This window comes from Malania oleifera, chromosome 9 (genome assembly GCF_029873635.1).
Source record: "Malania oleifera isolate guangnan ecotype guangnan chromosome 9, ASM2987363v1, whole genome shotgun sequence".
In the NCBI taxonomy this organism is placed as follows: domain Eukaryota; kingdom Viridiplantae; phylum Streptophyta; class Magnoliopsida; order Santalales; family Ximeniaceae; genus Malania; species Malania oleifera.
Genome location: NC_080425.1, coordinates 95,638,832 through 95,783,010, shown reverse-complemented (window position 1 = coordinate 95,783,010; position 144,179 = coordinate 95,638,832). Strand labels below are relative to the sequence as shown.

General features: G+C 35.8%; 6 protein-coding genes, 1 long non-coding RNA gene and 1 other non-coding gene across 8 annotated transcripts; 5 read left to right on the top strand and 3 right to left on the bottom strand.

Moving 5' to 3' along the window:
• The first annotated feature begins 15,204 nt into the window (after window positions 1-15,204).
• Window positions 15,205-16,624, top strand: LOC131165048 (uncharacterized). Its single transcript, XM_058122694.1, has 2 exons — window positions 15,205-15,537; window positions 16,327-16,624. The coding sequence occupies exons 1-2, from the start codon at window positions 15,366-15,368 to the stop codon at window positions 16,554-16,556; spliced, it is 402 nt and encodes a 133-aa protein (XP_057978677.1). The 5' UTR covers window positions 15,205-15,365; the 3' UTR covers window positions 16,557-16,624.
• Window positions 16,625-17,713: 1,089 nt separating this feature from the next.
• On the bottom strand, window positions 17,714-18,655 carry LOC131165047 (thylakoid lumenal 19 kDa protein, chloroplastic). Its single transcript, XM_058122693.1, has one exon. The coding sequence runs from the start codon at window positions 18,594-18,596 to the stop codon at window positions 17,859-17,861; it is 738 nt and encodes a 245-aa protein (XP_057978676.1). The 5' UTR covers window positions 18,597-18,655; the 3' UTR covers window positions 17,714-17,858.
• Window positions 18,656-31,763: 13,108 nt separating this feature from the next.
• Window positions 31,764-37,169, top strand: LOC131165045 (uncharacterized). Its single transcript, XM_058122691.1, has 6 exons — window positions 31,764-32,162; window positions 32,251-32,306; window positions 32,550-32,611; window positions 32,708-33,223; window positions 33,559-33,739; window positions 35,521-37,169. The coding sequence occupies exons 1-6, from the start codon at window positions 32,018-32,020 to the stop codon at window positions 35,686-35,688; spliced, it is 1,128 nt and encodes a 375-aa protein (XP_057978674.1). The 5' UTR covers window positions 31,764-32,017; the 3' UTR covers window positions 35,689-37,169.
• LOC131165046 (uncharacterized) lies at window positions 34,755-37,171 on the bottom strand. The gene is made up of 2 exons (XR_009139394.1): window positions 36,868-37,171; window positions 34,755-35,473 (listed from the first exon to the last, which is right to left on the bottom strand). It is a non-coding gene; the product is annotated as an uncharacterized LOC131165046 (long non-coding RNA).
• Window positions 37,172-64,523: 27,352 nt separating this feature from the next.
• Window positions 64,524-87,231, top strand: LOC131165044 (ATP synthase subunit O, mitochondrial). Its single transcript, XM_058122690.1, has 6 exons — window positions 64,524-64,916; window positions 66,070-66,123; window positions 68,488-68,731; window positions 81,932-82,044; window positions 86,468-86,554; window positions 86,665-87,231. Exons 1-6 carry the CDS (start codon window positions 64,794-64,796, stop codon window positions 86,782-86,784), a joined length of 741 nt encoding a protein of 246 aa, XP_057978673.1. The 5' UTR covers window positions 64,524-64,793; the 3' UTR covers window positions 86,785-87,231.
• A 4,300-nt stretch (window positions 87,232-91,531) lies between these two features.
• LOC131165043 (transcription factor MYB83) lies at window positions 91,532-94,252 on the top strand. Its single transcript, XM_058122689.1, has 2 exons — window positions 91,532-91,911; window positions 92,927-94,252. Exons 1-2 carry the CDS (start codon window positions 91,532-91,534, stop codon window positions 93,684-93,686), a joined length of 1,140 nt encoding a protein of 379 aa, XP_057978672.1. The 3' UTR covers window positions 93,687-94,252.
• Window positions 94,253-95,964: 1,712 nt separating this feature from the next.
• Window positions 95,965-96,046, bottom strand: TRNAS-GCU (transfer RNA serine (anticodon GCU)). Its single transcript has one exon. It is a non-coding gene; the product is annotated as a tRNA-Ser (tRNA).
• Window positions 96,047-100,238: 4,192 nt separating this feature from the next.
• LOC131165042 (uncharacterized) lies at window positions 100,239-104,245 on the top strand. Its single transcript, XM_058122688.1, has 3 exons — window positions 100,239-100,922; window positions 103,039-103,224; window positions 103,878-104,245. The coding sequence occupies exons 1-3, from the start codon at window positions 100,299-100,301 to the stop codon at window positions 104,163-104,165; spliced, it is 1,098 nt and encodes a 365-aa protein (XP_057978671.1). The 5' UTR covers window positions 100,239-100,298; the 3' UTR covers window positions 104,166-104,245.
• The last annotated feature ends 39,934 nt before the right edge of the window (window positions 104,246-144,179 follow it).

Here is a 144,179-nt window from a genome sequence, read left to right as displayed (position 1 = left end):
TATATGTATGTATGAGGTGCCGTAAAATCACGATTTTAGAATATGAAGTATGACTTTTAACAGCATATGTGTGACATGAATATTATTTTACGTGAAATGTATTATGATATGAAGGATTTTACGAACAAAGCATGATTTCAGGTATTATGAAAAGATGAGTTATGTTGTGATGAATTTGACGAATATATGATAAATGATTTATTTTCAAAATATATATATATATACTTGAAACAATTTTGGCGCGAGGCCATGTATTTATGTTATCGGCACGAGGCCGTATTTATGATATTGGCGTAAGGCCGTATTTATGCATGATTTTGACATAAGGCTGTAATTACTTTATTTTCAGCATGAGGCCGTAATGATGTTATATATATGATCATGTATTATATGTAATCACAACCCGGATGTTAGTTTAGTTCAGTTCAGGAGCTCGGTACCGTAGCTATATTGTAGATCAGATATTTACGTCAGATTAGTGCTAACCATCCCACGAGGGGATGGGAGATGGATAGTCGATGTGGCTTTCAGTAGAGTGTGGACGTCCATCTGGTAGTCTGGACCAGGGTGTAGCAGGCTTATTGTACTTACAGACATATTTGACTCGGCAGTGATTGGCCAGCCATTGTCGAGTCCCGCCTTCAGGCTGCACAACCCGTCATGGGGGGTAATATATGACACCAGCTAGCTATTCATCTTGGGTATATGTTTTCAGTATTACCAGTATAATAGATGTTTTATATATGATATGACTTACTAGAAAATATAAAAGCATGTGATTATTCAGTATGATATGATGAACGTTTACGAAATCTGAAATGTACTGTATACGTATAATTGCATTAAATATTCATGTTATCACACAACTGTATTTAGTTTATTTTCCCTTACTGAGAAGTGTCTCACCCCCAAACTTAATTAATTTTTCAGGAGCCCCTGAGAGACCGACTGGTCAAGGCCGCCGTTGAGCTAGTGAGATTACCCTGTGAGAAGGGTAAGACTTTGTAATAGGGTCAGAGTTATTTTGTGTTCGACCCTAGAGATATTTTGATGTATATAAGAATGTATAGAAGTACAGTTTTATAATGTTATAGACAACTCTGGTATTATGCTTTATGGATGGATGTTTGGATTTTATGTTTACTGCTGCATAGAATTCCGCTGTGTTTAATAGGTGTCCCCATTACCCACGAGTTCGGGTTGACCATTTGATCTATTATGTGACATTTTATGTTAAGAAATTGAGGGATGTTACATTTGGTATCAGAGCCTAGTATACTAGGTTCTATAGACTCTAGAGTGCAGCAGTAATAATACCAGAGTATAGGATAAGGGAATTTGAGGTCTAGTTTTGTAGTCTAGATGCAAGACTTCTGTGGTGGTTTGTGTGATTTTCCTGAGGTGACGACTTTAGGAAATTCATTGTAAACTATCGTCGGGTTGGGTATCTAGGTTGCAAGATTGAACCTTGAATTAAGATTAAGAGTGACGAGTTAATTAGGAAAATATACCATATGAGCTGAGTGATATGTATAGAGAATGAGGTTTTGAGTTAAGTTACATGTTTTTTAGGATGGACCTTGGTGGCAATAGTGCCCACGCCAGTGGGAGTGAGGGTGCTGGACCCTCGGGAGCTGCGGGTAGTGATTTAGATGCCGTTTTACGCAACGTAGCACAGCAAGTGATGGCGAAAATTGCTAGAAGTTCGAAGGGATAGGGTAGTCCGTCTGGAGGCCACGGTAGCTCGATAGAGAAGTTCGTAAAGATGAATCCTCTAGCTTTCTCAAGGGAATGGATCCTGCAGTCGCTGAGAATTGGGTGCAGGAGATAAAGAAAATATTTGTAGTGCTGCAGTGTTCTGAGGAACAGAGGGTACTATTTGCTACATATAAATTGACTGGAGAGGCCGAGAGGTGGTGGTCGGTGGTAAGAGTATTAGAGTAGCAGAGGATTGTTCCTGTAGAGATGACGTGGGAATGGTTTAAAGAAACATTCTTCGACAAGTATTTTCCAGCCTCTTCTAGGGAGGTTAAGATTGAGGAGTTCCTGAATCTGAAGCAGGGACAGCTATCAGTGCAGCAGTACACGGCAAGGTTCATCGAACTATCTCGTTTCGCCACATACATTATTTCAGATGAGGCGAAGAAGGTATGAAAGTTTGAAAGAGGCTTGAGGAGAGAAATTTATAAGCAGGTATCGATTTTGAAGTTGCAAGACTTCGCCGAGCTAGTTGACCGAGCCACTATAGCAGAAATTTGTGATCGGTTGGAGGTTGAGGAGCAGAGGCAAAAGAAGAGGTCTACACCTTCTGGTTCCCAGCAGGGAGTTGGCCATGCCACGTGGAAGAGAGGTGGCTATTATAGGGACCAGAGATAGGGGACCGAGAATCGTGGTTTCCAGGGTGCACAACCATCTCCCGCTTGCCCATCTTGCGGGAAAAGACACTTGGGAGAGTGTCGTGCTGGGCGAGGTGTCTGCTACGAGTGCGGGGAGTCAGGACATATGATGAGGGAGTGTTCGAAACAGACTAGTACTGCTGCTAGACCTGCATGAGGAGGTTACCAGGCACCACGAGGAGACCAGCAGAGGAATACGGCCCCAGCTAGAGTTTTTGCTTTAACGCCAGGCGATACTGAGGTGGCCGGCGATGTGGTGACAGGTACTGTTTCAATACTGTCATTTAAAGCTACTATTTTGTTTGATTCTGGGGCGACGCATTCATTTATTGCCCGGGATTATGTTAAATTGTGTGGGTTTGAGCATCAGTAGTTAGAAATTAGTTTGTCTGTTGCTACGCCGACTGGGGTCGTAGGGGTATGTAGAAAGGTACTCAGGGACTGTCTAGTGGATATTCAGGGGAGGTCTTTGTTAGTTAATCTGGTGGTTTTAGACATGTATGGGTTTGAGGTAATCTTGGGTATGGATTGACTAGCTGCCCACTATGCTAGCATTGATTGCCATCAGAGAGTGATAGTGTTCAGACTTCCAGAAGGATAGGAGTACAAATTCGTGGGATCACATGTGCGCACCCCACCTCAGTTGTTATTTGCTATTCAGGCGCATAGATTGCTATTAGAAGGCTGTCAAGGATATTTAGCCTATGTGAAGGCTATATCAGAAGGGGAACTAAGGGTGGAGGATATACCAGTCGTGAGGGATTTTCCTGATGTATTCCCCGAGGATTTATCGGGACTACATCCTAATCGTGAGGTAGAGTTCGTTATTGATCTAATTCCGGGGACAGCGCCGATTTCGAAGGCGCCGTATATAATGGCACCGGAAGAGCTGAAAGAATTGAAAGAGCAGTTGTAGGAGCTGTTAGATAAGGGGTTCATTCGGCCCAGTGTGTCACCCTGGGGAGCACCGGTTTTGTTTGTGAGGAAGAAGGATGGCTCGATGAGGTTGTGCATTGACTATCGAGAAATAAATAAAGTAACTATCAAGAATAAATACCCGCTCCCGCGTATCGATGATTTGTTTGACCAGTTACAGGGAGATCTTTTTGAAGATAGATTTACGCTTCGGGTAGCATTAGGTGAAAGTCAGGGCGGAAGATGTTCTGAAGATGGCATTCAGAACATGGTATGGTCACTATGAATTTTTAATTATGCCGTTTGGGTTGACGAATGCTCCTGTAGTGTTTATGGATCTTATGAATAGGGTTTTTCTCTAGTATTTGGATCTGTTTGTGGTAGTATTTATTGATGATATACTGGTGTATTTAAAGAGTCCAGAGAAGAATGAGGAGCATCTGAGTATAGTATTGCAGGTGTTGCGAGAGAAGAAGTTATATGCGAAGCTCAAGAAGTGTGAGTTCTGCTGGAACAGGTTACCTTCCTTGGACATGTTATATCCAAGGGTGGTATTTCTGTTGATCCGAGTAAAATTAAGGCGGTAGTAAACTGGGTACAACCAAAGAACGTGCACGAGATCAAGAGTTTCTTAGCATTGGCTAGGAACTACCACAGGTTTGTTGAGGGTTTCTCTAGATTGTCAGACCCACTTACTTGATTGACGAGGAAGGGAGTGAAGTTTGAGTGGTCTGATGAATGTGAACAGAGCTTCTAGGAATTGAAGCCTCGACTCATCATTTCGCCTGTGTTGACGATACCTTCAGGAGAAGAGGGGTTCATAATTTATAATGATACGTCCCATAAAGGGCTCGGATGTGTATTGATGCAGCAGGGGAGAGTAATAGCCTATGCCTCACGACAGTTGAAAGAATATGAGAAGAACTACCCTACCCACGATCTAGAGTTGGCGGCGGTTGTTTATGCGCTGAAGATGTGGAGGCACTATCTATATGGGGGTAGGTGTGAGATATTTACTAACCATAAGAGTTTAAAGTATTTCTTCACGCAGAAGGAATTGAATATGAGGCAAAGGAGATGACTGGAACTAATAAAGGATTACGATTGCACTATCAGCTACCACCCGGGAAAGGCTAATGTGGTTGCTGATGCTTTGAGTCAGAAATCAGTAGTTTCATCTGTATCTGCAGTGCAGATTCAGCATCCGATTCAGATGGATCTAGAGAGGCTCGGTGTGGAGCTGGTAGAGGGCGATCACCAGGCATTCATTGCTAACTTGGTTTTGCAGCCGACTCTACAGAAGAGGATTAAAGTAGCTCAGAGGAATGATGCAAAATTAGTAGAGCTTATGGGAAAGGTACTGGATGGTCAGGAACCAAAGTTCAGCATCTCATATGATGGAGCCTTGAGGTTCCATACCAGGTTATGCGTTCCTACCGATCCTGAGATCAAGAAAGTCATTTTGGAGGAAGCACATCAGTCCCTATATACTGTACATCTAGGTAGCACTAAAATGTAAAGGGATCTTCGAGAGTCTTTATGGTGGAGTAACATGGAGAGGGAGATAGCTCAGTATGTGGATCAGTGTTTGACGTGCCAGAAAGTAAAGACCGAGCATCAGAGACCGGTGGGATCATTGCAACCACTCCACATTCCTGAGTGGAAGTGGGAGCATATAGCGATGGATTTCGTCTCAAGATTACAGCCAGCATTGCATGGACAGGACGCTATTTGGGTAGTGGTGGATCGATTGACAAAGACTGCCCACTTTTGCCGATCAGAGTTAACTACTCCATGGACAGATTGGCTGAGTTATACATCCAGGAGATAGTTAGACTCCACGGCGTCCCAGTGTCCATAGTTTCAGACAGAGACCCACGGTTCACATCTTGTTTTTGGAAGAGTCTGCAAGGGGCCATGGGTTCTCAGTTGTCGTTCAGCATAGCTTTTCATCCTCAGATAGATGGACAGACGGAGAGGACGATACAGATTCTGGAAGATATGCTGCGAGCATGTGTGTTGGACTTTGGAGGTCGTTGGATGTAGTATTTGCCATTGGTTGAGTTTGCGTATAACAACAGCTACCAAGCCAGCATTGGGATGGCACCGTATGAGGTGCTATATGGCAGGAGGTGTCGATCCCTATTGTACTAGGATGAGATTGGAGAGAGACGGGTATTGGGGCCAGAACTGATACAGCATACTCAGGATAAAGTCAGACTCATCAGAGACAGGATCAGGACAGCGCAGAGCCAGCAGAAGAGTTATGCTGATACTCATAGGCGAGAATTGGAGTTTGACACGGGAGATCACGTATTCCTAAAGGTGGCACCGCTGAAAGGTGTTATGAGATTCGGGAGGAAGGGTAAGTTGAGCCCTAGGTATATTATACCATTCGAGATTCTTGAGAGAGTGGGTCCAGTTGCCTATTGTTTTGCACTACCATCGGTCCTATCTAGGATCCATGACGTATTCCACGTTTCTATGCTGAGGAAATACGTCCCAGACCCCTCCCATGTGATCAGATATGAGGCACTGGAGTTGGGTGATACTTTAGCTTATGAGGAAGTGTCAGTACAAATTCTTGACTGGAAGGAACAGGAGCTACGCACGAAGAAGATTCCACTGGTAAAAGTTCTGTGGCGCAACCATGCCATTGAGGAGGCTTCCTGGGAACTAGAGGATCAGATGCGCCAGAGATATCCGCACTTATTCAGTGGAGTTAGAGCTGAGTCAGCCAAGTGAATGGAATATTGTTGTAGTTTTTATTTGTAGTGTAACGTAAGATAGGTAGAGTTTTTAGTTTTGAAACATGAATGGTTTTGGGAGAATTTTGAATAGTTGTAATCTCCAGAGCCCTCGTTGTAATCACGGTATTCCTCCGCCATAAGTGAGGGTAATCAATAAAAATTGGAAGTGTTTTCACTAAGGAAGGGAAACAAGGGAATGTCAAATTTTGAGGATAAAATTTTTATAAGGAGGAGAGAATGTAAAAACCCCAAAAAGAGATATAAAAGATTAGTGGAATGGTTCAAAAAAAAAAAAACTTAATTAATTAATTAATCGAATTTAAAAAGAAAAAGAAAAAAAATAATAATTAAATTTTATTTTTATTTTTATTAATAAAATATATTATTAATATTAATGAAATATATTATTATTATAGCTTCTTGGATTCTTAATTGGAAACATTCACGCCCCCCCCTACATTATCTTCTTCTTCTTTTCTTTTCATTTCTTTTCTCAGACCACTATGAACTCTCTCTCTCTCTCCTCACGTTCTCTTCCTCTCTCCTCAATTTCGTGACGAATTTTCGTCCGATCAAAAATTCGAAGATACCACTGGACTCCATTCGCCGCTGCCGTCATTTCTATCGAAGCGGATCGGTGTTAGGAGCAGCGTAAGCGTATTCCCTGGGATAAGCCATTTTTTCCTTTTTCTTTAATTTCTTACAAAATATAAGACCAATTGACGAACGGACACCACCACGAGAATCTAAGGATGATTCTCTATAAGTCTAGTGGGACGGAATTCTCATGGGGGTGTCAGACCGAAACCCCAAATTTGGGGTGCAGGGGTTATTAAGGGGTTTATTTTTAATTAATTAGTATTAATTTAGAAATGCTAAAATATTAAGCATCTGGGACTGAAGTAGGATTTCTGGAATTTAGGGTCTGGGTGAGCGCCGCGGATGTAATTTTGGGACCCGCAGGCAAAATTTTAAAAATTAAGTGGGGATGTTAAATAATAGTTTAAATATTAATTTGAGGTATATGGAGCCTAGGGAAGGCTAGATGAGTATTATTTTGGAGAAATAGATTAATTAATCTGGGAAAAATGTAAATTGCAGAAGTTAAATTTCGAGCGCCAAAGGCGTAGGATTTGGGTCCTAGCGAATTTCTCAGTAGGCAGGTAAGGGAATAAACTAAAGCAGTTATTTTCCATGCAAATTATTATTAATTATGAGTAAATTTATTTTCAGAAAATCATATGCTATATTGTTTATTATGAATGAAATGTGCAATTGGGAAAATACTGCTATGATGATTAAAATATATATGTATGTATGAGGTGCTGGAAAATCACAATTTTAGAATATGAAGTATGACTTTTAACAGCATATGTGTGGCATGAATATTATTTTACATGAAATGTATTATGATATAAAGGATTTTACGAACAAAGCATGATTTCAGGTATTATGAAAAGATGAGTTATGTTGTGATGAATTTGACGAATATATGATAAATGATTTATTTTCAAAATATATATATATATACCTGAAATGATTTTGGCGCGAGGCCATGTATTTATGTTATCGGCACGAGGTCGTATTTATGATATCGGCGCGAGCCCATATTTATGCATGATTTTGGCACGAGGCCGTAATTACTATATTTTCGGCACGAGGCCGTAATGATGTTATATATATGATCATGTATTATATGTTATCACAACCCGGATATTAGTTTAGTTCAGTTCAGGAGTTCGGTACAGTATCTATATTGTAGATCAAATATCTACGTCATATTAGTGCTAACCATCCCACGAGGGGATGGGAGATGGATAGTCGATGTGGCTTTCAGTAGAGTGTGGACGTCCACCTGGCAGTCTGGACCAGGGTGTGGTGGGCTCATCGTACTTACAGACATATTTAACTCGGTAGTGATTGACTAGCCATTATCGAGTCCCGCCTTCGGGCTGCACAACCCGTCATAGGGGGTAATACATGACACTAGCTAGCTATTCATCTTGGGTATATATTTTCTGTATTACCAGTATAATAGATGTTTTATATATGATATGACTTACTAGAAAATATGAAAGCATGTGATTATTCAGTATAATATGATGAACGTTTACGAAATCTGAAATGTATTGTATACGTATAATTGCATTAAATATTCATGTTGCTACACAACTGTATTTAGCTTATTTTCCCTTACTGAGAAGTGTTTCACCCCCAAACTTAATTAATTTTTCAGGAGCTCCTGAGAGATCGGCGGGTCAAGGCCGCCATTGAGCTAGTGAGATTACCCTGTGAGAAGGGTAAGATTTTGTAATAGGGTCAGAGTTATTATGTGTTCGACCCTAGAGATATTTTGAAGTATATGAGGATGTATAGAAGTATAGTTTTATAATGTTATAGAAAGCTCTGGTATTATGCTCTATGGATAGATGTTTGGATTTTATGTTTACTGCTACGTAGAATTCCGCTGTATTTGATAGGTGTCCTCGTTACCCACGAGTTTAGGTTGACCATTTGATCTATTATGTGACATTTTATGTTAAGAAATTAAGGGACGTTACAACCGAACCGACGAAAGAAAAAGTTAAAAGAGTGGTATTCTCTATTTCCAAAGAAAGTAGTCTGAGACCAGATGGATTTGGCTCTGAATTTTATATATCTTGCTGGGCATTATAAAAAAAGATGTCTTGCATGCGGCAAAGAAATTTTTTCAGGGCATTCCTATTTCAAGGTTCTTTTGCTCTTCGTTTATTATCTTAATTCCAAAGGTGGACAATCCTTTTGACTTTGATAAATTCCGTCATATTAGTTTATGCTCCGTGGCTTATAAATTTTTTTCCAATATTATTATTTTTAAACTAATTGAGGTTGTTGATAAGTTGGTCTTGCATGAACAAGATTTTTTTATTCGTTGTATTTTTGAGAATATTACGCTTGCACAGGAAATGGTTCATTCTTTGCACAAAAAAATGGCTGGCGGCAATGTGATGGTAAAACTCGATATGACTAAGGCTTATGACAAAGTGAACTAGAATTTTCTTCTGGAGGTTCTTAAGGCTTTTGGTTTCTCTGAGAGGTTTTGCAAGCTCATAAAAAATTATGTGGAGTTCCCGTGGTTTTCTGTTATGATGAACGGAACCTGTAAAGGGTTTTTTCAATTTACTAAAGGCTTGCAACAAGGGGATCCACTTTCTCCTTATTTATTCATCATAATAGAGGATATTTTGACAAAGTTGCTTAGAAAAAACTACGAGACAGGTCGTGTTGGACAATTTAATCATCTTATTAGGGCCCCTTTCATTTCGCATTTGCTATATGCAGATGATATTCTTATTTTTACAAATGGTGGGAAGTGGTCTATTAGAAATTTGGTTTATGCTTTGGAGATGTATGAGAAGTGGTTGGGTCAAAAAATCAGTAAGACAAAGTTAGCGTTATTCCTTTCAAAATACATGACTCCTGCTCGGAAATGTGGTTCATTGAGAATTACAGGTTTCATGGAAGGTAAATTTCCAGTTACGTATTTGGGTGCGCCTTAGTTTTATGGAAAATTGTCTTCAAGGACCTTGGAGCCTTTTGTGGAGAAGATTAGAGAGAAAATTGTAGGGTGAAAATTTAAATTGCTCTTGTAAGGTGAAAGATTGATTTTATTAAGACATGTGTTGTCTAGCATGCCTACACATTTGATGTCTGTTATTAATGTTTCACAGGTCACATATTCTCGTATCAATTATCTTCTTGCTAATTTTTTATGGGGAGAGGTGGAAGGTTAAACGAAGATTCATTGGCGCTCTTGAGGGAAAATTTGTAAACCTACCTTGGAATGGGGTATGGGCTTGAGAGATCTTAAAGAAGTTCAGAAATCTCTTCTCATGAAATTTGCTTCCAGATTGCTCACTTCTAACAATCTATGGGCAGGTTTTTTCAAGGCTAAATATTGCAAAAATGAGAATTTATTAATAAAGAAGGGGAGACCAAATGACTCCCGGTTCCGAAGATCAATGAAGACCACCATTCTGAAAGTTTTGGATGTTAAAATTTTGGTGATAGGTGGAAACTCTTCTTTTTGGTTCGATAGGTGGCCGACATCAAGCCCAATATGTAACGACCCGAATAATAATGAGATTTAAATAATAAAGAGAAAGGGAAATGGAGACCGTAACAAAAGGAGGAAGTTGATTTCGTCGATGACATTGCACTTTGGAAGGAATAACCAGGGGGATCATCAGAGAATTCGTTGACGAATACAGGGGATTGGCAGACAAAGAAATACTGAGAGTGGTTTGAGCCGACTGAATTTCGTCGACGAGGACTGAATTTCGTCGACAAATTTATTAAAGGATTCGTCGACGAATGATGTGGCTCGTCAACAAATCCCCTGCTCTATAAATAGCAAAATCCGGATTTTAAACTTCCTAAAAAAGCTGACTCTCTCCTCTCTCTCTCTCTCTCCCCTTTAGTTCTCTCTCTCTCTCTCTCTCTCTCTCTCTCTCTCTCTCTCTCTCTCTCTCTCTCTCTCTCTCTCTCTTCGATTTCGGGCTAGATTTACCTGGATCGACAGTTTGAAGCCACCACGACGCTCCTAGGGAAGTTCTCTCCAAAACTGCCGGAGCAGATCGTTGGTGAAAGCAAGTTGGAAATCATCCCTGAGTTGAGGTAAGGCTTTTTAAGCCAAATTTGGTCTTGCGATAGTTATAGGAAATAATATACACGTGGAAATACTGAAGTTTAATATTGAGAGTTTTCATTTTCAGGGTATTAGTCAGGAAATCCTACGGGTGTTAGATTAGAATATTTTGGGGGCTTTCTCAGTAGCCAGGTAAGGGGATAAACTAAACTAGTTCTCTTGAGAAAATGTATATATATATATATATATATATATATATATATATATATATATATATATATATATATAATTTGATTTCTGGAAAGTAAATATGTTTACATATATATGATCTATATTTGGGAAAATATTCTTGAAAATGATGGTATATTGAATATGTGAAAAATCTGTTAGTGTGGCATGAGTATAAAATGTTACGAAATACTGTTTTCTGGAATGGGATTATGATACGGATTTTTATAATGGAAAAAATCGGTGTATGGGCCGAGATTTTTATATATGTTTGACGGAGTATGGGCCGTGCTATGATATGTTTGCTGGAGTACGAGTCGTGCTATGATGTGATTTACCAGCGTACGGGCTGTGCTATGATATGTTTGTCGGCATACGGGCCGTGCTATGATGTGATTTACTAGTATATGAGCTGTGCTATGATATGTTTGTCGGCGTACAGGCCGTGCTATGATATGATTTGCCAGCTACGGGCCGTGCTATGATTTACCGGCGTACGGGCCGAGCTATGATAAAATGTGTAATACCGGCGTACGAGCCGATGATTTTCGTGATATACGTATATATGCAAAATGATATGATTGATGTGAAAATTAATAATATGAAATATCCATGTGTCACAGTTTCAATATACATTATATGATATCAGAACCTGGTTGACTTGGTCTAGGCTAGCACTTGCACGGTACCGTTGCTATGTGTCCATGGTCTTCGTGATCATGATATTTGTGTTAACGCTACTGTACGGAGTGGTGTGAGATTGGATGGTCGATGTGGTTTTTAAGAAGTGTGTGATCGCCCTTGGTGTACGTACCAGGTCAGGCAGACCCATCAGACTTACAGACTGTACTTTTGACTTGACAGTGGTCGACCAACCATTGTCAAGTCCCACCTTCGGGCCACACAACCCAGTCATGTGGGGGTAATACATGACGACAACCAGCTAACCTACCAGGAATGTTTTCCTATTATACTTTATGAGATGAGATATGTTATGAAAATGCAATATGTTCTACCATGATTTGATGTATATATATTTTTCCAGATTTGACAAAATAGTTACAGAATATGTTCTGTATGGTATATGTAGAACACGAAATACTCATGTTGCCACACACTGGTATTAATTTATTTCCCTTACTGAGAGGTGTCTCACCCTTAAATTTATAAACTTTTTAGGAGCCCCTGATAGGAGAGCGAGAAAAGCCCCGCTGAACTAGAGCTGTTGTCTGCCCTTTTTGAAGGGTAATTTTAGTAGGGACAATGGATTTTTGTGGGAAGTGTCCCTAGATTTTGTTTCTTTTGGGATGTATATACTGAAATACAGTAGACGTAGTGACTCTGGTATTTGTAGTAATAAGATAGATGTTTTTGTCTTTATAATATTGTGATTATATGTTTCCTGCTGCATAGGCTTCCGTGTTGTGTTCTGATGTATCCCTGGTACCCATAGGTCTTGGTAGATTATGATATGTTAATCTGGGATTTGTGATATTGAATGTATATATAAAAAAAATGTGAAAATTAAGCAAGTCATCACACAATATCTATAAACACTGAGGATATTTCAAACAAGAAGCCGTGTATTAAGGATTGCTAGCTGAATAACAACTAGAACTCTGATTTATTACTAGAATTGGTTGGTGCCGATAGAATAATGCAAATTTTGCATCATGTGCCAGCTGGTAAAAGTGGGCTGGATATATTCGTCTAGAAGCCTGCCCCTGACGGTAATTTCTCTACAAAAAGGGCATGGGAAGCAGTGAGGAGTGGAAGTGATAATCTTGTGTGGAATGATTGGTTTTGACATTCTTTATTGCCCAGAAGAATGTCAATGTGTTTATGGAAAGCGTGGTTTAGATGCTTGACAATAGATGATAGAATTTATGCCAAAGAAATGTCGATGGCTTCGGCATGTGATTGCTACGTGCAGAGAAGCCAGGAAAACACTAATCATATTCTTTCTTTAGGCGAGGTGGCTTCAGAAGTTTGGCGTCGGGCTAGTGTGGCGTTGGGGAATCCTTTCCAGCAGTTCCTTCTCGGAAAAAATAGAATTGCAAATTGGTTCCACTATGCTCGAAAATCGTCTATTAAAGGTATTTTAATCGAACTGATTCCGTGTTTAATTACGTGGTACCTCTGGAATTGAAGATGCAAAGCGAGAATGGAAAGATTATATCAAAGTGCGGATCAGATGTGGAGAAGTGTTCGATATTAGGTTAGTTCTATAGCTAAGAGCACTAATTTTTTTCGAAAATTGAAGATGTCAGACATTAAGATTTTGAAGGAGTTTCAAATTAAGCATCAGGGAGTTTGCTCTAGGCTTGGAAAAATTATTTTGTGGGTTAAACCTCTATTGGGTGGATAAAACTTAATTGTGATGGGAGTTGTAGGGGTAATCCAGGTACTTCGGGAGGTGGAAGAATTATTCGGGACTGCCATGACATGGCAAAAGCGATTTTTTCAAGCTATTTTGGCAATGGTACGATCAATAGTGCGAAATTAAAAGTAATAATGGAAGGAATTCGTTTGTACAAACGATTTCATTATTTTAATGTAATTATTGAAAGTGACTAGCGAATTGTTATTGATTGGCTTCAGAAAGGTAGATGTATCTTGTGATATCTTTGGGATTTTTAGGAGGAGTTCGTGGCAGAACTAGAATGAGTGAACTACATCGTTATCCATCAATATAGGGAAGGCAATAGTGCGGCTGATTTTCTCGCTAAAGAAAGAGAAATGGGAAATAATATCAACTAAGAAGAATAACATCTTTTACCACGTTATCTGAAAGGTATACTTCGAATGGATAGGCTGGGTCTCACTTCCTTTCGTCGTTAGTTAAACTCTCCTGCTTGGTGGATTTAGATTTGTTTAAAGTTTTTTTTATTTTATCTAAGCCTGTTTAGACTCGTTTCTTAGTTAGCATTGTTTGGATTTGTTGTCTTTGTTTAATTGTTGGTATTATTTTTGGGAGGGTTTTAATGTCATTATCTGTAATCTCCCAATTGCTTGTCTTGTAACCATAATATTCCTTTGCCAAAAGCGAGTGCATATCAATAAAGATTCTCAATTTTGTTAAAAAAATATAATTATTTAGTTGTTATTGTTTGAAAATTAAATGATATCGCGTTATATAAATTTACTAACTATAACGAATAAAACTTATTTTAAAGTTCAAATGGGTTGAATTGGTAAAAATGTAAACATGTAATGCATCAGGTGTATTTCTTTTCAAGAACAATAGACTGATTAAATGGTATCATACTAAAGTTTTTGTTTTACTGTCCTTATAAAGCTCCTAGTGAAAAATTATTTCCTTTTTAATTTATACACCCTTTATTTGCATTATCCTAAGCTAGCCATAGGTTAAAAAGTTTCTATAACTATATTTATCATCTAATTTTAATGCAGTAATCATAGGTTGAAAAGTAGCTTAACCTATTTCATCATTTTAAGTCTAAAAGAACACACCTATAAAAATTCAGTATAAATATTAATGGATAATATTTTTAAAATTCATACTTTTAAACACTATCTAATTGTAAATAAAAATTATTTTTGAACACTATCTAATTGTAAATAAAATTGATTTTTGACTTTGCTATTAAAAAAATTTAATGTTAAGTGTACAAAATAGATTCTGAACTTAAAATCTTTTAATCTAAAAGTCCTAAATCCAACCAATGAACCCATTTTTTAAGGTACCATTTGGAATTCTAAAAATATTAGGAAAAGGAAAAAGAAAAAGAAAATAATTCATATTTTATATTTAGTTATTAAGAAAAGTGGAAAAAATTAAAAAGTATATCAAATCTATTAGTGAAGTTTTGATTTTATACATTATTATTCATTTTTTTTCCTAATTTTTAGTCATGTTAAAACAAACTTTTATTTTTTAAATTATTTAATAGAAAATAAAAATATAAGGGGAAATGAATTTTCACCTTATTTCCCTTTCTTTTTTTTTCCCGAACAAAATTCTCAATCCAAACAGCTCCCAAAAAAAAAATATCAATCAACTCATCTCTCTTTTGCTCTAGTGGGGCTGCACACGCAATTACAAGAAGTAACTCATCAATCATCTCTCAATATTTTAACAGAAGATGGCAAAATCTATGCTATTAACTCTCAAAATCTAAGCTCTGAGAAAAAATTAAAGCCTCTTGAGAAGATTTCTTATCATGTCTTCCTATGAAATGAAAACAAATAATAAATTTCATTAAATTATATGCGGATTCTATCATATGAGACCCACTATTTATAGTATTTTGTGAATAGACTGACAGGAGGACCGGGTTGATTCTCCAAGAGATGGACCTAATTTTTTTTTCATTAAAAGGTAGCACAAGACCAATCAGCTAACACCCATGGCAGCCCAATAAAAAAATCCAACCATTCTCTCTCTATCTCTCTCTCTCTCTCTCTCTCTCTCTCTCAACAACAGGTATGGCTGTGGCTCACAGTATTTCTATGAAGATCAAGTTGTGCTCAAACATCAGGCAGGGAGAGGCAAAGCCAAATCAGTCCCAAGTGCGGAAGCGATGCTTGAGGTGCAACACCCTTTACCACGACAAGGATAATTCCCCAGCTGCTTGCTCTTTCCACGGCCACTCCACTGGTATGGTATATGCTTCATAAGCCACATGGGATATGTAATTCCCCGGCCACCTGCTCTCTTTAATTTCAGCCTCTCAATCTCCATCCCTTCTTATTTCGTTTTCCATTTTTCAAGTTAAAAAAAAATACTTTGTGCATCTGGGTATAGATTTTTCATGTGCTCTTTAGACTGTTAACTCACAATTTTGTTTCCTTTTTGAAGTTAATAATTTTTTACCAACAGCAAACGTCATTTGCTCTAAAAAAAAAGCCACATAAAATGACTTCCAACATGAAAGTCTCATACTCTTCACTACTATTATGCTTTAGATTAGAAAACCGAAATACATAATTTTCGTGTTTTCTACCAAAATCTAGTGACCCAAATCTTTTTTTCCATTGAAAATCCTTCAAATCTTGAATCATGGAATAGAAGATAGTACATTTTTCATCTCATAACATGTCATTGTTTGTCTCTCATAGTACAGTTCACTATTTTTACAATTCAAATCTGATGTTTCATAACCGAAATAAATAAAGTCTTGCTATATTTGCTCAAGCGGTAAGGACGAAGTTAGATTTCAATGACTTCAAGGTTTCAGGTTCGTTTTAACGTTTGTAATTTATCTAGTGAATTATTGAAGATGCGTAAATGAGCAGCCGGCAATGTTTTTAACTTTCTATCCTCCAACTTGGTACCGATTGAGTGGATCAAAAGGACCTGCTCAATTAGAGTTCCGGGTCACAAAAATAAATAAACAAATTTTGAATTTAATACTTTTTTTGGTTGGGGGGGGGGGGGGTGGTATAGGGGAGAAGGGATTATTTGCATTGGCTCCACCACACCAAGGGATCGATGGAGAGTGGAGCGATGGCTCTGGAGTGATTGTGTACAAATGGAATGAAAAGAGCAAGAGGCCAAACACTGGGCGAGCCAACTGGAAGAAGAGATGGAGTTGCTGCGCTGAGTATGGTGAAAATGCTCCTCCTTGTAGGCAGGGATGGCATGTCTCCTATGATGATGGCTTTACTCTCTTTTAGCCTCATTTAATCTTATATAACACATTGTTTAGTATTATTTATGGCACGAACACGAATTCGCACTTTAATGAAAGTTCATTTTAATATAACTAAAAATTAGAAAAAATTATATACTAATGATGTATAACATCAATATTTTGTTTATAAATTTGATATATCTTTTATTTTATTTTAATAATCAATATAAAAATGTGGATTTCTTAATATTTTTCTTTCATTTATCTAATATTTTCTGAGTTTCGAACGGGGTCTAAGTGTTTTTGAAAGATTATGCAAGGCATGCCATATGTGTTGATAATTTTACTCTTTATTGTGAATGCTTTTTGTTTAGTATTCTTTGTGCCATAAACTTGCATTTAAATTTAACTGAACACAAGTAAAGATGCTATGGAGAAATTCACCCATTGAGTGGTATAAAACTAACAACTTTTGGTCTTAAAGAAATTAAAAAACGAAAATACTATTGTTCTTCATAACATAAATTTCAAACCTTAGATTTGAATTTTTAGGTGGATTTCGAAAAAAGTTAATATAATTTTATTTTATATTATGATCCGCCCCTTCCCCGAATCCTACATATGTGAGAGATTGTGCACCGGGCTGTCCTTTTTTTTTTTTTTTTTTCTTTTATCAAATCCAAATCCATTAAAAATTGAAATCCAAAGTCTCCATAAATATAGGGTAAAAAAATTTGTGTATCAAACTTCAGCTTCAACTCTTGTGGTTCATTTTTTGGCGTTCAAGAAGATAGATCAGGACTACATTCCTATGTGGTTTGCTCCTATGGAGGCGCTTTGATATTAAAAAAGAAAAATACTCGATCGTGGGTTATTTCGAACTAACTAATATGACAAGCATTATCCGCGCTTAGAAAATAAAATAGACTTTATAGTTAATATTTATCTTTTCCAAATAGTATTTTCTCATATTTTGAAAGTCATGGTATTCTAGTATTGAACAATTGAAGTTATTTTTTTATAAAATTTATAAAAAATTTTAACCAATAATATATATATTTTTTAAATTATTTCTTCAAGCTCATGAGGAACAACATTTAGCAATTAATCAATATTATCTTGTTCAGTTTCACACACTTACTCAATGTTAATGATTGCGGAGAAAACGTGCAGAAACTCTTATAATTAATTGTATGAACGTTTTGATAAATCTAAGTTATAAATTATTATAGAACACAAGATTTGTTTATTTAAAAGGAGATAGAACGTGAAAAAAAAAAATACATACTTTTTTTTAATCCCGCAAGACTCTATCCTTAATTTGTTTTATAAAAAAAAATTCTTGCTAAAACGACCCAACTGTTTTGAAAGACTCGTGGAGATGCCGGAGAGTCTCCTGGTCCCTGCTCCACTCCGGCGCCGGCGCGTTCACAAAATGCGCGTACAGCTTGTTCTTCGTGCATGTCACGGAAATCAAGCTATGCTTCCCCACTCCATCAATCTCATACACATAGTACACCTGCCCATTCTCGTCCTTCCTCTTGTCCGACCTCACGCTGTTCGCGCTGGCGATCAAGTCCTGCAACTCCACGTCCGACAGCGCTAGGTTCCCCAGAACGGCGTCCACCGGCGCCAACTGCCGGAACCCCGCCAGAAACGTCAAGTACTCCTTCTCTGACCGCTTCTTCGGGTTGTAAAACTCGCTGTCGGTGCCGTTCGTCCCCTTCTCTACCTTCGACACCAGCCGCTCCTTCCACCCCTCCGGCACGTCGTACACGTACTCCGCCGATTCTTTCTTGTTCGAGTTCCCTCCGTAGCCGCCGTAGTTGGCGGCGCTCGCGGCTGTGCCATAGTACAGGCTGTAGGCTTCTGCCAGCGACGGCGGCGCCGCGGCGGTCAAGATAGCTGCTGCGGCCGCGGCGACTGTAAGGGTGGCGGTTAAGGTGGTTGCTGGGAGTTTCGAGGGCGGTACGGCGAGGTGGGGTTTTGTTAGGGGAGGCGAAGGTGGCTGTTTTGGGGCGGCGGCGGCGGAGGAGGTAGTGATGGAGGAGAGGATGGGTGGTGGTGAGAAAGTGGTTGCCATTGGATGGTGTGGGGATTGGTGGATGTGGGATGTGGCTATCTGTTTCCCTCTCTTCTCCTGTGCTTATCCGAAATCATGTGGGGCTGATGAACGAGTACTTGGTCCCTTTCAACCAATGATTTTTTGCCACGTCATGTTTAGGGGTGAAATAATTCACTGCAGCATGTTCATTCTTTTATTTTTATGAAACTCCTTACTCAACGTTTTTAACATAATATTTCATAGTATAAAACTAAATTCAAGTCTCACAATGTAAACTCCTAATGATTATTTAAAGGGTTATTTCATAAATTAATCTATTTCAAATGAATTTTTTAAACTTGTGAATTTATTTTATTTGAATGACTTTTTAATGTTATTGTTGAAAATTTTATTATTTATTTCTCTACTCGAATTTTATTTATCTCCTTTCTCATGTAAGCAACATCTTCAATTTTTTATGGTCATCTATTTATATCTCTATAATTTTCCATTACTCAATTCTTATTTTCAATAATATATATTACATATGGTAATGATAGTTCTCAATATATATGCATCATTTTAGGATAAATTTGTTGTCCCAAATGGTAACTCAAGAGATGGGTAAATCGAGTTTAATTAAAGCTAATTACTTAATTACTAAATTTAAAACAATTTTAAGCAATCCAAGCAAATTACACAAATATTTTTATAAAATAAATCACATAAAGAGAGTAAGGAAGAGAAATGTTAACTCCTTCATAGTAGTTTGGCTCCCTGAGCATACATCATTCTTTGAAGGTCAAACGTCCTTAAAATTTTACTAAAATGTTTGCTTTAATGACGAAAAAGTCACCAAGTATACTTGTCACAACGTCCCAAAGTGTTGACCCCACACGAAGAGCGAGTTGAAAATCCGAAATGTTTCAACCGAGTGGTAGACTCGATACCATGTGATATGATGTCTGGTGTAATACATCGACAGAGAAATGTGTCATTTTTAAAAAAACAATTGAGTCACCACTAACCTATTTATTTTTTGCACGATTAGAACATTTATTTAATAGACTGCTAGTTCATTTATCGCTTAGGTCCAAGGAAGCCAACAATCAATGGTCTGCATCACCAATTTTGGACTTGGTAGTACGGTTGTGTAAAGAGAAGGTATTAGCACTCTTTTACATCGGTCTAGCGAATGGTACCTAATTAGCCCAAAGATTACATTAAAAATTGATTGATCAAAACTTCCATTCCTTAATTTATTCAATTTACCTGACCTTTAAATATTGGATAGTTTTACAAAAGACAAAAACTATTCTCACCTCAAGACCCCAAAAGCGTGTCAAGAATACAACTTTCGACAATCTTTTCGAGAATTATTTCTTGAATGTTTTTCTTTTTTTTAAGTGTGCTCATTGTCTCACCTTTACTTCAAAGAGACTTGTATAAAACAAATATTTCCTCCCTTCAAACCTAAAAGGCATGCAAATGTTGTAACTGGAGACAAGAGAGCAAGAAGTTGGAGATGCGTCATGAGTTGGAACGCGATTTGCAATTAATTTTCATTTTTCTCATGATTGTAAACCTATCATTTGTGATTGATTATATTTAATTGTGATTAAATATTGATTTAAATATCAGCCCTATAAATAGAGGGTTGAGGAATGTAATAGACACAAGTGAGAAGTTCAGAGAGTAGAGAGGAGAAAGAGAGGAGGAAGAGAGGGAGAGAGAGAGTGAGAATTGTAATTTTCCGATAAATAGTGAATTTGTGGTGTGTGTTCCGTGGACGTAGGTCGATATTGACCGAATCACGTTAAAATTTTAGTGTCACATCTTTCTGGTTGCTCACAGATTCCTAACAGTAAAGACATAACCTTTGAGATTTAAATGAAAATTCATCAAGGTTTTTCAATCAAAAGTTTAACAAAACAAGCAAGAGCAATGAAAATAAAAAACCTAAACATATTTACAACATGCAATTGAAAACACAGTTTAAAAAAATACATGAAAGGTGTGCATAAAAATTCAAAGATTCTAAAAGTCACTAAAGATAAAGTTGTTATCATCAAAACAATGCAATTAAACTCACATAACCTTTAAGGCTAACAAATTGCATTATTTGAGATTCCTCTTACGGAATTCTTTGAACTTGGTTTTTGATAAAATAGGGTAAGGGTACTAACTTTTTGGACTTTCTACAAACAGGGTCTTTCTGCTCTCAGTATTTATGTTCTACTCCATTTTGATTTGCTTCTTCAGCTTGAACCCCTTTCTTCAATCCCCTCTATCCCCACTTCCTTTCTTTCAATCTCTCATCCTTATTTTCTTTCTATAATTCTCCTAGCCTTTTTCCAATCTTAGCTTCTTCTTCTTTTTTTTTCTTCTTCTTCTTTTGAATCCAACCTGTCCTATTTTTAGGCAAGCTGGTGTGGGAACTAGCACCATAGGAAATGTTGAAGCTGGTTGGCTATAGGAACCAGCCACATTGCAAAATGTTTCATAGGAAAGGGAGAGGCATGCATGCCTTGTCTGCCATGGGGAATAGTTGTGAGAGAAGCTGCTGGGGTTGGGCTTCAATACTGTCCTTGGCCAAAATTGGGCCTTCTAATTGTCCAAAATTAAGCCCAAAGCCTGCACTTTCAAATATCAACCCAAGGTGGGTCCATACAAAATTTTAATTACAAACTTTGCTCAAAATGAGCCCAATTGGCTTAATATGCAAAGTAACATTGGAAACTCTTTCTTGTGTGCATGTAATGAAGAAAGCCTAACAGTACTGCCCAAGGCCGAAGACTTATTTTGTTTCCAGAAATGATGTATTTGTAATGCTCATAGATGAATAAATGTAAAAAAAAAAAAAACCGTACAAAACACCCAATTAATGAAAACTATATTCCGCACAGTGAGATTAAGAGAATCAAAATGAGAAATCCACTCTAGGTGAAGTCCTTGGACGACACTTAAAAATAATGACTAAAAAGACTAAATTAAATAACAAAAATCTCCTAAGTTTTGCTATATAATGGCCAAACAAAATGGCATGTCTACAACATCTATTCTTGTACAATTTCATGATTAAATGTAAATAAATTAACACAAGACAAGACATTCTTAATTTATAGAATATTTTCGATTTTTTGTTTTTTCAATTATTCTAAAATAGCCTTATACTCCCTTTATTAAAAATAAAGACTTAAAAAAAATCCAATTTCCTTGAGATCAACCCTAAAAAGAGGACCATAATTTGTGGGATTTTTTAAAAGTATGAATTAAATAAAAATTCTTCAAAATCATACATATCGGCCTTGAGATACATCTTGATCATTATGCATCTTACCATTATAGTTGCAAGAAAATGTAGAGATTTCTTTAGAGGCAGTGTCTGTTGTAGCTGGAGATAGGAGATATAGCTGGAGCCAAAAGCTGGAGACGCGTGAAGAGTTGGAAACGCGTTGCAAGCTGGACATTTATCCACCATTTAATTTAAATGGATAAAACTTCTCCTTTTGATTTAATGTATTTAATTGTAAATTGATTCCAAGCCCTATAAATAGAGAGTTGTGGAAGTTGTAATATGTACAAGAGAAGCTCAGAGAGCAGAGAGGAGGAAGAGAGTGAAAGGAAGAAGAGAGTTGTATTTTTTTCGGTGAATAGTGAATTTGTGGTGTGTTCCGTGGACGTAGGTCGATCTTGACCGAAACACGTTAAATTTCTGGTGTCATATTTTTCTGGTTGCTCACAGGGTCCTAACAAGTGGTATCAGAGCCCGGTTGGAGCAGAAAGCCATATTAAAGTGGTACACCGAAAACAGAGCTCTGTCCAATGGCTCGAAACTAAGTTTTGAGGCCACCATCACCTTTATCTCGCTGAGACGAAGCTAACCGTGCAATCCGGAGCTCGAAAGTAGGGGTGAGCAAACGGTCGGTTCGGCCAAATTCGGTTAATTAACCGAATTAACCGAAAATTTCGGTTAAAGAATAGTGTTAACCGAACCGACCGAACCATTGGGCCTTACCGAACCGAACCCGACCGAATTTATTTTCGGGTGATTCGGTTAACCTAATTTAACCGAGAAATATGAGGGAAGGGGGAATTGGGAAGGTAAATCCGAACAAGGGAAGGAAGGGGGAAGTCAGGAAGGAGTCGGGGGAGATGATTGAGCTCGGGTGAGCTTGACGCCGATGACGATGAGGAGTCGGGGGTGGTTCTCGGTGACGATGGCTGGCCAGTGGCGACGGCGATGGTATCACGTGAAGATGGTGGTGCCGTGGTGCGGAAGTGAGCTCAGGTGAGCGAGAGAGAGGCAGTGACTCAGTGAGGGCTTCTGACTTCTCACTTCAGAGAGCAGTTACTACGTTGCACTGTTGGTGATGAACCGATGATGGCCGGCGACGGCGACGGCGATGGACACAGATGAAGGCATCGCGTGAAGATGGTGCCTGGTGGTGCAGAGGAGCTCGGGTGAGCGAGAGAAAGGCGACGACGATGGCTTCTGACTTCAGAGAGCAGTGACTGTGTTGGTGATGATGGCCAGTGACGGCGATGGCGACGGCGACGACGACGGCGAAAGGCAGTGAGGGACTTACATGTTCTGACTTCTGTGAGACTGATCGCAGTGAGAGTGTGAGACTGAGAGTATGAGAGGGATTCGGGAATGAGTGAAATCAGATTTTAATTTATTAATTTATATTTAAAATTTAATTAATTCGTAAATCGGTTAATCGGTTAACCGAATTAATATTCTCCATTAACCGAACCGAAACCCGATTAACCGAAATATTGGAAAACATAACCAAACCGACCGAACCGAATTTTTTAACCGAACCGAACCGACCAATTTCGGTCGGTTAATTCGATTAATTCGGTTTTCCCCGAATTATGCTCACCCCTACTCGAAAGGAGCTTAGAAGAAGCTACATGAGCCTCACTAGAGCAGCACTCCTCGCCACGCGCCGGTCAACCACCGGTGACCTGCTTCTCACGCGCCACACGCGTGCCCACACGTCTTCCTCGCCCGGACCGCCTCAACCTGACCCTCACAATACCCGAGCCGACTCGACAACTCACTCAGATCGACCAACCCGCACCGACCCGTATCTATATCCGACCCGAACCGATCCGGACCCGGGCACGTTTGCAGCGCCACGGCAGCACTACCGCGTCAGCGCCACGTCATCCACCACGTTAGAAGGTGGGTCCCAGTGCCACATCAATAAGTAGGCCCACTGCCATGTCAGCTGCCACGTTAACACTACCACGTCAGCCTTGCCACGTCAGCGTGCCACTTTCTGTATAGTTGACCAGATGACTAGGTTTTACCTAAACTTTGATTGATCTTTTCGGAGTCGTTTTAGGTCCATTTTTCGAACGACTTGAATCATTTGTAAGGTTTTTGACCATTGCAAATCCAACCGTTTTGTCCATTTAAGCTAATTTCATCTCTAGATCAGCAAATCGAGATGTCAAACGAAAAGTACTCAAAAATCAAAATGTTTAACGACAACAATTTCGGTTTTTGGAATATGCAGATAGAAGATTATTTGTTTGGGAAGGAATTATACTTACCATTGAAGGGTAAGCCAGCATCTATGAACGAAGACGAGTGGCAGTTACTTGATCGAAAATCTCTCGGAGCCATAAGAATGACGTTGTCAAAGTCTGTGGCATTCAATATCAAACATATATCATCCACCAAGTCTCTTATGGATACGCTCTCTAATATGTACGAGCAGCCTTCAACCGCAAACAAGGTACATCTCATGAAAAGATTATTTACTATGAGCATGTCTACAAGTGAAAGTTTTAGCAGACATTTGAATAATTTCAATGAGTTGTCGGATCAACTCGCCTCAGTCGAGATAACATTTGATAATGAGATTCGTGCCCTACTAATTCTCAGTCAGTTGCCCAAAAGTTGGAATGGTGTTGTTACTAGCATCAGTAGCTCTGCAGGAAAATTGAAGCATGTATACGATGAGGTCGTCAGCATGATTTTGACGAAGGAAATCAGAATGCAGTCAAACCATGGTTCCACTTCAAGTTCAGACTTGAACATGGAAAGTTGACGCAGAGGAAACATGCATGGATGATCAAACAACCGCGACAGATCTAGGCCCAAGCAATCTAAATCCAGAAATCCTAGAGGTTCTCAAAACATAGGTTCCCAAAGCACAAAAATTATTGAGTGCTAGAACTGTGGAAAAATTGGTTATTACAAGAACTAGTGTAGAAGTGAGAATAAAGAATACGAGACGAGGGCAAAAGCAGAAGCCAACGTTGCCTCAAAAAATGATGATTTGTTGATCTGCTCTTTGAAGAACAAAAAAGAGTCTTGGGTTTTAGACTCTGGAGCTTCATTCCATGCCACTTGCAGCAGAGATTGACTAGAAAAGTATACATCAGGTAATTTCGGTAAAGTATATCTAAGCAATGATCAACCTTGCGACATTGCCGGTAAGGGGATAGTGAAGATCAAAATGAATGGGTCAGTATGGAAACTGAGAGATGTTAGGTATATTCCAGACTTGAGGAAGAATTTGATCTCAGTCGGTCAATTGTCAGATGAAGGATATAACACATCTTTCATTGGTGATGAATGAAAGATTTCGAAGGGTGCACTAACAATTGCTCGAGGTAAGAAAAGTGGTACTCTTTATGTAACTCCTGATGCATGCATGTCTATTACAGTTGCTACAGGAAATGATGATAGCAACTTATGGCATCAACGACTCAGATGCCTAAGTAAGAAGGGACTCAGGGTGATGCACTACAAGGGTAAGTTGAGTGATTTACAGTTGGTGAAGATTGACACATGTGAGGATTGCATATTTAGGAAACAAAAGAGAGTCAATTTCTAGAAAAACATTAGTACCTCGAAGAAGGAGAGACTTGAGCTAGTCCATTAAGATGTATGGGGACCAACAACAGTTTCCTCCGTAGGTAGAAAACATTACTTCGTCACATTTATCGATGATCATTCACGGAAGGTATGGGTTTACTTCCTGAAGTATAAATCTGATGTTTTTTATGTTTTTAAAATTTGGAAAGCGATGGTAGAAAATGAAACTGGTTTGAAAATCAAGAAGCCGAGAACAGATAATGGTGGTGAGTATGTTGACACCAAGTTCAAGAAATTTTGCTATGAGCATGGTATCAGAATGGAAAGAACTGTGCCAGGTATGCCTCAACACAACGGCGTAGCCAAGCGGATGACTATAACGTTGACAGAAAAATCTAGAAGCATGCGTATACAGTCAGACTTGCCCAAGATGTTTTGGGCGGAAGTAGTCAACACAGCAGCTTATTTGATTAACAGAAGTCCATTAGTACCATTGGACTATAGTCTACTAAAAGAAGTTTGGAGTAACAAAGCGGTAAAAGTTTTACATTTGAAAGTTTTTAGTTGTGTTGTATATGTACATATCAATGATCATGTCAGGAATAAGCTGGATCCGAAATCCCAAAAATGCACTTTCATCGGTTATGGTGGGGATGAATATGGATATCGCATTTGGAATGATGAAAACAAAAAAAGTGATCAAAAGCAGAGATATGATTTTTCATGAAAAGGTGATGTATAAAGACAGACACACAACAGAATCTATAGAGTCTGAAACGACCTTTTGTAGACGTGGATGATGTTTTAGAATGTGTAAGGACACATTAGCAGAACACCGAGAATCCTCAGCAGAACATCGAAATTCCTTAGGCAGAGGAACATGTGGAGCAGATTCTTGCACCACCACCTCCTACTCCAACACCAGAGCTTAGGAGATCTTCTCGGCAGCACGTACCAAATTGGAGGTATGTGAACCATTTACTTCTTACAGATGGAGGAGAACCTAAATTCTATGTTGAAGCATGTCAGGAAAGAGATGCGAGCAAGTGGGAGCTTGCAATGAAAGACGAGATGAAGTCTCTTAACTCTAACAAAACATGGGAACTTGCTAAGTTACCCAATGGTAAGAAGACTCTTCACAACAAATGAGTATATAGGATCAAAGAAGAGCATGATGGATCCAAAAGGTATAAAGCTCGGTTAGTAGTCAAAGGTTTCAAGCACAAGGAAGTAATTGACTACACCGACATCTTTGCACCAGTTGTGAAGCTGACAACCATCATGATATGTTATGAGTATTGTTGCCTCAGAGGGTTTACATTTTGATCAGTTGGACGTGAAGACGGCATTTCTTCACAGTGATCTTGATGAGGAAATTTATATGCAACAGTTAGAAGGTTTCTTAGTAAAAGGTGAAGTCAATCTTGTATGCAAATTGAAGAAGAGTTTGTATGGTCTCACACAAACTCCTAGACAGTGGTACAAGAAATTTGATACCTGTATGCAGAGGAACAATTTTCAAAAATGCAATGCCGACCATTGTTGCTACTTCAAAAGGTAACGTCCTAGCTATATTATTCTACTGTTATATGTTGATGATATGCTAGTCGCAGGATCAGATATATAAGAGATCGGAAAATTGAAGCAGCAATTGTCAGAAGAATTTAATATGAAAGATTTGGGTCCTACAAAGCAAATTCTTAGGATGTAGATCTCTAGAGATAAGCAACAAGGAACGTTACGGTTATCTCAGTTAGAGTACATCAATCGTGTTTTATAGAGGTTCAACATGAGCAGCGCCAAGGCTGTAAATACACCATTGGCAGGTCATTTCCATCTCTCAAAGGATCAGTCTCCCTAAAGAGATGAAGAGAAAGACTTCATGGTTAAGGTTCCATATGCCTCAGACGTTGGAAGTCTAATGTATGCTATGGTTGGTACCAGACCGTATATTGGCCAAAGAGCTGTCAATAGGTATATGTCAAATCCAGGGAAGACACACCAGGAAGCAGTGAAGTGGATTTTAAGATATTTACGTGGCACTATTGATAAGTGCCTATCTTTTGGCAAAAGCGATCTGAAAATTCGAGGATTTGTAGATGCTGATTTTGCAAGTGAAATTGATCATTGCAGAAGCTCCATCGGGTACATATTCACTGTTAGCACAACAGTTATTAGTTGGATGTCTCAGATACAGAAGATTGTTGTTCTATCCACTACAGAAGCTAAGAATGTAGCAGTAACAGAAGCCAGTAAAGAGATGATTTGGCTTCAGAGTTTATTAACAGAGCTTGGATTAAAGCAAGAGAGGAATGTTTTGCATAGTAACAGTCAGAGTGCGATACATCTGGCAAAGAACTCCGCATTTCATTCCATAACTAAGCATATTGGATTACGTTACCACTTCGTTAGATCTCTGATAGAGGACGGCATGTTGATACTTCAAAAAATCAAAGGTAGTAGAAATCTGGCAGATATGTTAACTAAGGTGGTGACTACAGAGAAGCTGAAGTTATGTTCAACTTCACTTGATCTTCATGCCCAAAGACATATTTTGAGCACATCATTTATTCATGATACTGGTTGAGGAGGCATCTCTATCTCCAAGTGGGAGATTGTTATAGTTGGAGATAGGAGATATAGTTGGAGCCAGAAGCTGGAGACGCGTGAAGAGTTGGAAACGCTTTGCAAGCCGGACATTTATCCACCATTTAATTTAAATGGATAAAACTTATCCTTTTGATTTAATGTATTTAATTGTAAATTGATTCCAAGCCCTATAAATAGAGAGTTGTGGAAGTTGTAATATGTACAAGAGAAGCTCAGAGAGCAGAGAGAAGAAAAAGAGGAGGAAGAGAGTGAGAGGAAGAAGAGAGTTGTATTTTTTCCGGCGAATAGTGAATTCGTGGTGTGCTCCATGGACGTAGGTCGATCTTGACCAAACCATGTTAAATTTCTGGTGTCATATTTTTCTGATTGCTCACAGGGTCTTAACAGTGCCTTTCTTAAAATTCATAATAATAGATTTGGTAACAACCTTTTGTTTATAGTTATAACCCAAATTTAGCTCTTTCAGGATGTTTATCATTACCAAATGGTTTTTACTTTAACAGTAAGGGATAAAAGCAACTATTGGAGAAGACTTCGTTTTGAGGACATCTTTACATGACGAAAAACTATTTTCTTTAAATTTGTTATCCCCTAACTGACTCTAATGTTAGGTTCCAATAACTAAATTACACTTGAAGTCATCAAGATTATCATCCTCCTTGACAGATGTAGGCACCCTGCGAACATTAGAAGTTTCTAATTTTTTTTCCTTAAATCAGTTATATCCTCCTAATTTTTAATAAACTCATCTGTCTCAAGGATGACAAACGGTTTAACAAGATCTCTCCCTTATCTTGAATAATTTTGAATTTTCTAGACCCACTTTCTTTATTTTACAGCTGTGACATGCCCCATATAATCACAAATTGAACATTTAATGGGCCTCCAAGCATACTCTATACCAATAAGAATAAAATCTCATCTTAAGGATAGAACGTCAACTATATCAAGCAAAACATCATTAACACTAACGCCAATGCAAACTCGAATAACAGTCATGTTTTATTGTATATTCAAATTTCAAGAGTCTAATAAATATATGAAAAATTGAAAAACATTACTCATCTATTCATTTTTTCTATTCTCAAAGCTTACAGTTCTATAGATGAATCCTAGTTAGATAAAAATAACGAAGTGTTGCTAATGAACCATGGCCTATTCTCAGGAATCTACTCTTTGTCATTGTTGTGTGTAATTCAGCTGATTGCTAATTCTATTTTCAGACTTTAATTAATTCCAAACAAACCACAATAACAATCTGATGCACGAAAAACGCTAGTGGTAAGGCCCACTTGAACAATTGTTGGAGAATTGTCCCAGAAGGGGGACAGTTTCCGTTCAAGGGGGAGCAGGAACTCACAAGTGAGGGAGAGATTGTTGAGAATTCCACTTGTGAGCTTGTCCCACATTGAAAAATTAAAGTGGATAATGAGTGCTTATATACATGAATGGACCCAAGACCCAAATAGCTTGGGCTTTTGGGTCAAATTGACATTCACCCATGTGTATCAAGCCCGCCCATGGGCTCCTCCTGTCCTAACAAGTGCTATAAGAGCCAACGATTCGTAACTCTGGGTGAGTAACATCGTAAAAGTCGAGACGGGAAGCTAATTCTCCTGACGTGCTAACAGTTGGAGGACCAAGTGTGTGGCTGAGGCCAATAAGGATCATCTAGGCTGCGGATGGATCCAAATAGGGTCAAGACGTGGGAGGTAGGATTGGTTTGGAGGCATGTGTAATGCAATCTGAGGCATGTAAGACGCCAGTGGTAAGGCCCACTTGAGCAACTGTTGGAGAATTGTCCTAGAAGGGAGACGATTTCCGTTCAAGAGAAATTAAAGTAGATAATGAGTGCTTATATACATGGATGGACCCAAGACCCAATTAGCTTGAGCTTTTGGGTCAAATTGGTGTTCACCCATGTGTATCAAGCCCACCTATGGGCTCCTCCGATCCTAACAAGTGGTATCAGAGCCGACGGTTCGTAACTCTGGGTGAGCGACATTGTAAGAGTCGAGATGTGAAGCTAATTCTCCTGATGTGCTAACAGTTGGAGGACCAAGTGTGTGGCTGAGGCCAATAAGGATCATCTAGGTTGTGGATGGATCCGAATAGGGTCAAGACGTGGGAGGTAAAATTGGTTTGGAGACACGTGGAATGCAATCTGATGCACATAAGACGCCAGTGGTAAGGCCCACTTGAGCAACTGTTGGAGAATTGTCCCAAAAGGGAGACAGTTTCCATTCAAGGGGGAGCAGGAACTCACAAGTGAGGGGGAGATTGTTGAGAATTCCACTTGTGAGCTTATCCCACATTGGAAAATTAAAGTGGATAATTGGTGCTTATATACATGGATGGACCCAAGACCCAATTAGCTTGAGCTTTTGGGTCAAATTGGTGTTCACTCATGTGTATTAAGCCCACCCATGGGCTCCTCCGGTCCTAACAGTCATCATATTTCTAAATTTGAAGAAGTTAGAATCCGTTTGCAAGTGAGAAGATGTCAACTTTTCCAAACATTTTTTAAACTTTAATATATGATTTTAATGAGTATAAGGCGTTGACCCACCCATGTGGGTGCATTTATTTTTTTTTCTTGGGAAGATACAGCTCGTGGAGCATGCGCAGCCTCGAGCATGCGTTTCGTTTTTATTACTACTCCGTCTGAATGCTCCTCTCTAGTATATATTAATACATTGCTTTGTAAAGTAAAAGTTGAGAGTGTGTGAGAAAAATATACAGAGTGCAAAAGAATGAAGAGAGTTATGTGTGAGGCGGAGAGGTTTAAGCTTGGGTTGAGTTAGAGTGTGCTCTCCTCCTTCATTGTATTTTTCTTATTGATCATACAGTGAGACTCCCTCTCTCCCATGAACGTAGGCTGAGTTTCGCCGAACCACATATTTCTTTTGTGTTCCGTGTGATTGAGTGTGTTTGTGTTGCTGGAATCATCCCCTTCCCTTAACATATGGAGGGGATTTTTCGTATAACTAACCAATTAGAGTATCTCTTTATTTATTATCAATATTTCAAAATTTTATAATAAATGATAAATATTTTTGACATATATGCCAAAAAAAAAAAAAACCCAATCATAAAAAAAACGAGACGTTAAATTGAGAAAGAAACCTAGTTATAACTTTACTTATTCATTTGTCTTAAATCTCTCTAGACTACAAATCAGAGAAAAAAACATCTATATCAAGTAGGAAATCTTTTATTAAATTTAAATTTGTAAATCTTTGAAATCAAAAATTAAAATTTTGAAACATTTTAGGATTTTCCACTCAAAATTACACTGCAGGTTTTTTTCTCAAGGCAATAAACTAATGCAAGAGCCTTTAGAAGTAAAATGTAGAAAAATATCTATTATTAGAAAAGGATTCCCTTTATTGGTTTGACTTTTAACACCTTCAAAATGTCTCAATAATAATCTATTAAAATTTCTAAAAAGTTATTATATCTATTTAAATCTATTTCTATAGCCACTCATAAATATTTTAAAAATACACCTAACCATTCAAAACTTTTCTAAAAGAATATTTTTTAAAAACATTTATTTTTTATTTTTTAAAATAAAAAACACAATGAATGAGTAACATTTGGTGCTACACCGGAGTTCATTAGGGCTTATCGTGACTAAAGTTTTGTTGATTGAAAAAAATAATTATTACTCAAAAATCATGAACTCGATTGTGCTCGCCGCTGATAAATAATAATTTTAATATATAGATAGATATATTGAAGTTGAAATGTTAGAAATGGGTTGTTGCTGAAAATGTGATCTACGTTGAACCTTAGAATAAACAAACACAAAATAAATGCTCCAACGGTCGAAAAATAAAGAAATCACCTCCTCCAACGTTCACTGGCTCTGTCCACGGTCTTATACTAACGGTACAGTCCTCTCATTTCTCTCCCTCCGTCTCTCTCAGATCGATCTTCATATTCCAGGGTTTTGTTGGTAATCGAAGAATATCTCCCCCTCCCTCTCTCTCTCTGAATTTGAGAAATGGAGCCGGCGAAAATCGACTGGAGAAGCATAGAATCCACATTCGTAAAAGACGATCTTTACGAGCACATAAACGCGCCGCAATGGGTCGATTTCTCTGTTTGCGAAGATTCTGTAAATGATGAAGCTTGGTTCTGTAGACCTGGTGAGCTCCTGATCTGATGATGATACTGCGCAGCAATTTGCAATTTTAGCTGAAAAGTTTTGTTTTTAACCCATTTTCGCTCTTACAGATTGCAGACACCCAAAGACAGCTGAGGATTTTCTTAAATCGACTCCCACGTCAAAGGTTCATCCTCAATTTTTTCCTCTTTTGTTTACTTTTCAGCATATGGTAGTTTTTCGCGGCTTGGTTGCCGAGGAAATGGAGCGAAGTAATAAAAATTTTAATGCTTATCAATAGGGATTTGAAAAAATAAAAACATCTCAACCAAAACTATTTCAGTTTTCTCAGCTTCGGAGAGTTGATTGATATATTATCGTCTAATTTTGTTAATTTTCCTTCTTTTTTTTTTTTTTTTTATTGGATCAGCTGAAGCGTCTTGGATTAGTTGATATATCTGATATGCTTTCACTCGGCGACAGGAATCGAAGGTACTATAAAAAAATCTTACCTCTTTGAGTTACAATTAGTGGCACAGTTTGATTGAAGTTTCCGAAATAAGGTGACACTGTTTATTTTTTATTCAGGGATGCTAATTTGAAGAGAAGAGGGGCGGCTCAACCTTCAGTTTTAGCTAAAAACAGTCCCAGATCAAAGAAATTCACCGAAGATAGTGAGAATCAAAACCCTAATCTCCACACTCCTCCTCATCATCAAGCTAAACCCATGAAAGCTGCATTCAAATCAAGCACTGAGAAGAAAAAACTGATCGATGATTCATCTCAAGATGCCGAGACACCGTGGCTGAAAAGAACGCTTTCAGCGCGGAATCTGTTTGCAGGACGGGATATATTGAATCAGGTAACAGAATTTTGTCATGAGTTGAAGAGATTGGCCATGAAAGCGAAGGACAGAGAAAACACGGAGAAGTTGGACGTGAAGAAAAGCCCAGTGGGTGGGAAGAAGCAGATGGTAAGGGAGGCTGGAAGAGAGATTTTGGGCGAGTTGGATGAGAGAGAGAAGGACAGGAAGCCATTGCTGGAGATGAGTAAAGAAAGAACTGAGGCAGTGGGGAATAGTAGTGGCAAGCAGAGAAGGAAGAAGTAAGTTTCTCACTCTATACTAATAGTTCTTGTGTGTATGGGTGCGTTCTTGATTCTTCTAATTCACATTTGATGAGTTCAATGATAAGATTGCTAGCACTGGGAGTCCTCGCGTCACCATAGTTGATATACAAACATCAATTTAATCCAAAAGTTTTGAACCGATCCAAATTTAGATGATTTTCACGAAAATTTAAAAGCTTTGGCTGCTCAAATATGTAGAATGAGTAGACATGGGAAAGCAAACACAATCCCAAATGGGCAAATTTGGCTTTTTATGTGAAATGCTGGTCATTCTGAAGCAATGAGTGTTTTTGGTAACTAATGCTGTACAGAAGAGCTGATGAGGCAGAGAACACTCCACTGAGTCCACTGTCTGTGGATTTGAAGAACATCAAGCGCAGGGAGGAGAACCTGTTGCAAATCCGGACAAACCCTCCCACTCCCCAGTGCTTTTCTGCCGCCCATGATGCAACAAAAAGTTCCCCTGCCAAGCCTTCCCGGTCTAGACTTCCGGTATGCAATCCATCATCTTCTTTTCTCTTATTCTTCTAGTTGGTTTGATCAGAAAGTAAGCGTAAAATGACAGACCAGAATAGTGTTCCCTCCCTTGCCAATGTAAGGCAACAAAGAAGTAAAGTGCATTTCTTCAGAAAGATTCATACATATCATACTTACGAGCTCTGGGCAGGCTCTGGTTTGGGGAAATGTGTAGATATAATGCTAAAATGATTGTTGCAAAAATAAATTAATAAATGGATTTTCTTTGAAAATTTAAGGGCTGAGAGAGTGAGAATAGGGATGAAATGGGATTTTTTCAACCTTTGATTGCTTTCTTCTTTAGTTATTCATTTATGAGGTGTTTTTAGTACCTTGAATATAATATATAACCGATATCCAAAATATATTTATATTTTTTCTCTGGAAAAATGTACTTAATAGTAATTTAATCATTTGTTTGAATGTCTAGAATATGACTAGTATTGACAGTTTTTATATATAGCGTTTGATTATACGAGTATGTCTTCTAAGAATTCAAAATTTTTCCTCTCAAAAATCATTGGACATGGCACTCATTGTACTTTAAAGTGAAAAGGGAGCAATTATGTCCACATTGATCTGCAACAAAATTTTAGTACTTGTTTGTTGTTATTGGCAAGACTCCAATAATTAATGTAGAAATGAACAACTTGTACTGATTATTATGTACAAATCTCTGTGGTCATCACTTTTTCTTACCTTTTCTTCTAGAGCAAAACCACCTTCATATTTTAGTACTTTCTGTTGTTGCCACATTTCCTTCTAACCATAACTAGTTCCCTTTGTACACTAAAATTTGATTGGGTATAAGTTATGTATGTGTGTGTCCATCATGTGTATTCGTAGGTCGTGTTAAATTTATATTACAGAGCCCAGCTCAGAAAATGGCCCCATGTCAGTGGGGTTGAGAATTGAAATTCAAAACAAACTCAACACGTTTCCTTTTCAAATTCATTTTTTTCAAAATATGGGCAAATGTTATGTTCATTGATTTTGTCCAACCAAACCATATTTTATCCCCATAGATGGAACTCCTTTCAATTTCTGTTTGTCTGAAAATGTTGTTGGTAAATAGCATGATGTCTTCTCACTTAGAGAATCCCTTGCCACAACATTTATGGATGCTTGTCCTGATATTCTCATCAATTTGAGCCTTTATTCATTTTCTTGTCTTTCTCTCCAACTTATGATGAAATCATGAAAAGAAGGAAATTTTTAACAAGCAAAATGGCCATGAAGATACCTTTGCTTCATTTCCTCTGGTTGCTTTATGTCCTTAGCAGTAATGACAGGTACATGACAATGAAAGTGCAAGCTCTTTTAATCACCCTTTTCTCCATTCCCTCATCTGACCCATTTGGTAACTCTTCTATTGTAAAAAAAAATTCCATCCATGTCAACTGCTGCCTTGAATGCGAGCCAATTTTGCTTGAAAGGCCAATACCACCTTAAGCTTATATTAAAACTCGACCATGGAAAATGAGAAATATCAGTGCAGCCATTCTGCCAAACCCAAAAGCGCCATTAATGCCTTCCATAGTCTTGCTTGCTGGTTCCAACGATGCTCTTAAACAATGTTTGCTCGAGTCTTCTAACTGAGTAGAGAGGCAGGTTGAACCCAATCATACCAAAACCCAACCCCACCAATGAGCAAGTTTGACCTAGATTTCAGACTGGGCAGGGATTGGGTTAAACAAACCTTAGCCTTGCCTAGAAATGGAAAATTATTAATGTTTGATTGATTGGCTTGTTTATAGGAAAGGGGAATCCGTCAAGAACTGGAGCAAAGCAGCAATAAAGAGATGATGAAGAATCAAACAGAGGACAACGGCAATAATGCAAGAAGTGTTTCTATTGTTGCTGAAAGAGAAGCAAAAGCCTTAGATGTATTTTGGTTCCTTAAGCCTTGCACACTTTCTAGCTAGCTGAATTATCATGCAGTAAGCAGTGAAATTCATAGTCATTCTTTCATTCTTTTCACCTTGGGTTTTCTCAGTGTCTGCTCCCATAGAAACATCTCATTGATCATATAAACTTATTCACTCTTCTGTAAAGGAACTGTCTGTAATTAAGCATTCAATTATTGTACTCAAACTGTCATCCAGCAAATAAAATGTTATGCCATGTCTACATGCCATTGTACTCAATTTCTTACATGTTGACATTTTCTTACACGTTGTTCGTTCAATCTCTATGCTTGATCTTACATGTTGTTTGTCCAATTTCTACAGAAATATGCCTATTTTTAAGCAATCATTTCCCCATTGATGTATAAGACTCAACACATAACATCTTCGAAAGTGGCATTAGGTTGGCCAATTCCGTACTAATTCAAATTCCATCCTAAATGCCATATAATTCTTCTATCTTCCCCAGCTCTTCAAAAGAGACCCCCCAACGTGAGAAATAATTTCACATGCTCTTAAAAAGAGATCAAAGTGACTATGAACTTAGAAACTCTTGTCTTACTCCCACGCTCTTTTATTTTGGTGAAGTTTACCAAGTTACCACAACACTTATAATTATTGGGGAAAAGCCAGTGAAAAAAAACTATTGCTCTTCCTTTTGATTCTATGAAGAAATAAGGAAAGTAAATGGGATGAACAATGGTATTTGGGACAGTAAGCTTTGCTATTGGAATCTCAAAGGTGATTTACACAACCTGTTAGGGTTTAAGTGTTCTTGTATTCTGGTGAGAAGATTAAAATAGAAAATTTATGAATAATTCATTTAGAATATATTTTATCTATGTATCCCTTTTTAACTTTCATAATTAGAATAAGCAACAAAGTATTGCAAATATTCAAACTCTATATTCCTCTGAAATAACACTCGGCATCTCTACAGCAGTTGTGTACAAAAAAGAAAATTAAGAACATTAAAAAAAAACACCCTATCCTATGATGAGAAATCTTTGAGATCGTGAAAACAAGAAGAAGGAAATTTTTAAAAAAAAAAGAAAAAGAAAAACAGAAAATCAAGAACCGCAACCATTCTAGTCTAATCTAATCTACCCATTTAAAAGAAGAAGATAGAGCTGGGTAAGTAAGCCTGAGAAGCCCAAGATCTAAGTGGGTTTAGAAGACACAATTTGAAGTCTTTACCTCCTCAGGTGAGGTTACAGAGCATGCAATCAAGGACTCTTGACCAGGCAAGGCGCACGCGAGGATAAAATCTGCCAGTGTACAGGCTGGTCTCTCTGATGAGATCCTCCATGGTCTGCACAAACAGGTTGAGGCTTCTTAAGGGAGGCACGTACAGAGTCAGAGGAACAGCAGAGAAAGCCACCGCCAAGAACACCTGCAACATCTGAGCTTACCAGAAATAGAGAGAGAGAGAGAGGACAGGGGAGGAGAAGAGATATTGTGAAAATCTAAAAATCTGAAAGGTACTTTGGCTTTGGAATACAGAATACAGTAACGAAGAAGAGCGTCTTATAATTTCTATGGTCAATCTGTGTGCGGCCATGTGTTGTGTCTGCTGTGGTGGGTCCACTTCATGGCTGGGGACCCTTTGTCTTTATTGGACCTAATACGGACTCACATACTCGGCAAGACGGGACTTCCTTCTTTTTTTTTTTTTTTATATATATGAAATAAAAAAATTCCTCTCTGTTTTTTCCCTAAAGTGTGTTTTGTTTTTGGGTTTTTATTAATTACATTGTGGGACCATAGTTTTGAAACCCAGACCAGACCGGCCGGTCTGACTAGGTTCGACCGGAACCAGTCTCTTGCCTGATCTGGTTGATTGCTAAAACCCATAAATAAAAGAACCGGTGTAAATCGATGAGAACCGAAGTCATGTCTGGGTCGAACTGGTAGAACACAAATACCTACCCAATTTTACCCTTATGTATCGTGGTGCTCCTTGTTGGACTTGCTGATGGCAAAAATGGGAAAATGGGAAAACGAGAATTTTGTTTTGACTTTTCAAAGTTTCACCCACCCTCTCCCAAAAACATTTAATGCATTTTAATAAATAAATTATTTTTAAATATTTAAAATAGGAAATTTGAGCTTTTTTTTTTAATTCTTTTATATTGTTTTATTTTATATAATTTTCAAAGTTAAAAAAAAAATTGAAGTGGCATTTAGGTGGAATGCTGTTTCTAATTATTTAAAAGCAAAAATAAGTATAAAATTAAAAACAATAACAAAATATGTGTATATAAAATATGTTTAATAATTAATTTTACACATTCTTGTTTTAATTATAATATAAATTATGTATAATTAGCTTTATTTTTACGAATATATATATACAATAATATTATGATTACATCATTGGTTCGACCACCGCTTGTTCTGGTCTAACAGGCCCAATGATTTCAAGGAGTCAAGCACCAATATGGTCTTTAAAATTATGTTTGGGGCAAAATTAGCTTTTTTTGTTTAAAAATATTTGAATGATGCTTTAATTGAAGGTAAACAAGTTAAATTTATCAAACTCAATTTGTTTAATGCTAACGGAGCAATGTATTAATCTTATTTAGTAAATCAGGAGTGATTCATGTATATAGTTTAAATTTGAGAATTAAGAGAATAGTTATTTTTTATATATTTGTAATTATTTCATTCAACATGTAATAAGAAAGGACTAGACATTCTCATGATGAAATTTAGAAATAATTGTTTTTTATATATTTCTTATTATGGACTTATAAAATATTTCACATTATTGTTTGATTTATAGTAATAATATAATTTTTTGTATAACTAATTGTAAGTAGCCTATTAAAACTAATATACTCCGAAGAATAAATATTTCTCGAACCAAACATAACCTTATTCTTGTTCTTGTGATTAATTTTATAGATTCTACTAACGTACAATTGGTACAAATTTACCTCAATAGACACCTTATATAAAGATAAATTGTCACAAAACTTCTTAACATTTGATTTTTAAGGTATTCATAGTCTCAGCTAATTTATCGCTAAGTTCAAAGAGAGAGTATAAATATCCAAAAAATTTAAGTAGTGTTTGGGAGTATGAATTTCGGACCTTGGATACGTAGTTAGGTAAATTTGAATAAATTTTAATACAATTTTATACTACATTTTTATTCAAAACCAATACACTTCAAAATCTAACGACCCTCCAAACATAAGTTAATGTCAAACGAGCTTCGTTTTATTATTGAAATTTTAAGGGGGATCCATTTTTTGTTGTTTTTTTTATCGAATCTCAAGGACTCCTTAATCTTTTAAAAATATTATCCAAAACTTCAAGATGGGTGAGTCACTTTGACCTAATTAATCTTGGAGAAATTTGAAAACCAACAACTATACACCTTAAATTAATCATTAAAAATTAAAATAACATATAGCACATACTTAAAATACAAATTTTAACTTAAGACTCATTCCAACTAGTACTACTGAAAAAATCAAAACCCATTTTCCCAAATTGATGTTAGAACTTTCATGATCATGGCTACCCACCAACCCCCTAAATAAACAAATATTCTTGTTGGGTAATGAAGTGATCATATGATAAAAATGATTAGGCACCTAATTGGACACGAGCTCCATCACTATCTATCAAAGCAAATCAAAATGAAAGAGTGGAGGCATTGATGAAACTCCACTAGTTAAAAAAAAGCTTGCCCTTTTGAGATTGAAGCAAACCCTTTGTACCATAAAAGATGACAACCTTATCCACTCTCTTGTTTGGCATTTGTTGCCTTCTCCTACAATTGGATTGGTGAAGACAATTTTCGTTATTTACCAATCATTGGGTACATAAAACATATTTTTTTGTGTGTAAAATTAATTAATTGATTTTTTTTTGTTTTATTTCATATTTATTTATGAAAATTAGTTAGAAATATTCATGTGTCTGATTTTAATTTCATAACTTTATATACAGTATATTAAATGAGGGATAAATTTAAAATTTGTATTAAAATATCGTATGTTAGTAAAAAGAAAAAGCTAAAGAATGAGTTAGTCGGTATTTATAAATTAGTTATAAGAGACCAATGTTGAATTATGAAAAATTATATATATTTTTTTATTTTAATTTTTTAAAATAATTATAAAAAATGTCACATTGTTTTTGTAAGAACCCAAACTGTGGTATATGGAATAAATAAATAAAGGAAGGGTAAAACGGTAATTGAGCGGGCTTCGTCGACGAGGGCTCTTCTGTTGTTCGGCAACGAAATGCAGGTGTTCGTTGATGAGGAGAAGCCGAGAGGTTTCGGGAAATCCAAAAATCTCAAACTCATCGACGAGGCCACCGCTGTCTACATTGACTCGTTGATGAAGGCGCCACCTCGTTGACGAGTTTGGTTGACTCAAAGGTGCTATAAATATCCATTTGGGTTACTTCTTAGTCAAGTAACCAAGTTTCTCTCCCTCTCTCTCTAAGAACTCAAACCCTACTCTCTCTCTCTCTAGATTCCTTCACCATATGTTGTTAGAATCGACGTTCCGACGTTACTACGAGGATCAGGGAAGGGTTTTCTTCGAGATTTGTGGAACGGATTTTCGTTTCGAGCCTTTTCGGGATTTAACCCAAAATCGAGGTAAGACTCGGCTTTCATTTCCGTTTTGGTAGTTCTGTAGAAAACGGAATTGTAAGTATGTTTTGTATTGTGATTTATAGGTTTTGGGAACCCGGTTCGTTATTTAGGAGCTGCAGAGTTCAGGTTGGATTTTTGGGGGAAAGGTAAAGGGATTCTATTTATATCGGTTATTTTCGAAATCGAATGCGGTAGAACTGTGGTTCACGATCTTGTGTGTGTTTTGACTACTCATTTTGGGGAATCTAATGAGTGAAAATTACAGGATTTTCATGTTACAGTTTTGGGAAAAATGGGGCATTGGGTTGCATCTCTGGTTTCATTGGAAAACCGTGGATATATATTGTGTTATATATGTATTATGGAGATGACCGTGCCTTTACTTCTTTAAACTGTAATTTGATAAATCATGATTTTTAGGTTACCAAATGAGTGTGGAATGAATTGTTATATGAACATGCATGAGTTGTGTTTTGATAAAATGAGATAGGAACAGGGTTCCAAATTGTTCCAGGCTTTGATGTTCAACTTTTGCCGAAGAGTACGCAATACCACTAGATCGGCTAGTTTTTACCGAAAGGTGTGAAAACACCATATCTGCACCAGTTCAACGCTGTGAGGCTTAGGTTATGCTAGTTTACCCGGGGCACCATCTTTTGCCGAAGGGTGTGAAATACCACCAGACAGTTCGATTTAGGCCTAAAGGTGTGATGACACCAGATCGTATTGCTTTGTATCATTGGTATATGAGAACTATTTTGTGAAAATACTGGAACTGTATTGAACTGTGTATGTTTTATGCCATGATAAAACTCATATGCCACACACTGATATAACCTGATTCTTCCTCACTGAAAGGTGTCTCACCCTTATCGTACGTACATGTTTTCAGGTCTTTCGAATAACCGGAACTAGCGTATGTGTGTGGGGAGCGTAGTGGTCGCCAGTCGGTGTACTGTGTGAAGTACTTGTGTAAGTATTAGGACTACATTGGGTTGTCGTTTTGGGTTTTGGTTGACACCCGGGTTTATGTTTTGTATTATAGAGTTTAGACTCCTTTTGTATAGACTCTGGTATGGTACCATGTATGTATAGAAAGAATAATTTTTGCTGCTTATTGTATGTGAACGTGTATAAGGTGTACGGGAACCCCATAGAATCAGACCATCATCTATTATTATATCATTGGTGTTTTGTATGATATAGAGACAGGTAAAGTTACTAATTCACCCTTGGGTCCCATTACCGGGTTCGGGGCATGATAGTTTTTTATTTCTCAAGCATTTGAAAGGGGAACTTGAAAATAATTAGAACACGGGATGCCAAGTTGTCGAAAAAAAAAATAACACATTATTTTTTTGTTATTTTTCGGAGACCTTGAAAATTAAACAAATATTTTTAAAATGGAAATTAAAAGCAATGCATTTATTTTTGTAGTTTCACTAAAAGCTGCAAAAAATATGATAATTTTCAAAATATTAGAATCTTAAAAAATAAGGTTTAATTCTTGTAAATCTTTGAACAATTGGGATTTATATGAAAATGAAAAACAAACCGATAATGAAATAATGTAAATAAAAAAATAAACATAATTTTTTCACCGCTAAATAGGCTTCATTAATATTAATAATTTATTATTCAACAATAAGATATCAAAGTGAATAATTTACAGGTCTTTGATCATATGCATTAAATTACTTAATTCTTTATTTTTATTTTCGTAACTTGGATAATTTTTCATGTCATTTAAAAATTTTCTATCTAATCATCAATTAATTACAAATATTTATGATTTTGATATAAACAGCTATCGATTAGCTATAAAATACGTAATATTTTTTTATATGGTGGTTTATTTTTTAATGGAAAACTACTACTTATAAATTAATTATTTTTTTTTAAAGTAAGCATCAACTTTGTAGTCTATTTATATACATAAAATGATAATAAAGATGTTAGGTGAAGCACGTAATAGGTGCCACCAATAGGTACGTAAGCAAGCAAGATACATTGGAAAATGAATTAATGCAAGCCGGAGGCCACATCGCCGCAAATGCCCATGCACTTCTCAAGAGATACACGCATTTAAACTCTACAAAACTAAAGATAAGGATCGACAACTGACGTCCTCTCAGTCCCTCCTTTTGTATTTTCTTTCCAAATTTGCCTTTCAACCTTTCTAATTTTTGTCGGAAGTTATGATGTATCTTCAAAAGATGTTGTAGGTCACAGCTTCACGGGCGCGATGATGTGACATTATGGGTTCATGTAATGGGATGAAAACGGGTGAAGTAAAGTGACCTCACTTATTTGATGCATTTTAACATTCGGTCACGAGACCCAAGAACATTTGAAAAGGCGTTATATCTTCGATTGACTATTAACCTCATTTGTTAAAAAAAATGATATTGATGGTTGAAAAGGCGCATTATTTAATTTAAATACAAAAAGTTTGATCATAAGGAACATTTACTTTGCAACATTTTTAGGCATTTTTGAAAAATATGGTAGACTTGTAGTTGAGAAGTATTAGTCAACATGAAGGAGAAGATGTAATCTATGACATATTTTTTATGTTTACTTATAAATAAAAAATATGACGTGATAACATTCTTGTAAATGAAAAACTTTGCAAAACTAGGGGTGCGGGATTAGTCACGTGGACCGTAAAACGGATAAGTGGAAACCCAGTGCGTAATCCAAAAAAAAAAAAAATTTGCAAAACTCGAGCATCTTATTCCCAACCTTCACACATGAGCAAATTTATGCAAATCTCATTCTCATGATGATCTATTTTTGGGATGCCCTTTAAATTTAGTGTCATTAAATACTATTACTAAAGTTGAATTCCTATTTTTATATAAATTTATGGTTGTTGAAAATTTTCATACATGGATTTAATTATATACATATGTATTATATATATATGGAAATGTAATTTATCTTCATATACTTTTTCAAACCAAATATTGAAATGAATATCCTCTATATATTCATGAGAATCTTAAAATGCGAACGAAATAAAAATATTCATTGAGATAGTCATCTATGTTAGGGTCAGAAGAGTCCATGAGTGGGCTTGATATACATGAGTGAACACCAACTTGATCAAAAAATTTAAGCCTATTGGGTCTTAGGCACAAACATATATATAAGTTATAACGACCCCAAAAATAATATGCATGAAAGTGTAAAAAAAAAAAATAATTAAATTAAATTAATTACTTAATTAATAATTATTATTAATTAAATAATATAATATAATATAATATATTAATATAATATACTAAGCATCTTGATTAAACAAGATTTCTCTTCCACCCCCTACTCACTCTCTTTCTCTCTCTCTCTCTCTCTCTCTCTCTCTCTCTCTCTCTCTCTTATTTTTTTTTGCATTTTTTAACCGAATTGAAAAACGAACATCATTCTCGGATCCTAGTTCCGCTCTCCAAGGATTTAATCAGAGATATTTCATCATCCGCACGCCGTAGGCACCACTCCAGTATTAGAGTAAGTGGGCTAGATTATGTTAGATATAATTCTAAAATATTTCTGATTAAATTTGAGTACGTGAATTTAATTATATGTGGGTTATTTAAATGTATACGATTTTACCCAATTAAATTTGAGTTTGGGAATAAAGTGATATTTTTTTATTTAAATATACTCAAGTATATGTTATTATAGATTTTCTCAGACAATTTATTAAATTATACTTAGCACGCAAATATACCTGATTTAAACTAAGTACGTGAAATTAATTATATCTGTTTTATTTAAATATGCAATTTTGTTTAAATTTACCGAATCTATATATATTTATAAGGATTTCTCACGAAATTTATAAAATAGTAATTATTATACAAATTGTGTGACATGAGTTTAATAATTAAGCATGTTATGATTTTTACGGAGTTATATTTATTATGTGTTTTATTGTGAATTTTATGGTATTATATTTATTACGTGTTTTATTGAGAATAATGATGAGAGTATTATACTGTTGTATTGCATAAACTGCAATTATATGTTTTAAAAACCCTGATAGGCCGAATGTGGTGAATGCTCGGTACCATAACTACAGAGGAATATTGTTAGAATTGGTGTTTTCCTAAGAGGGGGGGTGAATTGGAATTTAAAACTTTTTCTCCTAGGTTAATCTATCCTACAACAGTATATACACAACCTAGGGTCTGTCTATTCCAAATGCGTAGATAAATATAATGTGAAATTTAAGTCATACGCATCATTCACCCATAACATACATGTGTGGTAAATATAAAGTGCGGAAATATAAATGAACACACAATATGTTATTAGGGTTCGGCCAACCGTGCCTACGTCCTCGTCTCAAGCTCGCAAGCAGGAGGATTCCACTAATAGCTCACTTAAGGGTGGAGCGGCACTATTTACAACCAGGTCAAATTAACACAGGGCTGACCTCAACCTTAACCAGGTCAATTAGCGGGGCTGACCTCAACCTACACGCCTTAACAGGACGACGCACCTAACTTTCCTAACCGGGTCTAAGCCAATCTGGGACTATTCCAGGGCTAGTCTCCCTCTTCAGGCCCGTGCCTGGAAATACAACCAAAGTGTATTACAATGAAATGGTACAGTGATTGTACTTTCAAGTAAAGCAGATAAGTACCCAAATTCGCGCAATAATATACACCACAAATATGATTCAATATGTAAGCTCAATGTGGTCTAGATGATTCAACTCTCAAAAGTATTTTCTATCGGTGTAAAGCGTATGTGAGAGTGTCAAACAAACAATCTTTGTATCACAAGATATTCAACAAATAGTTTCACACAAAGATGTCAAGTCTTATGTATTTCAATCATTAAGATATCTCAAGCATGTATGTATTAAACGATGTATATGCTTGGTTTGCAAAAGACGTGTAATCTTTGTATTCAGCAAATAATATATGAGTGAAAGAATATTGCAACAAAGATCACAATCACACAAGCAAATATCTCTTCAAAGTATTTTGCAATATAAAAGTATAATAGATATTTGGAAGTGTTTGAAAAGTTTTTGCAAACAAAAACAAATACACTTTTCTCAAGATCTTGCAATGAAGGTGCAAGCTTAGAAGATCTAACAAGGTTTTCTTAGGAAATGCTTATTAGCAAAAGCCTCATAAGAATCCTAAGGTTTGGCTCTCAAGAAAATCACATCAAACAAGTAGCATAAGGAGAGCAAACCTATTAAACAAACACTCAATCAACTTACAAAATATGTAGGCAATGCTAGAAGGCAAGTATGAGTGGTTTGAGTAATAAAATGAGTAGTATAGGGTTTTTATTTTTCAGAGAATTCTTCCCTAATCAAGGTGGCTAATCTCTCACTTAGTCTTTGCAAATGAACCCATATATATAGCTATGGAAGGAAATATGACCGTTGGGGACCTATAGGGTATTATTAGAAAAGTTTAATGACATTTAATGCATTTTAACCCTATTTAGAAAAATATTAACCACGGTAAAAATTGGACTAACCCGAGAGGTCCGGTCGACCAAAAATGGTTCAATCGACCAAGACTCAAGTGGCTCGGTCGACCAGGGGCATTTTGAACTGAGTGGTCGGTCGACTGGGCAAGGGCGATTTTCCAAAACTCCGAGGTTCGGTCGATCGGCCCCTTTTTGAACTGCATGGCTCGGTCGACCAGACCGTTGGGAATCCTCCCAAGACCCCTCGGTCAACCAGGTAGTTGGAGTACAAATCTGGTTGGTCGACCGGGAGGTCAAACTGTTGACTCCCAGGTGGTTCGGTCAACCGAGGTCAAATAACCTATAAGGGCTCAGTCGACCGGGCCTGGGTCAAATAGTTGACCCGGACTGGTTTCGGTCGACCGGGCCAAATTGAACTGAATTGCCGATCGACTAAAAGTGCACCAAGTGTGCATTTCGGTCCCGTATCGACCCAAACAATTCCTATTCAAGTGCCTAACAAATATATGTGAATATGTGTATATCCTAAGGTCACTTGGGGTCCAATTTGAAAGCACCAAAAAAATCCGGTGTTGGTCGACCTTCACCCTAAGGTCTTTCTAAGGTCCTTTCTTATTTATGGTTCGGTTTGAGCTTACGTAGTAAATCATACATGTGATGTGCGTGAGCTTATTACAAACCGAATGCCCTAATTACTATTACAGACCAATATAAATATATTACAAAGAATATGATTTGGTCTTCAAGCTTTTCTTGCTTTGTGCACATCTTGATCTTATCATTCTTGATTCCTGCACAAAACCTCAAACGTTCATTAGATACAATGAGTATTTGTCATAATCAAAACCGGGCGTGACTAGTAAGGTCAACAAATATTATGTTGGATTTTGTGGAGCCTAGTTGCGTTTGATCTATATAATGACTTGACCTCTTTCTATTAATGAGAGATTTATATCCTAAGGCTTAGTCTATGGAGCGAAGGCTTGGGCGGATAGGTTTGACCATTATTTTGAGAGCGATAGAGAAAACATTGCATAGTCGCACTCTCTATTTTTTTTTTTTTTCTTCCTGATCATAGTGAAATCCTTACAACTTCGTGAATGTAGGCAAAATTGCCGAACCACGTAAATATTGTTTTGTGCGTGCGATTATTTTTCTTTGACGTGGATTATTTATCTATTTTTTGTTTCTCAAAGGATATGAAAATTTCATGTTAATTCCCTACATATTAGTGCAGTCACACTATTGTGGAAGTGTTAGCGATGGATAGTCAGTTCGGCCTAAGTAGGGTTGTACCCACCTGTTTCCAGACCAGGATATGGTAGGCAAATTGATCTTACAAACATAAACTTTTGACTTAACTTTGGTCGGCCAGCCAATGCTAAGTCCAGTCTTCGGACCGCACAACTCTTTATGGGGGTTAAACATGACATGCATCGACCAAAAGTTGTTTTTTTATACATATTTGTGTATTTATGTGACTTTGACTATTAAATAGGCCTATATGTTATTTTGGAGAAAAGTATGTGTATTTATTTAAATATATGATTCAAAGCTTATCAATGCAATTTCTAGTTTAGTAAAATTATTTAAAATTATTATTTAATTATTTTAACACTAAAGCTCATTTTAGGCACACATTGATAATAATCTAGTCTTTATTTATTGAGAGGTGTCACACCCAATTATTTTTATATATTTCAAGATATCCTGAGGAGCCTAACCAAAATCAGAGTAGTATAGCAGAAGCGTGGGTGGAATAGTAAGAGTTATTTAGAATAGATCTTATATTAGTTGTATTTTTTAAATATTTTACAATTTTACGGATGATAATATTTGATATTAGAGATATTGTTGTAATAAAATGTTTTTAGTACTCTGATAAATATATTTGAAATCTTCCGCTATGTAAATATTTGGGTCGCCACTACAATTGGTATTAGAGCCAAAATTTTCGAATCACTACATAAACACTCATCATCCACTCAAATTTTTCATTATGGGACAAGCTCACAAGTGGAATTCTCGACAATCTCCCCATCACTTATGAGTTCCAATTGCTTCTCCTTGAACAGAATTCATCTCTCTTATGTGAGTAAGCTCAATTCCCCAACAGTTGCCCAAGTGGGTCTTACCACTGGCGTCTTATGTGCGTCGGATTGCATTCCATATGCCTCTGAACCAATCATACTTCTCATTGACCTTATTCGGATCCAGCCTAGATGATTTTTATTGGCCTCGGCCACACATTTGGTCTATGATGACCCAAAAAATATATAATAATATACGTAGACCTTAATTAATTATTATCACACACTACCATAGTATAATAATAAATAATGTTTTTATTTATTAAGATCATTGATTTTATATTTGATGCCTAAAAAAAACCTTATCTTAGCGAGTGTTCAAAGACCATTGCGGCTCAATCGCTCTTTAGACGTCGATCTGGTCAAAATGAAATTTCATATGACAAACAGGGTAGACTGTTTGTACACGTATATAAGTATATATATAAAATAATATTTTTAACTGACATACATTGTGGAAATACATGACAAAATAATAATATAGGTGATATTTTTCACACCCAAAGCATATAGGGTCTCGCAGCTATGTGGGACCCACAAGATCGTATGAGGCCCACATGAGTCCTGGAGTTACATGGGGCCCACGTGAATTTTTTGAATTCAAACTTACTTCTTATTTCACAATAAATACTAAAACATATTTTGTTAATAATAATAATAATAATATTTTTTTAAAAAAAAAAAAAAAAGGAAGGAGACAAAACCCCTTCCCATCCTTGTCTACCACTCCCTCCCTCCCTCTCCCTTTCCTTCCTCTTTTCTCCCACATGCCCCCACCCCTTCCCATCCATGTCTTCCCATCAATTATTTTTTAAAAAAATTAAATTTACATTTCACTTCTCTTCCCACACTTTTGAAAATTTAATTTCCCTCCCAAAAATTTTCCTATAAATATGAAGTTCTTAACCTTCATTTTTTACAAAAAAAAATTTCAAAGGAAAGAGAATGATTAGTGAGTGAAATAATTAGTGGTAGAGGGAGAATTTTTGTTATATTTAAGATTCTCACTCGCCCACTCTTTCCAATCTCATTTTCAGAAATATTCGTTCCTATCGTTTCACAAGGTTAAGTAAATGTAAGTAAAATTTGATTATATTAGTTATTTTTCATAAAATATACCCGAATTTATTTTTATAAAAATTTAATTATACCAATTTTATCTTTAATATACTTGTATTTATTTTTGAGTTAAGAAATGTTCTAAATCCCTCGGGTATTTTACAACATTACTTTCTATTCAAGAAAATATTTTTAATATGAAAATCGTGTGCCATGAGTTTATTTCTACGTTGCATATTTCACGAAAATATGAGTAAAAATGACATAAGTTTATTTCTACGTTGTATATTTCACGAAAATATAAGTAAAAATGAGATTTTCATGATATTATTTTAAACCCCCTTATGACAAGGAAAGTTTCAAAGTTACAGATACTCTGTATCGTAGCTTAAATTTTAAACGGATTATAGTGCACCCACATTATTTACAGAGTGCTTTTATATGACAGTGAATGTAACAACCTGCTAATAATTTTTTTTTTAATAATAATAAATACTATGAAATTCCACTGCTCCATTACCTTCTAATTAATATAAAATCATCAACCTAAGCAACGAGAAACTTAAATCATATAATCATAACCATATATATATATATATATATATACACAATACCAAAGTGCCAGAATATTCCCAAAATGTGCATGTAACTATTCACAGAACGCCCTCAACTGAAACTAGGGCTATACAGAAATAACCTCCCAAAATACTCACTCTACTAACAGGACAGCACCGTAGCCCCTCTACCTGCGAGCCTGATCTGCTTGCCTAATCGGATCACCTAAAAAATATTAAACCACTGGGATGAGACAATGCTCAGTAAGACGAAATATGTTATTGCTAGTGTGTGGCAAATGAGCTACATTTATGTAAATATCTAATTTAAAAAAAAATACCATAAGTAACGAAAACTGAGAAAACCTGTATATTTGTTACAATATAAATTATACTATGTTATTTAACATAAACTAATTTTTCTAGATATTCTATTCATAATACTTCTAATATCTATAGGTATGTATATTTTCTGTAAATCTGATCATACATGTATATAATAATTGAGAAAATTCCCTGGATGGATAACTGAAAGTCATGATTTAACCCCTCATGACAGGGTTGTGCGGTCCGTAGGCGGGACATAACTTGACTAGCCGACTAGGGTAAGTCAACTGAACTCTGACAGTCAGATCGCTCCCCTCAACCCATTTCTGATGGGGAGCTTATCCACAACATAGGCACGATCGACTTATGAATACCACATACTATCTGAGTAATGTGGTTGCACTCTAAACTGAATATAGTTACGGTACCGAGTTTTGCTGTCTGAATCTGGTCCATCAGGGTTTGATACTATATAAATAACTGATATTTCTAAATTACTGTTTTACCACGATTTGAAATAACCATAACCCCGTAAAACTTATATGAAAATCTGAATAACTGACTGAATATTTAGTTTCTATACAACTGAAAAGCTGTCTAAATATCTGAGTATCCGAGTGTTATGGTTCTGAAATCATGATGTTCTAAAATTGCTGAAAATATACATTTCTGAATATATATACTGTACAATTTCTATGAACATGTATAATTCATGCTATTACTGCTAATATGATGTAAACATGATATTCATAAATTGTATAAATGTTGTACTGTTCTGTTACCAACTCATGCCACACAAATAAATATTAATGTTATCAGGCTCTGAAAACTGTATTTATAGTTTGATTAATAATCAAATAAAAACATAAACTTGGTACTGAAAACTTATTAAGACTTCCTAACATAGCATATTTCCCTTACCTGATTTCTACTAAAATCCCCTACTGTGACTGGTCCAACACCCATAGGGTTCCCCACTCAACACCCTGAAAATAATATATCCCAGAATAAAATATCATTATTTATTTGACTACTACATTTCCTACAACTGCTAAAATGTCAGATATTAAATAAAAGACCTTACCCTAGATTCGGGATGAAATTCAACTCAGTCCCACCAATGATCTGCTCCAGCAGATTTGGAGAAAACTTTCTCAAGAGCGTCGTGGTGGCCTCCGATTGTCGATCCGGCGACTAACGAGGCCAAAATTGAAAAAAGAGAAGGGAGGAACAGTAGAGGAGAGAGAGGGAAAAGATTTCGCTGATAATTTGCGTGAAAATCCGAGTTTAGGGCTATTTATACTATGGGCTTCGTCGAGCAGCCACGTCATCTCGTCGACGAGGTCAAGAAGGAGGTTCATTGACGAATGCTATCTCCTTGTTGACAAAATTCATAACTTGGAAAAATAGCCTCTCGGTATCTTCTCGTTGACGAGATCCTCATGTACCCTCGTCGATGAATTCCCTGTGTTCGTTGACGAGACCCTGATTAATTTTCTTGGGTTATTACATTCTCCCATCCTTATAAAATTTCGTTCTCAAAATTTACTATCCGTACGATTTACCATCCCTTAAGAAAAGTGGTCTACTTATTTTATTACTTACTCTCACTTATGGTGGAGGAATACCGTGGTTACATTTCAAGTTCTGAGAGATTACATATATAAATTAAAATAAAATTCTCTCAAAACTAAAAGACCATTCATAACTAAACTATTACATGTACCTGCAAAAGAAATACTACATATTTACTTACATTTTCCTAGTTACATCTGAACTTCTTGGAACAATTGTGGGTATTTCTGTATGATCTGTTCTTTGAGCTCCTAAAAAGCCTCTTCTACTGCATGATTCCTCCATAGAACCTTTATCAGAGGAATCTTCTTACTACGTAGTTGCTGTTCTCTTCTATCCAGAATATGCACTGGTACCTTCTCATAGACTAGCGAATCACTGATCTCTAATTCACCATAACTAATTATATGAGAAGGGTCTGGGACGTATTTCCTCAATATGGAAACATGGAATACGACGTGCATCCTGGATAACATAGGTGGTAAAGCTAACCTGTAGGCAACTGGCCCAATCTTCTCGAGTATCTCAAATGGGCCAATAAACCTAGGGTTCAACTTGCTCTTCTTTCCAAATCTCATGATTCCCTTCAGTGGTGCTATTTTCAGAAATACATGGTCTCCTACTTCAAATTTCAATTCCCAGCGGCGAGTATCCGCGTAACTTTTCTGCTGATTCTGTGTTGCACCGATTCTATCTCGAATAAGTTAGATTTTATTGTATGCCTGCTATACTATTTTTGGCCCTAAAACTTTCCGTTCACCCATCTCATCCCAATATAGAGGAGAACGACATCTCCTACCATATAGAGCCTCAAATGGTGTCATGCCAATACTGGCCAGATAACTGTTATTATATGCAAATTCTACTGGTGGCAAATACTGGGTCCAGCTACCCCCAAAATACAACACATACGCTCGCAGCATATCCTTAAGTACCTAAATCGTCTCTCCGTCTGACCGTCTGTCATTGAGGTTGGAAAATCATTTTTACACCTTCTATCCTGAATGAGTTCAAAAATCTCCCAGGAATTTCAAAAATATACATCATTTAATACTTAAAAAAATCCCATAAAATTTCAAAACAAATTTGGGAGTTTATTTTTGTAACATATTTTCTCGATTTTCGTTTCCCCATGATTTCAACAAAGGGGTATAAGCATTTAAGCTTTTGTGCCCTCGATTATGAGGGAATATGTATATATTGTATATTATTTGTGTTGTTCATTTATTTGCATTTAGTAAATTCATAAAGGGAGTAAATTAAAGACCATTAAGTTTAACTTGGGATAATTTTAGATTAATTAGGAACTGTTCATAGAACGGGTGTGTAGGGGATGTTAATACCTTCCCTTCACGTAACCGAACTCTCAATCCCTGCTTTGGTAATGCAGACCGATTCTACCCTTAATTGGGTAGTAATCAAGTGTTCTAACCACACTTTAAAAAGGTTAGTGGCGACTCCATCGCACCATGTTTCCACGAAAATATCAAAACCACACACTTTTTATTTCGCTGCACCCCGAGGCACTTTTGCTCTGCGGGAACATCGTAACATTTATAAAATATCAAAAATAAAATTCTTTATATTTTTTTATTTGTTATAATCTAAGTTGCAAATGGGCCAAAGTAATTCATAGAGTTGTTTGTACAAATCCAACATTGATTCCAAGCTAATAAAGCTAGTGTAAAATGACTTGTGAAAACCAATCCTACATCAAACGAGCCCATGGTAAAACAAGTAAAAATTGGGGTTCAAGGAGCCTAAATTGTGGAATATGCATGTTCTTTTCATAAACCAACTACCGCCATTATGCTCCTAAGTAAAATGACCCATGAAAACTAAAATTGCATCAAACATGTCAACAATTCTCAAGTTTGAACCTTAGGACCAAAAAAACAAGTGAAAAATGGAATTTGAGTGGCCCAAACTGTGAAATATGCTTGGTCTGTACGATAAAATGAAAGGCCTCCAAGATGGGAGCATCACATTGTATGTGCTCAACAAAATTCCAAAGAGTATGGTGTACAAGTAAATATTTTAAAATGTGATGGTGATGTGGAAACTGAATAATTATTGAACTGTGGAAAGGGTTCAACCTGATGGGGGTGTCTCATACACCCATGTAGAGACTACGATCTGACGAGAGCTATCATTACTTTTGTAACGACCCAGCCCTTTACACGAACTCAGGTGTCACTCACATACATCAAATACCTATACCTATTCAAGATATGGAAACAACCGGCCCTAAACAGGGACATACGAGTGTAAATCATACATAATCATGATGTAAATGTCGCGGAAAAACATAAACATCAATTGGGATTACTACTAGCCTTATACCAGAGTTCACTAATACATCCATAATTTACATACATTAGGACTTAGAGTAATCGTCATATTACAACCCTCCAAAAAGGACTTTCATCAAGTTTAGTACAAAATTTAGATGCTTACGTAAGCTAACCAAAATAACCTCCCCAGTCCCTTTATCTACTAGGACTGACGCACAGATAGACCTGAAAACAAAGGTTATAAGATAGGGTGAGACACCTCTCAGTAAGGAACAAGGAGTTACAACAGTGTGTGACTGCATACATGCATATTTTCATTCAACATCTGGAATATAAATCAAATATTTTCAATATAGTAATGCATCAGTTATATCATTATTCATATTACAAAATTCCCACATCTGTCTTTCGACCATTTAATGATTTATCAGATGACCAACAGCAAAAATATCCCTATAACCAGTTTTACCCCGTGGCTCGGGTTGTGCACTGGTACTCGTCCAATGCCCTGTTCATGCAGACACTGCCGAGTACCTACATACGATCCGACTGCCTCCATTGGCCAAATATCAGCCAATGGTTTCACCCTGCTAGTCGACCATCTTGGTACCCACATCGTTTAGTACGTGTGGTTGCACGTGTACATCTAGCTACAATATCGTGTCGTATCATATAACAGTGGTTTCATTTCACCCTGCAAAGAAAGCATTTTTCAACCCTCCCGGGACTCTCAAGCTATGGTTCCGTGTATTATAAATTCAATTTATACAAATATGATTTTATCTCCCATAATCTATATCAATAGTATAGAAATAATTCCATCGGGTTCAAACCGGCGTCTTTCCACTCAGTTTACCCCTCTTTGTTTACTGATGCGGCTCGGTGTATCACCAGCCTCCGTTTATCACATTGTCAGTATAACAAATTGGAATTTCATTCCCATATTCTATATCAGTAGTATAGAAAATACATTCATTTCTATTTCAACATATATCACACAAGTTTAATACAAAAACCCGTTAAATGATAGAAATTCAATATACATAATTTAACTAAATAAATAAAGGAATCGAACCTCTCCTACTATAGTATAAACACAAATAACGATGTTTGTAAAATTTGGAGATCATACGTCGAAATCCTCGTTTTTACCAAAAACCATAAAATCGTCAAACCGGCATTTCTACTCGGTAGAATTTCACAAATAAGTAGTTAAATCATACATAATAACGTAAACTAGCTTTTTAGCGGTTTAGTTTTCCAAAATAATTGTTGTAATCAAATTCCCCTTACCTTATATTCGAAATGAAACTTCGTACGAAAACGGTCCAAAACGACAACCCGAGATCCCGAAAACCTAAAACCACAGAACATAACCTTACTATGTTTTCTACTACTATCCAAATATCTAATCAAAATTAGGATCAGATTCCTACCTCGATTCTTGGGAAAACCCGAAACTCTCCGAAACGACGATCCGATTCACTAAAAGTGTAGAGTTTCCTCTTTTGATCCACGCAGTACCCTCTGTTTTTGGAAACGGATGACGAACGGCGAAGGATCTTAGAGAGAGAGAGAGAGAGAGAGAGAGAGAGAGAGAGAGAGAGAGAGAGAGAATGAGAGAATGAGAGAGAATAAGAGAATTTATAAAATAAATCCTAACTTAACCCTTAAGTAATCTAAATAAATATCTCCTCCAAGATATTTATATATAAATATCTCAAAATATCTCTTTTCAAAATATCTTCTCCAAAATATCTTCTTTTTTTTTTTCGGGGTCGGGTTACTACAACTTTGCCCGTAACTAATCCTACAAGGATAGGCCCGTGTAGAAGGCTTGTGTTTATGTGCGAGGCTTAATATTTTCCAAACCCTCAAATATGACAACAATTTTGCTAAACAATTAGAAGTGTCAATATGAATTATTGAATGCTAGTTATGTTATTCTATTTTAGTAAATATTTATCATCAATAGAAAATTTGATTCATAACATGACTTTCACGTTAGTAATACATATTATTTGTTGCTCTTTCCTTTTTTTTTTTCTTTTTTTTTTGGTACTCTTGCCCCAACTTTGTCTTAATTGACTAAGATTTGTAAGGGTTGTTTCTCAAGTAAAGATTGCACACATATGCTATTAATGAAAATAAATTGAAATAATATTTTTAACCTATGTATATATATATATTGTGCACTATTTAATATATACATATTCCTTGAGTAAACCATTTTTGTTGATAATTTAATGTGTTTTCTCATTTTAAAATTAATTATACCAATAGCTTTCCGAATCTACCCAACACCTCGCGTAAAGGCACTACTAACTATCTCAAATATGTACAATAAAGGAGCATACACATCGATTTACCCCCTGCAGGGCCTTGGGGTGGGTTCTGTGGGGCGAGGGATTAATCTTGGCTGTGATGCATCCTAGGGTAATCTGGTAGATGCCGGCTGAGGACACCCAACGTAATAAAAAAAAATAAAAAATGAAGGAGCATGCACAGATGTCATAAATAAACATACACAAAAGGCCTCAACAAGAAATTCAACATGATTATAACTCTTAAATGTATAGGTGAACCAATAAGTTGACATGATAGAATAAATTTGTAATGACTTCTCACCTTTGTGAAGGACCATGCAGTGCTAATTGAAATATTATTATTTAACTCGTTAGCTTAAATTTACCATAGTTTACCAAAAAAATACTTTCATTGTCATTCAAAGAAATATAAGCGAAAGTATCAAGAAATTCATAAAAGCAATGACATGCAAGCGGCAAACATTGAAGTAGCGTAATTTATTAAGCAACATCTCTGCTAGTTAAGGAGAATTTTTACCTACTATAACTTGCACCCCAACTATATTACTCATTTGTGTAAGATTTTGAAGCAAAATTATCGACTTAAAAAAAAAATACATTGATAATGTGTTTCGGAGTACACATTTTGGACTTTGATATTGAAACTATTTGTAATACAAAGGGCAAAGGACACTGACTTGCCATAAGGTTTGGTAAAAAGACAATGACCTTCTCCGAAGTTTCAAAAATCCGGAAACCTTCCCTAAAGTTTTAAAAATCTCAGGAACCTTTCCCAATTTGTCAAAAAGACAAAAACCTCCCATTGTATTTTACAAAAAGAAAAGTTTTTTTTAGGGGTGGTCTGTGTCTTTTTGGCAAATTTCAAGAAATATTTGTGCCATTTTTGAAACCTTAGGGGATGTCTGTGACATTTTTGAAATATCAGGAGAGGTCCCTATCTTTTTGCCAAACTTTAAGAGAGATGAGTGTCTTTTACCATAATACAAAATTGTATGAATTTTGACCAAAGTCATATAGATCAAAATTAAAGCTAAAAATCAATATTTCCAAATACAACAAACATTAATAACATGTGAGCACCATCTAGTTAAGAAAATAAAATTAGTGGCATGGAAACAAATACATAGGATATGCAGATTGACGCAGCAAACACCAAATAAAAGAAAAAAATTGATAAGAACATGACAAATTTTCTTGGTTATCAATGTATCACTATCTATGAATTCTCCGCAAATCTATTATACTTTCTCAACTCATTGAAAGTTCACTAGGTATGAGTTATATAATTGAAGTAACTTACCTTGCTTTTTATACCCTTTCTCACCATCTATCAAGTTTCAAACCAAAAGAGTTATTGCATGGAAACCCCAACTCTATAATCTAATATTCTCAAAACAAATTGCCATGGGGTTTATCTAGTTCACCGAGATTATTTTGTTCACCTTAACACTAGTTTTGACATGCTACCTGCACATGCTTCGAGCTCTAATTTTTTATATCAATAATACCCAACAAACTTCCGCTTGAGTTTTTCTCTTTCTGTTTTCAAAGAATATTTTTCTGTTTTCCTTTTATTCTCCTTCAATTAATTAGTTAACTGGGAATATTTTCCCGTCTTTTGCACTGTATATATACCGGTCTGCGTTGTCTGTTCATAAAATGGAAATTGAATACATTTCAGTTTCTCTAATTTATCTTCCCTGCAGCAGTTATATCCACTCCTTCTATTTCTTATCATGGTATCAGAGCCACGATAGGACTCACGTCCATTTTATTGGGGCTTTAGCCTGAAGCTTGTACCATTTTTTCATGGCGGATCCTCCTATTGAATCCCCTTCCCAGCAATTGTCTATTACTGTGCTTCCTCCTTCCATCAATCTAATCACAGTCAAGCTCAACCATGACAACTACCTGTTGTGGAAGGTGCAGATTATTCCCTATCTCAAAGGGCAAAATCTGTATGGATACATTGATGGTTCTATCATCTTTCCACCTTTACTTGACAAACCATCGTTAGAATACCTCGCCTGGCAACAACAAGATCAAGCAATTGTCAGCTTTCTAATTTCCTCTCTTTCTAAAGCAATTGTCAGCTCTTATTGCTCATGTCCTCTCGGCTTCCTCCTCTCGCGAGATATGAAAAATCCTTGAAGATCTGTTTACTGCAAAGTCAAGTGCGAGTATCATGCATGTACAGTTACAGCTTACCTCACTCAAGAAAGGCTCAGATTCCATTGTTGAATACTACCATCATGCGAAGCTGCTCCAGGACTCTCTTGCTATGGCCGGTAAAATAATTTCATCGTCTGACTTCATCACTTTTCTCCTGGCTGGTTTAGGCTCGGATTATGACTCCCTGGTTACGTCCATCTCCACTCATGTGGATCCTCTCACACCTGCTCAAGTCTACAGTTATCTCGTCACTTATGAAGCCAAACTAAATCATCATGTCTCCACCCTTACAACTTCCCCTGAATTCTCTGCTAACCTCACTTAGACAAAATCTGAGTCTAGCTTTTCTCCTGGTCGTGGTATCTCATATGTTCAGAGCAACTTCAGAGGTCGTGGTGGTCGCGGTAGGCATAGAGGTCATCACTTCTCCTCTTCCCCTGTTCCTCATTCACCCAATCGCCCTACATGTTAGGTGTGTCATAAGCCTGGCCACACTGCTTTTACCTGCTACCATTGTAATGACCTGCCATTTAAATGGGTTTTTATTTTTATTTTTTTATACTATGACATTTAACATGCTTTAATACCATACTGGATTGAACTCAATCATCAACCTAAGCAGCAAGAAGCATAAATCACATAAACATAACCATATTTATATACAATATCAGAGTGTTAAATTGTTTTCCAAAATATACGTATATAACTGTTCCCCATAAATATCCTCAACTGGTTGGGGCTATACAAAAATATTCCCAAAAAAATACTCACTCTAATATCAGGGCAATACTAAGGCCCCTCTATCTGCGAGCCTGATATGCTCGCCTACCTGGATCGCCTGAAAAATGTTAAAGTAATTAGAATGAGCCAACGCTCAGTAAGACGAAATATGCTATTGCTAGTGTGTGGCAGATGAGTTACAATATTATGAAAATCTGTTTTTATAAAATCATGTATAACTGGATCTGTAAATACAGTACAAGTAATAAAAACCACCACCATTTCCATGTTGCTTAATATATCAGTATTTTAGGTTACTATTTAAAATACTTCTAATGTACATAAGTATATTCTTTGTTTCTGTAAATCTGTATATACATAATAATAACTTAAAACTTCCCTATGGATAACTGTGTGTCATGATTTAACCCCTCATGACAGGGTTGTGCAGCCCGTAGGCAGGATCTACCCTAGCTGGCCGACCAGGGTTAACCACTATACTCCCTCGGTCTGATCTGCCCTCCTCAACCCATATCTGATGGGGAGCCTGTCCACGTCAGGGCACTATACGATCGACCTACTACCACATATTATTTGAATAGGTGGTTGCATTCTGTAAACTGTATGTAGCTACGGTACCGTGCTCTGTAACAGTATGGTCCAACATGGTCTGATATTATATAATACATCTCTATATACAACTATCTGATTTATCATGATTCTATAATAACTGTATTAACTATGACGCTGTAATAAACTGTAACTGTATCATCTATATTTTTGAACTGAACTGTAATCTGTAAGTCATGGTACTGAAAACTGTATAATTATGGTACTATAAATTGTATAATCATGATACTGAAAACTGTATAATCATGGTATTGTAAACTGTATAATTATAATACTATAAACTGTATAATCATGGTATTGAAAACTGTATAATCATGGTATTCTGTGCTTACTATAAAACATAACCACTGGTTGTTTATTCTGTAAAACATTTCTTAAAAGTACTGTAAAACATGTTTCTTTACTATACCCATATTCTCAAGCCACATAGTAATTTTAAACATATTATACATAAATGATAAACTATATAAATTTCTATTATGAATAATCATATGATAAAAACGTATAGTTTATACTGAAACATAGTAAAATTGCCTAACATAACATATTTCCTTACCTGATTTCCGCTAAAATCCCCCCTACTATAACAGGTCCTACACCTGTAAGGTTCTTCACTCAACATCCTGAAAACCACATTTTCCAGAACAGGATATCAATATTTCTTGGCCTACGTCCTTTCCTACAACTGTCAGAAGGCCAAATTCCGAATAAAAGACCTTACCTTGGATTTGGGATGAATTCCAACTTCGTCCCACTGACGATCCGCTCTGGCAAACTTGCAGAGAACTCCTCCAGAAGCTTCATGATGGCCTCAGATCGTCGATCCGATGACTGACGGGGCCGAAATAGAAGGAAGAAGAGGGAGGAGCCGTAGGGGTAGAGAGAGAGGGGTTTACGACAAATTTCTGCGATTAAAATTGGTTTAGGGTTATTTATACTGCGGTCTTCTTCGACGAGCCACGTCATCTTGTCGATGAGTCCTTAAGTAATTTCGTCGATGAACCTTACCCTTCGTCGATGAAATTCAGAGTAGCCCAAATTCTTCTCTCGGTATCTTCTATTCAACGAGTCATAGCTTTGTCGATGAACTCCCTGTGTTCGTCGACGAGGCCCTGTGGAAAATCTTTCGGGTTATTCCATCCCAAAATGTAATGTCGCGTTCGTCGACGAAGTCGGCTGCCTTTTTCTGTTACTGTTTCCATTTCTCTCCCTCATTATTATTTAAATACTATTATTCTTCAGGTCACTATAACCATCGTTTCAATTTCAACTACCAGTCCCCTCCTCCACCCTCTCTCTTGGCATATTTCACTTCTGACCCACATCTTCACCACCCACCTCTCCCTCCAGCTGACCCCATTTGGTACCCCAACTCTGCTGCTACTCATCACTTCACCCATGACTTCTCCAACTTATCCCTTAATTCCTCTGAACACATGGGGGATGAACAGGTTCGTGTTGGCGATGGCTCTTCTCTTCTTATACAACATGTTGGCAGCTCCTCCATCTCCACTCCAAATGGCAGTATACATCCCTTAAACCTCTATCATGTTCCTTTAATTTCTAAAAATTTAATTTCTGTTTGGCAATTATGTGAAGACAATTCTATCTACTTTGAGTTTCACTCTTCATTTTTCTGTGTGAAGGATTCTCATACCCAGAAAGTTCTTCTCCGCGGTCCCACTAAGGATGGCCTGTACGTGTTTCCCTCCTTTTCACCTCAAACTCATGTTGGTGAGCGTGCTTCTCCCTCTCAGTGGCATGCTCGGCTCGATCACCCTTCCATGCAACTTGTTCACCAAATAAATTCTTAGCTGGCTCTACCTACCACATCCTCGTCTTCCGTGGGTCTCTGTTTTGCCTACTGCAAAGCCAAACTGCATTAGCTTCCTTATGGCCGATCATCTTATCGGTCATCTGCTCCACTCTCTCTCTTATTTTTTTTCGACGTTTGGGGTCCTGCACCACTGCTCTCTCGTGGTGGTTTTCATTATTACGTGTCATTTGTTGATGACTACAGTAGATTTACTTGGATTTTTTCCGCTGAAATGTAAATCTGATGTTGTTTCCACCTTTCTATCTTTTAAACGTCATGTAGAGACCCTCTTTAATGCAAAAAATTGTTCCTTACAATCTGATTGGGGTGGTGAATTTCACTCTCTTAATACCGTGTTAAAATCATTTGGCATTTGTCATTGCATTTCATGTCCTCATGCTCACTCCCAAAATGGTTCAATTGAACGAAAACATAGACACATTGTGGAAGTTGGTCTTGCTTTTCTTGCTCAATATTCCTTACCTCACACTTACTGGTCCGATGCATTTGTTACTGCTGTTTTTTTAATTAATTGTCTCCCCACTCCCATATTAAACAACAAATCCCCATTTGAGGTATTATTTCATCACAAACCTGACTACAAATTTTTAAAAATTTCCGGTTGTCTATGCTGGCCTAATTTAAGACCATTTAATAATCACAAATTGAGCTTCAGATCTCTTCCATCTGTCTTTCTTGGTTGTATCTCTTCCCATCGTGGCTATCTCTGTTTTCATCCTCCTACTACCCGTATGTACATCTCTCGGGATGTTCTTTTTGATGAAACTGCTTTCCTATTTTTTGTTACCCATTCAGCTGCCTCCATGCCATCCACAGCCCATCCCCACTTTTCTCCTGTTTCCTTTCTTCGACCCATCACCTCTTCTTCCTTTCGCCTATCACCTTCTCGGCCCAGCCCACCTATATCCCCTTCTTATTCTTCGACTCCACCTTGTCCTCCTCCTTTTCCTTCCCGGGCCCACATTCTCACTACTGAACCCAACCCCTATTCTCCCACTAGTCTCTCCTCCTTTGCTTCTAGGGCTCCCCTCGATTCCCTTTCTTCCTCATCCTCTTCGACGCCTCCTTATTCTTCCTGCTCTCCGCTCCCCTCTCCCTCTATTCATCCTATGCAAACCAGAGCCAAAGCCAACAAGTCCTGCCCTAAACTCCACACTGATGGCACAATTTTATGGCCTCCTCCTCGCGCCCATTCCTCTTTGGTTACCGTTCCAGACGAACCCACCTTTGTTACTCAAGCCTCCAAATTCCCTGAATGGTGGCAAGTGATGCAGCTGGAGTTTGATGCACTCATGGCCACCAATACCTGGTCACTGGTTCCTCCTTCCTCCGATCAGAATGTTGTTGGACGTCGGTGGATTTTCAAGACCAAACATTTATCTAATGGTTCCATTGAACGTCGTAAGGCACGCCTGGTTGCCAAAGGTTACAGTCAACTTGCCGGTCTTGATTACACTGAAACCTTCAGTCCTGTTGTCAAACCCACTACTATCAGGTTGGTTCTTTTAATTGTTGTTTCATCTCGTTGGACGATTCATCAACTGGACGTTCAAAATGCCTTTTTACATGGCACTCTGAATGAGCATGTCTTTATGACTCAACCACCTGGGTTCATACATCCTTAATTCCCTCACTATGTCTGTAAACTCAATTAGGCTCTCTGTGGTCTCAAACAAGCCTCCCATGCCTGGTATGCTCGCCTCAGCTCTCGTTTACTGGAATTGGGTTTTACTATCTCCAAATCAAATGCCTCGTTATTTATTTATCGTCATCAATCAGCCACGGTGTACTTTCTTGTCTATGTTGATGATAGTTATTACAGGCTCCAGTCAGAGTTTGATTTCTCACTTCATCTCTGTTTTGCGCACTGAGTTCCCACTGAAGGATCTGGGGGACTTACATTATTTTTTGGGTCTTGTATGTCATCGTAACCATGCTGGTATTATGCTCTCTCAATGCAAATATATTCTAGACCTACTAAAAAAGACCAACATGCTTAACTGCAAGCCAGTCACCACTCCTATGTCTTCCTCTATCAAGTTATCAGCCTCTGACTCCTCTCATGTACCTTATTCTACGCTATATCGTAGTGTAGTTGGGAGCCTCCAATTTTACTCCTCCCAAGGCCGGATCTCACATTCTTTGTCAACCGTGTTTTCCAAAACATGCATGCTCCATGTGTTTCTCATTGGCAGAGTGTTAAGCGCATCTTACGTTACTTGAAGCACACCCTTAACTATGACTTACTTTTGCAATCTTCGCCACACTCATCCCTGGCTGCTTACACTGCCAACTGGGCAGGGTGTCTTGACGACAGAAAGTCTACTAGTGGTTATTGTATCTTTTATGGCTGCAACTTAGTTTCATGGAGTTCCAAGAAACAATCCACTATTGCCAAGTCCAGTATAGAGGCAGAATACAAGGCCCTTGCTTATGGTACTTGTGAACTGCTGTGGTTACAATCTCTCTTATCTGAATTGGGCATTTTCTCATCCTCTCCTCCGACCCTTTTTTGTGATAACTTGGGTGCGACTTACCTCTCCATGAATCCTGTGATGCATTCTCGCACCAAACATGTCGATGTCGATTATCACTTTGTTCGTGATCGGATTCAGGCTAAAGCACTCCAGGTCTCCTTTCTCTAAAGCAAATATCAATTTACTGACATCTTCACCAAGCCCTTGTCTTCCTCCAAATTTGCTTCTCTTAGAACGAGCCCTCACTGTTCTTCCAGGACTGCTTGGCTTGCTGGAGCATATCAACAATACCCAACAAACTCCCGCTTGAGTTTTTCTCTTTTAGTTTTCAAAAAATATTTTTTTGTTTTCCTTTTATTATCCTTTTGTTAGTTAACTGGGAATATTTTCCCGTCTCTTGCACTGTATATATACCGACCTGCATTGTCTGTTCATGGAATGAAAAATGAATACATTTCAGTTTCTCCGATTTATCTTCCCTGTTGTAGTTATATCTGTTTTTTTTTTATTTCTTATCATTTGAAAACATTGGAAGTTATGTATGTAATGGAAAATTGTTTATATATACATGATTTGTAAGCTTTTTTATTGGTTGATCAAAGGCCCACATTGGGCTTGGACTGCACAATGAGAATCTAACCCTTTAATGTGGAATTCTCAACTTTATGCCGGAGAAAGTCTAAGAACAAGATTTGATTGAAAATATTGTTGTGTAACATTATTTTTTACGCCCCCAAGGCCCAGACCAACCAAAATCTTGGACCAAGCCCATGGATGCCCGAATCAGAGCTCGGCCCAATTCCGCTCTTGGACTTCGTCAATAAGCTTCGTTTTAGGCCCAGCCCGAACCCTCTTGTTATTCTACGTTTTACTACCGTTCCTTAATTTCACTTCTCTCTCTCTCTCTCTCTCTCTCTCTCTCTCTCTCTCTCTCATCTGAATCTGAAGTCACAGAAGGCACCCAACTTAGGGTTTCGTCAATGGCGACAATGGCCGGGCGTCTGAGATCAGGCCTTCCTTTTCTTACCAGGGTTTTGCGGTCCGATTCTCCCTCAACTGCTCAACAATCCCTATTGCGCCCTACATTTGCATCACGTTCTGAGGTATTGCATAGTTGATATGCGATTAATTTAAAGTTCATTCATTTTTTTTTTCGGAATAATCGTGCTAAATTGGACTTGTTTGATTCTACTGGAGCTGTTTGCAAAGCGATGTATGTGTTTAGTTCCCATTTGCAATGTGGACTTTATTGGTTGATATTTCTGGATTCATCTCTGCAATGCGATTTTATTTGATTGCTAACTGTGTAACTGTAATTAGAAATAATTACCTCTGTAATTTTTCATTTTCATGTTTTCTTCAATGCCGAGGAAATGAAAAAACAGAACATTTTAAATCTTAGGGCGAGTTTAGTGGTGTAAAGCGGTTTTCATTTTTCGTTTTCAGTTTTCTATATAATTTTTTTTTTTTTTTGATTTACAATTGTATATGAAACTTGGAGAGCATTTTTTAACTGTTTTTAAGTTCTCCATATAAATATTGAAAGCTGGAAAAAATAGCATGTACGTATTCTTTTGTAGAATTGGAAATGAAACACAGGAACTGTTCAATTGAACAAGCTCTTATATTTTTCTGTAATATTTCACTTCCCTCCATCACCCAACAGAAAAGGTAAAAAAAAAGAAGAGCAAATTTTGACTGAATTGAGCTAAATAATTTAGTGGATTCAGTATTATGTATTTTTTTTTTCTTCTGGTGAAAATTGGATTTAAAGTGCTGAAAATTGAAAAATTTAATTGCTTTGCTTTTCTCTGAATCGCTTTTTAGTGATTGCCAGCATCTAAACATGCTCTTACAAATTCTGGAAGTGATAGATGTGCAGTATTTTCATCAGAAAACTCTTTAAACTTGCCCATAGAAAGAGCCTTCTCTTATTGTTTCTATTGGGCATTTGCAAGAAGTTGTTGAGTTGCGTAGACTTAGCAGTAGTGTGATGTTGTGCTAATTTTTTTTTCCCTGAAAGTGATGTTCTTGGAATTACATGTTTAGGAGCTTATACTTCAAATGAGCCAAACACTTACTTATCTTATGCAAAACTCTGCACCATGTAATATCTGTTGACTAAAATTTTGCTGATGATTTATAACTCTAATGCCTTTTTTTGCATGGAGGCTGTGCAGATTTTGATTAAGTAACCAGATTTTTTAGCTTTATTTTGGCATATGTCGTCATTTGTTGACCATTTTGTTCTTGCAGTTCTTGAGGAATTATGCTACCCCATCCGGGCCCAAGATAGAGAAGAAAATTAAGGTAAATGGAATCTGTGACTATTGTCATGTTATGGGATTTATTTCATTCATTCCTCTCTTGAATAAGACTGGAAGAAAGGCCAAAATTATATAGTATAATAAGCATGCTTGTGGAGAATCCTTACTCCCCCACTCCACCCCCATCGTCCAAAAAAAAAAAAAAAAGGGAAAAAGAAAGGAAAAATGTCTGCTTACTAAGAGTCAGTTTTTTTTTGGATGTTTTTAGAGCATTTTCCTTTATTTATTTATTTATTTTATTTATTTTATTTATTTTATTTATTTTTTGATTTTTATACTTTAATGCTGACCTTTTTTATGGTTTTTTTCTTGCAAAGATTTTCAATCATGCTCATAAAATTGATAATCATGCCAGTGAGCTTTCTACCGTTAAGATTAACATAAACTCAGTAATTCTTTTACTAGTAGACCGGTAGTATTATTATAAAGATTTGCCATACCGAAATTTTACTTTTTTTGTGGTACAATTATAAGTCACATTTCTTCTAGTTTGCTACTTGGTTTCTGTGCGTGCATTTCCATTCAGTTGTACCAGTCTTATACAACATTTGACCCATTTTCCCAAACTTCCCTTTGTTGCTCTCCTACTGCACACTTCCCTTCATTGTTGGAATCCTTGGTGCTTACTTCCAAATCCCATTTGTTTGGGTGACTGCCGTCTGGGACTTTTTATTTTTAGGAGAGTGGGCATTGTGGGATTTGATACATGTGCTTACTACATTCAAACCATGGAATCCTTTTATTAATAAATTTAAGGGGGAGATTTGGGATTTTGCTTCCTTGCGATATGGTCTAGGTGAGATCGTTTTGTCCATATTGAGGCTTAAAACCCATCATATTTTTAATGATGAGGCTCTAACCTTAGGTGTAGGTAGGTTAGCTTAGGTGGATGAGCATTGCACCTCATAAGACTCCCAGATTCCCTATGCTATTCAATGCAGGTCCGTGTAACACTCTTCCCCACCCAAACGCATGTTGCCTTTTGGCAAAGTCAGATTATCCTTCTCACCTCCACTTTGCATGCTTGTCCTTTTTGGATGCTTGGTATGGATCACTGACTGCTCGGAATGGTATTGGATAAAAGCCTCAAGTTGGCTTTAATATTATTTTATCTTGCTAATGGGCTCTAGCCCAGAAGAGCTGCTTGTTTGTTGGAGGTAACCCTTCCCCCCCCCCCCCCCCTTTCAAGTTGTTACAAGCCCCAAGGAACTACCCTCCTCATTCAATGTGGACTCTGATCATGGACTCAACGAAAATTATGTGGGAGGTTTGTTACTCAGTGAGAGAAATAAACCCTGATGGGAAGGTTATAGAGTTCAGGGAAGGTTTGTTGAAATGTAGAGGTAACCATCTTTAACTTTGACCAATGTGTATTTGCCAGCTGGACTTTGAGGTTGTATTTTTTCATGAAGTTGCAGCTCAAAATATTTCTAGATTGGATCTAAGTGGATAGCATTTTAATTCTGTGGGAGTTTTTGGTCTGAGAAAGTTATAGCTTAGGAGGTAAAATTTTGGAAGGGAAAAGAAGTTGTATGGTGATTGCCCAATTGAACTGGTACTAACCTGCTGTTTAATATATTTCACTTTGATACCAAGTGTGTAGTAATTCAACCTCAGTGCTTCAGACAAGCAAAGAGAAGTGTGTTTTAAGGGCAGTCTCTACCTGGTGTAATCTTTGATTTTTGTGACACCCTTTAGGGTGGTTGATTTTTTGAAACTTGGGCCGGCATCCACTTAATGCCCTTTTTATTAAATTCCCTTTATTTATAAAAAAAATTTGTATCATTTTGGTATCAAGGTGTCAACTAGTTTTTAATTTTGAATCAAGGTTGAAATTTGCGGCATATTCATGCGGACTAAGAAGTTGTGACTTGCAAGAACACACTACAAAATTAAAATTCGATGTCATTTTCTAGCAAAGTAGGAAAGGAAGTAAGAGGATGAGGGAATAAGGGATTTATCTGGAATTGAGTCTCGTTTCTGCTCATTGTATTTTTTTTTATTTTTCTTGCTTTTCTTGAATACCATAATGTTTTCAATTTGGCATTGAAAAAGTTTTGATGCTTGCACGTTTTTAGTCATTTGAAATTTTGAGCATCATTCGTAACAGATGTAATCGTATGTACAGTGTGTCTGCACCCACACCCCACCGCGCCTGTATTAAAAAAAAACCATGGCTTCTTAACTAAAATACATGTCTATGCATGTTCACTAAATATCACAAATATGGATTGATTTTGTAATATATATTGCTTGGTCATTAGTGTATTTCTTACTCAGATATTTTTATTTGATCTATACCTATGAGTTTCATTCTTATTTTATTGTCATTTTCATGACATTTCAGGTGCCTCTAGTATTGTTTGGGGGCTCTGGAAATTACGCCTCTGCATTGTACCTTGCTGCAGTGAAAGCTAATGCATTGGACACGGTTGAGTCTGAGATTCTTGACATTGTTGAGGCTTCAAAGAAAAGCATTACTTTTTTCCAATTCATGAAGGACCCGTCAGTACCTAGTCGTACAAGAGTAAAGGCTATGCAGGAAATCTCTTCTGAAGCAAAATTTTCTGATGTTACAACGAACTTTCTGGGTATGTAGAAACTTACTGAAGCATGGTTTTCTGATGTTACTGAGAACTTTTCCAGGTATGCAGAGACTTAGGGCCTGTTTAGTTGTGGAAAAAAATATTTACTTTCTATTTTTATTTTTTACATAATTACAAAAATGCTACCTTGTTTTCTGATTTTTCAATATTTGTATTGGAAATTTGAAAAAACAATAAAATGATGTTTTCCAACTTTCCTATACAAGTTCTTGAAAAGTGGAAAATAATGCGGCATTTTTGTAATTATTTTGAAAACTGAAAATGAAATCTATTTTCCACAGCCAAACATGCACTTAAAGTTTTATTTTGTTGGGTAACTTAAGAAGTTATGCTTAGAAATTTGAATGTAAAATAATTCTTTTAAGACGTCCAATAGATTAATAGATGGCTGTTCCAGTGGAACATCCTCATAACTATTCCATAGCTGCAGGCATTTATGTGCAGTGTATTGGGTCCTTTCACACAGATACTGCAGATAAGTTGACCAGGTTGTTTCATATTTTGTTGTTAGAAGAATGGGTTGCTTCATAATAGTTTGGCATGATTGCCTTTTCTCCACTTTTAGAAACAGGAAGAGCTAAGTGATTTCTGATTTTTTCTGGTCTTCTGGGTACTTTGGAACTGTGAGGAGGATAAGCAGAAGTGTTTTGTTAGTAAAGTGATTAACTATTAAATAATAAAAGTCGGGGAGGTTGTCAAGTTATTATTTGTAATGATGTTTTTCTAAGTTTGTTGAATCATTTTATTATTATTATAAGAGGGTCAGCTCTACCAAAAGAGTAACAATTGTGCGGTTATCTCGTTTACTTATGTTAACATTGTTCTCTTGGGTCTCTCCTCTCTCTTATTTCATTTTTCTAACACAAGTAACGTGGTATTTTTGAAGCATTCAACTATTCGCAATTACTGTTTATTGCGACTGTTCATGCACTTTTCCTAGGTAATGCTCATTGCTGCCATTTACACACTGTACAGCTGTATTGCTCACCAGCACTGTTCATTGATCTCTCTTCTTATAACACAGGATTAATGCCTTAATCTCTAATCCTCCTCAGGTTCTGCTGTTGTTTTCCTTCCTCTTTTTCTTTAAATCTTGTTTCCCTTCACTAGGAGTGGGAGGATATAAGTTGTAGATAGAGGGCAGTCACTTTCTTTTCTTCTTTTTTGTTTGCAGTGTGGCAATCTAATGATTGCTTGCTGGCTTTGTCAGTTTGTGTGTTATAAATGACTTTTCTGCTTGATTTGGAAACATATTGTCACAAATAGACTCTGCAGTGTTTTGTGTGATATAAATGACTCTTTCTGCATAATGTAGAAAGACTTTTGGAGAGTTTGTTTCCTACTCTGCTTGGCGACTCGTGTGAAAAGTAAAGTTATGGTTTATCAAAACTCTACTGCTCAAGTTACTTTCCAGCCTCCCGAAACTGATTTCATCGGTTTGCAAATGACGTCCATAATGTTGAATGGCAGGATCTATATTGTTTGCACCCAAGCTTTGAAGGTGTTTTCTGTTTTTGGAGCTAGAGTGGAGTCAGAATTCTTGATGATGATCCAATGTTTCTAGGTTTTGAAAGGTCAAAGGTACAAGACTTGGCTTTGGGATTGCTGTCTAATCATGAATTGGTTGTGGAGTAGCATGGAGGTGCTGGTGTCCTAAAAATTATGTTCTTTAACATTGTAAAGCAGATACAGGGTGCTGTTTGCGAATCATATTCACAGGAGAAAAATGTTTCAAGATTATATTGGTTGCATTGAAGATCTTAAGTGCCAACTTGAGGAGTTTAAATAAAGGGTGTCCCTGGGCTACAAGGCTCCGCACTTTGCGAGGTTAGGAGGAGTTTCTATATGCTAAATTATGGTCTAGTTTTCTAGGCACTTACAGTAGTCTCAGGTCAAAGATGTTGTCCCGTGAGACTGTATCTTCTTTGCCATTTTCATTGACACCACTCCCAAGGGCTTGATGGATATGTCTGCCACTACCCTGTTGTCTACCCAGGTGGTAAAGAATGTGGTGCATCATATGGTCATAATACAGGGCCACAATCAAGGGGAGGTCAATGTTGCGTGCGTGACACTAGTCGCCATTGTACTTAATGTGGTTTTAATAGTTATGTCTGATAGATGCTGGGATAAATTTGCGAAATCAGCTTGGCCTTTTACCATTGATGTGATGCTGGTGGTATTTCTTACGTGGAGTACTTGAAGCTGTTGAGACAAAAGCAAGGATTAGGCTAAACACCTACCCCCATATCCACTGCTACAACTGCTTGAGCTCATATAGATACAGTTGCCTTTTTTTGCCTCCAAGACTCTCAACATTTTTCCAATTGGGTAATTGATTTTGTTGCATCCAACCATGACTGGTCAATTGTCTTGTTCCCCAATTTGTGTAATACCTATTATTCTTATTTTCTTAAATTTAAATTTTTTGGCCAAAGTTTTGGTCGAAATTGCTGATTTTTCAGGAGAGTTTGAAATGAAATCAAGTTTCAGGTTTTTTTTTTTTTTGGCAATATTTTTCAGCTGGAATTTAGGAAATTTAAGATAAAAGTGAAAAGGTGCATAATCTGCTTTTTTTTTTTTTTGGTTTCTAAATTATTCACTATCGTTTACTGTAATATTTCCCAATTCATGCTAATGGGGTGATTGCTAAAATTATGAGCTCCATTTTCATCACAGTAGTTCCTAAGGAGGACCACTTGTAAGGGTTAGTGGTTTCAGACCCATTAGTTTGGTTATGAGTGTATAAAATCATTTAGTACTGGCTGATAGGGTTAAGGAGGTGATGGGGGCGGCTTTTGTTTGGGGGTAGATATATTTTCAATGCTGTCCTTGTGGCCAATGAGGTTGTGGAGGGTGTTAGGAGGAGGAAGAAAAGAGTTCAATTTTTAAGCTGGATTTTGAAAAGGCCTATGATAGGATTAGTTGGGGCTTTTGGGATAAGGTTTTTGAAAGGAAAGTGTTTGGAGCTTAATTGGTTTGTTTGAATTGGAATTTGGAGGTAATCTTTCTTTTGCCTCTTTTCCTGTTGCCTTCTTGTGGAGAGTTATAAACGCCTTCGAACATAAATGCCATAATGGCTCTCTGCCCTGATGTGTGTGTTATGTATTGAGGGATCATGTTTATTTTTTTCTTCACTGTTCCTTGGCTCAGTGCTTATGTAAGTAAGCCCCCCCCCCCCCCCCCCCTTTTTTTTTGTTGGGAGAGATTTGGATTTGTTCAGAGTCCTCGTTGGATTCTGTGATGACTGATTTCGTTGACTTTGGGAAGCAAAAGAAGGCGAAGGTTTTTGTGGTGTTATGCAGTCTTTGCAGTTATATGGGCAATTTGGTTGCAGAGAAAGGCTCAGATATTTTTTGGGACCATGCTTCGTACAGAGATTTGATTTAGGATAGGATTGAATTTTTGGGTGCATTGTGGTGTTCACTACCAGATGTTTTTTAGTGTAGCTTTCTGAGATATTTGGCGCAATTGGTGGGCTCTTTTAGCTTAGTTTACTTTATAGCTTCTATTTTGTTTTCCTTTTGTTCCTCTTTGCAATTCCTTATTAGTGAATTTCTTCTTTTTTTATCTGACTGAATTCCCAAAGTTTCATTCATAGCTTCTATATTTATTGAAAGTTTCCAATTCTTCAATGTATTTCTATATTGGAATCAAAATTTCCATTAAGACTTTTGAAATTTTCATTTGAAAGCAAAACCTTAGTCTTCGATTATTCTTGGTAATGATACAATGCTATAACCTCTTGCGTTTAGGGAGAGGGTGTTGTTTCTTCTATTCCTTTTTATTTCATTATATTTTTGTTAAATGCTCCCCATTTTTCTGTTAATTTGTCTTTGATCAGTTAACTGTGTCCCTTTGTTGCTCTGCTAGACTGTTTTCGTATTGCAAGTGTTTTCCAGTATTGTGTGTTGGATGGTCTTTTCTACTTAGTTAGTCCTCCAAGCGGACCAGTTGCACTTCATTCTTGTGCCCCTTTGTAGTGTCATGCACATTTTGGTCATCCATTTCTTTCAAAGCTGCATTAGTTAATTTAGTTTATACCTTCTGTTCCTTCAATTTTGTGTATTTTGATTGAGGCTTGTGAGTTGGGTAAACATCGCCACTCCCTATTCACTCCTTGTGCCAATAAGCCAAGTCCTCAAGTGTTTTCCTTAGTCCAATCTTGATATATTGGCCCATGACATGTCTCTAGTATCTTAGATTTCCTATATGCATGTATTCAAATCATCCAGTGGAATAAAAATCAAATTGATAAGTCCATCTGTGTGTTTAGATCTGATTATGCTCTTGAATATATGCACGGTGGTTTATGTATTCTTCATCAAACATTACATTGATGTGCTTTACTATAACATGTGCCTGAGCAAGAACTGACATCACCTAGATATTGTCTGCACAACGATGATACACATGCAGGCCCCCATAGTTTTTTTTAGGCTGATATTTTCCTGCTGTGTTAATAAAATGTGATCCTTCAGCCTTTAGAGGGCACTATAACTACCAATTCTTATTTCTTTACTGTTATTTCATGTTTTTCCACATATGTGTGTGTTGCATTTATTTAGAATTTATCTTTTGGGCTACATAAACTATTCCCATGAGTTACGGAGTGCCCTTTTTCTTGGGAGATACTACTTTACTGTGAAGGGAGTGTTATGATCCTTTCACAGTACCAATTAGTACACTGTCAGTGATGATGTCGTCTTTTTCGAAAACATACCATACTATTCTTCTGGGTTGATCTACAATTGCTCTAAATTTGTTATTTACTGCTTCTGATTTTTCCATGCCACTTCCGATTGCCATGGATACCACTCTCCTTCCCTGTGTCTTCTACCTGCAATCCTCCTAGTGATACATCTCCTAAGCCCATATGGTTTTATTAGTAGCAATAGAAAACATCAGAGATGGTATCCTCATTAGCTTCATCTTGTAACATCTTCCTCCTGCTCTGTGTACTTCGACCTGATCTTCCCATTGCTTTCCACAAGTCAAAATGCAGTTGGACACAATATGCTCTCACCATTTTGTTTTTTTAATAAATTCTGCAAATGGTTCACCTACTTATGGATCCTTTGCTATTGCCTAATCTTCAATTATCATCCCTGATTCTTACAAGGAAGCCTTGAATCACTCTTTCTAATTAGAACTATGGGAAGAAAAAATAGGAACTTTGTGTTGCCATGGTACCTGGGAATTGGTCGATTTGCCTCTTGAAGAGGTGATTGGATGTTTTCCATTCTTACTTTTTACACAAAGTAGAGGCTCAAAGCTAGACTTGTGTTCAAGGGATACACTCAAACTTCTGGTGCCAAATACTCTGAAACATTTGCCCAAGTTGCTTGGTTACACTTGGTTAGAGCTTTAATCTTCATTTTTTGCAAATATGCATTGGCTTCCCTACCAACTTGATGTGAAGAATTCCTTTTTGTATGGTAACTTGGAGGACCCTGCTTATATGGAGAAACCACCTGGGTTTGGGGGAGGATGCTGGGGAAGTTTGTAGATAGAAAAATCTGTTTATTGGTTACAATAGCCGCTGCACGGAGTGCATGCTATGTCACACTCTGACCATTTTGTATTTTTGCTAATATGTGACTGTAACTAGTTGTTTTGATCATGGATTAAAATTTGGAAAATTTGAGGGTCCCCTATAACTAGTTGATTGTAAAGGTAAGGTTGTCGCCGTGTGATCTGGAGGTCACGGGTTAGAGGCGTGGAAACAGCCTCTTGCAAAAATGCAAGGTAAGGCTGTGTACTATAGACCCATTGTGGTCCACCCCTTCCCTGGACCTTGCATATGCGGTAGCTTTGTGCTACGGGCTGTCCTTTTTTTGAGGGTCTCAATTTACAGAGAAATTTTGATTTTAATTTAAAGATCAACAGAAATTTATAGCAAGTTATGGAAATTATGAAGCAAGTGCTGGGGAAAATATTAAATTACATGTTCGGGAATAACTTTGAACCAGAATGAAATTCCCCAAGTTTTATTTTTATTATTTTTTTGGTTACGGCTTGATGCACATTGTTGGTCCACAACCTAGCAACTTAAGCTTTTAGGTAAATTGGTAATTCAGCATGGTATCAGAGCTATGGTTGCCAAGAGGTCTCGGGTTCTGGTCTTGTTGCTTGTGTTCATCTTGTGGCTGCGAATTTATTTTCTTCCTTTAGGGCAGATGGTCGTTCTAAAGACTCTTCAGCAGTTTATTCTTGCAAAGCCTTTTTTGAGTACTCGATTAATGCTACTACTTCCTTTGGACTCTAGAATTATTTGGAAGGCCAAAGTTCCCTCAGAGAGCAAGGCTTTTATTTGGCTGTTCTTAATAGAGCTACACCAACAATCTGTTGCAGAGTAGGAGATCGTCAATGGCAATTTCTTCTGATATCTGTGCTCAGACTTGATAGTTTGGAAACAGCATCTTATTTTTTCGTGCAGTGCTTGTTTGTTTGCTTGGAATATAGGGAACAAGATTTTTGGTCTTTTGGTAGAAAATTCAATTTGTCTGGAGTTGATGAAGAATTTGGTAGCCACTTCATTTATCAGTTTGGGTAAAAGGAAGGATGATTTGTGCGAATTTTTGCAGTTTTGTGGAGTCTATAGCTTGAAAGGGATGCTCGTATATTTATAGGTAAAAAGCTGAATTTATCTTTGTTATGGGAGAAGATACATTATTTTGCCTTGCATTGGTGCTCGTTGCTTGTTTTAAAGGAGTGAGATTTTTGATGTCCAAACTTCAGAGGGATTGGTTGGCTTTGTTAGCCTGATTGTGGCGTTTTGGTTTATTATTTTTGTTGTATTTTGTGTTTTTTGTTTTTCTTTCTTTTGTTGAGGTGGATTTCTTGTTCTCCTTCTTGTAAATTCCTCCTCTAATGAGTTCATCTTCTTTTTCTGTAAAAAAATCTTATTTCTTGTAATGGATGTTATTGTTTGTTTGTTTATTTCTTCATGTTCAATTGGACTGCATGTGCAGGGAGTGTTAAAGCTTCACATACATTGTTAGTCCACAGCGTAATAGCTTAAGGTAAAGTAAAGTACTGAAGTGGTAATCGTAAGAGTGTTGAAAATCAGACTGGACTGGCTGGTCCGACCTGGCTGGACTGGAACCATTTCTGGGTAAGGTGTTAAAACCAGAATTGAAGCAGCCAGGATCAACTTGACTCATTTATAGTTTCCTGCCATTCTTTGTTGACATTCTCACTTGTTCTGCATATTTTTGAGAGAGTCCCTGGTCTTAGAATTAATTTGGGGAAGACTGGTGCTGGATGATTAATGTTAGTCTTGAGAGGGTTTTGGAGCTGACCTCCCTAGCTGGGTGTCATTTTCAATAATGGCCTTTGATCTATTTAGGAGGTCCTTTGAGTGGTAAGCTTCGGTCGTTAGCCTTTTGGGATCTGGTGGTGCTCCAAGGTAGCAAAGTGGTTGGATGGTTGGGGGAAGGAATTTTACTCTCTTTCGGGGTTAGAATTACTCTTATTAAGACCATTCTTTCCACTAATCTGATGTACCTTTTTTTTCAGATCTTTTTTAGGATCCTGGGAGCGGCAGCTCAAAAGTTAGAGGGCATAAGGAGGGATTTCTTTGGTCAAGTGTAGGGGATAGGAGAGATCATTTGGTTCGGTGGGAGTTGGAGTGTAGATCAAAGATGGAAGGTGGTTGGGTCTTGGTAATTGGATGTCTGAAAATGCTTCTCCGCTGGCTAAATGGGTTGTGGATACTTCCTTTGGAGGTGAATTTTCTCTTTGGCACATAGTAAATTAATAGCAAATATGTGTTATGAAATAACAGGTGGGATGCTAATTTGGGGTGTCAGAAGCTCTTTTGGATTGGAGATTCATTTCTCAGCTTTATCCTTCTTTTCTTTCTTCTTAACTTCAATTGGGGAGAGCTAACTGTATTAGGTTTTGGGAAGCATTTTTCCCCCTTTTTTTTGTGGGTGGGGGTGTGTGAGGGGGCAGCATTATTTTCTTCCTTCACTCGGTTATATCGTCTTCTTCCCATCATAATGATGTGATTTCCTCTTTTCTCATTCTTGAGAGGGACTATCTTTCTTATGATTTTCTCATTTTAAAAGGAATTAGAATGATAGAGAGGTGGAATAGCTCTCTATACTCATTTTATTGTAGGATCACCATATGAACTAGGAGTGATGGTAGAATATGGTGTTTGGATTCTTGGGAGGATTATTCTTGTAAATATTTTTCTCATTTTACTGGAAGATCACCATCTCCACTAGGAGTGATGGTAGAATTTGTTGTTTGGATTCTTCGGAGGATTATTCTTGTACATCTTTCTTTTCTCATGTTACTATGATTGATGTTATCTTTCCTCTCTAACGGGTATTTGGGAGGCCAAAGTTGGCTCTAAGATGAAAGCATTTGTTTGACTGGTGGTCTTTAATAGTAGTGTTAGCTCGAACAATCTGCAGCAGAGTATGGAGCCTTCTAAAGCTCTGTTGTCATATGTGTGTCTCATGTGTGGAAATAGTTCAGAGGATGTGTCTCACTTGTCTCTATTCATTGTTGTTTCGCTTGCAACTTGTGGGCTACTCTTTTTGGGGTGCATGGAGAAATGTGGGTCTGTCAAATTTCAGTCGAAGACCTTTTGAATATTTTTTCCCTGGTTTTGGAAAAAGGTAAGGATGCTAAAAGGTTGTGGAGATGCGTTCTTTGTGATGTGTTCTGGGGAATTTTTCTGGAAAAGAATGCTGGAATATTTTCAGGGAAGAGGTCATCAGTGGGATTTCTGTGGGACTGGATTCGATACTTGGCTTCTCTTTAGCCTTAAAGTGCAGGCAGTTTTAAGGGATCCTGTTTTCAAGATGTCATCAAAGACTGGAGTGCTTTATTAAGCTGATGTATTTTTATTTTCTTTCTTTTAGTTGAGGACTTAACGTTCTCCTTTTTGTGTATTTTTCTTATTCATCATTTTAATAATTTTTTAAGAAAAAATGTTTTGATTGTTTATGTTGCTGAATTTGTTATTTTTAATGATGATGTGAATGGACTTGAAGATGTGAAACTGTATCTAAAGAAACATTTCAAATTGAGGAGAATTTAGAAGGGCTTTGTTATTTTCTTGGCATTGAAGTACAAGTAAAGGAGTTCTCCTATCACTGAGAAAGTACCTGACAGATTAATTCCTGGAGGCTGGCATGTGCAGGACTAAGGGAAAGGGAAGTCTTTGTATTTTGTTTTTTGTTTTTTTTCGTTTTTGGGTGTGTGCATGTGTGTGTTATGCTGGAGGTGGTTGTGATTGTTGTAGTGGACCTAGTGGTGACAATGGTGGCATTTTGTTGTGGGAGTGATTGTCTTAGTGAGCAATGGATGTTGTTTTGCCTCTGGACTTCTATTTTTATATTTAAAAAATATGTTTCTACATGAGCTTTCCTTTTTTCTTTTTTCATTTTATTCTGAATGAAGGGTCCACAGTCCCAGTTTACGAGATTTTTTTAAGTGTCTCGTACTTTGACCTAACTCTTCAAGTAAAAAAGTAGGACCTGCCTCCATTTTTGCTTTTGGTCACTTGTATGCTGTATACATGAACTTAGGGTTGAGGTTTTCAGAACTACAGGTGCTATATATTGCATATTTTTATTGTGACATGGCAGGTGTAGGCTTGCAGCCTATCAGCTTCATCTAAAACTTGGTAATTTGGATATCTTAGGGAAACTGAAGGGGACAGGGGTTTGTTTTCCCTTTGATTTATTACTAAAATATCTGCTTATTTTTCCTTTTGATGAATCCAAGAAGTAAACTTATTGCTAAAATATAAATCAAGTAAAGCAACTAAATAGATATAAAGGAAAGTAGAGAACGAACCATTGCAATTTTTTGGTGGTTGAGCAAGCTCTGCCTACGTCTACTCCCCAAGTTCCCCTTGGAATTTAATATTTAGAAGTTCACTTCCAAGTTGGGAGATGAGGAACCAAACTTTCTCCAAGCTTGCAATCTTGAGTAGACCAATTCAAGACGAGGCTTGAGTTGATGATATACAACCAATGTGTTAAAAGGCGAAGGCGTAAGGTGAGGCGTTTTAACCCTCAAAAGACGAAGGTGTAAGCCTTGAGGGGTTGGGGCGTAAGCCTTTGGAGAATTTGTTTTTTAGATACAAATTTGTTAAATAAATTATATATATTTAAAATAAAGTAAAAATTAAGAAAATCACAAATATATTGTAAAAAGGAAAAACTAGATGCACATTGCAAAATACTTATTGGACATTCAAAAATTGCTAACTTGAATACATGACATAAATCATGACAAGAGATAGCTATACCATCACAGAGTTCAAACTATTTTCATGATGTAAGATACAACTCTTAAGTTATTTTGGAAAGGTTGAGGTTCAAGAGTTTTAAACTCATATTATGACATTCCTTTTATACAAACATGTAGTTAAAATTTTCTAACCAATTCTAACTTGAGAATCACGCACCCAAAATGCGTAAGCCCCAACTAAAAAGGTACAAAAGGCGTGCTTTTTGTAAAAATGTGTAAGCTTAAGCATGAAATGCGTTAGCCTTTTTGAAATTTAATATTTTAGATTGAGCCTCAAGGCGAGTCTCGATTGAGCCTTTTAAAACACTATTACTATTGCTCACATCCCAAGACAGCAATTTCAAGATGAATTGGATATAAAAAAAAAAAAAGTTAAGATGGGTCACAATCTTGAAGGCATGCCTTGGAGTTCACAACCAAGACAGGAGCTACAAAAACTTGAGATTCTTTAGTGAGCCTTTTTGATGAACATCATCCCATGTTTATGTACGGAAGCCTTTTGATGAACAACATCATCCGATGTACTAGGGACATGATTTTAGTTGTTTTTTACTGTCAAAAGTCAACTCAAAGGCATATTGTGGGTAATGGGAGTCATGGAGTTAGCATTATTCTTTCAAGAATAAGCTTTATATTTCTTTCAAAATCTTGACCCAATGATAATCTCAGAAATTAGTTTATAGTCTAGGAGATGTCACTTGATATCCAAATAGGATAAAGTATGTTTCCAAAATTTATCATTTCTTTTGACTTGAAACGTCAGTGTTTCATGGGTGGTGACTTTTTTGGCCACCTCCTATGTCTTTTGTTTAGTATTAAAAAAAATGTTAAAGCAATATAATTTGGGAGTAATGCAAGTTTTCTATTCCATTCAGGATTCGTAGTATTAACTTGTGGTGCAGAATTTCCCTTGCATGTTCAATTTTGAATCTGGAAAAAATTATCTTGCAAATATATATTTTTGTATCCTGGACTATTTCTAGTTTTGTCCATGTTTTGTAAAGGGCAATCAGGATGAAAAGAATTGGGGCGCCAATTTGAATTTGTGTGATTCTGGCTCTACATGATATTTTGGAATGATGTTCCACCCGAGGAATTGGATTCTTGAAGTGGGTTGCGAATGGCATTCCATTTCCAAATGTCTGTTCAATATGCCTAGATTCCTATGTGAATATATTGCCATGAAACGCCGTCCATCAATTTATTTCCTGATTGTTCTAGTTTGGTTCTTATAGTATTGATCACATGTAGGGCTGTACTTGGTTCTTTTTGGTTTGGTTTTACTCAAAATCGAACACTGAACCAAAACATATCGGTTTTTAAAATTGAAAACTGTTACCGAACCGTAAACCAACGGTTCGGTTTAAAAAAAACCCGTTCTTTGATCCGGGATTTTTAACTGAACTGGATCTCACCACAATAATACCACCACTCAAGGCCCACTTTAAATTATTGAATGGGCTTTTCTTAAAAAGAGCCAAGCAGGAGTTTAATCATGTGAAGAACCTGGAGAGAGCAGGCATGCTTTTATAAGTGGAGAAGATCCCCACAAAGTGCATGCCAACCGATGTGGACGTGGGCATCAAGCCATTGTCAAAAGAAACTTCACTCAATTCTCTGCTCTGTTTTCAAGTTCTTTGAAATTTCTTGCAGAAACTCCATCAATGGGGGAAATTATAGGCTGCAATTATAGGTTGTAGCAAGTAATGCCTTACAGAGGCAGCAATCAGCTAGCTTTTAGTCCACATAACTACCATTTACGCAAAACCCTTCAGCCCCATTGTCTTGAACATTCGATACCTTCATGGCTGCGGTGTTGATCACTGACGACGTGCCCAGAATCATGCAATTAACAAGAGTTGATCCAAATTCAGCACTTCATTTCAACAAAACCCCATTGTCAATGCCCAATTCTCTGTTCAGAAGTTCGATTTGGAGGAAGCAGATTTCGTTGAAGTTCTTCAAAACTTGAGTTGGCAAATGGTGGGTCACCCCGCCTTGATCCAATTCTTCATCGTCACTGCCGTGAGCACCACCACCCACGACAAGCACCGACGATGAGGACCGCGAGCGCTTGGGACCTAAGAATTAGCTGAGTGCCTAGAGGGGTTTAACGATACCACCTAAAATGAGATGAAATATGCTTGAGAAAGGGACACAATGGGCATCATCGTAGGCAGATGCAGTGGAGGCAGCGTCATTGTTGGATATGAGGCAGTTGACGCTGACGAGGACTTGCTCGATCTACGGGATGAGGCTGTGGAACCTTCGTGAGATTTCTTACAAAGGCGAGGAGAAGAATTTCTCCATTGAGGAGATTTCTTCCATGGTGCAGCGGTGCTTACCAAGATGGACATCCTTGTCCCACATTGGTAATACATGGGACAAAAGCCCTTACCCTCATGTTTAAAATTCTTCCATCTCCTTCCTTAGTTAAATATGTGTGTATATTATCATAAATTATAATTTAATAAATAATTGAGGTATAAGTTGGGTATAATTTAATAACTAATTGAGGTATAATTTAAGAGTAATAAATTGGGTAAATTTTTTTTAGATAAATATATAGTTCGGTTTTTCTATGTAACTGAAACTGAAATCGAAACTGAAAATTGGTTTTTTAAAATTAGAAAATCAAAACAGAACACCGAAACCGAAAAACTGTACTGAAATGTTAATTGTTTTGGTTTCGGTCTGATTTTTGAATTTTTGGTAATTTTTGTACACCCCTAATTGCGTGCTTTTTTTTGTTGATTTCGTACCAATTTGTTGCTGCTTGGTTTTTTATGTTAATTTTTCACTCCTGTCTTATTTTGACTTCCTTTTATTTTGCGTAAGGCAACAGAAGTTTCTGTAAAATTAGCAGGATTATTTCTAGTAATATCTTTGTTCCATTTGTTGCAGCTGTTTTGGCAGAGAAAGGGAGGCTAAAATTCTTAGAAAGTATAGCAAAGAGATTTGTGGAGTTGACCATGGCACATAAGGGAATTGTGCAAGCTATTGTGACAACTGTCATTGTAAGTTCTACAATCCCCACTCCCACCCAAACACACACAAGCAACAATGTTAGTGCATTTTAGAATTTACACTCTGAAGCTTACCAGGAATTTACACCAGTCCACTTTGTATTTAGTGCACCTCTTATGCACATGAAAGGGATCATGATAGAAAAATATATTTTTTAATGATTCCATCTCAACAACTCATGTTATGATACATAGAAAGCATAAAAACTAATTACAGGTTTACAACTATATGAAGATTGGGTTGTTACAGTCGTGGAGTTTTCCAAAACCTTTTAAGGAAAATTCATGGCAACCACACAGGTGTCCAGTCTCTGTCTGTCTGTGAGACTTATCTGCATTTGTTTTTCCAAAACCTATCAGTATTTGATTTGTTGCGACTCTTAGAAAATGAAATTGGAAGACACATAGTGGGTGCATGGGGCACACGCACCTAAAGATTTTTTGTCGTGGGACGGTGGGAGTGTGTGCTGCAGTGCCCTAGGCAATTTCAACCAAGTGTTGCGCATTGACTGATGTCTTTAAAGGTGATTGCGTAAGGTTTTTTATCCTTAACAAGGTAAACCTTGTGGTTTTGAGGCATAAGCATTTTGGCCATTTGATATATTTATTTTGAAATATTTATAAAACATATTATCCAAGACATGGTATAAAATTTGAGATTTAAGATGAGGGAAGGGATTTTTACTTCTCTGGTGGTGAAAACATTGGATTAAGGTCTTGTTGATGATGGCACAATGGATTTGTAGTTGCCATGTCCTTAGCTTTGTTAGGTTGGAGCTCTTGTTTGGGGCAGGAAATTTGGGAGGTTTTGCTATCAGGTGGCAGTTAGATATATTGGTAGGGCTAAGTTTCTGTGTGTGAGATTTGAGTTTGAATTGTTAAGGGCTATAAATGTATGTTCCTGGGGCTTCAAATGGTGATCAATGGGAGTGTTTTGTTGAAGCCTTAAGATCCATCATGGCTTTGGTGGAGCTGCAGAAGCCTGGTTTTCAAAATGGAGGGCCATTTGATTGTTGGTGTTGAGAATGAAACAATATGGGGTCAGGGATTGGTCAGTTGGAAGCCTTGAAGTGGCTATTATGGTTGTGGTGTGGTAGTGTACAGTGATGGCCCTGCGATGGTTGGAAAGTGTGTAGGGTTACTGGAAGGGCTGAGAAACTAGGGGATGATCTTGGGGGGTTTTGGGCCTGTGGCTTATTCAACTGGCCTTTGGAATTGGTCTGGAGTTATTAATATTGTGTTAGACCTGGGCAAAATCATGAGTAAAATGGAGCCTGGTTGTTGCAAAAACATAAGTAAAATAGATCTTGATAGGGGCAATTGATTGGTTTGAGTCTTGATTGGTTTTATAGTTCTCAGGCCCAGCATATGCTTTAATGTTCAGGCCCAGATTATTTCCTGTTTGTTCCAGAATTTTTTTCAGACAGGAGCAATTGAGCAGGGTTCAGGTTGTTAGGTAGCCTTAGGCCAAGGTTACTGTGGTTCTATATTATGAGGGGACCAAAATCAAGACTATGGACTGTGTCAGCCAAAAATTTAAACCAGTTAGATTGCGAGAGCACTGAAGATGGTGGTTGGAATCTAGATTTTTATATTTAGGGATTTTCAGCAACCAGAGCCTGCATTAAGGCACAATGGTGGTTGTTGGAATTTCAACAAGAAGATTTTACAGAAAATGAATCTCAACAACAATAGTAACATATACAAATGGAGGGGTGTCATCAAAGAATTGTTTTTTTATCTGAATGGATGGTTCCGTCAGGGAAAGGAGGAAATTCAAGGTCACATCAAGGTAGCTCTGGTTTTGGTGCTGCTGGGAAGAATCAGCGGAATCTTTTTAAGCATGACTTCAGGATGCTGTTGGGGTTTTAGAAAAGGGTTCCCCGTGCATTATTGGTTTCAAAATGTAATGATTCTGATTTGGGTGAGGCTGCTCTGATGAGGGTATTTGAGATGCCTAAAATATTTTTCAGAAGGCAGACAATAATCTGGAATGGCTTAAGAAAGTTTCTCAAGAGAAATGGTGTTGGGATTTGATTCAGTGAGTGATTCTGGGAATAGAATTATGAAGGCATGGCGTGGTTTGAAGGGAAATATAGGGAGGTGAGTCAGAGGATGAGAGTTCGATAGTGTATTTTGGGTATGATGATGGTTTATTTTTGGATGAAGTTAAGTATATTATGGCTATCATTTGGATTTTCTTTGGGTGATCTTTCTCATCTGTTGGAGATTCCTATTATGGATTTGGAAGGGGTTCCCATTTCACCTATGATGGATTTAGTTTAGACTAGGCTTGTTGTCAAGGTAGCTGATATTTTATTAGAGGGGATGGCTCCCATTTATCCAGAGCAGGATATAAATGAAGATGACAATGAGGCTAAAGATTCCACAACTAAACAAGACCTAGCATGTGCTAACCTTTTTGTGCCATTAATATTTAATTAGCAATACAAAAGTATGAACCTTTAAGAATAAAGTACTGAAATGGGCATGTTTTTACTCTTTTGAAACAATAGTACTTAACTTGAATGATGTGAACCTACCCTGCGAACAATGTATAGTAGGTGTATAAAATTATCCACTGTCAGTCAGACTAGCAAAAAAATAGGAAGTCAGTCGTCTAGGCTATTCATTCTTAATTGTTTGAAACGTTTCTGGATTTGAAGTTGAGGAACACTCTTTGGTGATCCGTAGCACCTTTTTATTTTTTGTTTTTCTGTGTGCTGCTTAGTTCGGGCTTTAGTTATCGTTCCATTCCTGCACCATGCTCCTTTTTGGCTTCACTATATTTGGCCATTAGGCAGTAAGCCTTCATATACATTTTTCATATGCATGGGATTGCCCCATTTGTATGTTTTTAATGAATTTTATTGTTTATTGAAAAAATAATTTAATTTATTAGATTATTTTCTTGATAGGAAAAGGAAGAAATTACAGTAATGGCACCAAGGGGGTGGAACCCATGGGCAAGAGAGCAGAAACTTCAAAGAAATAGAACCTACAAAATCTACTGTAGCAAGTACACTGACAAAATGCTACCCTTTAAACCAAACAATTAAGTTTTGAGCCATCTGTCCTTTACATCTAGAGAAGCTTCAATTCTTTTAAAAGCCCTTTACTTCTTTCCCTCAAGACAATCCCAAAAATGTCCTGAGGGATCAACTCCAAGATCTTTCTTCTGTATATCCACCTCAATCCTTTTCAAGCCCACAATTCTTCCAAGGCAGTGTCAGCTGCTTCCCTGAAGATCCCCTCAAATGCCAGGCACTGTCTAAAATCTTCCTTGAGAACTTACAGTTGATCAGAAGATGCTGGGCTCAACCTTGTTTTGTTTTTTGCATTGACCCTTTCCTGAGGAGCTTTTAAAGCCAAAAAACAACTTCCCCACCACCCCACACCCCCCCCACCCCCCCCGCGGAATTGGTCTTCCAAGAAGAATTCCATGGAAATTGTACCTAGCTTCCTCTGACTTGTTAGTGTTGATGATTCAAAAAAAGAAGAAGAAGATTTAACGTGAAAAACATTCATTCTTTGAACCTTTCTGACTCACTTCCTTCTAATCCCTGCCCTGTTAGAATTATCCAATACATGCACGTCAAAAAACTAGTAAAAATTCTCCAGTTCCCAATATTGGGCTCTTCTCACGAAGGGAGCATCTCACATAGGACATTATCTGGGAAGGACTCATCAAAGCATTGCTTCTCTGGCTAATAAGAAAATATCAAAAATTTGTTCTTTAAAGACATCACAAATTTAGTCACTAACAACACCCTTCGAATATTTTCCTTCTCTACCATAAATCTCCAAAATCCAATGAAGCCCTGTTGAAATTAAGAATGCACTCCCACTAAGTGACTGTTTCACCATCCGCCATCACATCAAGAATGCTCTATTTTGATTATACTCCTCTTTCAACTTGCTAACTTTTTGTTTCCCTTCCTTTAATCTTGGCCCCAAATCCATTTCCCCTTAAATTTAGGTCCAAAAGAGTCAAATCAGCTAAAAAGGTGCACTTCTACCTTGCACTAAAAAGTTCCATTCCACTCCTCTAGGGGGATAAGCTCCTTCCCAAATTCACCTTCCAACCTGGCACTGCCTCAAAAGACGAACAAAATATGAATCTCAAATCAAGAATTTCCATCAAATATACCTTGATTGGCGAAATATCAGATTCTTATAAGAGCACACAAAATGATGCCAACGAAACTAGAATATGATATTTCAACATGCCTTGTTTGTAAGGACCTTTTTGGGAACTTAATTGAAAAGCCACTTGAGCTATATTCCTTTATATTCCTTCAACTTGTTTGGATGTTTTACCGGTGGTCAAGCTAGTTTATTTGAAGTTGATTTTTGGTTATTCTTTCAGATTGCTTTAGTTTTTATTTATTTGGCCTTCTTTTTATTTTACCAGCCCCTTCCGCCTGAAGAGGAGAAAGAAATTAAGGAGACACTGCAGGATATTATTGGACACGGGAAGAATGTCAAGCTTGAACAGAAGGTGACTATTGCAACTGCATCACCTATGGATCTTAGTATAATGCTAGCCACTAAATTATTGTTTTTCTTTTTAAGTGGAAGATAATTTGATTGCCCCTTGTATTTTGCCAGATTGATCCTAGTATTCTTGGTGGGATTGTGGTGGAATTTGGGCAGAAGGTGTTTGACATGTCCATAAAGACTAGGGCACAGCAAATGGAGAGATTCCTGCGAGAGCCTGCTAACCTCTAAATGGTGTAGCACCCTCTCCAGTTCCCCTCGTCCAGGTTACTTCAGCATCAATTGTGATCAATGCTCCAAGGAAGAAAAGTAGCTTTTATTTTCTTTTTATATTTTCTGTTTTCTTGTTTGGCTTGGGTTGCTCGTGCCCGCCCCTCCTCTTTGTATAATGGATTCCATCCATTTGCAAATAAAAGCTACCTTTTGTGCCCATACACAAAGGATCCTGAAAAAAAACCTCTGCTTTTTCTGCATGGGTTTTCCATCAGCACTTCTAAAATAGCATTCGAGATAAGAGGGGTACAGTTTTATTGTAATGATTGATGCTGATGAAGTCCAGCGTAACAATTTTATTGTCCCTCTGGTTGCTTTTCTTTTCTTGTTAACAAAGGAGCATGTTGCTTGACCAAGAGTGATAAGGTTCTTCCCATAGCTGTAATAAAAAGGGCTTTTAGAATATTATTTGGATTATCTTATTTTTAGTTCAGCTTTTCAACAATCCATGTGGAAACTGAGATACGAGAACTGTTGCATTTACGTCGTGTTTATTTGGAGCAAAAGAGGCAAGAACAATGGCAGGTGGTAAGGGTGCATGGAGTTTCCTCTCCCCCCCCCCCCCCCTCTCTTATTTGATAGGGTGGATAGAAAATTAAGCGAGGAAAGAAAATGGATGAAAATTGGCTTTTTGTACTCTTTAAAAATTTTATTGTATCATTTTTAATTTTGAGGGAAGAGTGCTGCTCCTCCCCCACCTTGTGCATTCCTTGCACCATCTCCTTCCCTCGCGGTCCATGATGGAATGACAATGTGGAATAGGGGATGATGGAAATTTGTGGGTCTTGCGAAAAACAGTAGTAGCCCATTTATTCCTTAGGCTATGGGTCCTGCAATTTGTACTCAAACTAATGCCTTCCAATGCATTTAAGCATATGAGCATGGAAATGAATCCTCAGCGTTTTGTGGGTAATTGGAATTTTGGAGTCCCCATGGTATCTCTAGAATCGTTCTAGAGCTTAACAAGAGTGGCAATTTTGAGAGTGGGATTTTATTTATTTATTTATTTATTTGCGAGCAGTCCATTATTGAAGCGTTAATTAGATAAATTTTTACCATAATGCTGGCGCATCATAATGAAGGAGAATGCGAATGATTCTTTGATAGACTTGAACAATGATTTATCGAGAAAAAGGTGGGTAGAAGAACAAGAAATGCTCATTGGGGGGATGGAAAGAGAGGAGCCTTTTTAGGTTAATGAAGACACGCTTTGATGCGGTATAGCTTTCAACCCCACAATTGCGTTTGTCCTTATTAATTATGTTTGAGATTATCCACATAGAGCTCTCATGTGGTTGAGCTTATTAATGTCGGGGGTTTATGTTTTCTTCTAAATTGGCAGCTTCTATCATTGCCCGCCTTGAATTTTACACTTTTTCTCCCCTTTAATTAGTAGTGTTCAATGCATTTGGTCTGCCAACTGATTATCTTTCATTTCATCCTTATTTTTAATTTTTAATTTTTTAAAAATTTGACCCTCACTGATCACATGACAGTGTAATGTGCTTGTTAAAAAAATAAGTAAAAAAAATCAAACTTGTGAGTTATGGGATAAAACTATTGAATTGTGATCCCAAGAGCCTCTATCTTTGCAAACTAAGAACTAGAGAAGCAAACTCGTAGTGATGTTCAAATCCTTTCATAGTTTTGAAAGTACAATGAAGGTATTTCGTAGGATTTAAAACTTATCCGTTTAAGTCGTGTTGGTTTATTTTCACACCAATGGGATGTGTTTGCAAGAAAATGTGGGTTTCAATCACAAAACACCAAGAAATTCTGGAGGAGATCATGTGATTATGTGCTTATTACTTAAACGTCTATTACTTGAATCAATACCTTGTAATGCTCAATTGATTTCATTTTTTTTTATTAAACTTTAAGAGAGATAAGTATCTATTACCCTTAAAAAATCCGGATGCTCTTTGAAATACACTCTTCCAAATTAATTAATTTTTTTTTACTAAAAGAGGGCGGTACCTCCATTTATTTATTAATATACCATCACTTTTGGCAGATGAATACCATGATTACAAGTTAAAACAAACCAACCAAATTAGGACAAATAAAATTAAACATAACTAACAAAGGATATAAAAATATAAGAACAACCAAAATCAAAATGAAATACACTAAACGAAACTCTAGAGTTGAACTATGACGAACGGAAATAAGACCCCACCTATCCATCCGAAGGATACCTTTCAGATAACGTGATAAAAGGTGTTGTTTTTCGTAGATTACATTGTTTTACTCCTTCTAACTTTGCCGCGAGCTCCTCCCAAAATTCCCAAATATACCACAAAATACATCTACCTTTTCGAAACCAATCAACTACAATTCGCAAATCACTTTCAATAATCACATTAACATAATGCAAACGTTTACACAAACGAATTCTTTCCCTGATTGCTTCTAATTCCGCACTATTATTCGTACTATTGCCAAAATAACTTGAAAAAGCCTTTTTTACCATGCCATGACAATCCCAAATAATTCCTCCACTTCCTGAAGTACCCGAATTGCCCCTACAACTCCTATCATAATTAAGTTTTATCCACCCTACTAGAGGTTTAACCCATGAAATATTTTTTCCAGGTCTACTGCAAACTCCCTGATGCTTAATTTGAAACTCATTCAAAAATCTTAATGTCCGGCTTCTTCAATTTTTGAAAAGAATTGGTGCTCTCAGCAATAAAACTAACCCAAAATCGAACACTTCTCTACATCTGATCTGCACTTTGATAAACTCCTTCCATTCTCGCTTTACAGCACCACGTAATCAAACATGGAATCAGCCTGATTAAAATACCTTTAATAGACGATTTTTGAGCATAGTGAAACTAAATTAATTAATATTATGTTTAACACATATACTTGTCAACAGTTGATGTGATCTTCACTGCGTGCCAACCAAGTAAATGTCGTTTATGCCCTTTGTCTCCCCCTTCCATCTTCTCCCACCCGGTTCCTTCATCATCTTCTTCTTCTTCTTCTTCTTCTTTTTTGTACTGCTTCTGGCGGTTGTTGCTTAGAACATAATGATTACACTTATTTTCAAAGAAGTACTCTATTCGCGTTTGGTCTTCATGGACTAATCATTTCTCTATCCTTTTTATTTTACCTTTTTTTTTTCTTCTAAAAAAAAAAAATCTATTATAATTACCCCATTCCATTGATAATGTCTGCTTGCCTTCAACTTCTCGTAATTGTGCCTCTCTCTCTAAATTTATTTATTTATTTATTCACTTGTTCTTTTCAACAATTATGCTATATATAATATAGTTTCTTTAATGCTTGGTTTGGAGCTTAAAAAATATGAGAGAAAGGGAAGGAAAATATGAAGGAATCTAATTTTTTAGATTTAATTGAAAAAATAAAAAATATGTCAAAGAATAACAATTTGATTTTATACACCATTTATGTTTAATTTTTCTTAATTTTTAATTATATTAGAATAAATTTGTTTTTAATAATATTTGGTATATAGAGAAAAATATAATAAAAATTGAATTTCTTTTCATTTCTTTTCCCTTTATTTTTTCACCAAAATTTTTGAAATTCTAAAAGCAGATGTAAAGGAAAAGCTAGAGAGATTTTGTATTTTCGCATGTAGTTTGTTTCTTTTTTGCGTATACATATTTGTGGTTGGGTTTAGTATAGATTATATAAATATCCTATATATAATTCTTAACTTTGAAGTTGATGGAGAAGGAAATGTAATACAGTAGCTTTGACCAGCACGAGAATATCTGAACAGGTGTGCTTTGCTTCAGAAGCGTGCATGTTAATTGTAGCTAGCTAGCTAGCTAGGAATACAAATAAATTAATATATAAAAGAACTATGAGCGATAGAGCTATTAGACATATATTATTATTGTATAGAAATGTATAAAATACTACTAAATATGATAGGAGAGATTGCCCCAATATACAGCATGCAAGACAGAGGATTAATTGGATGTGAGATGTTGGAAACGGGTTTGAAAAGCAGTATGCATTTTCTGAGAACAAAAGGGAAAGGGACAGCTGCTGCCATTTATGTATATCTGCCACGTCTATACCTTCATTCGCTTATTTTAAGGAACTCATCCAACACAACACAAGGAGAAGAGTACCTCTAGTACCTCTCTCTCTCTCTCTCTCTCTCTACATTAAGATATGCCATACTTGGAATACACGTGTGTGGGTGTACGAGAGAGAGAGAAGATTTATGTGAAGTGGAAGCAAATATATGGCTGTCTCTCATACAAATATGATGATTACCTTGTGAGTGAAGTAAAATATATCGAAAAAAAATTAAAAAAAAAGAGACTAGAGTCAACCAGAAGAAGACCCCAGTTCCTCTCTCTCTCTCTCTCTGCCTCCATGGAGGAATATGGGGAAGAAGACGAGAAGAAAGAGGAGGGAAGGACGGAGAGAGGAAGCCCGGTCCCCCTCCAATCCGTTTTCCACTCCACCCATCACCCAACAATTCTCCATCATCATCATCATCCCCCCTCCCCCCCACACTCTCACCATTACCACCTCATCAAGCTTTCTCTCTCTCTCTCTCTCTCTCTCTCTCTCTCTCTCTCTCTAATATTATATATAGATATTATATATATAGGTTTGGTATATATATATATATATATATATATATAAATAATTTCCATATATGAGACCAGGTGAAGGTGGAATTGAAAGGGCATCCGACCGAGAACAGGAAATGAGGAGGCCGGACTACACGGGAAAGGAGAGGGTAGTACTAAACCCTCACGCCAACAGCAGCAACAACAACAACGTTAACAGTAATGTTAGTAATAGTAGTGGGATCAATTATAGGAAAGGTAGCAGCGGCAGCAATAGCAGTAATAAGGTGAGGAAGGGGCTGTGGTCGCCGGAAGAAGATGAGAAACTGATAGCGTACATGTTGACGAATGGGCAGGGGTGTTGGAGCGATATAGCCAGGAATGCCGGCCTCCAGAGGTGCGGCAAGAGCTGCCGTCTCCGGTGGATCAATTACCTCCGCCCCGACCTCAAGCGCGGCGCCTTTTCCCCCCAGGAAGAAGAACACATTCTCCATCTCCATTCCATTCTGGGCAACAGGTGTGTTCAAGTTCATCCTCCCTCTCCCTCTCCATCTCCATCTCCATCCTCCCTCTCCCTCTCCCTCTCCATCTCCATCTCCATCCTCCCTCTCCCTCTCCCTCTCCCTCTCCATCTCCATCTCCATCTCCATCTCCATCTCCAAGCATTGCACTCGCTCTCTTAACCAATTAGTAAAGAGTAATTTATTAAACCCATCAGCGACTGCATGCATGCTTCCGTTGATGTTTTGAAAATAAGCTAACAAATTTTTTTTTTTTTTTTGCATTGTGTTCTGAGTGTCTTAAAATTTTAATTTATAAAAAATGGTTCTCCAATTTTTGTGCTTGCCTTTCTGGGTAATTTTTTTTGCTGTTCCATTGGACGCCAATGATTTGAACAAACTCATGATCTATCATTCCAATTTCAACATTCCTACGACTTCCAGTATCCACTCAAGTTTGAACCCAGGGACTTTGATCGACCTGCAACATAAAAATATCAAGTTCTCGTCAAAGAAATATCCCTTGTGCCTAATATGTTCTTGCTATGCCCATTGTATACACGCACACAGATTGCATCATTGCAGCTTGCAGTTTCTGGAACATACTTCAATTCTGAGATTTATCTCTCTCTCTCTCTAAATTTTTTTAAAAAAGACCAGCTCTCTTGAAATGTTGTTTTGTTTTGTGTAGTGCAAGGGTGGGTTCTTCTGCCTGCGTTTTAGAGCAAAGGCATGCACCTCTTCCGGAGCTGAATACTTTTTATAAAATTAGATTTTCACACTTAATCAAAATCTTCTAAGACAAACATTAATTATATATTATGTTTTCTTTTTGTCCCCTTTCTGAAAGCTTGAGGCGGCTTGACAATACCCATAAATTTTAGGTCTTCATTAAGCACCATGCAGAGCCATGCAATAAGATATATATATATATATATATATATATATATAAAATAATTGCTGATTTTGGGTTATTATATATGTAATTGAGTTATTCTAACCTCTTATATGTTGAAATAAATAACCCACCAGGTGGTCTCAGATTGCGGCAAATCTTCCGGGACGGACGGACAACGAAATAAAGAATTTTTGGAACTCCACAATAAAGAAACGATTGAAAAATAATAACCTGCAGCAGTCTACTTCCTCACCAACCGACACCGAGTCATCAGATCAGCCTACTACTGTTACTGCAGCTGTAATGGGAGGAGGGATGACAAGGCCCATGCATGAGCATGACATGGGCATGAACAACATGTACATGGACTCATCATCCACATCATCATCCGCATCATCATCCATCACCATGCATGCCATGGCTTCCACCAACATGGGCAGCACCCTGTTTGATCCTTTCCCCATGCTCGACGACTGCTGCTATGACATGTCCGCTTGCATGGGCATGGGGGATGGGGTTTATGGGGATTGCTATATTGGGAACATGATTGACGCAGAAAACGGTGATTTAGGGTTTATGCAGAGTGGGGTACTTTCTGATGTTCTTCCTCCTCGTGAGATGGATGCCAGTAGAAGCGCTAATTGCAATAATAATATTGGAGAGAGTAATAGTAATCGTAATGTTATGGGTGGTGCAAGCTGTGAGTACAATTACGAGTTGATGAATAATTGTTCGGGTGGTGGTGGGATGATGAGAAGCGGCAACAGAGTAGAGGAACTGTTAGGGGTTGGGAATCATTGGCAAGTGGAAAACTTAAAGATGGGAGAATGGGATTTGGAGGGCTTAATTGGAGATGTGTCTTCCTTCCCTTTCCTTGATTTCCAAGTTAATTAAATAGCTCTCTCTCTCTCTCTCTCTCTCTCTCTCTCTCTCTCTCTCTCTCTCTCTCTCTCTCTCTCTCTCTCTCTCTCTCTCTCTCTCTCCATCCTTATTCACATATTGGTCCCTCTCTCTCTCTCCCAACCTACCCATCACCCCATGCCACCTCTCTCTCTCTCTCTCTCTCTCTCTCTCTCTCTCTCTCTCTCTAATCAAGCTGGCTAGCTAGCTACCACAATATATACCCATGTCATATAGGAATTTTGGAGGATATATCTCTCAAATTACCAAATAATGCCCTTAAAATCTTTTGCTTATTACCGCATATATGCATTGCATGCATGTGCATAAGCGTTTCTTGTCTAGCTCTTTCGATCAAAATCCAAAACCGAAGTACCATCTCTAGCTAGAAGCCATGCATGCATGAAACCCAAGTGCGAAATTAAACATTTGTTGGCTGGCTGGCTACTTGATATTTCTTTCATTGTTGTAAGTATTTTGGGTTGCGATATTGGAGGGCAGTTTGGAAATTTTTCGGGAACTGGAATCACTGGTCGGTGCAATAATCATCATTGTTTGGGAAGACATTCGAAGTGTGAATAGTTAAATGATGGTAAGTATGAATGTACGTAAACGGGCGAGGAAAAAATAAATAAATAAAAGGATTAGTTGGTGGAATTGAGGTCGATCTTATCATCGGTCTCTTTTGTACAATATGCAATTTATTAATAATAATGTGGAGTTGGAATTTGCATGTCATTTGTGGGAAATAATAGGATCCATTACTAATGTAAATAGTACTGCCCAGTACCCAACAATAATATGAAAAAATTATATAAATTACATCTCTTTCTCTCTCTCTCTCTAACACACACAAACACACACACACACACACATATATATATATATATATATTTCAAATAATAGTGTGTGACACCCTTGAGACACTCTACTAATCGACTAGAATAATGGACCACCACTCTATTCTTCTCTGCTTAAACGCTATAATATTATCTTAAATATAAGGTTATAATTCTGAAAACGTGAACCATGATAATTTAATTAAAATAACTTTGATTTTACCACCTCAACACCCTTGGAAGATAACATATATATATATATATATAAATTTTTGATGAAGTTCTAATATATGTGAACTATTATATATGATCTATTTCATATGTTCGATCTAAGCCATTTAAGGTTTTTTTTTTTTACTTTCAAATGTAGGCTCGTCAGTTCAACCCAAAATAGGATAGGTCAAACGACTGCCGCCACACCGACTATTTTCCATTTTTTTTTTCTTTCTTACTAACGAAGGATATTATAAATGAACAGTAGGTTTCAACTTCATACCAAATATCTTGCAATTTTTCAAACCAACCATCAGCACATGCCAATATTAATAAGTGTGTGCATCAATAATGCAAAAATATCTGAATGAATCCTCGTACCAAGAAGTCGGCAAAAGCTGCCGCACAGGAACACATCAAATAGAAAATCAAGGAGATACATCCATATGCATGCATATAAAGAAAAAGGATTTGCCCCTAGGGCGTAGCTCAGGTGGTCGAGCGAATTTTAGGTGTGCCTCTCACGAGGTCAGCAATGCGCCTCCCGGGTTCGATTCCTCCCCTGAGCTCCTGGTTTACCCTCCTCGTGGTGATGTGGGGCCGGATCCATGGGGCGTGGGATTAGTCACTGGCCGGTGCGACGGACCGTAAAACGGACGTCATTGACTGTAGGTGGATACCCGGACGTACCCAAAAAAAAGAAAAAAAGAAAAAGGATTTAAAAGTTTTGAATCTAATGGAAGAAAATCCTCTTATCAAGTGACTTGGCCAAAAAAGATTCATATAGTCGACCTTATTTAGTTAGATTTAAGGTCTGGTGTTGTTATTATTGTGAGATTAATACTTTACGTAAAAGTTTAAACTATTAAGTTGTGAGCCAAAAAAGCATATCAAGTTTTAATATTTCCTCGCACGTGCAGCCCACAGTACGTACATTGATAAAATACCATAAATTACGCCCATTGTAGAAAACATAATAATTTTAGAAATCGATTCTAATAACATGTTATATTATCAATTTACCGAAAAACTTACACTATTAAGTTGTGAGCCAAAAAAGTATATCAAGCTTTAATAATTATATATACACAGGAGACCAAATCCAAGAAAAAAAAATTTAATCTATTTTTCTGTGTGTGTTAAGATGGCCTGAAATTTCAAGGATGAACCCTTCGTACCCTTCAAGGACTATGATTCCCTCTAGTGAAAAAGGATAGCGTCGTCGCCTGAGAGATTCGAACTCTCGCGGGGAAACCCCATGTACTTAGCAGGCACACGCCTTAACCACTCGGCCAAAGCGACGTCCTTTGTACTGCTACGAACAAAAAGGAAAATATTTATCAAAATGACTGACGTCCAGGTAACTAATGAGCCGGGCCGGATCAGACAAGCCACAGTGTGTTCTCGTGAGCCCAATTTTGGACCCATCTGGCATGCACTGTGCGGTGAGCAGGATGGGCCGCCTGTGCCCACAGACTCATTGAGCCCCAAACTGCACTTATCAGCCCAATGCATATTGCTCTTTGATTTCATCACATGGAATGACATATTATTATGTATGTAGGAGGTTTAGGATTTGGATTTGTGTGGATTAAAATAAAATATAATATAAAATTATAATAAAATTTATGTAAATTTATTTAAATTTAAATTTAAAACTCGAAATTCATGCTTCAAAAGGCAACGAAGATGATTTTAAAAAATGTATTTTAGTGGCATAGATTAATCCTTTCATTGTTAAAACAAATTCGAGACATTGTTCAGGAAGCAGCAGAGTTTCGAGATGTAGACTTAAATTTCAGAAATTGGAAAGACGTGATTGACCAAATTAATTTAAATTTAAATTTCAAAATTTCAAAACCATGTCCCAAATCTGCATTTGGCTCATAGATGGACAAGGAGGGAAGGCGGCTTCAAAAAAAAAAAATAATTATTGGTTTTAGAAATTAAAACTAATTATAATTTTTATAATTAAATTTCCTAATCTTCTATTTTTGATGGATTTTTTTACATAAATTTAATTAAGTAAAAAGGATTGGATCTATGATTGCTTGGTAAGTGCTTGAACGCTAATTGCAAGGTCATTAGGGCTAGTCGTCTTTATGTAATTTTTTTTTCATTCTCAACCTTTCTTTTTTCTCTAAATTTCTTCTTTTCAACCGACTGATAATGGTTAAGTCCAAGATCATGTATTATTTCAGTTCAGTTGGAAGAGACAAGTGAGAGCTTAGATCAAGGGATTGAATATACTTCTCTAGATTAATATTTCATTGAGAACAGTTATTGATCAAAATTAAATATACTTTCTCGAGATTTGAGAATGAGAATGAGTTAGACCTAAATTCTCAATTCCACTCATTCCTAGCTAACTCGAGATTCAAATGGACACCTCATTGCATACTCAAATTAAATGAGTCTTTAACTAATCTCAAAAATCAAAATTCTAATGATATACACAAATCTAATAGACTAATTCGCCGTTAGGTCCATCCAGTCTTAAAAAATAATTAAAAAAATATTCACCACTTTCTACACTCTATGAAACAGTCTCAACGTTTTACGCAACGAATACTTCTCACAAGATTAAAATCTCAAAGCCAATACATTGTTGTGCGACCAAAATTCACTACTACACATTTGACGTCGGCTAAAGATCCCTTATACCCTAAGAAAAAAAAAAGACCCATTAGCAAGCATTATGTGCAATTATGATTTGGACAAGCACAAAATTAAAGAGAAGGCAAAATCAAATATGGGCCCTGTCGTGGCTCCATGATTTTGGATCATCCCTCAAGGCCCTAGCTTCCTTAGTTCCAATTTTTATTCTATTGACGGCTGGAAATTAATGTGAAATAAATCAAAGTAAGGTTTGCACATGTAAAAGAACATATACCTTAATAATTTGAGCGAGAAAAAGCAATATTGTGTTTGATGATGGGAAGTAGGGGCTAGTGCAATTCATAATGCCTTAGCACAAAAGCAAAAGCTACCTCCCCCCATTTTGATTATTATATATATATATATATATATATATATATATATATATATCACAGTCTTCTCACTATTTCCTTCAATCATTTTGAACCCCCCAATTTTTTTGAAAATTCAATCATTACCCCATATGGCCACCATTGCTTGCAAATCCATCCTCCTTTTTATTTTGAAAATCTAAATTTGGCTAATTTTCATCGCTTTAAGAGAAGGAAAAAGGCTTAATTAATCTAGTTACATAGTATATTTTTATGCATATGAGAAATATACCTAATTCATTAATACAAGTAAATTCTAGGATAAAGTATCTAATTCATTTTTATGATGTAAGTTTTGATATTTCTTCATTTAGTTTTTGAGTTATTTTAGTTTTAGCGGAAAGCCCTTTCTTGTAACAAGATAAAATAAAATAAAATAATTGTCCAATAAAGAATTTGGACATAAATTATTAAGTACAAATAGTATAACTTTTCTCGTGAATTTACACCTAAATAAAAAGCATATAAAATATTAAATAATTTGTGTCATGATCCCTTTCTAGAAGACAATTAACACACACTTATGAACTAAGCATAGTGTCATGAGTTGAAAAGTACTTCACTTCACATCTTGTAAAGGAAAAATTATATAGGAGACCTCCCCGCATGTGTCCGTGTGTCTGTTTTTTCGATTATACACTTATTAAAAATGAGTCCCTCTTTAATATTAATGAATGTAGGACCAATTCGCCACATGTCTAATAGACACGCAGAAATGTGGAGGGGGAGGTCCCCGTATAATTTGCCCTTGTAAAGGGTCATGTGACACTAATTATATCACTATTCTTTAACTAGTCAACCGGAAGTATATCACAGTTTGACTAAAATGAACAAATACTCAACCATCAAAGTCAAGCGAGAATAGTAAAAAGTAAACAAGAATTACATAGTAAATTATATAATAACTTAGTTCGTTCTTAACACCTTTGTAGGCAATGTGTATTTAGTAATGGAAGTAAATAGGCTTAACAAGTTTACAAAAGCTAGTGAATTTTACAATGATGGATGAACAATCACTCTTCCTTAAAGAATTTTAAATAATATTGTAGATTTTTGCAGTCATTAAGAAAGACGAAACTTACCAACGAGTTATACTAACATTCTACACTTGGACATTATCCTACTCAAAGGATAAAACCGTACTCTACTATTTACATTATGGTTGCTCATCTCATTCACACAAGTTAAGTACGTTTGATTTACAATTTTCCCATTGCTTAGAAAAGGTGAGCTACTGGTTTCGGTACAAGATACTATCATTATGCCTGGACAATTAGACATTCAACCTGTAATTGCAACGACCCAATTGAAAGAACGGACCTCTACCAACTAAGCGTATGTCACGAGTCAGTAACGATCACGAATCAACGTAACATTATACGAGAGTATAGAATCCACAATCTCTCTTTTCTTCTCCTGCTATGTGGGTCGATGCTATCATTAACTGTAACACTACTAAATATTTTTAAGATTTTTTTTTCGCTGATCTAACACAAAGTATATAGATTTGCTCATAAAGAAGAGAATATTAGAAGACAATTAAGATGTAAGCTTAAAGGGGAAAATATTAAAGAGTAGGAAAAAGGGTGGGGAAAAGGCATGCTTACTTTTGCTATCATTCCTCAAATTGTAAAAGCAAAGAGACATTTCGGTGAAAAAGCAGAGCATTAACATAGGGAACAGAGAAGATGCTCCCTCCTCCCCGCAATTCTCGGACCCCCCCATTTTTCTAAGGTCACAAATTTATTTATTTAATTCTTTATTTTTACTAGGTCGGATTCATTTGTATCACATTTTCTTATTTTAGTTCATAATCATGATGTGTTGAACATGCATCCAAGTAAAAGCAAATTACTAAAAATCATTAACCTAGGTGGGATAAGCTTCCAAGAACCCTTTTAAAAAAAATGTTTATTATGTATTTGGTTTGAAAAATTAATAATGTGTAAGAATTTTATGCTCAAGAACAGCTACCATGCTACTTTGATCTTTAAAAGTTAAATTTATTAAATTGACATTGATGTTAGAAATATTTTTAATCATGCCAAAATTATCAGTAAGTAAATCACTAGATCTAAAAGTTATTTTGTGGGTCAATCATGAAAATCAAAATTTGACCAGAAATTAATCTTAATTAACATTCTTTCTTGTGCCTAATCCTCTAATACTTTCAAATACTCTTTTAGTTATGCTCATGTCTTAAATTTAAATTTGACAAATTTTAATGATACATAATATAAAATTATATTAAATTTAATATAAATTTACATAAAAATTAATAAAAACAAACTAAATTAACCCAAGTCCAGTCCACATGAGACCCACGTAGAAGTGTCCCCTACGCTAATTTCATATTAATATAATGCAATTAATTAATTAAGCGAGCTTTCATCATGCATGCTTCAAAAAGCAACGTCTCTTTTTCCCAGTTTATATGCCCTCTCACACCCAATACTCTTTCCCATGTCAGAGTATACAAACTCTCTCTCTCTCCCTCTCTCCCTCTCTCTCTCTCTGAAATCACGATGGCTGGCCATGGCCAGAGGATGGATGTTGGGGAAGAGCAGGAAGAGTTAGCTCTGTTTCATTCTTACCCTAACTGTGCATACTACGTGCAAAGCCCATCAACCCTCTCTCATGCCAACAGTACCACCACCGATTTCAGGTTCATTAACAATGAACTATCCGTCTTTCACTCGCCGCCGCAATCCGAACATTTCATCATCACCAATCCTAGCACCTTGGTCAGCTCGACCCGGGAGGCGTCCCGGTTCGAACTCTCTCGGTACTCGTCTTCACGGGGATCGAACCACTCATTTTTGCACGAGAAGAAGATCTCTTACGATCTCCAGAGCCACGGGGGCGGGTCGATCGAGAATGGTGACAATGCTTTGATCCTGGTTCACGGGAACGGAAAAGGTGGTGACGGGGAGGAGGAAGAGGGGGAGGAGGAGGAGCATGAGGAGGAGTATTACGGGTTTGGGGGAGGAAAAGGAGAAGGGTGGTGGAGATATTTTTCATTTAGGACATCTTCGTCAAGTGCTTGGATTGCTTTGCAAATAAGTTGGAGGCTTATGGTGAGTTTGGGAGTTGCTTTGCTTGTTTTCTACTTGGCTACAAAGCCCCCACCCCCCAAGGTCTCCGTTAAGGTACTCTCTCTCTCTCTCTCTCCATACACTTGGGTCATTGCATCTCACAGGCTTCATGCAAATACTATTGAGGCCCACATATTATGGGCCAACTTGATGCTTCATTTTTGAGAATGCTGCTGATCATGGTCCAACTCGTTCTATTTTGGGTTCTACAGGCCAAGTTTGCTTTTGTTTTGATTGGGCCCCAAAGCCCAAATCAGTTTTGTTCGACATGAATCTGGTCTCAGTTCAAGCCCAACTTAAGAATGAACAGCTAGTGTTGGTTTCATGGGATAAGAGTAATGTGTGACCCCAAATCGATGATGTATTTTTTCCAGTTTGATCTATTGACTCTTATGGTTTTGTTCATACTTAAGTCGTTTCTCACGAACTGAAATAAATAGTTCAAGAGTTGGCTTGACTTGCTTGCATCCAACGTCTTTCATTCGTTGAACGACCCTCTAAACCATTTAAATAGAGTTAGTCCATCCTCAATTTCAAACTCTTTTTATTTTCTTGTCACATCCTAAATCTTCATTTTAAAACCTCCAAGTTAAAAGTCTTATCATTAAAACTATTAGTTGGGATGTTCTAATAGAATTACTCTGAGAAAATGTCTTATGTCTCTGAAATACTTCAAAATATCTAATCCGTAGTCTCTCAAATCATTCATCATCATATATGTATATGTTAGAAGTGTAGAATATAAACCAAAAATTTAGGTTTGCGTGGATTTAGATAAAATCTTAAGCATGAAATTTAAGATATATATATTTGATCTAATCTTCTCTTATAGTTTTAAACTATATATAATTATAATTAAACTAATGATTAACTTATAACATAAGAAGTACTTTATTAGTGCATTAAGGGCACCTATAAGATCCTTTCACTTGGTTTGAATACCTTAAATCCACTTCTTTATTATGCACTAGTGCATAATTTAGTATTTTACATGCTTAGAATTTTGAAACATAACAAATGAAAGATCTAATATAAAATGGGATCATATCATTTACAACATGTTTGTTATAATATTATGTGTAATATGTTTAAGGTATGAGAATTAAGAGTAAGAATATATATCTACAGTAAGACCCTTTTTAAAACTCGATATATATATATAAAATATATATATTTTCATGTTTGATCATCAAGAAAAGTGAAGACACACTCACAAATGTCAAACTGAATGAGGATTTGCCTCCCCTACTATAGAAAGAGGATCCTAGGAGAATGTAAGGATCTCATTCTCTCTCACTGTTGTAATTTAAACCTCTCATTCTCTAATTAATTTACGCATCGGAATGATTCCTAAGGGTACATCTCGTATCTTCCAAGTCATTTTTGTTTGATTCTTTTCAGTGGTCATGGTCGAAGGATGGTTTAACAAAAGGTCTACGATTTTTGACAGCAACAATATTAAAATTAAGTTTTATTTTTTATAATATTTAATAGAGAATTAAAATATAAAGAAAATGAATTTTTCAGTTATTTTTCTTTTATTTTCTTTTCACGAATAAAAATTCTTCATTCAAACTATTATATAAAACATTTTTTTGTCTTATCATCATCATGATGGGTGCAGAAAGAATTATATAATTGATGAATTAGGTAGAGGCGATTGCCCGTGCCCAAAAAAAATTGATGATCCCCAATAGCCCAACATGGGTGAGGAACAAATGCTGTGTGTGTGGGCAGTGGATTAACCAATGCTGTCATTTTACATGAAAACTGGTGTGACTGCTGACACCCATATCTATCTCTGCTCGTTATCTATTCTAGCATTAACCAAAGCATAAAGGGGAAGCATGCATGCTTACAAATGACCCACCAACATATATATTCCATAAACTTTGGTATTCCTCCTCTCAATCATATCAAATCATTACCAAACTAAAAAAAAAAAGTAGGAATATTTGTTCTTAATTTACTTTATTTTGATTTTAAGTATAATGTCGTGTTTGCTTGTATGAATGTACTAAATTAAGAGTTCAAAATTTTCAAGTACTTTTTTTTTTAAAAGTCCGGCTTAGTTAATTAATTACTATATTCTTAATTATTGCAATAATTACAAAAGCATATGGTAAATTAGTAGTAGTATATATAAAATTAATATGTATGGTGTGTGCAGATGGCAAGAGTAGGGGAATTTGGGCTGGGGGAGGGAGTGGATGGCTCAGGGGTGGCAACCAAGATCCTCACTTGCAACTGCTCTTTGGATTTGGTCATTGATAACAAGTCCAAGATCTTTGGCCTTCACCTTCAACCTCCTCTCATCTCTGTCTCCTTCTCCAATCTCCCTTTTGCTTCCTCTTCTGTAAGCTTTTTTTATTTTTCCATTTTCTTATCCTAAAATTTTTATTTTATTGCATTCATATTAAAAGAAAAGAATTAAAATATATTGTTCTTCAAATTCTCTATATACATAAACAATGTGATTTTTTAATTATTTTTTGGACAAATGAGACTAATCTCTTCTCAGCTTTCTGAAAAAGACAATGACATTTTCTAAAGTTTCAAAAATTTAAGAGACATAAATTTCAAGAATTTCAAGGACCTCTCCTAAGATTTATTAAAAAGACACAAACGTTCTCTTATATTTTATAAAAAGACAAGTTCTTTTAAGGGAGGTCTTTATTTTTTTAGCCAATCTCAGGACAGGTTTATGATATTTTTGAAATCCGTCTTAATATTTTTATAATCTCAAACCAAATTTTTGTTTTTTCTCTAAATGTCAAGGAAGGTAAGTCCCTTTTGCTTTAATTTTTTGAAAAATAAAAATAAAAATTATTCTTGACGCCAAACAATACCTAGTATGTGCATAAATGTGTTTGCACCCATTGTCTATTTGGGGTTGAATGACTAGATTCACCATCTAAATGTGACGAGACTGATGAGCGAAATTTGCACTATATATACGACGTCGTTTCGAACCTTTTGTGTTAATTCCCCTTTGTTTGGGCTCTGCAGGGCCCAGAACTATACGCGGAGAGCCACGGTTCAACGCTGTTCCGGTTGTACGTGGGTACCAGGAACGAGCCCGTCTACGGAGCGGGCCGGGCCATGCAGGACATGCTGGACTCAGCTAATGGGCTGCCCCTCCTCGTTCGCGTGGGCCTTAGGTCCAGTTTCCATGTGGTTTGGAACCTCATCAGGCCCAAATTCCACCACCGAGCCCAGTGTTCGTTGGTCCTCCACAGAGCCTATGATAAAAAACGCAGATCCCAATCCTTCAGAAGTAACTGCATCTTGACCTAATCCTTGCATGAATGAAACGAGTTTTGACTTCCAAGAATATAATAGAATAAAAATTTTAATAGAAAAAATGTTAAATTCAATTTTATTCTGTCCGATCCTATTACATTTTTACATTCTAAACTTGTACTTATTTAAAATCCATAACATGAATTCTCAAATTTATTTTATATTTATTTTTTAATTAAAAAGTTAATTTTATTTTTACTTTTATTATCGAAATCTTTAATTTTATTTTTACTTTTATTATCGAAATCTTGTCTAAATTTACATAAATTCAAATTTAAATCTCGAAACTTAACCCGCATTTGGAGGAATAGATTTTTTATCATTAATTTGGATTTTTATATAATCAGTGCAAATACAAATTAATAACTTGAAATTTAAGACAGAATCTTAATAATAGATTCTAAAGTTTTACTTTGAAAAAAAAATACCCATTAGACTTACGAATCAAGACATAGAAGTTTGAGGAAAGGAAATTAAATGAGTCGTACATTATTTAATGAAGGCTTGGTAAACTCACAAATAGAAAAACTTGTTTCAATTTTGTGCTTCGATTAAAAAAAAATGAGTTGATAATTTAATTTATCGTGGTCACTCAAATGATTAGGCTTAAAATTCCCTATTATTAGGGCATAAGACTTAAAAAGGGCTAAATAATTATTTTTATTTTTAGGGTTAAAATAATTGATTAGAAGCTGAGCTCATGGTTTCAACTCTCAAGGCCTGTGTATGAGCTTTGTCCCTAAGAATGTGCGTTGCCGAAAAATAGACGCTATAAAAAGAGTTCAAATTCTTTTAACATTATATGATCGATTGCACATTTAATGATTGCATGAAAAATTAATTATATTACTTTTTTTAAAAAAATTCTACAATTTCAAACTCTTATAATGTACCCTAATGGATGGTTAATTATTCTAGAGGAGAAAAGAAATTTAGGGTTTGAAAATTTTTTCACAATTAAACAATCATTTAATTAATCAAGTTCTGTATTTGATTAAAAATTATTGATGAATAATTTTACAAGTACAACTTGCATTATTAGGAATAAAGATATTGTAACTTTCATATGATATTGTTGGAAGATAAATAACTCTTTTGTTAAAATACCTCGTACTAAAATTACGGCTCCTTATGTATATACATGTGCTCAATAGAGGGGGCTAGACATAAACATACACATTGGTTACTCAAAAATGCATTGAAGTTAATTGGGTATTTACATTTATTGACTTTTATCAATAAGAATTTCAAAAAAAATAGAAAAAAAAAAACTACTGAAGATTAATCATTATGTCTTAAATTGTATAGTTAATTAAATAGAGGAGCCTTTAAATTTCTTATGATATAAAATTAAATGACACTTTCATATAGTTTCATACCGTTTGATTTAAGTGTAAAATATTTGTTTTTCATTACATTCTAGCTGTTATAAATGCATGATTAGGCTAAAACATACTTCGAAGTCATGTTTTTAACTCATAAATGTTGCATCATAATTACATCATGTAATCAAATACGGACCTTTGAAAAAGCTGGAATTCACCGCATAAATATTATATTTATATAAATTAAAAATTAGTGTTGCATTAAAGATGCCTCAATTGTACTCATATTTGTCAAAATAATGAAAATATATTTTCTAAATTTTTTATATAAATTTACAAAATTAGAAAATAAGGTGATATTTTTTAATTATTTTTAAAAAATAGAAATAAAAATAAAACTATTTTCACGAGCAAATAGTGTCAAAACTGTTTTTTGTTGTTCATTTATTTCATACAAATGTTGTAAAAATGAAAATAAGCTATTTTTTTTTTGAAAAACTAAAGTAAAAAAAAGAAAATTATTTTTCATAATTAATTGGGGCCCATAATGTCCACCAACTTTTTTTTGGTAATAAAATATTATTTTAATCACTTGATGCTTTCACCTTTTGATGCAAATAATTCCTTCATTACCTCTCTTCGCGCTTTTACGTTTCTTCACCTTTGGTCCATTTTTTCTTTTTTCAATTTGGAATTTCTTCATTTTGCAAGCTTAATTAAAAATTTATTAATAGAAATTTGTAATGTATTTGCTTGAGAATTCTATTAAAATTGTCATTAGATAAGCATAATTCTCAAAATTATTACCAAAATTTATTATAAAAGAATGATAAATATACTATTATAAATAATGCCAAACCTCGCACAAGCATTTACCGAAATATGTATTTTTAAAATTATATAAACTTGAGATTTCCATGAACATGTTTCGATAAGAAATTTGAAAATGAGAAGAACTCATATTTTTAATAAATAAATAATTGATATAATTTAATTATTTCAAAAAAGAGCAATCTTACTAAATCACAATAAAATTAGATGGTTGATAGTTCAGAATATAACTATGCTTTTGTATTAAAAAATCTCTTTAAATACAAAATAAAATATCTAAATTCATCAATTTTTAAATTCAAAACAAAAAAATTAGGAAGTTTAGTTGTCTACTAAAATTCATGTGAAAGCGCCACAAAAGTCATATTATACATCGCACAATTACATGGTTCATGCACCGACCCACGAGCTATATAAGCAAAGGAATAAGTTTTGAAGCCTAAAATAACTAGGTTAGGATCAAATTAAAAAGGCTTAAAAAGGTTGAATATATACACTATATTTTACTAATTTTCTAGGATTATTATTATTATTATTATTGTTTTTGTTGTTGTTGTTGTTGACTTTGAAATCCACTCTTCTCTCTATAAAAGCGCATGAATGCATTATATGACAGGCCGCTGAGAGTGAAGTGGGAGAGCTTTGAGGTGTGCACCCTGCAAGCAAGGTTTCTTTACTTAGTGTTTTTCTCTGTTTTTTTTTTAAAAATTTTAAATGTCCAAAGTCTAACCACAGTCGTTACTTGATTCTCCTTGAGAACATGTCATTAAATTACTCATTCACTCAATATTGACTACTCAAAAGCAAAGTACGTAACCAACAAAAAACTAAATCGACAGATCATTCATCTACTTGTGGATAATTTTTTTTAAAAAAGTGTAAATAACGAAGTGCTGCAAGCAAAATTTTAATTTGAAGTTTCAAAGGAAGGCAATGAACTTGGTTAATTATTTTGAACTCTTTTACTTATTATTCAAATTTAGAAGTGATTAATTGTCGAAACTTAAAAATTCCAACTTGAACATAACTAGTAAAAATAAGTTTTCAAAAAAAAATTGTGTCTTCCCATTTATATTTTTACAGTCAAAATGGACTGCTATATATAAGTTTACAAGAGTAAATTAAGATCCTAATAAATCACCTAAATATAGACAGGAAATGAATCACAAATCACCTAAATATCTCTCAATTTCAAAAATTAAGCTAATGTAATCTTAACACTCCTCAAGTTGGAGCATGTTCAACTTGATTCTTAATTCTTTAAATACATTTCCTCCAAGAGCCTTCGTAAAAAGCATCTTCTAGTCGCAAATGAGATGGAATAAATTTGGTGATAATCTAACCATCTTGTATTTTTTTCTTTTACAACATGACAATCAAGTTCTATGTGTTTGGTATGCTCATAATATACTGGGTTTGTTGCTATGTTGAGAGTAGCTTGATTATCACATAGCAACCAGGTCCTGAAGAAACTTACATATCATTGAGCAAAAAATTGAGTCAAGTTAGCTCATAGGTTTCCACTGCCATGGACCTACACTCAGCTTCTGAGGATGATCTTGAAATTGTTTTCTACTTCTTTGCTTTTCATGAAATCATTGAATTCCCCAAGAATACACAATAACCTGTAGTTGATCTTCTTGTTATAGGAAAGTTTGCCCAATCAGCGTCATAATAAGCCTTTTAGGTAAAGGAATTGCTTGAGTACAATAAGCCTAAACTAGGATTGCCTTTCAAATATTTGATAATGCGAAGAGCAGCATCCTAGTGAGGCTTTCTCAAAGCATGCATAAATTGGCTAACAATAGTAATTAAGTATGTGATGACCCAAAAATATATATACGATTAAAGCACAATAATAATAAAATAATAAAAATGGTCATTAAGTTAATATCAATACAGAAGTGTTTTTTTTTTTCTGTAGGATCCTTAATTCCATGTTTGATGTCTAAGAAAGACCTTGTCTAAGTGAGTGCTCAGAGACCATTGCGGCTCAATCGCTCCCTGGAGGTCGGCCTAATCAAAATGAAATTTCATACGATGAACAGGATAGACACTGTTTGTACACATAAATAAGTATATATACATAAAATAGTGTTTTTACAAACATAATTTGTAGAAATACATAATAAGATGATAATAATATAGGTATTATATGTGGGGCCCACAAGACTATGTGGGGTCCACATGAGTCCCGAAGCCACAAGACACTGTTTATATACGTAAATAAGTACATAAAATAATGTTTTGACTGATATAATTTGTAAAAATATATGATAAAATAATAATAATATAGGTATCCTATGCGGGGCCCACAAGACTGTGTGGGGCCCACATGAGTCCCTGAACCGTATGGAGATTTACATGAGTCTCAAAGCTATGTAGGATGCATAAAATCATATGAGAGTTATTCAAGTTACGTAAGATCCATTTGGGTCTCGAAGTTGTGTGGGGCCCACAAGACCATGTGGAGCCCACATGAGTTTTCAAAATTCAAATTTAATTCTTATTCAAAAATAAATAAATACTAAAAATGGTTCAAAATTAATAATAATGATAATAATGATTAAGAAAAATAATAAAATAATTAATTAACTAATTGATTAATTAATTAGGTAAGTGATTAATTAAAAATTTATTTAATGGGAATGGTGGCAAGTACTCCCACATGGCCTCCATTCTCATCCCATACTCAACCCATACCTTGCCCATCCCTTGCCCATTCTTTAATTTTAAAAAAATTATAATTTCACCCATCTCCCCACACTTATATAAATTTCATTTCTTCTCCAAAATTTTCCTATAAATAGGAAGCTCTCAAGCTTCATTTTTCACAACAATTTTTCCAAGGAAGAGAAGGATTAGTGAGTGAAAGAATTTGTGGTGGAAAGAGAATTTTGAGTAAGTTCTCACTCACCCACTCTTTTCGATCTCATTTCTTAAAGATAGTTATTGTGTTTGTAGCACGCGGTAAAAGAAGAAGGTAAGTAAATTTTGATTATGTTAGTTTTTTTTTTATTTAAAATTCATACCCGAGTTTATTTTATAAGTAAATTTCAATTATATTAATTAGTTCTACAAAATTTCCATGAGTTTATTTTTACGCGTATTTAATTATACCAGTTCTATCTTTAATATACTTGCATCTATTTTTGGGTTGAGAAATGTTCTAATTCCCTCGGGTAATTCAAAAATAAAATTATATATATTTTTAATACAAAAATTGTGTGGCATGAGTTTATTTTTACGTTACATTTTTTATGAAAATATGAGTAAAGATGAGATTTTCACGATATTATTTTAAATTGCATAAATTATAATAAGATGATTTTGAAACCCCTTATGGCAACGAAAGTTCAAAGTTACAGATGTTCGATATCGCAGCATAAGTTTATACGGATCAGAGTGCACCCATACTGTTTACAGAGTGGTTATTTATGTTAGTGGATTTCTCCTGAGTGCACACCTGGTTTCGGACCAGGACTTAATAAGGAAAATCTCACTTAAAGTTTACGTACGTTGATTTAGTTTGGTCGGCCAGCCAGTTAAGTCCAGTCTTTGGACTGCACAACCCAGTCATGGGGGTAAACATGACTTACGGTAAACAAGCCTAAGGATGGTTTTTATAATATATGTTTATACATATTTAATTACGTGTACAAAGTTACTGATGATTTGAAGGAAAAGTATAAGTTTACATGAAAATGATCATTTTAGTGCTTAAATGACGATCTAAAGAAAACGTATAAAGAAAAATATATGTATATTTATCATTAAATATTTATACAGTTTTAAAGTTAAAATTTTAATTTAACAGTTATAATATATGATTATAAAATTTTACTGTTATAGTTGATGGTAAAAGTTTTATGTAGAAATTTTTAAATTTATATTTATTCTAAAGACAGTTTTGAAGTTATAATATTAAATATTATTTTATGAAATTTTTAAAAAACTCATTTTTGCCACACACTAATAATAATCTTATTTACTTACTGAGCGTCGTCTCACTCCAATCATATTTTTATTTCAGATAACTCTGAAGAGCATGTTGGAAATCAGGTTTAGCAAGCATGCGGGTGGGGATAGAAAAATAAAGATTGTTTAGAAATATTAGTATGATGCCAGATATTTATGCTTATGTAATTTTTCTTCTTTTGAAATAAATGATTGTAATATGGATAATTAGTGCTTTGGTTTAATAATAATTGAGTTTATTTGCTTCCGCTGTAAATCAATGGTAAAAAGCTAATATCCCAGGCCCCCCCTCGGGGTTGGGGTGTTACATTTGGTATGAAAGCAATAGGTTATAGGTTCTGTAGACTAAAAAAATATATATATTTTACCAAAGCATAGGATATAAGTTCTGCATACTCTAATATATAAATTTTACCAAAACTTAGATATAAAATATGATTTGGGTAGGATTTGATAGTTTAGAATATTTATTTTAGTTTGTTATATTATTATACGTTAATAATAGATTTATGATTTTAAAATAACATTGGATCATTATTTAAGAATGGATCCTAAAGATAGTAGCATTGGAGAAAATGAGATTTACGTGAAGGCTCCCAAGGACAGGTAATAATTATAAATTCTCTAAAAAAAATAGTAGTATTATTGAAGACACGTTAATTAATTTAAATATGTTATTTATGTTTGTAGAAACACGTGCCCATATTGATGATTCATAATTAATTGTCAAATGCATTAATAATTTAAATTTTTTTTATATATAAATATAATAATAATATCTGAGATTTAATTATTTTCACTAAATATATAAGAAATAACCCATTAGACCCTACTGAATTTAGCAGTGCTACACATACAAATAGATATGAACAAACGGTCTATTATGAAATCTGAATTTACCCAAAAATTTTTTACATGTATAAGTTGGATATGAATATGTATTTTTACATTACATATTCAGTTATCAATAAAACATTCAAGCTTAATTTAGGAATATATATTTTGACAAAATCTTTAATTTTTATTTTGTATTAGTATATAAGGAATTAAATATCATTTAAATATTACTTATTATATTTAAATTCAAAAAAAAAAAATCCCTTAGCATGTGCAAGTTAAATATGTATATCTATTTTTGTTTTTTTCCATTGCATATTCAATTTCCATCAAGTATCAAAGTTTGATTTAGGAGTACAAATTTTGACAAAATCTTAAATTTTGTATAAATTTATAAAAGTTAATACAACTTAAATTTTTCTATAAAAAAAAAAAAAAAAAGGGCCTCATGAGTGGAAATCATCGGCTATAGCTCACTTACCCCCGAAGCAAGGCCAGGGCATAAGACCACTTGGGCGTAGTGGGGACTCGAACCCGCGATCACATGGATGCACGGTCGGTTCCTTACCACTAAGCCACCCACCCAAGTAGTGACATAAGGATGAAATTAATTATAGTTAAAGCATTAATAAAGATATAGAAACGAAAAAAAACTTGAGTCCGCAAATTTTGCAATACGTGTCGCTCGTTCGATTTCCGCGACACATATCGCTCTCACTCGATTTTTGAAAAAATGCATCACTCAAGGCACGCGTCGCTTTCTCTCTCGATTTTTGCAACACATATCGTTCTCCCTCGATTTTTGCAAAACGCGTTGTTTGTGACACTCGTCGCTATCTCGATTTTCGTGACACACATCGTTCTCCCTCGATTTGTGCAAAACGCGTGCTCAATATCCGTAACACGCGTCGCCCTCTCTCAATTCTCACGACACACGTCGTTCTCCCTCGATTTGTGCAAAATGCGTTGCTCAATATTCGTGACACACGTCGCTCTCCCTCGATTCTCGCAGCACACGTCGCATTCTCTCGATTTCCACAACACGCGGCCACTCCCCTATAAAAAGGGTCTATCCTTCTCAAGCTCTAAGCATCACAACTTTCTATCATCTTAAACAATCACATTTCGGTTTGCAGTGATTAGCTCTTCTCAACTTGTCTCTTAGTTGTCTCATTACTCGAAAATGTTTCCAAATCACCCAACTCCCTAAGATGCTGAGAGCAGCACTGGATCGTCGATTCAAAGATGGAAACCCCGTAAGGCACAGCTGGAGATTCTAGAGGAGGCCTTCCACAACAGTCAAGGGGAACTCCCTTCAGTGGAGCAGACTATCTTACTTGCAGCACAACTCCGACGGTATGGTCCAATCGAGCCGAGAAATATACGCTTTTGGTTTGAGAACCGTAGGTGTAGGCGGGGATCAGTTGGAGAAGCCACTATCTCAACTACTGCCCCATCAATTCTCCATATTACCTCCTCCGCCACTACCGACCCGAGCAGTGCCCCTGCCATTCTTCCAACCCTCTTCCCTATCGAGAATATTCCGACTATGAAACTTACAACTAATATCTCACCAATGAGCCATATCCCTTACAATGGCAATATCGCAGTCACCACACTAAGGGTTTCGGATAATGCTGGCCTACTTCACCATTGCAAGGAAATCCGATGCGCTTTGAGACTCATATACGGGCCATTAATAACTCGGGAAGAGGGCAGCTCTTCCTCCTTCGCCAAACAAACGGGCATTCTCTCCCTTTTTCTGACCCAAGCCGGCGACATTATAAGAGGTCAACTCTGCCAAGAAAGAACCCAGGCAGTTAGCAGTGACACCGCTAGTACTGCGATAGATGTTGACGTTGATCTAAGGCTCTAAAGGCCAGATCTCGTATATTTTTAATTTCTAGAACATGTATAATATATATAAATAATTATCTTTTTCTACATCTTCTGAATTTCTTTTCCATTTCAACCCCTATTAGACCAACGATTCACACTTCAATTCTCAAAATAAAATATTTCGTCAAATTGACCTTCAATCTATTCTAAGACTTAGTTAAATCGTTAATCAATTTACTCTTTCTAATAGCGCAACCAATTATACAGTACTCATTTTAAATTAGCAAATTTCGAGGACGAAATTTTTATAAGGAGGGGAGAATGTGATAACCCAAAAATATATATACGATTAAAGCACAATAATAATAAAATAAAAAAAATGGTCATTAAGTTAATATCAATATAGAAGTATTTTTTTTCTGTAGGATCCTTAATTCCATGTTTGATGTCTAAGAAAGACCTTTTCTAAGCGAGTGCTCAGAGACCATTGCGGCTCAGTCGCTCCCTGGAGGTCGGCCTAGTCAAAATGGAATTTCATAGGATGAATAGGATAGACACTGTTTGTACACGTAAATAAGTATATATACATAAAATAGTGTTTTACAGACATAATTTGTAGAAATACATAATAAGATGATAATAATATAGGTATCATATGTGGGGCCCACAAGACTATGTGGGGTCCACATGAGTCCCGAAGCCACAAGACACTGTTTATATACGTAAATAAGTACATAAAATAATATTTTGACTGATATAATTTGTAGAAATATATGATAAAATAATAATAATATAGGTATCCTATGCGGGGCCCACAAGACTGTGTGGGGCCCACATGAGTCCCGAAGCTGTATGGAGGTTTACACGAGTCTCAAAACTATGTAGGATGCATAAAATCATATGAGAGTTATTCGAGTTACGTAGGATCCATTTGGGTCTCGAAGTTGTGTGGGGCCCACAAGACCATGTGGGGCCCACATGAGTTTTCAAAATTCAAATTTAATTCTTATTCAAAAATAAATAAATACTAAAAATGGTTCAAAATTAATAATAATGATAATAATGATTAAGAAAAATAATAAAATAATTAATTAACTAATTGATTAATTAATTAGGTAAGTGATTAATTAAAAATTTATTTAATGGGAATGGTGGCAAGCACTCCCACATGGCCTCCATCCCCATCCCATACTCAACCCATACCTTGCCCATCCCTTGTCCATTCTTTAATTTTAAAAAAATTATAATTTCACCTATCTCCCCACACTTATATAAATTTCATTTCTTTCCCAAAATTTTCCTATAAATAAGAAGCTCTCAACCTTCATTTTTCACAACAATTTTTTTAAGGAATAGAAGGATTAGTGAGTGAAAGAATTTGTGGTGGAGAGAGAATTTTGAGTAAGTTCTCACTCACCCACTCTTTCCGATATCATTTCTTAAAGATAGTTATTATATTTGTAGCACGCGATAAAAGAAGAAGGTAAGTAAATTTTGATTATGTTAGTTTTTTTTTTAATTTAAAATTCATAGCCGAGTTTATTTTATAAGTAAATTTCAATTATGTTAATTAGTTCTACAAAATTTTCATGAGTTTATTTTTACGCGTATTTAATTATACCAGTTCTATCTTGAATATACTTGCATCTATTTTTGAGTTAAGAAATATTCTAATCTCCTCGGGTAAATTTTCAGGATTTATTTCTATTCAAAAATAAAATTATATATATTTTTAACACAAAAATTGTGTGGCATGAGTTTATTTCTACGTTACATTTTTTATGAAAATATGAGTAAAGATGAGATTTTCACGATATTATTTTAAATTGCATAAATTATAATAAGATGATTTTAAAACCCCTTATGGCAACAAAAGTTCAAAGTTACAGATGCTCGGTACCGCAGCATAAGTTTATACTGATCAAAGTGCACTCACACTGTTTACAGAGTGGTTATTTATGTTAGTGGATTTCTCCTGAGTGCACACCTAGTTTCGGACCAGGACTTAATAAGGAAAATCTCACTTAAAGTTTACGTACGTTGATTTAGTTTGGTCGGCCAGCCAGCTAAGTCCAGTCTTCAGACCGCACAACCCAGTCATGGGGGTAAACATGACTTACGACAAACAGGCCTAAGGGTGAATTTTACAATATATGTTTATACATATTTAATTACGTGTACAAAGTTACTGATGATTTGAAGGAAAAGTATAAGTTTATATGAAAATGATCATTTTAGTGCTTAAATGACGATCTAAAGAAAACGTATAAAGAAAAGTATATGTATATTTATCATTAAATATTTATACAGTTTTAAAGTTAAAAGTTTAATTTAACAGTTATAGTATATGATTATAAAATTTTACTGTTATAGTTGATGGTAAAAGTTTTATGTAGAAATTTTTAAATTTATATTTATTCTAGAGACAGTTTTGAAGTTATAATGTTAAATATTGTTTTACGAAATTTGTAAAAAGCTCATTTTTGCCACACACTAATAATAATCTTATTTACTTACTGAGCGTCGTCTCACTCCAATCATACTTTTATTTCAGATAACTCTAAAGAGCATCTTGGAAATCAGGCTTAGCAAGCATGCGGGTAGGGATAGAAAAATAAAGATTGTTTAGAAATATTAGTATTGTGATGACCCAAAAAAAAAAATATATATATATATATATATATATATGATTAAAGTACAATAATAATAAAATAATAAAAATGGTCATTTAGTTAATATCAATATATAAGTATTTTTTCTGTAGGATCCTTGATTCCATATTTGATGCTTAAGAAAGACCTTGTCTTAGCGAGTGCTCAGAGACCATTGCGGCTCAGTCGCTCCCTGGAGGTCGGCCTGGTTAAAATGGAATTTCATAGGATAAACATGATAGACACTATTTGTACACGTAAATAAGTATATATACATAAAATAGTGTTTTGACAAACATAATTTGTCGAAATACATAATAAGATAATAATAATATAGGTATCATATGTGGGGCCCACAATACTATGTGGGGTCCACATGAGTCCCGGAGCCACAAGACACTGTTTATATACGTAAATAAGTACATAAAATAATGTTTTAACTGATATAATTTGTAGAGATATATGATAAAATAATAATAATATAGGTATCCTATGCGGGGCCCACAAGACTGTGTGGGGCCCACATAAGTCCCGAAGCCGTATGGAGGTTTTCACAAGTCTCAAAGCTATGTAGGATGCATAAAATCGTATAAGAGTTATTCGAGTTACGTAGGATCCATTCGGGTCTCGAAGTTGTGTGGGGCCCACAAGACCATGTGGGGCCCACATGAGTTTTTAAAATTTAAATTTAATTCTTGTTCAAAAATAAATAATAAAATAAATAAATACTTAAAATAGTTTATAAGTAATAACAATGATAATAATAATGACAATAATGATTAAGAAAAATAATAAAATAATAAAATAATTAATTAACTAATTGATTAATTAATTAGGTAAGTAGTTAATTAAAAATTTATTTAGTGGGAATGGTGGCAAGCACTCCCACATGGCCTCCATCCCCATCCCATACTCAACCCATACCTTGCCCATCCCTTGCCCATTCTTTAATTTTAAAAAAATTATAATTTCACCCATCTCCCCACATTTTTATAAATTCTATTTCTTCCCCAAAATTTTCCTATAAATAGGGAGCTCTCAACCTTCATTTTTCACAACAATTTTCCAAGGAAGAGAAGGATTAGTGAGTGAAAGAATTTGTGGTGGAGAGAGAATTTTTGAATAAATTCTCAATCACCCACTTTTTCCGATCTCATTTCTTAAAGATAACTATTGTGTTCGTAGCACACGGTAAAAGAAGAAGGTAAGTAAATTTTGATTATGTTAGTTTCTTTTTATTTTAAATTCATACCCGAACTTATTTTGTACGTAAATTTTAATTATGTTACTTAGTTCCACAAAATTTCCATGAGTTTATTTTTACGCATATTTAATTATACCAGTTCTACCTTTAATATACTTGCATCTATTTTTGGGTTAAGAAATGTTCCAATCCCCTCGGGTAAATTTTCAGCATTTCTTTCTATTCAAAAATAAAATTATATATATTTTTTTTAACACAAAAATTGTGTGGCATGAGTTTATTTCTACGTTACATTTTTTATGTAAATATGAGTAAAGATAAGATTTTCACGATATTATTTTAAATTGCATAAATGATAATAAGATGATTTTCAAACCCCTTATGGCAACGAAAGTTCAAAGTTACAGATGCTCGGTACCGCAGCTTAAAGTTTATACGGATCAGAGTGCACCCACACTGTTTACAGAGTGGTTATTTATGTTAGTGGATTTCTCCTGAGTGCACACCTGGTTTAAGTCCAGGACTTAATAAGGAAAATCTCACTTAAAGTTTACGTACGTTGATTTAGTTTGGTCGGCCAGCCAGCTAAGTCCAGTCTTCGGACCGCACAACCCAGTCATGGGGGTAAACATGACTTACGGCAAACAGGCCTAAGGGTGATTTTTATAATATATGTTTATACATATTTAATTACGTGTACAAAGTTACTAATGATTTGAAGGAAAAGTGTAAGTTTACGTGAAAAGGATCATTTTGGTGCTTAAATGACGATCTAAGGAAAACGTATAAGGAAAAGTATATGTATGTTTATCATTAAATATTTTACAGTTTTAAAGTTAAAAGTTTAATTTAACAGTTATAGTATATGAATATAAAAATTTACTGTTGAAATTGATGACAAAAGTTTTATGCAGGAATTTGTAAATTTATGTTTATTCTAAAAGCAGTCTTGAAGTTATAGTATTAAATATTGTTTTACGAAATTCTTTAAAAGCTCATTTTGGCCACACACTAATAATAATCTTATTTACTTACTGAGCGTCGTCTCACCCCAATCATATTTTATTTCAGATAACTCTGAAGGACATGTCGGAAATCAGGCTTAGCAAGCATGCGGGTGGGGATTAGAAAAATAAAGATTTATTTAGAAACATTAGTATGATTTCAGATATTTACGTTTGTGTAATTTTCTTCATTTGAAATAAGTGATTGTAACATGAATAATTAGCGCTCTGGTTTGAATAAAAGTCGAGTTTATTTGCTTCCGCTGTAATCAGTAGTAAAGAGTTAATATCCCAGGCCCCTCGGGGTCGGGGTGTTACATTTGGTATCAGAGCAATAGGTTATAGGTTCTGTAGACTTTAAAGAAATAATTTTACCAGAGCATAGGATATAGGTTCTGCATAATCTAATATATAAATTTTATCAGAGCATAGGTATAAAATATGATTTGGGTAGGATTGGGTAGTTTAGAATATTTATTTTAGTTTGTTATATTATTATGCGTTAATAATAGATTTATGATTTTAAAATAACATTTGATCATTATTTAAGAATAGATCCTAAAGATAGTAGCATTGGAGGAAATGAGATTTACGTGAAGGCTCCCAAGGACAGGTAATAATTATAAATTCTCTAAGAAAAATAGTAGTATTATTGAAGACACGTTAATTAATTTAAATATATTATTTATGTTTGTAGAAACATGTACCCATATTAATGATTTATAATTAATTGTCAAATGCATTAATAATTTAAATTTTTATATATATAAATATAATAATAATATGTGAGATTTAATTATTTTCACTGTTGTTATTTTCACTAAATATATAAGAAATAACCCATTAGACCCTACTGAATTTAGAAGTGCTACACATAGAAATAGATATGAACAAACGGTCTATTATGAAATCTGAATTTACCCAAAATTTCTTTGCATGTATAAGTTGGATATGAATATGTATTTCTTTTTTTTACATCACATATTTAGTTATCAACAGAACATTCAAACTTAATTTAGGAAAATATATTTTGGCAAAATCTTTAATTTTAATTTTGTATTAATTTATAATGAATTAAATATAATTTAAATATTATATATAGTTAAATTCAATATATATATATAATCCCTTAGCATGTGTAAGTTAAATATATCTATTTTTTTTTTCATTACATATTCAATTTCCATCAAGTATCCAAGTTTAATTTAGGAGTACAAATTTTGATGAAACCTTTAATTTTGTATAAATTTATAAAAGTTAATACAACTTAAAATTTTCTATATAAAAAAAAAATATACATGTATATTTTTTTATGAAAGCAATATAAAAATTTACTAATTTCTTTCAAATAACTAACCAATGTCAAATCATCAATTGGCAAAACATGCCTAACATATATTTGATCTAATAATAATAATAATAATAATAATAATAATAATAATAATAATACTAATGTTAATGGAATATATATATAAAAGGGGTACTCTTGTAGTTATAAAAAAAAAAAAAAAAAAAGGGGCCTCATGGGTGGAAATCATCGGCTATAGCTCACTTACCCCCGAAGCAAGGTCAGGGCATGAGACCACTTGGGCGTAGTGGGGACTCGAACCCGCGATCACATGGATGCACGGCCGGTTCCTTACCACTAGGCCACCCACCCAAGTGGTGATCTAAGGATGAAATTAATTATAGTTAAAGCATTAATAAAGATGTAAAAACATAAAAAGAACCAAGAGTTTGCAAATTTTGCAATACGTGTCACTCGCTCAATTTCCGCGACACATGTCGCTGTCCCTCGATTTGTGCAAAACGCGTTAATCGATATCTGTGACACGCGTCACCCCCTCTCGGTTCTCACGACACACATCGTTATCCCTTGATTTGTGCAAAATGCGTTGATTGATATCCATGACACGCGTCGCCCTCTCTTGATTCTCGTGACACTTATCGTTCTCTCTCGATTTGTGCAAAATGCGTTGCTCGATATCCGTGACACACGTCACTCTCTCTCGATTTCCACAACACGCGGCCATTCCCTTATAAAAAGGGTACGCCCTCCTCAAACTCTAAGCATCACAGTTTTCTACCATCTTGAGCAACCACATTTCGGTTTGAAGAGATTAGTTCTTCCCAACTTTTCTCTTGGTTGTCTCATTACTCAAAAATGTTGCCAAATCACCCAACTCCCGAAGTTGCTGAGAGCAGCACTAGATCGTCGAACCAAAGATGGAGACCCAGTAGGGCACAGCTGGAGATTCTAGAGGAGGCCTTCCACAGCAGTCAAGGGGAACTCCCTTCAGTGGAGCAGACTATCTTGCTTGTAGCACAACTCCGACAGTATGGTCCAATCGAGCCGAAAAATATACGCTTTTGGTTTGAGAACCGTAGGCGTAGGCGGGGATCAGTTGGAGAAGCCACTATCTCAACAACTGCCCCATCAATTCTCCATATTACCTCCTCCGCCACTACCGACCCGAGCAGTGCCCCTGCCATTCTTCCAACCCTCTTCCCTATCGAGAATATTCCGCCTGTGAAACTTACAACTAATATCTCACCAATGAGCCATATCCCTTACAATGGCAATATCACAGTCACCACACTAAGGGTTTCGGATAATGCTGGCCTACTTCGACACTTCAAGGAAATCCGATTCGCAATGAGACTTATATACGGGCCACCAATAACTCGGGAAGAGAGCAGCTCTTCCTCCTTCGCTGAACAAATGGGCGTCCTCTCCCTTTTTCCGACCAAAGCCGGCGACATTATAAGAGGTCAATTCTACCAAGAAAGAACCCAGGCGGTTAGCAGTGACACCACTAGTACTGCGATAGATGTTGACGTTGATCTAAGGCTCTAAAGGCCAGATCTCGTATATTATTATTTTTTTATTTATTTATAGGACATGTATGATATATATGTATATATAATTATCTTTTTCCACATCTTCTGAATTTCTTTTCCATTTCAACCTCTATTAGACCAACGATTCACATTTCAATTCCCAAAATAAAATACTTCATTAAATTGACCCTCAATCTATTCTAAGATTTAGTTAAATCGTTAATCAATTTACTCTTTCTAATAGTGTAACCCAATTATACAGTACTCATTTTAAATTAGCAAATTTCGAGGACGAAATTTTTATAAGGAGGGGAGATTGTGATGACCCAAAAAAAAAAAAATATATATATATATATATATGATTAAAGTACAATAATAATAAAATAATAAAAATGGTCATTTAGTTAATATCAATATATAAGTATTTTTTCTGTAGGATCCTTGATTCCATATTTGATGCCTAAGAAAGACCTTGTCTTAGCGAGTGCTCAGAGACCATTGCGGCTCAGTCGCTCCCTGGAGGTCGGCCTGGTCAAAATGGAATTTCATAGGATAAACAGGATAGACACTATTTGTACACGTAAATAAGTATATATACATAAAATAGTGTTTTGACAAACATAATTTGTCGAAATACATAATAAGATAATAATAATATAGGTATCATATGTGGGGCCCACAATACTATGTGGGGTCCACATGAGTCCCGGAGCCACAAGACACTGTTTATATACGTAAATAAGTACATAAAATAATGTTTTAACTGATATAATTTGTAGAGATATATGATAAAATAATAATAATATAGGTATCCTATGCGGGGCCCACAAGACTGTGTGGGGCCCACATAAGTCCCGAAGCCGTATGGAGGTTTTCACAAGTCTCAAAGCTATGTAGGATGCATAAAATCGTATAAGAGTTATTCGAGTTACGTAGGATCCATTCGGGTCTCGAAGTTGTGTGGGGCCCACAAGACCATGTGGGGCCCACATGAGTTTTTAAAATTTAAATTTAATTCTTGTTCAAAAATAAATAATAAAATAAATAAATACTTAAAATAGTTTATAAGTAATAACAATGATAATAATAATGACAATAATGATTAAGAAAAATAATAAAATAATAAAATAATTAATTAACTAATTGATTAATTAATTAGGTAAGTAGTTAATTAAAAATTTATTTAGTGGGAATGGTGGCAAGCACTCCCACATGGCCTCCATCCCCATCCCATACTCAACCCATACCTTGCCCATCCCTTGCCCATTCTTTAATTTTAAAAAAATTATAATTTCACCCATCTCCCCACATTTTTATAAATTCTATTTCTTCCCCAAAATTTTCCTATAAATAGGGAGCTCTCAACCTTCATTTTTCACAACAATTTTCCAAGGAAGAGAAGGATTAGTGAGTGAAAGAATTTGTGGTGGAGAGAGAATTTTTGAATAAATTCTCAATCACCCACTTTTTCCGATCTCATTTCTTAAAGATAACTATTGTGTTCGTAGCACACGGTAAAAGAAGAAGGTAAGTAAATTTTGATTATGTTAGTTTCTTTTTATTTTAAATTCATACCCGAACTTATTTTGTACGTAAATTTTAATTATGTTACTTAGTTCCACAAAATTTCCATGAGTTTATTTTTACGCATATTTAATTATACCAGTTCTACCTTTAATATACTTGCATCTATTTTTGGGTTAAGAAATGTTCCAATCCCCTCGGGTAAATTTTCAGCATTTCTTTCTATTCAAAAATAAAATTATATATATTTTTTTTAACACAAAAATTGTGTGGCATGAGTTTATTTCTACGTTACATTTTTTATGTAAATATGAGTAAAGATAAGATTTTCACGATATTATTTTAAATTGCATAAATGATAATAAGATGATTTTCAAACCCCTTATGGCAACGAAAGTTCAAAGTTACAGATGCTCGGTACCGCAGCTTAAAGTTTATACGGATCAGAGTGCACCCACACTGTTTACAGAGTGGTTATTTATGTTAGTGGATTTCTCCTGAGTGCACACCTGGTTTAAGTCCAGGACTTAATAAGGAAAATCTCACTTAAAGTTTACGTACGTTGATTTAGTTTGGTCGGCCAGCCAGCTAAGTCCAGTCTTCGGACCGCACAACCCAGTCATGGGGGTAAACATGACTTACGGCAAACAGGCCTAAGGGTGATTTTTATAATATATGTTTATACATATTTAATTACGTGTACAAAGTTACTAATGATTTGAAGGAAAAGTGTAAGTTTACGTGAAAAGGATCATTTTGGTGCTTAAATGACGATCTAAGGAAAACGTATAAGGAAAAGTATATGTATGTTTATCATTAAATATTTTTACAGTTTTAAAGTTAAAAGTTTAATTTAACAGTTATAGTATATGAATATAAAAATTTACTGTTGAAATTGATGACAAAAGTTTTATGCAGGAATTTGTAAATTTATGTTTATTCTAAAAGCAGTCTTGAAGTTATAGTATTAAATATTGTTTTACGAAATTCTTTAAAAGCTCATTTTGGCCACACACTAATAATAATCTTATTTACTTACTGAGCGTCGTCTCACCCCAATCATATTTTATTTCAGATAACTCTGAAGGACATGTCGGAAATCAGGCTTAGCAAGCATGCGGGTGGGGATTAGAAAAATAAAGATTTATTTAGAAACATTAGTATGATTTCAGATATTTACGTTTGTGTAATTTTCTTCATTTGAAATAAGTGATTGTAACATGAATAATTAGCGCTCTGGTTTGAATAAAAGTCGAGTTTATTTGCTTCCGCTGTAAATCAGTAGTAAAGAGTTAATATCCCAGGCCCCTCGGGGTCGGGGTGTTACAAGTATGATGCCAGATATTTATGCTTATGTAATTTTTCTTCTTTTGAAATAAATGATTGTAATATGGATAATTAGTGCTCTGGTTTAATAATAATTGAGTTTATTTGCTTCCGCTGTAAATCAATGGTAAAAAGTTAATATCCCAGGCCCCCCCTCGGGGTTGGGGTGTTACAAAGTATGTGATGTCTAGTCTTCTAATCGTGAGATAAATTAGTTGTCCAACTAACCTCCTATAACGAGCTGGATCATGTAGCAAAAGACCTTGATAATCTGTAAGGTTTAGATTCATTTCCATGGGAAAGTTTGATGGTTGAGCACCCGAAGTATCTAACATCATCTATGATCTCTAAAGTATATTTTCGTTAAGAGATAACAGTACCTGCTTTGGACCTTGCAACTTCCAACCCAAGAAAATACTTGCGAAGACCAAGATCTTTAATATGAAATTGTCGAAGAAGAAATTATTTTAGACTTTGTATAATAGTTGCATCATTTTCAGTTATTACTATGTCATCTACATAGATATACACCATAGTTGTAGATGAGCCTTTTGTTTTCACAAACAAAGAATGATCTAAATGTGATTGAACAAAGCCAGCCTTCTTAATAGCATGAGAGAATTTTGAAAACCAATTTCGAGGGGCTTGCTTAAGCCCATAAAGAGACTTATGTAGTCGACATACGAGTTTTTCCCCCTATCGACAAAGACTCGATGGTGGAGTCAAGGAAACCTCTTCCTCTAATTAAATCACCATGGAGAAAGGCATTGGTCACATCCATTTGATACAATGACCAATGCCTTGCAACAACAACAATAAGAACACATCAAACAATGGTTAACTTGGCAATAGGAGCAAATGTTTCGATGTAATCCAAGCCTTCTTGTTGAGAAAATCCTTTAGCGACTCATCGAGCTTTGTAGCATTCAATCATACCATTGGAATTGTACTTGATACGATAAACCCATTTGCTGCCAATGGTGCAATGATCAATAGGCAAGGGAACCAAGGACCATGTCTTTTGGGTAGTGAGAGCATCAAGTTCACGTTGCATTGCTGCTTGCCATTTGGGATCTAAGAAAGCCTGAGCATATGAAGTGGGTTCTAGGAAACTTAAAATGGTATTAAAAAAGTGTTTATGATCAGAAGACAAAAAATTATAAGAAAGATAGGTACTTAAAGGATCCTAAGTACCTTACTTAGTCAAAGATTCCTGTTTTGAAGTTGCAGTTGATGACATTGTACTAACTTGTCCACAATGAAAATCGTGAAGGAGGATAGATGTGTGACGACCTAATTTTTCTACCATTTTTTTAAAATAGAAATAATAATCAATCATCTGTAAAATAACTCTTATACCATATATCATACATAACCCGATCCAAAGTGGGTACTGGGTAATCAGTCAATTAAACCTACTATCCATGCAGCAGAATACATACTGTGTCAAGGTCCAAAATACAATACCATCCAAAATACAATACAATATTAGAGTGTTATAATCGCCACACACATATACATGTACATCCCCAAAAATTCATAGGTACTCTAAGGGTTACACAGCATACCCCAACTTTAACACTTACCCTGAATCCCAGGGCACAACAGTCTTCTCTACCTTAGAGCTCTTTCCGCTGGCCTGTCTTGATTTCCTGACATGTTTAGATTTTGGGTGAGACACCTCTAAGTAAGACAAAATAAATTATTGACAGTGTATGGCACATGAGTTTTAATATATCATCACATTCATTTAAATAATTATAACAACTGAGAAAATATATCGATATGTACTCATAATCATATATATAAAACATAGTATCATAAACTTTCATATCATTTTCATAATCATATGCATAAGCTTTCATATCTCATATCATATACATATTTATTCATTTCTTATATCATATACGTACTTTTTCATTTCTCATATTCATAATCACATTCTACCCCATGGGTATCCACCAGCATATAGCACAATGCGTCTGTAACCCATGACTATTCATTTCTCATTTCATATCTCATTTTTATAGTCTAACTCATGAGTATCCACCAGTATAAAATACACTACACGTCTGTAACTCATGGCTATTATTCACTTTTCACTTTTCATAAACAATTTCTAGCTCATAAGCATCCACCAGTATAAAATACACTACACATATATAGCTTAAGGCGGTTCATTTTTGCATCTGTAATAAGAAACCATCTTGAGGATAATCACATCGTCATGTATTCGCCCCACATGACCGGGTTGTGCGAACCAAAGGCTGGGCCTAACCATGGTTGGCCTACTTGATTAGATCAAAATAGGAAACGCGTCTGTAGTACAATTGGCCTACCCAATCCTGGTCCGGACATTTGGGGGTAACACAACCCTTCACAAGACCAATCGACTGCCTCTCCACACGCTATGCAAGTCATGTGGTTGCACTAACACAATGCTAGCAACGGTACCGTGCTTTGAATAACTCTAGTCCATTAGAGTTCTCATTTCCACATTTTTGTATTTATATTTCTTCATGTATGTATAATTCTCATCATTTCACTATAATTATCATTTCATCATTTTTGTGTAAAACATCTCTGTATATGTCACGTATCATCATTTTCAGTATAAAACATATACGTATTTCTCATATACCATCATTTCTCAATAGAAACATAACTGTATATCATATTTCATCATTTCTCATTAAAAACATATCTATATAACACATTTTCATCATTTCCCAATAAAAAACGTATCTATGAATCTCATTTCATCATTACTGAATAAATACATATATCCTCTTTTCTATAAAAAAAACATATCTTTGTATCTGTATCAAACATATCAATAACTCATGTTTTCATTTCTGTATAAAAAATATGTATAACTCATATCATTATTTCTCAATGCAAATCATATATATTAGCGTAAAGCTCATTCCCAGTATAAAATGGTTATTTCATATTACTCATGCCACACAATTTTAGACTGGTAATCATAATATAATAATCATAGGAAAAATATCCATATCCTAGTTTTCAAAACTATATACCATATGCTCATTTTCACATACTTTAATCAACCAATTAATTTCCCAAAATATTTGTTATAATTTATTCCCCTTACCTGCTTACTGAGAAGGTGTTTGCTAGGATCTCTAAACCAACGCCCCGTTCGGAATTCAAAACCCTGAAATCATATTTTTCCCAGTTCAATCAGCTCAACTCCTGCATTATAATCATTTAAACATCCCTAGGCCCATATACTTCATTTAATCAGTTAAATTCTAAGCAGTTAACACATTTTTCACCCTTACCTCAACTTTGGAGTGGTGCTTAGGAACCCCAAAACACGAATTTGTTTCAATTAACTTGCAGAGAATCGCCCCTAGAATCTCGTGGTGATGTCTGATCGTCGAATCGGGCTGAAATCAGAGAGAAATTGAAGAGAGAAGGGGGAGGGTTCACAACCCTAAGAGAGAGAGAGAGAGAGAGAGAGTATGTTTAAATTTTTCTAACAAATAAATGACTTAAGGCCTATTTATAGCTTGCTGTCCCAGCCGTACTAGTTGACAAGTATTCTTCAACGAGTCAAAGAAGGACACTCGTCAACGAGAACAAGGGGTTTGTCGATGAGCCTTTAAATCTGAAATATCCTGACTCTCAGGATCTTCTCGTTGACGAGGCCAGCACACGTCGACGAGTCCTTGCTGTGTTGCCATTTCAAATGTTCTTTCTTCTTTTCTTTATTTTCTCATTAATTAAATTTTTCCAGATCTCTACAAGATGGCTTTCTGAAAGGTTCACTTCTGCGTTGAGGAGGTGTAGTAGGAGATATAGAGGAAGAAGGAGAAGAAAAGGATGATGTAGGAGTGATTTCAGATGATGAAGAAACAGGAGGAGTTGCAAGTGGAGGTGAATCAATGATATATTTAGATATCGCAGGTTGGGAAACAATGTTTTCTAGTGATTTTTCTAGAGCAAGAAAAGGAAATTTTGATTCATGAAAAAATGACATCATAACTTGAAAAAAATTGTTGAGTGTTGAGATCATATAAGTGATAGGCTTTTTGGTCTATAGGATAATCGACAAAGATGCATTTTCTAGCACGAGAGTCAAATTTGTGAGATGGTTGTAGATTGGTTGCATAAAAAAGACAACCAAAAACTCACAAGTAAGAGTAGATAGGTGATTTGTTATACAACATTTCATATGCGAATTTATGTTGCAACACAGGGGTGGGAAGACGATTTATAAGATAGGCAGGGGTAAGTAAACTCTGCCCCAAAAAATGCAAGGGAATATTAGCATGAATTCTTTAAGGCCATGCCAATGTTTAAAAGATGTCGATATTTTTTGTTTAACTACACCATTTTGTTGAGGTGTAGATGGGCAAGAGCTTTGAAATAAAATGCCAAGTTTGGAAAAATAAGATTTCTTGGCCGGAGATGAATTTTGAGCCATTATCACTTTGAATGCATTTAACTTGGCAATAAAACTGAGTGTTGACAAAAGAGATTAAGGTTTTTAGTAATCCTTGCGTTTCATATTTGAATTTCATTAAGAATATCCACGTGAATCGAGTATAATCATGAATAATGGTTAAAAAAATAATATGCCCCTATATGAGTTGCAGTACGAAGGGGTCCCCAAATATCTCAATGAATAAGATCAAATGAATGTAAAGCTTGAATAGAACTTGAAGAAAATGGTAGCCGTGTTTGTTTAGCCAAATGGCAAGTTTTATAAGAATGTTTAGGATCAAATACAAATGAGGGAATAACATGGCTAAAAAATTGTGAAGGTGCCTTGGAGGGATGCCCTAGCCACTTGTGCCATGGAAGGTTTGCAGTAGAATCAACATGATAGGTAAAAGAGAGGGAAGGTGGTGCAGACTTCACAGAAGGTACAACGTAGTACATGCCATTAAGTTGCTTCCCCAAACCAATCATCTTCTTCGAAATTACGTCCTGTAATATACAAAAAAATGGGAAAGAAGTGAATTGAATAATTCATGGCAGCTATGTGGTTGACTCACTCATAGTAAATTGACATGGTAAGATGGTGCATATAGAATGTTTTTAACATGCATGTGATCTGTTTTTTTTGTAGTAACCCGAAAAAAAATATATATATATTATAATAATAATAATAATAAAATAATAAAATAAAATTAATTAATTAAATTAATAAATAAAATAAACAGTATGATAAGGAACAAATATATATATATATATATATATATATATACTTGTGTGTGTGTGTGTATATATATATATATATATATAAAAAGGTATGAAAGCTTCTTTACTTTACTTTAGGTTTATTATATATATATATATATATATATATATATATATATTATTAAATTAGCAAGCTTCTTTAAGAAGCTTTGGAAGGAAATCCAATTTTTGGATTTGTTGGCCGTGTCTCTCTTCTATCTCACTTTCTCTCTCTCTCTCTCCTACAACTCTCTCTCTCTCTTCGATTTCGGGTTAGTTTTACGCCAGATCGACAAACCGAAACCACCACGACGCTCCTGGCGAAATTCTCTACAAGTTTGCCGGAACGGATCGTCAGGAAAACGAAATTGGATTTCATCCCAAATCCAAGGTAAGGCTTTATATTCAATATTTGGATTTTTGACAGTTGAAGAAAGTGATATACGCATAAAAATACTGAACTTTAATACTGGAAATTTTCAGTTCCAGGGTGTTGATTGGGAACGTGGGAAATCATCCCTAAGTTGAGGTAAGACTTTTTAAAGTCGAATTTGACTTAGTGGTAGTTATAGAAAATGTTGTACGTACGAAAATACTGAACTTTAATTCTGCGAGTTTTCATTTTCAGGGTGTTGAGTTGAGAACCTTGTGGGTACGGAGAAGATTTTCTTAGGGGCTTTTCAGGAATCAGGTAAGGGGATAAACTAAGCTAGTTTTGTTTTGAGAAAATGTATGTATATATATATAGCATTTGGTTTCAGGAAAAATAAATATATTTATATATATGATTTATATTTGGAAAATACTGTTTAAATGATGATATGTTGAATACGTAGAAAATTTGTTTAGTGTGGCATGAGTATAAAAATGTTGTGAAATACTGTTTTTTTTTTAATGGGGACGATATGGATTTCTATGATGGAAAACTGGCGTACGGGCCGAGATATTTTTATATGTATATGTGATTTGCCGGCGTATGGGCCGTGCTATGTGGATGTGATTTGCCAGCGTACGGGCTGTGCTATGTCATTTGCCGACGTACGGGCCGTGCTATATTAAAATGTGTAATATCGGCGTACGGGCCGATGATTTTTATGATACACGTATATATGTGAAATGAAATGATTGATGCGAAAATAAATGATATGATATATTTATGTATCACGATTTTAGTATATGTATATGATATCAGAACCTGGTTGGCTTGGTCTAGGCTAGCACTTGCACGGTACCGTTGTTAGGTGTCCATGGTCTTCGTGATCATGATATCTGTGTTAACGCCGCTGTACGGAGTGGTGTGAGATTGGATGGTCGATGTGGTTATTTCAAGAAGTGTGCTGTTATCGCCCCTGGTGTACGGACCAGTCTGGGTAGACTCATCGGACCTACAGACTACTGTTTGACTTGGCAGTGGTCGGCCAACCATTGTCAGGTCCCGCCTTCGGGCCACACAACCCAGTCATGTGGGGGTAATACATGACAACAGCCAGCTAACCTACCAGGATTGTTTTATGTTATTATTAGTGTATGAGATGAGATATGTTTATGAAAATGCAGTATATTCTGCTATGTGTTGATATGCATATGTTTTCCCATATTTGATAAACAGTATTGAATATGTTATGTATGGTATATGTAGAACACAGAATACTCATGTTGCCACACACTGGTATTAGTTTATTTCCCTTACTGAGAGGTGTCTCACCCCTAAATCTTATACATTTTTCAGGAGCCCCTGATAGGAGAGCGGGAAAAGCCCCGCTGATCTAGATCAGTTGTTTGCCCTCTTTGGAAGGGTAAGTTTTTGGTAGGGACAGTTAGGTTTTGTGGGAGGTTGTCCCTAGATTTCATTTTTGAGATGTATATACTGTGAGATAGTAATTGTAGTGACTCTGGTATGTGTTATGCACATTGTGATGAGATGTATATAATTTTGTACTTTCTGCTGCGTAGGCTTCTGCTGTATGTTTTGTTATATCCCTGGTGCCCACGGGTCCAGGTGGATTGTGTCCTGCTGAGCTGGAATGTATGATGTGATGATAATTTATTTATATAAAAAAAAATAATATGCAAAAAAAGAGCCGGTTGTTACATTTTTCTTGTAACCATGGTTTTCCTCCGCCAAAAGTGAGGGTATATTAATAAATAAATGGAGGTGTCGCCCTTTTTAGTAAAAAAAAAAACATGGATGATCTGAAAGTTGTGTGGAGCCAATGCCAGTAATCTTAGAATATGCACTATTGGGCAAACTTACTTGAGAAGATAAAGGAGAGGTACTAGATACTGAAGTTGCTATGTGATTTGTTGCACCACTATCAATCATCCAATGATTCAAGGTTGTCTTTTGTGCACTAAAGGATGAGCAGAAAAGGGTAGAGATACTTGTATAGTTTGCTTTGGCAGAATTTTTACCATTATGGAAAAAGGCTTTTATTTGGGCAATCTCTTTAGAGGTGAATTGGAAAATATGTTCTGTTGGTATCTTGATTGTGTCTTGATGCATCTTGGCATTGGTTTGATGTGCAGCAGGTTTTCTACTTCAATTTGTTGATTGGACACATTTGCCATGGAGCTTGTGATCAATTGGGAATCCATTCAAGTAGTAACAATGATCCACAGTGTGAGTTGTGCCCTCACAATAAGAACATAGCAGAGATTTTTTAGTGCCTTGTGACTTGGAATGAGAGGATGACCACAGTCTGTGTTGTTGTTGAGGATCAGACTGTGATTTTTTAGAGTTGTCATAAGTTTTGATAGCCATGGCATGAATGAGATTAGTACCCTTGGCCTCAATAAGTCCTTGCTACTTTTCTTCTTCACGTATAAGTGAATATGTTTTTCTAACAGTTGGTAGAGGGTGCATTAACATGATTTTCCCTCACACGGCAGAGTATGTCTCATTCAATCCCATAAGGAATTGTCCTAGCTGAATCCTTACCTATATTTATTTTAGATCTTTTTGTCCTCCACAATTACACATGATTGAAGGATTGCAAGTAGTTGGCACATCCCACAACATTTTCATCTTCGTATAGTATGAAAAAATTGATTCATGATTTTGTTTCAATTCAACAATAGATCGTTGAGTTTGATAATGATGGGAAAAATCACCTTGAGAGAATTGTTCTTGAAGATCTATCTAGATCTTTGAAGGTGCTTCAGCGTAGAGTACCTTATTTGTAAGCTCTTGACTTAGAGAATTAAATATCTAGGAAAGCACCACATCGTTGCAGCGCTGCCATAAAGATTATTTTGGATCGTTTTCATCTGGGGTGGCAGTTGTTCCTTTTATGAACCCCACTTTGTTTTTAGCATTGAGACTCACCACCATAGATCTCTTCCACATAGCATAATTGGTTCCATCTAAGACTTTTGAAACAAGAATCATGTCAGGATGATAATAAAAAAGATGGAGAAAAAAAAGATCTGCGGAATCAATTGCAGATGTAGACATAATGTGATTAGAGTAGGTGGAAATGATTTACATAGGCAATAAGATCAATGCTCTGATACCATGATAAAAATAAGTTTTCAAAAAAAAATTGTCTTTTCATTGATTTTTTTACAGTCAAAATGGACTGCTATATATAAATTTACAAGAGTAAATCAAGATCCTAACAAGTCACCTAAATATATACAGAAAAATAATTCTCTTAATTGAAAGGATTACAAATCACCTAAATATATACAGAAAACTAATTCCCTTAATTGAAGAGATTACAAATCACCTAAATATATACGGGAAACTAATTCCGTTAATTGAAGGGATTATAAATCACCTAAATATATACAAGAAATTAATTCCCTTAATTGAAGGGATTACACATCACCTAAATATTTCTCAATTTCTAAAATTAAACTAATGTAATCTTAACAATTTACTTGAGAATTCTATAGATTCTTAAAATTGTCGTTGGATAAGCATATATGGTTCTCAAAATTATAACCAAAATTTATTGTAAAAGAATGATAAATGTACTATTATAAATAATTCCAAACATCGCACAAGCCTTTATCGAATACGTATTTCTAAAATTATATAAACCTGTGATTTTCATGAATATGTATCGATAAGAAATTTGAAAATGAGAAGAGCTCATACTTTTAATAAAAAAAATAATTGATATAATTCTATTATTTTAAAAAAAATGAAATCTTGCTAAATCAAAATAAAATTAGATGGTTGATTATTCGGAATATAACAATGCTTTTGTATTAAAAAAATCTCTTAAAATACAAAAAAAAAAATTTAAATTCATCCATTTTAAAATTCAAAACACAAAAATTAGGAATCTAAGTTGTCCACTAAAATTCATGTGAAAGCGCCACAAAAGTCATATTAAACATCGTACAATTACTTGATTCATGCACTAACCTACGAGCTACATAAAATAAGAAATAATTTTTTGAAGCCGAAAATAACTAGGTTATGATCAAATTAAAAACCTACAAAAGGCTGAATATATGCACTATATTTTACTAATTTTCTAGGAGCATTATTATTATTATTATTATTATTATTATTATTATTATTATTATTATTATTATTATTATTATTCTTGTTGTTGTTGTTGTTATTGTTGTCGTCGTTGTTGACTTTGAAATCCACTCTTCTCCCTATAAAAGCGTATTAATGTATTATATGAGGGGCAGTAGAGAGTGAAGTGGGAAAGCTATGAGGTGTACACCCTACAAGTAAGGTTTCTTTACTTAGTGTTTTTGTCTATTTATTTTTTCTTAAAAAAAATTTTGTTGACCCTATGGGTCATTTTCGATTTTGATAATAACAAATACTCTGATATTTAATGGTTGCCAAATTTGTATGCAGACTTATATTAACAGGTCTAGTAATGGCACATGAAAGTAAAGCATGAAGACCCTGAAAACTATTTTTATGATTGTAATTCATTTTATGTAATGTGGGTTTGTAATAGTAATTAGGAGAAAAATGTCTTGTAATAATTATCTGCATATCAGACATATAGGATGTAATGCCCCGAACCCCTAAATGGGTCTGGAGTGCTACTAATTAATTCATTTACCTAATAATTCACATTCTAATATTATTTATGCAGCGGAAAACATAACTAAAATCTTTTAACAAATACAACACCAGAGTTTTCTACATCTATCTACATTCTAACATATATCATACATCCACTTGTATTCACATAAATACATATCTCCAAAACATAATTCCCAAATATCAGTATGTTTCACAACCATCCATTACTCAGAAGACTTAAACATAATACATAAAATATTCACATTCCCAAAAACATCAAAATTATACCATTTTTCCTCAAAGGTGCTATAACAGCTCGAGCTCTCTAAGTTTGATCTCGTGAAGGTCCTGAAAAAGATTAGTTCATATTCGGGTGAGACACATTTCAGTAAAGGAAGAAACAATATATTAAAACAGTGTGTGACCAACATGAGTTTATATATGTCATATTATTTAACATCTAAAAATCGTTAACATAATTTCTGAAATCATTTTCTGAACCTAATCAAACACATGCAAATGTTTAACCCACAAGATTATCCGAGGATAGGGGTGATTACCCGCTCGTACAAGTAGCACCCCTCTGCTATGATATTTAGGCAACTCAAAGGTTGCAGCTAAAGCATACCAGGGCACTCACTTTACTCAGTAAGCCCTCAAGTGATAAATTGATCTCGTACTCACACAGTTCGTACAAAGGTTTATCGGCGAAGGCCTTGAGGATAGGGAAATCTACCCTCCCATACAAGTAGGTTCCCTCTACCCCAATACGTTATGCGGCTATTGCCACATCTGTAGCTACTAGTGCACTCACCTTACTCAGCAAGCCCTTAGGCGAAAGGTGTAGTAACTTGGAAAATAATAGAATTTAAATAAAGAGGGAGAGAAAATAGAAATAGAAATAGAAGGAGACCGTAGACTTCGTCGACGACATTGCATTTTGGAGAATAAAAAAATAATTTCAGGAAATTGCCCAGCTTCGTTGGCGAACACAAGGTCTCGTCGACAAAGGTCTTCAAAATTTCGTAGACGAACACAGGTGTTCGTCGACAAGAAAATACCGAGAGAGGTTTCCGACTGCTCTAAATTTTGTTGATGAATTTTATGAAGGACTCGTCAATGAGGTGACGTGTCTCGTCAACGAATCTGGCAGTATAAAAGGAGGGAAATTGGGATATTTTGTCATTTTCACCGCGCCTCTCTCTCTCTCTCTCTCTCTCTCTCTCTCTCTCTTTTTACGTCTCCCTCTCCCTTCTCTCTTCGATTCCGGCCCCACCAGTCGCTAGATCGACAATCCGAAACTACCGCGACACTCTTAGCAGAGTTCTCTGCAAATCTGCTAGAGTGGATCGTCGGGAAAATAGAGTTGGATTTCATCCCAAATTCAGGGTGAGGCCTTTTAACTAGTTTTTGGCTTTCTGACAGTTATAGGAAATGATATAGACGGAAAAATACTGATATTATGTTCTAGCATATGTTGGTTTCAGGGTGTTTGTAGGAGGCCTTGCGGGTGTTAGGCTTGTATTCCCTAGGGGCTTTCCAGTAGTCAAGTAAAGGAAATATGCTATGCTAGGCATTTCTTAAAATATGACACAGTTTATTTAATTACAAAAATTATGTATTTAGTATGGTGTGGCTTGTGAATATGTATATGGTACGGGGATATGTTTTATGAATTTAGTTTCATGATTTATGAATTTCAGTATTATGATTATGCGAATTTCAGTACCATGATTTTATGGATTTTAGTATCATGATTATACGGATCTCAGTACCATGATTACACGAATTTCAGTATTATGATCATACAGCTTCAGTATTATGATTATTCAGTTCTCAGTATTATGTATGAATTACAGTTACAGTTTATGCAGCATCAAGATTATTTCAGTACTTCAGAATCATGACAAATCAGATAGATATATATATATATATATATATATAGAAATATATTATATGATATTAGATCCTGTTGGACTTGCAGCTACAGAGCACGGTACCGTTGCTACAAATACTATGTTACTTATTTAGTGCAACCACCTATTCAGATAATACGTGATAAGGTCGACCACCTAGGCCCTTGAAGAGGTTAGGCTCCTCATCCAGATATGGGTTGAGGTGGGCAGGTCGACTGGCGGAGTTCAGTGATTTATTCCTGGTTGGCCAGCCAGGGTAAATCCAGCCTACGGGCCGCACAACCCTGTCATGGGGGAGCAAGTCATAACACACAGATAGCCACAGGGAACAGTTTCTGTTACTATTACATATATACAGATTTACAGAAACAGGGACCATATTTATGTACACTAGAAGTACTTTGAATTATAATCTATAATACTGCTATGTTAAGCAATATGGAAAGGGGTGGTGTATTTTATCATTGGTACTGTACTTTGTGTTTAGTTATTCATGTTTATATGAAAACATATTTCATGATAATATATATAGCAGCTCATTTGCCACACACTAGTAATAACATATTTCTTCTTACTGAGTGTTGGCTCCTTCTAGTGTTGAAACATTTTTCAGGTAATCTAGGTAGGTGAGCAGATTAGGCTCGCAAATAGAGGGGCGTCTGTAGTGCCCTGTTAGCAAAGTGAGTATGTTTTAAGGAGGATTTTTGTATTACCCTAGCTAGTTGAGGGTATTTTGGGGAATTCAGATATATGTGTATATTGGGAAAACATGTAGCACTCTGGTATTGAGTGGTATTGGTCTGTATTGTATATAATGGTTATGTTTATTCAGTTTATACTTTTCACTGCTTAGTTTAATATTTGGGTTTTTCTACAGTATGGTATCAGAGCATATTAGGCATCATGGTATTAAAAAAGAAAAAAATCAACCCAATTTAGTAAGCAGGTCGTTACAAAAGGTACGCCTCACCCAATCGTAACATGTTCTACGTACATACATACTTCTAATATCATAATACATCATTTTTTCCTGTCATTATTCAATCAAACACATCTTGTTCATGTCCATAGCTTAAACATTGCATTTCATTTCACTTTAAGTGACTCTTTCCCATTTTACTTTGTTTACATTTCACATTTCATTTCCATTTCATTCATTTCCCTTTTCATTTCATTTCATACCCAACATCTTTCAGCCGTTTTACCCAACATCTTTCAGTTGTTTTACCCAACATTTTTCAGTTGTCATACATTTACCTAGCATCTTTCAGCTGTTTTACCCACTATTTTTCAGCTGTTACACATTTACCCAACATCTTTCAACTGTTTTACCCAACATCTTTCAGCTGTTTTACTCAACATTTTTCAGCTGTTTACCCAGCATTTTTCAGCTGTTTACATGGTTACATTAACACACACAAGCAACATAGTCCATATCATGTTTTATTCACAATGCATTACTTACTTAACCTGCATTTTGTACATTTAACGTATATTTGCACAAAATTTACATTTACTCATGCCACACAATTTAGTAATCAAATTCATACAATGCCTATAAAATAAGTCAACCAACATTTAATGTTTATATATTGAAAATACTTTTCATTTCTTACATAATTATCCTGAAAATATTTCTCACTTTCATCAATTCAATTTCGCATATAAGTATCTAATAAAACAACCCTAGGCTCAGAAAGCATAATTTAAAGGATTGGCATTTTAAACCCAAACCGAAACATATACACATATATATAACATAATTTATTTTTGATTAAATTCATAAAAATTCTGGTTTAATATATTTTTTTTTCCTTACCTGATTTCTTGCACTACGCCAACAGGGATCCCGAAAAGATGCCTGCGGCGCTCACCCGGATCCTAAAATTAAATTCGTCGTTCCAATAAATTATTCCTAAATGAAATATTATCTAAATATTTCCTAGGGCCATAATTCCTAAATAAATAGTAATACCCGCAAATATACCCAAATTCTCAAATTTCCCAAATCTCACTCTCGCTTTGGAGTAGGGCCTAAAAAACCCCAATTGGAAGTTTACCTACACCAAAATGACGACAACCGTGATTAGGACCACGTGGTGGTACCCGATCATCGATTTAACTGCATATTAACAGTGAAATTGCGAAAATGGAAAAAAATTACCTTTCCCTAGGAACAATGCCTAAGTCGTTCCCATGAAAAATCTGTTTCAGTAAAATGTCAGTAGCGGAACCAAGAATCCAACGGCACCTTCCGTTTCCTGATCCGCTGCAAACTCGTCGAGAAATTGAGAGAAAGAGAAAGACGGAGACGGAGGTGGCTGGCGCAGGAAAGAAATATTCAAGGGGGGGTTGGCGTCTGCAGACAGAGACAGGATCCTTAAGTTTACATTTCATATGTATATATATTTATTAACATTAACTTATACATATATATATATATTATAATAATAATATTTATATTATATTATATAATTTAATTAATAATTATTATTTAATTAATTAGTTTAATTTGAATTTTAAATTTTATTTATTTATTTATTTATTTGGATCACTACATAGGATATATGGTAAGCTCAGTAGACCTTAGTGAGACCTTAGATCCCAACACTTATGCACAAATAAGTCCTCATTATCATTTACAAATCAAGGGATCAAAATTGAGACAAACTAGACTTAAAATGAAAATCCTGTGAGAGGTCGGGAGACCGAACCTGTGGTGTTCAAAACACCTTGGGCGCCTAAACCGCTGGAAAGTCAGCAGGTTGACCTAGTTTTGGGCGACCGAACCAGAAATGATCCTATCTCCCTAGGGTGACCAAACCCTTAAAAGGACACTTTTCACCAACTCGGGTTGCCGAACATTTTAGTGTAAAATAGGCCTTGGGCTATCGAAGACCTGTATTCAAGTAACTGAACTTAAAATCGGGCTCCCAAACCGGGGACGAAAAGATTCTGACTTTTATTTAGCCAGCCAAGCTTGAACTTGGGCACCCGAACCATTAAAAATGGATTTTTGAGCTGAGTCTATTTGGGCGACCGAACTAAAGTTTAGCCACCTGAAACCTCCCTGGTTGCAAATTATTTACCGAGGTTAAAATCCTTTAAACAGGGTTAATTTTATAATGTGTTTTAAAACATTCCTAGTAATACCCTACATGTCCTAAACGGTTATATTTTGGTCTTTGTCTATATATAGGACCTCATTTGGGTGGATTAGCAACAAGATTAAGAAAATCATTAGCAAAAATCCTCTCTATATCAAAATCCTATTTTACCCATATACTCTCATTTCTTCGTTCCCTTGATACATCTTAGCATTGTGAGAGCTTATTGATTGTGCTAGTTCTTATTAGATATTACTAATACTCCCTTTGCTTTGGTTGATTATTGATATTGATTTTGGGGAGTTTAGTTAAGTTTATCCCATAGATTTGAATATTACAAGTCTTGTGTTGGGATAAACTAACAAGCTTAAAGATCTTTGGGGAGTTTAGTTAAGTTTATCCCATAGATTTGAATATTGTAAGTCTTGTGTTGGGATAAACTAACAAGCTTAAAGATCTTTGCATTGTCATTGCAAGATTCCTATAGCTTTGATTTTATTGTGCAAATATTTTTCCAAGTTATAGTATTTTTAAACTACTCTTGTGCTTATTTCATTGAAGGAAAATATTTTGAAGTAGTTTGAATATTTGATTAGCATCTTTGAAACTCTTATTTGTTATTGAGATTTGATATAACTTGTTTCAAAGATATAGTTTGATTAGAACACTCTTGAGCATACTTGTTATCACTGAGCTTACATAACCTATACTCTTAATGTGCATGTGATTGATTACATTTGGTACATATCTGCTTTACTGAGAAACATAATCATTGTACCAGTTATATTGTGAAAAATACTGTTGTATTCCAGGTGTGGCCTAAGGGGGCGATAATCCAGTCCGGTAAGGATTGTTTGTAAAGGTTGAGGTTAGCCCTGTTCTAATTGACCTAGTTGTTTTGGTGTCATTTCACCCGTTAAGTGAGCTTATAATGATAATCATTGTACTTGTTAGCCAAGGCAGGGACGTAGGCAGTTTACCAAACCTCAATAACATTTCTGGGTGTCATATCTATTTACCACTTTATTGTGCATGCTTAGCTAAATTATTTGTTCAGTTTAATTTCCGCTGTATATTTATATTGATTTACTTTATTTGCACTAGATTGACCCTAAGCTTGTACAATACTACTATTAGGGGATTAACCTAGGGCATTCATTTCAATAATACCAATTCACCCCCCCACCTCTTGGGATTGCGGTAAAGCTAACAAATTTAGTGTCCAAAGTCTAAACATTAAAACATGGTCATTACTTGATTCTCATCGGGAACATGTTGTTGAAGTATTTATTCATTCATTATTGACTACTGAAAAGTAAAGTACGTAACCAACAAAAAGCTAGATTGATAGATCATCCATCTACTTGTGGATAATTAAAAGAAAAAAAGTGCAACTAAAGAAGCGTCGCAAGCAAAAATTTAATTTGAAGTTTCGAAGGTAGACAATGAGCTTGGTTAATTTTTTTGAAATTTTTTACTTATTATTCAAATTTAGAAGTGATTAATTGTAGAAAATTAAAATTTCCAACTTGAGTTAAAAATAAGCTTTCAAAAAAATTGTCTTCTCATTGATGTTTTTACAGTCAAAATAGAATGATATATATAAGTTTACAAGAGTAAATCAAGATCCTAACATATCACTTAAATATATAAAGTAAACTAATTTCCTTAATTGAAGGGATTACAAATCACCTAAATATCTCTCAATTTCTAAATTTAAGCTAATGTAATCTTAACACTCCCCCTCAAATTGGAGCATGTATATCCAGCATGTTCAACTTGATTCTTAATTCTTTAAACACATTTCCTCCAAGAGCTTTCGTAAAAACATTTGCCAGCAGCAAATGAGATGGAACAAATTCGGTGATGAACTGACCATCTTGTATCTTTTCTCTTACAACATGACAATCAAGTTCCATGTGTTTGGTACGCTTATGATATACTGGGTTTACTGCTATGTGGAGAGCAGCTTGATTATCATATAGCAACCTTGCTGGTCCTATAGAAACTTGCATATCATTGAGCAAAAATCTTAGCCAAGTTAGCCCACAAGTTGTCTCTGCCATGGACCTATACTCAACTTCTGAGGATGATCTTGAAACCATTTTATACTTCTTTGATTTCCATGAAATCAATGAATTCCCCAAGAATACACAATAACCTATAGTTGATCTTCTTGTCATAGGACAATTTGCCCAATTAGCATCATAATAAGCCTTTAAGGTAAAGGAATTGCTTGAGGAGAACAATAAACCTAAACTAGTACTGCCTTTCAAATATTTGATAATGCAAAGAGCAGCCTCCTAGTGAGGATTTCTTGGAGTATGCATAAATTGGCTAACAATATTAACAAAGTATGTGATGTCTAGTCTTCTAATTGTGAGAAAAATTAGTTGTCCAACTAACCTTCTGTAATGAGCTGGATCATGTAGCAGAACACCTTGATAATCTGTGAGGTTTAGATTCATTTCCATAGGAAAGTTTGATGGTTGAGGACCTAAGTATCCAACATCATCTATGATCTCTAAAGTATATTTTCGTTGAGAGATAACAATGCCTACTTTGGACCTTGCAACTTCCAACCCAAGAAAATACTTAAGAAGACCAAGATCTTTAATATGAAATTGTTGAGGAAGAAATTATTTTAGACTTCGTATAGCAAGTGCATCATTTCCAGTGATTACTAGGTCATCTACATAGGTAAAAACTATAATTGTAGATGAGCCTTTAGTTTTCACAAACAAAGAATAATATGAACGTGATTGAACAAAGCTAGCCTTTTTGATAACATGAGAGAATTTTGCAAACCAATTTTGAGGGGCTTGCTTAAGCCCATAAAAAGACTTATGTAGTAGACATACGAAATTTTCCCCTTGTCGACAAAGACCCGGTGGTGGAATCATGGACACCTATTCCTCTAATTAAATCACCATGGAGAAAGGCATTGGTCACATCCATTTGATACAATGGCCAATCCCTTGCAGCAGTAGCCATAAGAACACATTGAACAGTGGTTATGTGACAACCCGAATAAAAATGGCATTTGAATAATTAAGAGGGAGAGAAATAGAAATCGAAACAAAAGGAGGCCGTGGACTTTGTCGATGACATTACATTTTAGGGATAATTTTAACTTTAGGAAATTTCCAGGACTCGTCGACGAATACAAGGGTTCGTCGACGAGTGCAGAAGAAAATTCGTCGACGAATACACGGCTTCGTCGACGAGAAAATACCAAGAGACGATTTTGGGTTGCTCTGAATTTCGTCAACGAATACAGGGTCTCGTCAACGAATTTAATGAAGGACTCGTCGACGAGGTGACATGTCTCGTCGACTAATCTGGCCCTATAAATAGCTAAAAATCCAATTTTTATTCACTTTTAACACTCCTCTCTCTCTCCTATGCCTCTCTCACACTTCTCTCTTCGATTTTGGCTCCGCCAGTCGCCGGATTGAAGATTTGAGGCTACCACGACGCTCCTAACGAAGTTCTCTACGAGTTTTCCGGAGCGGATTGTTGGGGAAATGAAGTTGGAAATCAACCCTGAGTTGAGGTAAGGCTTTTTAAGCCAAATTTGGTCTTGTGATAGTTATAGGAAATGATGTACGTATGAAAATACTGAAGTTTAATACTAGGAATTTTAAGTTTCAGGGTATTGATCAGAAAATCCTACGAGGGTCAGGCTAGGATATTTTATGGGTTTTCTTAGTCGCTAGGTAAGGGAATAAACTAAAGCAGTTATTTTCCATGCAAATTATTATTAATTATGAGTAAATCTATTTTCAGAAAAGCATATGTTATATTTGTTTATTACAAATGAAATGTATGATTGGACAAATACTGTTATGATGATTAAAATGTATATGTATGTATGAGATGCCAGAAAACCACGATTTTAGAATATGAAGTATGAATTTTAACAGCACATGTGTGGCATAAATATTATTTTACGTGAAATGTATTATGATATGAAAGATTTTACGAGTAAAGCATGTTTCTAGGTATTATGAAAAGATGAGTTATGTTGTGATGATTCTGACGAATATATGATAAATGATTTATTTTCAGAATATATATACCTGAAACGATTCTGGCGCGAGGCCAAGTATTTATGTTATCGGCACGAGACCGTATTTATGTTATCAGCATGAGGCCGTATTTATGTTATCGGCATGAGGCCGTATTTATTTATGATTTCGGCACGAGGCCGTACTTATGAAATTATGAAACATGCTATATTACCATGTACTATACGTTATCAGAACCCGAATGTTCGTTTAGTTCAGTTTCAGGAGCTCGGTACCGTAGCTATATGTAGATCAGATATCTACGTTCAGATTAGTGCTAACCATCCCACGAGGGGATAGGAGATGGATAGTCGATATGGCTTTCAGTAGAGTGTGGACGTCCACCTGGCAGTCTGGACCAAGGTGTGGCGGGCTCATCATACTTACAGACATATTTGACTCGGCAGTGGTCGGCTAACCATTGTTGGGTCTCGCCTTCGGGCTGCACAACCCGTCATGGAGGGTAATACATGACACTAGCTAGCTATTCATCTTGAGTATATTTTCAGTATTACAGTTATAACTGATGTTTTATGTATGTTATGAATTATTAACAAATATGAAATTATATGATTATCCAGTATGATATGATGAATGTTTACAGAGTTATGAAATGTACTTTATACGTATAAATGCCTTAAATATTCATGTTGTCACATAGCTGTATTTAGTTTATTTTTCCTTACTGAGAAGTGTCTCACCCTCGAATATTAAATGATTTTTCTTAAAACCCAGAGGAACAGAAGGGTCAAGGCCGCCGCTGAGTGGGTTTAGCTTCCCTACTAGAAGGGTAAGCGTTGAACTAGGATTAGGAGATTTTTGTTGTATGATCGTAGTGTTATTTTGACTTTTTGGAGGAGTGTAAATAAATATAGTATTTTGGGAATGTAAATAACTCTGGTATTATGCTTTTTGGATAGATGATTGAGATTTTATTTTACCGCTGCTTAAGTTTCCACTGTGAATGACAGGTGTCCCGTTACTCACGGGTATGAGTTGACTTTTCCATTTATTATATTACATTTTATGTTAAAGGAAATTAGGGTTGTTACATTTGGTATCAGAGCCTAGGATACTAGGTTTTGTAGACTCTAGAGTGCAGCAGTAATAATACCAGAGTATAGGATAAAGGAATTTGAGGTCTGATTTTGTAGTCTAGATGCAAGACTTCCGTGGTGGTTTGTGTGATTTTCCTGGGATGACGATTTCAGGAAAGTCATGGTAAACTATCGTCGGGTTGGGTATCTAGGCTACAAGATTGAACCTTGAATTAAGATCAGGAAAGGTGAATTAAATAGGAGAATATACTATATGAGTTAAGTGATATGTATAGAGAAGA

Excerpts from the sequence above, each read along its gene's own strand:
- LOC131165047 (XM_058122693.1), bottom strand. The coding sequence starts at position 18,596 with ATGGCAACCACTTTCTCACCACCACCCATCCTCTCCTCCATCACTACC.
- LOC131165045 (XM_058122691.1), top strand. The coding sequence starts at position 32,018 with ATGGAGCCGGCGAAAATCGACTGGAGAAGCATAGAATCCACATTCGTA. Across the intron at positions 32,307-32,549 it reads AATCGACTCCCACGTCAAAG|CTGAAGCGTCTTGGATTAGT; the intron begins GTTCATCCTCAA and ends TTATTGGATCAG. Across the intron at positions 33,224-33,558 it reads GGCAAGCAGAGAAGGAAGAA|AAGAGCTGATGAGGCAGAGA; the intron begins GTAAGTTTCTCA and ends AATGCTGTACAG.
- LOC131165048 (XM_058122694.1), top strand. The coding sequence starts at position 15,366 with ATGGCTGTGGCTCACAGTATTTCTATGAAGATCAAGTTGTGCTCAAAC. Across the intron at positions 15,538-16,326 it reads TTTCCACGGCCACTCCACTG|GGGAGAAGGGATTATTTGCA; the intron begins GTATGGTATATG and ends GGGGTGGTATAG.
- LOC131165044 (XM_058122690.1), top strand. The coding sequence starts at position 64,794 with ATGGCGACAATGGCCGGGCGTCTGAGATCAGGCCTTCCTTTTCTTACC. Across the intron at positions 64,917-66,069 it reads CATTTGCATCACGTTCTGAG|TTCTTGAGGAATTATGCTAC; the intron begins GTATTGCATAGT and ends TTGTTCTTGCAG. Across the intron at positions 66,124-68,487 it reads AGATAGAGAAGAAAATTAAG|GTGCCTCTAGTATTGTTTGG; the intron begins GTAAATGGAATC and ends ATGACATTTCAG.
- LOC131165043 (XM_058122689.1), top strand. The coding sequence starts at position 91,532 with ATGAGGAGGCCGGACTACACGGGAAAGGAGAGGGTAGTACTAAACCCT. Across the intron at positions 91,912-92,926 it reads CATTCCATTCTGGGCAACAG|GTGGTCTCAGATTGCGGCAA; the intron begins GTGTGTTCAAGT and ends ATAACCCACCAG.
- LOC131165042 (XM_058122688.1), top strand. The coding sequence starts at position 100,299 with ATGGCTGGCCATGGCCAGAGGATGGATGTTGGGGAAGAGCAGGAAGAG. Across the intron at positions 100,923-103,038 it reads CCCCCAAGGTCTCCGTTAAG|ATGGCAAGAGTAGGGGAATT; the intron begins GTACTCTCTCTC and ends TGGTGTGTGCAG. Across the intron at positions 103,225-103,877 it reads TCCCTTTTGCTTCCTCTTCT|GGCCCAGAACTATACGCGGA; the intron begins GTAAGCTTTTTT and ends TGGGCTCTGCAG.